The following is a 108,464-nucleotide window of genomic DNA, read 5'->3' as shown; positions in this document are numbered from 1 at the left end:
AAATGTGAATTTTGCACAGTGTGTAAAGTGACCACCTAAACCAGCCAATGACAGGTCGTAAGTCCTGTAAATTTTACTTTTTTTTTGCACCACAACAGGCCAGGAGGCCTAATTACAGTGGTGAATTACATCACAGAGCACCCAGGCTTGAGATAAATCACATTCTAATTTTTGTGTTCTCACCGATAATCGAACCCGGAACCTTCCGTGCATGAGTCAAGCGTCTTGACCACTACACCACGGAGGCCGCCACTTATAATGCCTAGACTTCCATATTCCCTTCTCCAAAATGTTCTCCATCTCTGTTGTAATTTGTTAATCTTAATGACTCCCAAGGGTGTGAAATCCAGTCTTTTATCTACAAACATTTGAAAAAACTCAAAATATAAAAAATAAAAAATGTTTGTACATTATATTATTAGATGTAAATTTTAAATAAAAAAGAAAACAAAATAGCATTGGATTTTTCTATCATTACAACGACAATGTCTTTGTGCTGCCGCCAATTTCATTTTTTTATTTATTAATATTTAACTTGAATACATCGCTCGCATTGGCTGCGATAATGTTAATATAAATACTGACAGTTCTTTGTGTGCATGATACTTGGCTGCATTAGTGTTGTCGTCAGCACCTTAGAACAATTTGGTGTGACGGATGCGTTTAAAGGGTGCATGAAAATGAGTTATACTAAGTAAATTAGGGCAGCCAGAAATGCTTTTTAAAAGATTGAATAAAAACATTGAGTCAGCTATCTGTCGTCTATTATCCAAGAAGTATAAATATATATCAATTATCAATTTTAAAACGTTCTTAAATGCACTGTTAGAAACAAATTATTAATGTCGTAATAAAACTTTCTTTTTCATACAATTCTTTCTCTGTTTTTGATGTGTATTATTATTATCTTATCTCTTTCTGATATTAATTTATCAAATATTTTTGTGTACTGTATATTATATTATTTTCACATATATACTTACTGTGAACTATTTTTCATTATTTGTTTTTAACAATAATTTGTTGATACCATTTTTTTTATACTTATAAGTATTTGAAAATGTATTTATTTTTTTGTTTGAATTCTTTACAAGTTATTTACAATTTGCTTTTTAATTCAATTACTTTTATTATATCCATATAAATTATTTTTTTCTTTTTAACTATGTAAAGTTTCACTTTTTATTTTTCATGGCAGTATGCTTCTTATTGTTTCTAAATGTATACAAAAAAGCATTGTTTATCTTTTAAATTTTTACGCACTATGTTTGTACTTAACTGTATATTTTTTGTAAATGCCCCTTGGGCGTATTGTAAAATTAAATAAATAAATAAATATATATATATACGAGGGCGGATTGAAAATGAAGCTACCTAAGTAAGAAAAAAACTTTTTTTTTCAAAAACCATTTATTTCTCAACATAGTCTCATTTTACTTCGACACACTTAGTAAAACGATATTCCATTTTTTTATACCATCTGAATAATACGTTAGTTTCGGTAATCACTTCTTCATTTGAGTTGAATCTTTTTCCTGCGAGCCATTTTTTCAAGTTTGGAAACAGGAAATAGTCACTAAGAACTTAATCCGGACTATAAAGTGGATGATCAACCAATTCGAAGTGTATTTCACGTAATTTTAGCATCGTATCTAATGCTGTGTGAACCGGTGCATGCATTGTCTTGAAGAAAGAGCACTTTTTTCTTCTTTAAATGTGGTCGTTTTTCCTTGATTGCTTCATTGAATTGATCCAATAATGCACGATAATACTTTCCTGTGATTGTGAATCCTTTTTTAAGAAAATCGATGAGCAATATTCCGAATGCATCCCAAAATACAGTGGCCATAACCTTGCCAGCCGATTTCACTGCCTTTGCCTTCTTTGGAGCACTTCCAGCAGCTTTCACCCATTGTTTCGATAGATTTTTGGTTTCAGGTGTATAGTGGTGCACCCACGTTTCATCAACAGTTATTAATCTACGCCAAAAATCAATAGGATTACGCTTTATTATGTTTACCCTTGAAAATAAACGGTCATCGCGTTTTTTAAACGCACTGTATCTGAATTATACTATTTACATAAATTATTAAATAATAAATAAGACTCTTTTAACTTACTCTCCAAAATTAATCTCAATGTCCCCTTTCGCGTGACAAGAAATAAGTATTTGTTCCATCTGCCAGTCTGTAGCACTAACTATGCACAACACTCTTTCCTCTATCGTTCTTGCTCTAACTATAATGCTTTTTTTTTCATCTATTGACATATTTTACATGCCCCTTAATTTATTTAAAAATAAATTAAGACTCCTTATTTCTGGCTGCGATACGATCCCACTTACTATTTAATGATGCTCACACCTACACACACCTGAACACTTTCTCTTACGATAATACACATAAACACACATCTACACTTACTCTCATACAAATACACATAAACACACCTTTTTGTTGTAACACAATTTAATAATTTGTATGATTCTTATTTAGAAACTTTGCTGGTCTGTCTTTAAACTGTATTACTGTCGACTGTTTGTTTCTTTAAAATAAATAAATAACGTTGTACCACTCCAATACTGTTTATATAAGTTTCACTAAAATGAAAAAATATGTAAAACCCTCACTATATATTGTCCACCATCTCTAAATAGTAAAGACAACTAACTAACTAACTAACTAACCATCACGCCATTTCCCCGGAGGGGTAGGCAGAGAGAATAGAACGCCACACCACTCTGTCCTGGCACACTTCCTTTGCTTCCTTCACATTCATACATCTTCTCATGCACGCACGTCGATTATTCCGACTTTTCAGAAGACAATATACAACATAAACAAATTTCAAGAATCTACGTATTAGGATACTGTTTTTTGGGAAACATTGATTTTTTATTTGTGTTTTTTGGTTTATTTTTTGATTCTTATATTTAAATATTTTGACTGTGTATTTTTATTGTGTACGTGCTGAAACGTCAAACTGATAAAATCGTGTATACACACGCACAGGCTATGCCTAAGTGTAATTTTTGTTCGTATTATGTTTTATGCTATTTGATTTTTTTTTTAAATAAGAATATTTTTTATTTTTTTTTAAATGACATCAACGTTTGAGTAAAGGTGAGATGGAAGCATTTGGATATGTTAAGATATATTTTGAAACAAGCACAATATAAAGAAAAGCGTTTCTGATCTTTTGAAATACAATCGATTGTTGATTTTGTCGGTTTAAATATTTTGTGGCATCATCAGCACACAGTTATAAAGATGAATTTTTGAGCTCTTCAAATATGTCAATAATATATAAAATAGAAAATGATGTACTAATATCAGATTATTTTTAAATACTCGATGGAGTTGGTCTAAAAGAAGATTAGAAACCTTTCATAGTAACCGCTTGCGATCTATTCGTTAATGGTCACCGCGTTTGCTCACCAAACAGGAGGTCTTAGATTCGCTTTTCGAAATGGTTGACATTATTTAAATAAAAAATTAAAAGGGGTTTTTATGCTGGAATACTTCATAGTCCTTAAACTGGTACCGAAAGCGTAAAACTGAACGTTTTGTCAAAAAAAAAAAACAAAATTCGTTGCGGTTGGTGTACCAATGCAGTGTCGTATACCATTTGGTGCGTAGAGTGAGGGATGATAATAATCATGATTTTTTGTACCAGTTTTTGTAAAAGTTACCAATGAGTCTAAAGTTCTCGCACATGGTTCTGGTTCTATTTCATAGACGGTAAGTCGTAGCGACATGAAATTTCAAGAATTAACCATTGTTTTTAGTGAAAAAACTTCATCGAAGCGTCAATTAAATGCAGTTATGCAGAAAACAGCCAGCCATAGAAAAGTGAAACTGAGATAATGACACTTTTTTTAAAAGAGTGAATTATCAAATTTACACAACAGTAGGAATGATTTTGACTTGAACAAATAATAAACAATAAATACATAAGTTTTTTTTATGTATTAAAAACAAGAACCTTATTATGTAATAAACCAGTTTCAATGATTAATAAAGTACTATAAGATTTTTCTAGTGCTGAGGTGTTATCTGAAAATTGAGAAATGTCATTTTTGTGATCGACACCATTTTCAGGAGGTGATTTATATAGTTTTTTGTATGAAAGCGGTCTGGCTGTTTTTATCAGAACATAGAATTGACCTTACTCTACCCGATAACATTGATGTATCATTTTTTCAAAATAGTAGACTGGCTGCTTTCTGCATAACTACGTTTTATTATAACTGCATCATCGGCAGAGTTTTTGAGAGAGAGATATGGATATATTGGATATTCCTCTATCTAGTGGAATTGACGAAGTCCAATAGTATTATAAAAAAGAATGGTGCAAGGACGCAACCTTGGCGAACTCCGGTGGTGACCTCAAACCAATATGTGACAACATCGCTAATTCTGATTCAGCATTCGCTACTTACGTAAAGAGTTTTAATAAGTTTCATTAGTTTTACGGGCATGTCGTATGCTTCTAGTATTTTCCAGAGTGTAGGTATATGCAGACTATCAAACGCTTTTTTGTAATCTACGAAGCACATAGCCAAGGAACTGGTTGTTTGTTCCCCCGTAAAATACAGCGTATGTTGTGGATATGATCCGCAAATAACCTTCCAGGTAGGAAACCCGCCTGGTTTTTTCTTAATACTCGCATAATGGGTCCTCGAACTCTTTGCAGTATTATGTATGCAAGTACTTTGCAAGTAAGTGATGCCACGATAGTTTTCACAGTTTATTGTCAGTTACTTATAATAAATAATTCACTAACGTATCTAAATGAAACACTAGCATAGAAAATTATGTATCACATACAAATAAAATGTGGTAATGAAAATACGATTATTATTTTCTTATAATATGAAAAACAATTTAGTAATAATAGATAAACATTGTTTGATACTTGATGTTGGTCTAATGAAAGATAAGCTGGGCAATATTTTTTTTGATAACCGAATGTTTTTCTACTTATTCACATTAGAATGACGTGATTTTTAATAATATACTATTGTAGTAGAGAGCGGAGATAAGGGTTATATTTGACTCGGAATAAAAACGAACCAGCCGGTAGCATGCTTGAAAATTTGGCCGCTCGGGCCTCAGTTGAACGGTCCTCCGGGTAATGGATCGTAATACATTTAACCCTATGTTCTCTGAATATAGATTTACTAAACTTTTTGAACTTTTCCTTTTTGTATTATGTTATTTATAGCTTGAAAACGATAACTTTATTTTATTTTATTTTAAAACCTTTTTTCTTTTTAAAAAAGGAAGTAATTCAAATTTATACTGTCAGGGAATTACAACATAAAAAGTTGTTATTTTTCGAGTACGATATACTTACAAAAAATAAATAAAAACCCTCATTTTAATCAAACCACAAAAATATATTTTTTTAAAGAAATTGGTGGCTATTAGATTCCCAGGAGTCATTTTTAGGAACGAATTTCTTTAAAATGGCCGAAACTATTAAAAGATGTCCTAATATGTACCAACAGTGCTTAGTTTTTTAACATTTAAAAAAAATATATAGTTGCAAGTTATTTGTACCTGGCTTTTGTTTTATGTAAGGTTTTATCGAAAAAAAATTCTTGAATTTTTTTTAGTAGACTTTACCTTTCTTTCACTGAAGATAACAATAATTATAATAAAAGCAAAATCACAATTAATGAAATAACACTGAAATGTTACATTACCAAAAAATGTTTGACACAAAGAAGAAAAGAGCTATTTACCTGCTTTATCGTCCCTGTAATGAATCGAACAGTCTCTCTTCGTGTATCATTACAGTTCAGAAGCTCAGCTCGGATATTTGTCTCAGCAATCTGAGTGTTTATTTTGCATTCTAGCTTCCCTCTCGGCCTATCGAACATTTTAGATAATGGAAACGAGAATGTTGAGTGACGTTAGCAGATGCTGCTCAGAGACAATTTCGTGGCGTTAATAAAGCTAATTAGTAACCGAGTGATTCCAAAATACTCCGAACAGGAGACGTTTGCATTTTATTTGTCTCACCAGGTAAAAGCATAAACTTATGGTCTTACTAATTTAATCAAGACAAAGGACAGATTTAAGGTAAACTCTCGGTAGTTTAACAGCGAGTAAAGCGGCACTCTGTGTTGGGTAGTGCCGTACCCTGAATTAAATTCTGTCGTCTAACTGAAGCCATCTATAGTTGTTCCTTTTGAGATGGGCTTAGTGTTACTCTTTTTTTTAACTATTAAAGTAACATGTATGCTTTTCTAGCCTTAATTACTTTTTGTTAAGTACTTATTTATTGTTAATGTTATGCATATTTATCAAACCTTAAAATCATTAACACATGTTTTTACGATTTTTCTTAGCTCGTTAAGAAATTTATTTGTTGGGGTTGTTTTAATTTTCCAATAAATTTTATTCACTTTGTAATAAAGTTGTGAACATTCCACTGTCTTACGAGTACACGAAAGTGTATCTATTACTTATGAAATAAACATATTTCCCATTTTATGTGGTTAAATGCATCACTTTGATTAAATCAACCATGTGGGATTCTGTTTATCAGATTAATTAACAAAATGAGAAACTAATACTACTTATATTAAATAAAATGTTCCATTCGCCATATATTTCTTTGAAGTCAATTCGTGTTGAAGCGTTATCCACGGTGTTTCAAGGTCAGACCGAGAGAAAAATTCTTTATGGTAAACTTAAAAAAAAAAATTTACAACAAAAAATTAAATAAATCTTTAATTTATCGAATTGGCATCCCTTTCACAATCTTCTACCCCTCAGATTAAAAGTGTATTTGATAAGCAAAGCGATACGGACCGGACACAGACACGAAGCGGTTGAGTATGAAGGAGGAGGGGTTTGTAAAAGTGATGATTGTCTAAAAAAATTTTAGATTGTAAAAATAAAAAAATAAGTAAGATTTACCATAAGGAATATTCCTCTGAAAGAAACACCGTGTATATCCAATGTTATTCAACAATAATATTATTGAAATATTAATTAATATTTTTTTAAAATGATTTGATTTTATCCTCATCATCAATTTCTATAACATATTTATTTCAATCCAAATTCTAGAAAAGGACATTAAAACCATAAAAATGTACTACAGTGTGGAGGATTAAATTTATACATCCAGTTTTTTTCTTCATTTTTTTTTGTTCAACCTATATATATATGTATATAAATATAAATCTATATCTATGTCTTTCACAAAAGTGGAAACTGAAACGACACAGATTTCAGATTGACATGCTGCATATAGCAGTAAATGCGACACGGTATAAATCCTATGTCAAATATGATGATGGACACTGTAATGCTATCCGAAAAATCGGAAAAGAGTGCGAACGACACATGGCGTAATACCCCAGAAAATCTTATTTTGCATTAGTCATCTTGTCGAAAACACTCATCGAGCATTCTGGTTCTATTTTTCAGAGAACTGTTCTTTATCTGGAAAGAATTAATTTTTCCTTATTTCGTATAATTAGCGTTGCTTTAAAGTTTAATAAACTTAACATATGTAACTTCTCATTTTATCATTTGACACTTTATATACAAATACATTTATATACATATTAAGGTGGGCATATTGCCTTAAGTCAATTTTTTTACGTACCTAAACCGTTTAGATTAAGAAAATAAGAAGTTCATGGACATATTCTAAGTATATTGCATATACTTTAATTGTTTTGATTTTTTTAGTTCCATAATATTTTTAAGGTTGTCATATTTTCATATATTATTTAATATTTTATCTCAACTATTTTAAACATATCCAGTAAATAAAATGCTGTATTATAGTTTTTTTTATTATTTTTAAATTGGTTTATCCGAGAACAGATGTTTACTATTCCTAGTGAGAATAGACAGTGCCTAGTATGTTTGTTTATACTTTAATTTAGCTTTTTGTAAATTTTTTACCTTATTTACTGCTAAGCAAACATATTATAATGTTTCTACATGTGTACAAAAAAAAGATTTTGTTTATTTTTTAATTAATATTTACTATGTTTGTACTTACCTGTATAATTTTTGTAAATGCCCCTTGGGCGTATTGTAAAATTAAATAAATAAAAAATAATATGCTTTACAATAAACGCCAATTTATTCGGCACTGAACTGAACTGAATATAATTACGGAATCTGATAATTTTATAGAAAATTTGAAACTAAAATAAACTGAAAATCTACACTTTATTACGAAGAGAGGAGGGGGGATGGGAATTCTTCTACTTCTTTTAACTCTATCGACATCAGCAATGGTTTATTTCAAATCGTAAAATAGATAAAATTGTATTCCGGTAGTACCTATTTTTCTGAGTGTACGTTATGCATTTAGAATCAACTCACAGGATATTTCAGCTCAGACCAGAAAATATATATTCTTGTCTAGCGCAACATTTCGTATTGCATTGTATTGTTGCGCATTCTAGTGTAAATAGATGGCGATAATATTTCTCAACTACCTGTCACATGTCGGCTGAAAGACCGGATATAGAGGTTGCATTCAAAGCCTATAACACCCCTATTTTATGGTGGTCAATACCGTTATGGATAAATGCTACATTCTTCTCTACAAAACAAAGTATGGATACGATATTGTCTGATAATATACTTAATAAGTACTGACTTTTGTTAGTGTATATTAAAAGAAACTTATTATTATCATTTACTAATTCTGTATTTGTAACCATAGTTAGGGAAGACTAGGAATAAATATAATACGAGATGAAAGTAACAAATGAGTTAAAGAACGAATTACTTTCCTTGAACAAACATTTGTGCTGTTGTTATGCGTCTATTCCATTTCTCTGAAATACCCACTCGCGGCTTTGTGCTGAACGGTTGTGAGTAAATCGTATAGGTGTCAGTAAAATACAAGAAAAGTAAGTTTTTAATATTTTTTTAAAATGCTTTTTATTTCTTTATGCAAAGAAGTTATTTTCTATGTTTACAATTCATATTTAAATCTAATAATAAATATAATAATAAATATAATATATATTATTTTATTAAACTCTACTTGTAAACCATAGAATTAAGAAAAGTCCATAAACCGCAACGCACAACAAACAGAAGGCGACTAAACTACTCATAAATAAATAGGTTTACGTTTTGACCCATTAGTTTCTTTGTAGACGTCACTTAGTACGCAACTCCTGGTTTGAATTCAACTATGCCGTGTTATGTTCTTTCAAAGTGTAGAAATACTGCTAGAGTCTTAAAGAAACAGGATGCAATCACATTTCATGTGTAATTAGCAAATGAATGTGTATGTAGCAAATGCATTACTTAAAAATTGAATTATTTTTCCATCTGTCGGATTGTCGAAGAAACCAAATAAAATTGGATCTTGGATTAAACAACTATATCGTGGACTTTTGACCGATATTATCTTTAAAATATAAAATATTATTTAACATGATATAAAAATATCAGTTTATGTAAAATAAAATTTGTTTTATATTTTAAGTTTAAAGTTCATTAGTTTAATTACTCTTATTAAATGACACTCTTTACGTGACGACTACTCTTTTGTGTCAATCAATATTTCCGCGTGCAGAATAAAATTTTAGAGATATTAAAACAGATTGCTTTTTTTACCTTACATTTATGTTATAATTATATTTTTTCCCATTGTGCAACATTACGCGGCGACATCACGAATGCACGCGGTGAAAGTGCGGTATACGGGGGGAATTATTGGACACAGTCCGATGTATTCCAATATGATTTTACGATCCTTTAGGACTATTCTTAATTCTATATTTCAAACCATGTTTCTCATCATCAGAGATTTGATTGTCTGATTTTAGGAAAACCAGAATAAGGGGAGAAAGTTGTAAGTTGTAACTTTCATCCCGATAATACTAGTAAGTTCTCGCACCAGGTTTGATATCTTCTTCTTTCATTTTAATTGGGACACGTTTTATGGTCCTATGCGTCTTGTCGTCCGCAAATTACGGTAGCTTAAATACAAAAAGGAAAACATGTAAAGGCTTCTGCTTCTAAGATTGCCCGACTCTTGCAGTTAATACCCTTTTATTTCCATCAAACTCTACAGCTGAACTGCCCGTTCTGATTACTCCAACAGCTGATCCAAAAATATCCGCTTCATCATGTTCGGATGTTGGTTATTCACCGAATATATGATTTGTAACTCTATTGTAGTATCTACTTCATTATGTAGTCGGGACACTTTGTTCAATTATTTACTAGTTACACCAACTTCTTTAATATCTTCCCAAAGTCCAACATCTCTATTCAGTTAGAACATTATTCATAGTAAGCCAAATGAAGGAAAACAATTGTTTTCTCCATATGATATTGAATCCGTACCAAAAGCGTACCCTGAAAATACAATGAAAGGGGAAAGATATGTAGGAAATCTGAAATAATAATAGACATCGATTAGAAATTAATGAAAACAGAAGGCTTAGTCAGTAAAAAGATCTGTGCTGAGTAGTGAACAGAAAAAAAAATTGCTCGTAAAAAGAGTTTTAAAATGCTAAAAAAACAAAAAAATGAAAGTAAAGAGCAAAAAATATTACTGTTTGATTTGTGTTGAGCCGTTTTCAAACACTAAGACAAACGGAAAGTAGATGCAGTGTTTAGAATGGCAACTGTAATCTCGCGTAACTTGCACTAACAATGAACTGATCTATGTTTGTCGCAATAATTGTTTATCTGATTAGTTGATTCCATGTTAATATTTTTACTAAGTTTCCTATATTTGTGCCATTGTCTATTTATTTATTGTTTTTTTAAAAAATTGTAGAAAAGTAAAGTATTATTTGTTTTTTTTTTTACTATGTTACTATTATCCAATGTTTTGTTTCAACTATTGTAATGGTTGTACAAAATTACTACATTTGTATTATTTGTTTTCTTCAATAATCGTCAAGTTTTTAAAAATCATACATATAGCGGAAAACTAAGAAATTTAAGTTTTTTTAAAGAAAAAAACAATGTCATCATAACTGTTAGCAAATGGAAGAGATAAGTTTTGTTTATTTAGAAGAGAAAGCGTTGGTCACACTGATTACAAAACTACGAAAAAACGTTTTTTAATATTAATAACGCTTTTCCAATACAGTAGTTAGGAATTCCGTTGTACAAAAAGGAGTTTTAACTTTGTACAAAAAGGGATTGCTGCGGACACTCGATTCAGTAAAAACTTTTTAATCATCCCTTTTATACTACTATAATCACCTCACCTAATACGGGGCGGCAAACTTTTAGACTTAGAGCCTAGTTATTTAATTTTATAAAACCTTTAAAACAAAATGAAGATATGCTACAATCGAGATAGAGACTGGGCTTTCGACCGGTTGTTGTCTGGTTAAGGTGGCCATTCACTATTCTGCTTATGTTTGACTTACGATTTTTTTCGGCTATTTTTTGTGAATGTTAGGACGTAAACCAGTCAAAAACAAATCATAAGCCATCCCAACAATTTTGGTAAACTTGCAAAATTTCCTTGTTGTTTGGAGGAATAGCGGGATGCTTTTCGAGAAATCTAAATGGGAATTGTTTTTTGGCTCTAAAGGGATTTCAATCGAATGATCATCATGGTGACAATGCAGAACCGAACTCCAGTCATGTATTACATATTTCAGAAAAAGAGAAAAAAAAAAACCTACTAATAGAGAAATCTTTACAAATGCTGGGCTTCATACACAGAATATCCAAGCCATTTAAAAATGCAGCATCAATAATTTGTTTGTATAATTCTCTTGTACGTAGCAAGTTGGAATTTGGAAGTATTGTTTGGTCACCTCATTATGTGATTTATAAAAATATAATTGAAACTGTACAGAAAAAAAATTCTTCGTTCTTTGTCGTTTAAGTGTAACATGGGCAGAATACTTCAATGTTATGAAGAGCGCTTGGAGTATTTTAAAATTGAAAAGTTAGAAACTAGGAGACAAATTATAGATATGATGTACTTGTATAATATAATTCACAATAATGTTGATTCAGTGTTTTGTGTTCAAAATGTGTCATTGTACGTTCCCCGTAGGCGTCTGAGATCACCTAATACATTTTACCTTCCAATTTTTACAAACAATATGGCACATTTTAACCCTCTTGCAAGTATGTTAAGACTCTATAACAAAATGGAAAAAAAAGTTAACATTGACATTTATCATGATAGAGCAAATGGTTATAAAAAAAAACATTACTATGTATCTTAAATCAAATGCCTAATCCTTATTTTTGTGTATGTAAATTAATTTTAGTCTATTTTATTATATCTTATATGTTTTTAATTTCTCTTTTCTTTTCTTTAAAAAAAAAAAAAATCTTTCTTTATTTTTACCTTTCTCTAAACTTAATCTTTATTATTACTTAAATTGAGTTTACACTCTTATTTAATATAATTTATGAAAGATGGTGGAGTTCTATAATTGAGAATATATGTAAAGAACGTTTGTTATGCTTACTTAAAAAATGTATGTATTTTATGTATTCTTGTTGAACTTCCAAATAAATAAATAAAAAATAAAAAAATAAAAAAATAAAAAAATAAAAAATATACGTGCATTGAGGTTGGTTGATAGATCTTGAATAGGCTAATGCCAGGTTTTGATTAGGTTGGTGCTAGATTTTCGTCTTGGAATAGAGTGAATTTGGTTATCTCGATCGGACTTGTTTCTTCCAGTTTACTAACAAGCTAATTTACTTACTTATTTTTTACGTTTAAAGCATTAACTTTGTGGTTAAACATTTTAACTAATGTTAGTTAATATTAGTACATAACCACTTACCGACTTTTTAAGTCTACTGGTTTTAAGACGTACCCGTCTCTTTACCAGGACACTCACTACACCGACATGCAAATACTAACATACACTTCCACGTTCACCATCACCGTAGTATATATACAGTATTTCCAAAAATATGTATACCACGTGCAGATTTATAGAGATGCGAACACCACCATGCCTAAACATTCATTAAGCTTAGTTAAAAATAATGAATCTTGTGTTGAAAAATTGGTAGATAGTTGTTAGGGAGGGGGGGGTTTGAAGTGGGGTTACTCGATTGATTAATTTTTAATTCAAAAAGTGGTACTTACATACCCTATCACCATCAGAATTGGGAAAATTAGTTTGAGGGTTACAGACAAATTGACGTTGTATACTGAGGTGGCTCTGACGGTGATAGGAGCATTGAAAGCAGTTTAAGTAAATTCTAAAAAAAACACGAATTTTTGCGAGCAATGATTTTTTGAAATTTAAAAAAAATCATTTCTCTCTTCAATCCGTGCCTCATGTCTGAGAATGGTGATTATATCTGACTGCAGGCGTGGCTCATCATTGGACAGTATCTCTCCAACTGGAACTTACGCCCTTCTGTAGGCATTCGTCAGTGATAATTCTTGTCGGTTGACGTCCACGCAACCTTGTCTTTTCAACACTTCCCAGGAGGATAGTTTTCTCCAAACTATCAGTTTTTTTCTCTTAACTGGAAATATGTCTAAAGAACTGTTAGAAAGATGAAAGTTTTTCTCTCATGTCTCGTTCTTGGAGTATAGATATATTCATATGTTTAGCTATTCACGGAATCCGCAGCATTCGCCACCATCGCCACAATTCAAAAGCTTTAACTTTTTTCTTTTCAGTTTTTCTCAGTGTCCAACACTCTACAACCGTGCATGAACACAGAGAAAACTAAGGCCTTCACCAGTATCTTTTTGGTGTTAATAGTTTACTGCGATTCTTCCAAATCTTCACCAGCTGACTCATCGCACTTTTGGCAATACCAACACGTCATCGTATTTCACCTTCGCATCCACCACCATCGCTGATGAGAGAATCTAAATATATTTAATAGTTTTAAAATAAATTTACTGTTGATCAAAGCCAAAAAAAATGTTTCTGAAATGTTTGGATCTAAAAAGAGGCGACCAGATCAGCTTTCAAGATCATAAGTCATGTAATGCCTTTACTTTCATATTCATATCTCAAAGAAATGATCTAGCCTAGGGAGTCATCCGATAATCCTGATGACACTCTAAGCCATCCTAAGCCCCCCCCCCCCCCGGTGAATAGGCTCAAAATATTATTAAATATAAATAGAAAAGAGTATCATTTTATCCGCATGAAATAGTACGCAGAACACTGAATCTTTATCTTTATTGATTTGGAATCTGATTTGCGTGGTTATGATAATTGTATAGAATCATTATTTTGCCGATCTTTTATTACTAGGTGGCGTGAATAAAATAACATATTTCAACTTACAAATTTTGTCTGGAGTTTTATTCACTACCAAACTGAACAAAACTGTTCGAACCTAACCGTGGAAATTGAAAAAAATTGTCGTTAAATGTTATAACTGAGTAGCAACGTCGTTTTGAAGGCAACCGGAATCAATGTTGGTCGGAGAGTCTGATTTAGTTTCTCGGTCGTAAGCGCCATGTTGCGCTTCTGTGTTGGCAGGCCTGGCACCTGGAGTTTTATGTATCCAGTATTGCAAGTGCCCATACTATTATTTACGTAAAATAAAAATAAGATGATCAATCTTTCGCTTTAGGTGCTAGAATCTTTGAACATATATTTAAAAATACATAAATAAACGTACTTTTTTGTTCTCATGGTTTATGCAAAGTTTTCCCGTCATTTTTACGCCATTGTAAATGTGAGACTCACCCGGAAACCAATGCTTTTGTCATTTGACCTACAGTTAATGTCAAAATATTATTTTCACGTTACCTGGTATCATATTTACAAGCTATTCTCTTCGAAATGTTTTTTGTTGTTGTAATAGTTGCAATATGTATGTAAAAGGATCTAAGTACCGTTTATGAAATAAATAATAAAAATAATAAAAACAACTGTGGTTTGCAATTCACTATTTGCTCACTCCTGACCCGCATAAAGATACTTATACATTATAATGTTCATGTACCACAACCATTTGTTATCTTTTCCAAATGAGAAAACGAAAATAGGGGGTTTTAATCAATAAGGATTCTTCCTATACAAACAGGGGTGTGAAAACATCTATTCATAGGTCTATGTCTAACAATTGACTTATTTCACGAAACTTAACGGCCGTATAGTAAAAAAAAATATTCTTCACATAATATATAAAGGTATAGTGGCTTCCGTAGTGAAATGGCTAAGACGCTTGAATCACACACGGTAGGCTCCGGGTTCGGTTTTCGGTGAGAATACAAAATTAAATAGTATTTTTATCATGCTTGGGTATTCCGTGCCATAATTCACCTCTGTTATTGGGCCTTCTGGCCTTTGTGTAAGTAGAATAATAAATGTTACACAGTGCGTAAAGTGATCACTTAAACTACCCAAAGATAGGTTATAAGCACTGCATATACCTGGACTTTATAGTATAATTTACAATGGTTGATTTTAATTGATAGATATTTACCATAGCAACATTTATCATTTTGCTCGTGTTTAAACATCCTCAGTTGATTTTTCTGAAATAACAGATCATAAGCCCTGTAGATGCCTAGACTTCTATATTACCTTCTCTTAAATATTTTTCCTCTCTGTTGTAATATGTTAAAAATAAACACATTAAATTTTGATAAACTCCTAAGGGGGGAAAATCTAACACCTTCTTGTTTTTAAACATTATGGTATTTTTAAGATATTGTTTTATATTTCATAAAAAATACATTTACAGTGATAACATTTACTAGATGTATAAAAGTGGATTTGTAGAGAATTTAAAAAAAACATGTAGTTTTTATGAAATTTATTAATAAAAAAATAAAAAAATTATAACAGAAAATTAAATAATATATAAATATTTTGAAAAACAATTTATGAAAACACTTTACTTCATAGTCTTTAGGCTCGTCAACCTCTTTGTTTTTTTTTAAATAATTTTTTATTTTACAAAACACGTTAGGGGAAAAAAACACGCTAGTTTGAGGGAAGTTCCGACGTATTTTAATCACAAATGTTTATGACTACCAGCAAATAATAAAAAAATACTAAAATAAGGAAAAAAAAATAAGCTCTGAAGGTCAAATTTTGAAAAAAAAACAATAAAGCATAAAAATTGACATATCTTTTGAACTATAAAACTTTAGTTAAGGAAAGTAAGATCTAATAATTAGTAAATGACCTCCTCTATATGCGAATTAGCTTTGGCGGGTTCAGTTCCAGTCATCCTGTCTATGGTTCATTTATTTTATTTTCCCTCAAATACGTTTCGGAACATTAATTTTATCAATAATATTTGTGTTATTTTGTACAAGAAGTTAAATAAATAAAACTAAAATAAAAACAGTTATTCAATATTTTCGATTCAGCCCTATTCGGATAAATACGAAATGAAAATGTTATTGGTACTCATATTTTCTCTCCGTGTTCACTGTTTAGTATACCGAAAGGGTATGGAGATTAGCTTTCGCTTTGCTTTTTAACGATTGCTATACAAATGATCTTTAAATGAAAATCAATATCTTAATAATACCTTTCAAACTGTATACTTCATTAGTGAGAAGCCAGTAAGAGTATAACTCTACAATATGGACTCCTTACTACAACTGTCACTAAAATTATCTTGAAAGAGTCCCGAAAAAATTCCCAAGGAAATTTAAATTTAAAACTTAAAATCAGTCATAAATTTTGAAAATACGATTTTTTACTAAAAACATTAAATTTGTTAAAACTTAACGGCAGAAAAAAAATTATAGACCTTTTAAATTTATTCAAAATTGTAAATTCAATATAAGATTGCCCTGATCTGTTGTCTTTCATCAACTTCAGGGTGCCGTAAAGAATGACTAGACAGGTGCCACCGTTTTGTAGCAACAATTCACGGACAGTGTATATTTGTAATGCTGTATTAAACAGACTTTATGAACTCGGCAATAGTTATTCCCACGTATCTGATATATTTAGTGTAGGGTATTGTTCCTATAGAACGAACCTGTTGAACTTGTTCATGGATGGTGAATGGTAATTATATTTATTTATTTATGCATTTCATAATATTTACACTTTTTCGTTCACTTTGCTCAGCTGTATGAAATAGTACTCATAATTTTCTTGTTATATTACTTTAAAATATTTTATTATTTAATTTGTTTTTTACATGTATTCTTGAATTTTTTAAACTTTCTACTGAATATGTTTAATAATTTTTGGGTTCAATTTTTTAAAAATAAATTTTGGGTAGAAGGAAATTTACGTTTAAAAAAAAAAATATAAATAAGCCAAAATATGTTAGTATTATAATTTTTTGTAAAAGGCAGATTTGCCGTTTATGTTAATATAATAAAATAAAATAAACAAGTCAAGTATACCTTTTTTAAAAAGAAACTTTCAAAATAATTTGGAGATAGGGACTTTGTTGTTGTTTCGTCCTTTGCTATTGCATGGGATAGAAGGTTATTAAGAAAAAAAATTGGTTGATTTTTTGTAATTTGTTGATCATTTAATCAACTTATTTCAGAATCATTTAATTTTATTTAAAAATTGTATGCTTTATTTGTAATACTATTTGTCTTTTTAACAAAAATTATTAAAAAAAACTATGTTAAACTGAAAAACACTTATTTGTTCATGGTTTGAAGAACCATCCACATAATTAAATTCAACAATATCACAAAAGCAAAGAATGCGAAATAACAAAAATAAAAAAATTAAAAAACAATCAAAAATACAGTAGAAAAAGAAACATTACACCAAAGCTATGGAAGAAAATATTTTTACGTTTCTCAAATATTTTTATTTTTTTATTTATTTAATGTTACATACGCCCAAGGGGCATTTACAAAAATAATCCAGTTAAGTTCAAACATAGTAAATAACAATTTTAAAAATAAATAACACGTTTTTTTGTATGCATGTAGAAACGAAAAAAGTATGCTGCAATGCAAAATAAAAAAAAGAGAATAATTTTAGAATTAAAAAGCAAATCGTTAACAACTTGTCAAAAGTTAAAAAATATATATATATAAATAATACGTAAATCAATTTTGATTTTTAAAAAAATAATCAGAAAAATATGCTTTTATTTATATATTTTTTTTATTTAATAGCATAATTATACATTTTTACAATTTAAAAAAAAATTCACTTGTTATATTTTTACTAAAAGTAAAATCCCACCAAGCAGCTTTTTATAACTTGTTGGTGAAGATTATATTTATACTGACTTAATAATATTATTAACATTTATAAAAACAATGAATAACAGATAAAAATTAACAACCGGAAAGATCAGAATAAACATGTTTATTCAAATAATAATACATAAATTTATTTTTTAAATACAAGAAAATATATGAAAAATTAAAATATTTACACCTAAGCTACAATTCATATATAAACTCTTGATCGAATAGCCACTCTCTTATTTTGCTCTTGTTACAATGTGAGTTAAATTTAAGTTCTTTTGGTAATAAATTAAAAATTCTAGGTACTAAATATTTGAGAGTTCTATTTCCATATTTATTACATACTTTTGGTACTACCAAGCCATCATTAGACGTAAAGCGTGTATTATGGCTATGTTTGAGAGGAAACTTGAATGTATTACTATTAAATTGTTCCAAAATTATGCAAAGCCACAGTAGTCCTCGAACAGGCAGAGTTTTGATTGTTTTGTACAGGAGATCATTATTACTTCTTTGTTCGTAAACCTCTGCAGGTACAATTCGCTTAACTATAGAATACTGTAGACCCTGGATCATTTTAATATTATTTTTAGTCGAATGTCCCCACGACTTTATACCATATCTTATTATTGATTCTACTAAAGAAAAATAAATAATGTTAAGAGTGATTTTAGGCAAAATAAAAGATAACTTTTAAAAAGTACTCACAAGAGTCCGCAATCAATCACACAGTTTAAATATATTTTAATATTTAAAGTAAAAAGAGATGTGGCGGAGGCTTTACTTGTCTGCTCTTTAACTTCAGAGTACAGATCACTGTTGCTCGAGATTTCTATGCCTAGGTATTTGAATGACATAATCTGATCCACCAGTTGATCATTTGTTACCATTTTGGACCTCCTGGGTACAGTTGGTATAAAAAGTGCTTTAGCTCCTTTAAACCGGGCTCTGAGTACAGAATTTTAAAAAAATTCGGGCATGCGCAAATATAGATGTTTAATATCTGTGGAACCAATTTTAACACACACGTCCAGGTTGATTTTATATATATTGGGACAGATTTATAACAAATTTAGCGCTTAAATCGGTTGATAAAATATTATACACGACCCTTGTAAGAAGCCAGTTAGAATATGGGTCCTCAGTTTGGTCTCCTCATTATGTTACGCATATAAACAGTATGAAGAAGGTCCAACACAAGTTTTAAGGATGTATAAACTTCAAATTAAACATTCCAATTAAAGATCTTGAATATAAATGTTTAATAAAGCAGTAAACATTAATATGTATTAGTGATAGAAGGGAAATTTCAGCTTTAATGCTGCTTTTCAAAATATCAAATAATGTTCTAGACAGTCCTGAACTTTTAAATTGTGTGAATTTTTATGTGAGACAGCGTAGAACGAGACAAAATATTTCTTTGGCTGTTGATTTGCATAGTTCAAACTATGCCTAATACTCACCTATTCCACGGTTCCACATGTTAGATAACAAACATGGAAACTTAGATTAATTTAATTTATCTTAATACCAATTAAAATCATTACTTTATAATCACTTCTTTTATAAATTATAAAAATATACTAAGTGTTATACTTGTTTTACTGTTTATGCTATGATACATCACCTCTGTTACTTCAATACTTTTTTATTTAAACCCTTTATTTGTTGTTAATTAAATTTATTCTTTTTTTCTGCTAATTTCATTAGATGTATCTATATTTTTTATACTGTGTTCAGGTGTTTTGTTTTATTGTAATTGTTTTTAAATATTTTTTTATACTTGGTCAAAGGTGTAGTCCTAAATTTTTCTATGATTTCATCCATAAATACGTTAAACAGAAAGGGACTCTAATGCACTCTAATACTGACTACATTTCTGCGGATTTGCTTAGATAGTTCACCGTCCACCTTTATCTTTGATACGCTATTGGAATTAATATCCAAGATGTTTATTTAGAATTACGAAATCGATAGAAGTACCCTCGTTCTTTAAAATGATTTTCGAGTGTGTAGGCGAATTGGGATTTCGAAAAACACGATTCGGGCTGTCGCGCTATAGCGTCATCAGCTTTTGAGGTTTTTTACTGGTCGCCTGATCAAAACAAATAACAATGCTTAGCAATCAAATTAATATGAAAATATAAATAAACGTAAATAATAAATTCCCTGCCACGTTCAAATCTAAGGAAATATTCAAGTACGGCTTCGTTACCCTAATATTAAATTCAAAAAATATAAACAAAATATATATACGTTAAGATATAAAATAAACTTATATTTTTGACGGGTAGATCGCACCGGACTTTTTCGGCAAAGTTATAAAATATTTAAAATTATAAAACGAAAAAAACGCAAAATTTTAAATATCGTATCCGAAACAAAATAATTGACCCAATAAATAAATGAACGTGTTTTTAAGTTATACGGTAGCATATTTAAATTTATTTCAACAGAGAGGGAAAACATTTTTGAGAAGGGAATATGGAAGTCTAGGCATTTACAGGGCTTATGACCTGTCATTGGCTGGTTTAAGTGGCCACTTTACACACTGTGTAACATTCACCATTCTGCCCATGTTTGAACATCCACATTTCCTCAACTCTTCCATCTGTTGACTTTTTTGAAGTAAAAGAGCTGAAACCTTTATCACGTAGGTGAGATTCATCCGGCTGAACCAAGTCACCAGCAAATTAAATATTTTTGGAATGTTATATTAATTCCCCCTTCAAAAATGATCCCCATCTGTTATAGTATCAAATACGTTCGTGTCTGTTTTCCTTTTTAAATTCTACATAATATTTCCTTTCAAGCTTCATCCATTGATTTACAAAAAAAATGATGGCCCCTCGCTGTATTACTTCCGGTTTTTAGGAAATTGAAACGGTATGATTAAGAACTATGGTGCAGTTCGTCGGAAAATGATATTTTCATTTTTGTGAAATGGAAAGTACTATAATACGTTATTTCCGTTTAAACATTGACTCATCACCTGGAACCGTGCCTAAGTGATGAATTAAGATCTTTATCTAATTAGTATTACCAGGGTTGGAAGGATATATATCACCATAATTATTATGATTTTTGAAAAAAACGAGAACATCAACAAGGAGCCAGCCACTTTTAGTTTGTTTTGAAAACTCCACTCTTTTGAGCAGAATCAAGAGAAGAAAATAGCATTCATATCTCTAAAAAAAAAAAAAATACGATGATCCTCACATAATGGTAAAACAAATGACTCCAAATGACAAAAAAAAATATACAAATACAATAATAGATAATACAAAAATAATACAAATGACTACTACATGAACCCATATTTTTTTCTTCAATACACACAGTTTACCCTGAAGATAGCACCTGTAATGGTAGCCGAAACGTCGAAACCAACTCAACAAACACGGGATCACCTAAAAACGATACATATTGTCGACTTCACACGACTTATTTTACATTCATCTTCAGATCTTCCGGCTTTTCGTAGATCTCTTCGCGACTAAACAGTGTGGGATGAAGTTGGATTGGCATGGTTTAGCTCAAAGTTTTAAATCTTTCGTTTTTTTGGATATATTTTATACGATTATTGTTTTGCCCTTGTTCGTCTTTGCTAAATAGTTTTATGTTCTTTTTGTTCAGTTTCTTGCATTTATGTTTCTTCATGTAACTGTTGTAATTGGCTTAGGCCGTATATATAATAAATAAATTAATTGATGTTTTTTTTATTCACGTCGGAAACATATATATATTTAATCGAATTTGAAATATTTATTTAAGATTTGTATTGGATATCCATATATTTCGAATATTTTGATGGTTTTATAAATATGATGATATTTTCGAACGGGTATTCTTGATAAATATAGTTCATATTTCATTTGATTTCTTTTAAACGGTAAATAGTATCAAGATACGGTGCAAAATTATTGCTTTATTCGAAATACGATCAGTCTGTTTTTTTGTATGCTAGTAGAAAGAGAGCGAAATTATGTTTAGTCACATAAGTCTCCTTTTGTTGCCTGTATATAATGATATAATAAAATGTTGCATTAAAAGAAAAGCTGTCTAAAGGAGTTCTAGGGAATCTGATTGTCTAAGATATTAAAATTAATGAGTGACAAAGATGCGAGTTGGAATCATTTCGTGTCCGCTAGTTGGAGCATATAACATCCACAAAAATCATAATGTCGTTTTGTGCGACCGGCCCGCGCCCTAATTCCTCTTCGGACTTTAGTATAAAACGTAATGTAGAATATTGACTGAAAAACACTGTATTTAAAAAACTTTCTTTGAGCCAAAGCATTACATTACGTGCTTTTAATTAAAATATTAATTATTTATGAAAATAACACGTAATGATATGATATTAGTAGCAATAAAACAATAATTGAATGTAAAAACTTTGTGTAAAAAGCAAAGTAAAATAATGAAATTAACGGCAAAAGAAATGACATGATAGTTAAGTATGATTAATTATGACAATAAGACTTGATCTTGTGCAAAATCCCTCTCTGCGTCAGAGGTTTGTTATAAAAATTGTGGAATTTATTCGGTATCCACTGCTTTAATACGAGCAAACCATTGAATTTTGTTGAAAGCCTGAGTATTATTACCGCACTACTGGTGTTTTAGAACAAGCTATTTCAGTGGAAGTATACCGTAAGACTCCAATGTTTTTAGCATTCATAGAATTTGAATATATGAACAAAATGACATTTATAACTCAATTTTGCAAAAAATGTGACTTCCAGCCTTTGAACTTTAAGGTACATATTATATATATATGTATAAATGTATGTTTTGATCTCATGAATATGTCGCTTTGTCACCTGCATAGCATAATTAGCGGCCTAACTTTTATTCATACAAACGTGTTTTCGTATTTTCTCCGTGGATTGTGACACTACAATGATGTTTTTTAACTCACTATAGATATCTACCATTGACGTGTTTCTATTATTAATTTATTTTTATTAAAATTTCTTTTAAAAGAACTTAGACCACCATGAAACCTTTTAAAATGAATAGTTTTATCTGTGATGATGATATATTATTTGAAAAAATTGTGTAAAAAATTCTTTAAAAAAAACAAAATCTGTTTGAGACTTCGATTTTGTATATTTTAGCGAAGCATAATCAGTCCGATATGCATTATTCAGGGAGGTATTTGCGAGAGATTGACAGAAAAACTAAATTTAAAAAACGATTCATTAAACCGATCTACGACGCATATCCTCTTAATTGTTTTATTCTTCCTTTTGTAACCCAGTTCCAAACCAGCCACCTCTTCTATGATTTTATCCATTAAATGATCAAACAGGCTCAGACTATCTTCCTGCCTAAAAGGTAAATAGTGTTAGGTTTTAGGACTAAGTCTGCTTATTTTGATAGAACTTTCAATCTTGCAACTTGGCGTATCTTGTTCAATATGAGAATTCTCTATAAAAATGTTAATAAACATAAGGTTAATCAACTTTTGTGGGCCGCAAATTGTTGGAAACATTTCATATGGATTCCCTGTCCAAAGAAATCGTCAGTTCATGCTCTTCGACGACCCCGCTCATAGACTGATTATACGAAAATCAGTACCCCCCGAAGAATACAGACTCCCTTGAGTGACAGTTTTAGTGACATAAATACTACAATTTTACCAGACCTGTCAAAAAAAAACAAAAAATCATCTGCTTAACTTTAACCTATATCTAGTAAATTGTTGGTAGCGAAAATTTTAGTTATAAATATATATGAACATGCAAACCGAAGGAGAGCATAGAAGATTGAGGCAGCACTATACCACACCTTCTCCTTTTGTATATTTTTATTACATTTTCAAATATAATTTTTTTTGTATTGATTATTTTTATCCCTTCTTCTGTATCCATAATAATTGAGAAAATATTTTTTTTGTTCTTACTTCTTTAAATTATTTTAATTTGCCTGGTATTTTATTTAAAGACTGCGATTTATATTATGAATAAATAAAAACCATTACTGGCTTCAACTTCTTTGGATTATTAACAAACAAAAATTCTTTGCATTCGGTAAAGAGATCTTAGATCTTGGTACAAATAAATAAAATAAAAAAATATTTTGCTTCTTTTGAACATTTAATAAGTAAAATTTAAAATCACTATCGTATAAATATGTAGAATACAATGCATCAGAAACTAAAATTAGTTGAACAAATGTTATGCACCACAATGTGATTTAGGTGCCCAAGGCATTTTGTTGGTCAGATATTTCGAATAACTTGTTAATCCTTGAATCAAAAAACGAAATTTAACGTATGTTTTTTATTATGTTTTAAAGGGCAACTTCTTTTTTAATTAAAATAATTACACAAATACAATAAGGAATGCAATTTATTGTTAAAATCTTGTTTCAAAGTAATTAAATCATTAAAATATTTCTGTACAATAAGGAATTGTTTTATTGTTAGAGTTTTCTTTTCAATACATTAATTTATAATTGAAATACTCATTTTCTGTACTTGACAAAGCAAAGCGTTTCTTAATCGTTTTATGTTACATGAAATAAATATCATGACTCAATAATTTTCTTCAAAATGAATTTCTTTGAAAAAGAGTTATTAAAAATCAACAGAAAAAAAAGAATCAGCGTTTATACATGTTATATACAAAGTTGTTGAGGCTTCATTTGACAACTAAGCGTTACAATTTATTCGTGTATTAAAAATAATTCATCTTCATTATTTTAATTTAATTAGTGTTCACAAAGAGTCTCCGGCCTCTCTGTCAGCTTTCAACCCCAAGCAAACCGCATCGGCTCCGCTTAGTAATTATAGTTATAACCGGAAGTGGCTGCGTCCATTTTCTTATTTCTTCATTGTTCACAAGGTCAATCCACCGCACACCAGAAATTATACTTTGCCACCTATTTTTCAAAACCTAATAATTTGCTGTTTTTGGTCATTGTGACGTGGAACAACGATTCGCATTAGTAGAAAATAATAGGTAATAGGAATTGATACTTATATTTTGAAATTCGGCACCTGCGATTACTAGCCGCACTCCCAGCTCTTTTTAAAACCTATCATTTTCCGTTACATAAACTTTCAGATACTTGAAACTCTCGAGCCTTTCTATAACTTGATTTAAAAGAGTCGGGAGATTTTTTGGTATAGAGGCATTAAGTGTTACACAGTACATGGGTTTTCGCAATATTCATTTTTAAACCCATGCATGCGCAGTACCTTTTTAGCCTATCAACAGCACCTCGAAGACACTCTGACAGAATCGTCAATTATAACGGCATCATTAGCATACTCCAGGTTGCTGACTTTTTAGGAAGAAGAAATGAATAATCTTTGATCAAGTGTTATCGAAAACCTTTAAAAAGATTCATGAGAATTATAAAAAAGGAACGGTGCGAGGACGCACCCTTGACGAACTCCGGTGGTGATGGTGACTACAAACCAATATGTTACAACATCGTAGATTTTAATTCGACATTCGCTATTCGAGTGAAAGAGTTTGATAAGCTCGATTAATTTTGCAGGCACCCCATGTTATTCTTCTAGTATCTTCAAAAATGTAGGTAAAAAAAAGAATTTGAGATAAATAAATCACTCAAATACCAACATAATATTAAAATTCCATATAAGTCATGGTCAAAATAGCTTTGTCTTCAAAGGTGTAAAAAATTATAATAAACTTCCAAATAAGCTAGAAACTATTAAAAATAATATATCAATAAATAAATTTAAACTTAATCTAAAGAATTTTTTTGACCGCGTGTAAAAACAACATTAAATTTTAATAAGTATGAACGTATTATTGTTTTATGTTTTTTCTTTATATATCCTAGGTTTTTATTTTTCTTTCTCATGTTCTCGTATTTAAAATTATACAAACTCTTATAAATAAACAACTAGCATATTCTAGCTACTTTTCCCAAAATACGAAGTATGTATATTACGACGTAAATAGCTAAGAAAATTTCTCTTCTGGAAAGAATACAAAGGTTTAAAAATACGTTTTCCCGAAAAATAATACAATTAATGTACCCCGTGTACAGCCCCGAAACATAAATAGCCGAACCCATACAAAATACAATAATGATATTTATTATTTTTTTCCTTTTTGTTCCGGGAAATTACAAAATATTTTCTAATGTTATGCAAATAATGCAATACTTATCACTTAACTTCAGAGAAATAATAATTTTAAGGTTTTAAAAAATTTAATAAAAGTTTTTTTTATGCGATTCAAAAAACATTTAAAAAACAAGTTAAAATACTTTTTTATTTGTTAAAAACTTTGAATATATTGTATAAATCATCATCATAATTTCCTTGCCGCACAAAATGGTGCATAGGGCACTGCATTGGTACACCAATCGAAGTATATCTTGATTATTTTTGTTACATGAAGGTAAGATGATCAGTCTTACGCTTTAGGTACCAGTCTAGGGATTATTCTAGTCTAAAAACAATTTTTTAAATATTTGATGTTAACACCGCGAAGCTGACATAAACAAATTATTTAGTAAATAAAACAGCTTAAATTACCTTAAAAGGGTATTTGTCGAGGAGTGAACGATGTGGGAAAATTTAGAGTGGACTGTATTTTTGGGGAAGAAAGGTTGTGCAACTCCACTTACCTGCTGATGATGAGGCGTGACGTGTGCTGGAACCTGGCTGGTGAAGCTGGGGGTCGTGAGCCTCTGGCATAGTTTGTATGGAGCCGGCGCGGTGGTCTATACGGACGCTGGCACAGCTCACTTGTTTAATGATTTGTTAAGCACTTCACTTGTTTGATGTTAGATTAGCACTAAAAATTTCATGTTGTTTCTGGCACTTCCGTAGAATTATTGTTACATGGAGAACCCTAAGAAAGGGAAAGCGGGTATAGATTTATTTATTTATTGATAGTTGGTCTGAACAGTATTAATTATTTGATTTCTTCACAATACGTTTTTTTAAATTGACTACCGGTGGTCTTATTTACACTATTTATTCGTTTTGGAAAGAAATTTTACAATTTATTTATAAATCATAGAATACAGAATATTTAAGAAATTTTTCAGATCCTGGACCATTTTGTCAGAATTTTTCTTTTTTTTTTTCCTATAATGTTCCATGAGTTTAAATCTTGTCTGTTTCGTGGCCGCGAAGGAAGTTAAGTCCGTGTAATGCTTTGAGCTGCGATACCTGAGGAAGAAAAAATTTTCGTGTGTTGTATTGATGCGCCTCGACACAACATACGAAAGCAATGTAATTCTACCCATACAATATCCATATTAGCGATACGTGCCAGATAGCTCCCCAACGCACAACACAAGAGAACACTGTAATCCTGACTTTGTAGGGACTAAACTACGTTTTTAGTATTTTCGTAATATGCGCGCTTCACAAAGTGATTCATAAATACTGATTTTAATTCGAATTAAAATTCGCTCCTATGTAGTTTAATGCTGTACCTTGTTACTATTTAATATGACATAGTATTTTTTTATTGTAATAAATTATTTATTCAGTGGTAATAATAATAAAAAACTATTTATTACGAACCATATTTGTAAAAAATCACCCCAAGCTCGCTGATAATATTATTTATCTAGGTATTACGACAAAAAACTTCTTACACTCACACTCACATACATTCAATGTTCTTTTCACACTCACATTCAATGTTTTTTGTTTATGAACGAACTTTAGTATAAATTTGTTGCAACAGAGAGAGAAACATTTTTGAGACGGAAATATGGAAGTCTAGGCATTTACAGGGCTTATGACCGACCGGTGATTTTTTTAATTTTTTTTAATTTTTTTTTTATTTAAATCTTAAAGTAGGGCACACATATCATACATATTATTATGTGTGTTCTAATAATAACATTACAAATATATTTAATTTATAAATTGTTTATCACATATGTCTTGACCATTATTTTAAATTTTGATATGAGTTTTTCTTCATAAATATTTTTTTCCATTTCGTAATACTTTTTAATTGCTTGAAATAAAATTGAATTTTGTGACTTTGCCTTTTTCCTAAATGGAAGTCTAATTTTGCTATTTTCTCTAGTATTGTGATCGTGTTCATGCTGGTTCCGATCAATTTTTTTCCAAAATTCTGTTTTTTTATTAGAGTTTATAATTTTATGAACAAATATCATTGTTTTGTAAAATATTCTTTGTTTATATGTTAATAATTTCATTTCATTTACCATCGACTTAACCCTCGTATATCTGTTTTTTTTCAAAATGATTCTAAAGGCTTTATTTTGTAATACAGTTAGTTTATCTATGTTTTCTTTGTTTGATAAAAATAAAATGCTACTACAGTAGTTAACGTGTGGTTCAATAATTGCTTTGTAAATAGTTTTGCAGGAGTCCTTATCAATAAATCTTCTGATCCTTCCCAAAATTGATATTTTTTTGCAATCTTATTTATTACCATCTTAGCGTTTTGGTGAAATGTAAGTTTTGAATCCAACATTACACCTAAATATTTAATTTCAGTGACTTCATTAAGTTTTTCATTTTCTATTACAATTGATGGTGTAATTTCTATTCTTTTGTTTCCTATATTCATATATTTAGTTTTGTTAACATTTAATTTTAATTTATTAATTTTTAGCCACAGTGATACACTATTAAGATCATGATTTAGTCTGTCCATAATTGTTTTATAATTTTCTCCCGATATATATATTAAGGCATCGTCTGCAAAGAGTCTTATTTTTGAATATTTTAATGTTTCGACAATATCATTTATGTATATAATAAACAAAACCGGTCCGAGAACCGATCCTTGTGGTACTCCCAATGAAATTTTGAGGGGCTCGGAAATTTCATCATTCACCTTCGTTATTTGGTATCTATTGCCAAGGTACTCTTCAAACCATTTTATAGTTTTTCCTTTTATTCCTATTTTTTTCAATTTTTTAATAATTATTTCTCGGTCTATTGTTTCGAAGGCTCTTTTAAAATCCAAAAAAACTGCAATTACGAACATGTTCTTATCGGTTTCCTCTTTCCAATCTTCTAAAACCAAGTTAATAGCCATTTCACAAGATTGATTGGTTCGAAATCCACATTGTTCTTTGCATAATACTTCCCATTGTTCCAAAAAATTAACTAACTCATTCTTAACAATATATTCCAATAATTGTTCATATTTTGGAAGGGTGTTTATGGGCCTGTATTCTTCACACTTCACTGAATTTTTTATTTTTGCCATTGGAATGACACATGATGTTTTCCATGATTTCGGGAAGACTCCATGAATTAACGATTAATTAATAATATCCAATAAGTAATTTCCTATGATGGGTAGAGTCTTTTCCAATAATTTAATTGTAATTCCATCTGGACTAGGTTTTGATTTAATTGTTTTAATTATTGCGTAAAGATCTTTTTGTGTTAATTTTTTTAATGTTAATTTGGTTTCCTGTTCTTCATCTAAGTTAAAATTATAATTTATATGTTCTATATTCTCATTTATCTCTTCCACGCTTCTTATAATATCGGCTGGTTTAAGTGGCCACTTTGCACACTGTGTAACATTTACCCTTCTGCCTATGTTTAAACATCCACATTTCCTTAACTCTTCCATCCGTTGACTTTTATGAAGTAAAATCTGACATATTTTTCAAGTGGGTGAAATTTATCCGGTTGAACCAATTCACCTACTAAGCAACGCCTGAAAACAATTTTCCAATTTTCTACTTCATTTTGTTTGTTGCAAATTATTTGTGCCTTGATTTTGTTATATGCAAGGTTTTATCAAATATATTTCTCTTAAGGTTATATTCAGTTGACTTTAACATTTTTCACCTTGGATAACAATAATAAAAATCAAAGCAGAATCAGAATAAACAAAATAACTCTAGAAATATTAAATTAACAAATAATAAAAAATATATAAAGTCGTAAAAGTTGAACACAAAATAACAAAAGGAGCTAGATACACCATTAAATAACTTAGCCTGCTTGATCGTCCCTGTAATGATTCGAACAGTCTCTCGTGTATCATTACAGTTTAGATGCTCAGCTAGGTTATTTTTCGCAGCAATCCGAGTGTTTACTTTGCATTCCAGCTCCCATCTCGGTGCATCGAACATTGGACAGTATATTAAAAGATGTTCTACAGTCTGCTTAGTGATACCATCGTACGGACAGCAACTATCGTCTTGCAGCCCAAAGCTACTTCTTATTTTACCAGTAAGTAAATTTAACAATGTCTTAAGTTTGTCCAAATGTTTGCAGACTGGCTGGATTTCCTCCAGTAACTTCTTAGAGAGGTAATGCAGCCAGTCTGCAAACATTCGGACAAACTTAAAACATTGTTTTGGTATGACAAAATCTCTTTATTGTTACATCGGACAGAGGGTTGTGTACATGTCCCTAGAACCAGTACTAAATAATATTGAAACAAGAAATATATGAATAAGCCAATATAATAAAACAACTAAATAAAACAGTTCTGACAGCCCGTGTGACGAGTGATATGTGATGTTATTTTATTGAATTTTTATTTAAACTATTGGGTTATTATATCAAATATACCCTCATACCAGCACTTTTGCTGATTGGGAATATTTCGTACTTATAAAATATGTAATAAAATGTAATATGTTTAATTGTGCTAGTAGGTTTTAGGTAGGCACCGTTTTTATTTTCTTCCGTTCAAGAAACTGATATTCAACGTATTTTACTTTCTATAAAAACCAAATCTATGGGCAGTGATCAGCTGAGTATGAGATTGATACACTTTATTTTTCCTATTATCTTACCGGTTATTACTAACATTATAAAATTTTCTTTAAATACTGGAGATTTTCCTGAAGCTTGGAAAAAAGCATTTATTATACCACTTCCCAAAATTTCTTTACCAGTTTCTGTCAAAGATTACAGACCTATATCTATTCTTCCAATTTTTTCCAAAGTCATTGAACGAGTTGTATATAATCAGCTAAATAATTATCTATTGTCAAATAATCTTCTTGATCCCAATCAATCAGGTTTTCGTGCGGGCCATAGTACAACTACCGCTTTAATCAAGGTTACAGATGACATTAGATACGCAATGAATAACAAAATGATAACCTTGATAACATTACTCGACTTCAGTAGCGCTTTCAACTCTGTGGATTTCGATCTTTTGTTGGCTAGACTTAAAACACTAAATATGACACAACCGGTTAAATGGTTCGGATCGTATTAACAAGCTAGACAACAGTGCATCAAAACACCAGATCATCAATCGGAATGGGTCGATATTGCCGCTGGAGTACCTCAAGGTGGAGTTTTATCACCATTACTATTTTCCCTGTTTATTAATCCGATTGCAGATTGTCTCAATTGTTCATATCATCTCTATGCAGATAATTTACAATTATACCTTCATTGCAGACCTGAAAACACCAGCAAAGCAATATAATCGATGTCTAAAACACTAAATTGCGTGTCAGCATGGACAAAAGAGTATGGTTTACTAATAAACCCGTCTAAAACACAAATTATGTTTGCAGGTAGTCAAAGATTGCTTAGTAAGCTAGACATACCTTCACTTAATCCTCTTATTGTCAATGGTACCAATATTCAGTACAGGAAATCCGTAAAAAATCTAGGAGTACTAATGGATGAACATCTCTGCTGGCGAGCTCATACTAATGAATTAAGCCGCAAAATATTTTTCAGTCTACACTCACTTAGAAGGTTGCAAAAATTCTTACCCATTAGTACTAAATGCACTCTTGTACAAGCATTACTACTACCCATTCTAGATTACGCTGATGTTTCCATGACTGATTTAAGCTGTGAGCAACTCGATAAACTTGAACGACTTCAGAATACATGCATAAGGTACATTTTTGGTCTTAGGAAATATGACCACATTTCTGATTATCGTAGGCAACTGAAATGGCTCAAAATTAGACAACGGAGAGACTATCACTCCCTCTCACTTCTGTTCAATGTACTTCATAGTCCTAACGCTCCTATATACCTGTGTGAAAAATTTCAACGCTTATCAGTTCATGGTTAACCTCTTCGTTCTCATTCTTAAGGCACTCTCTTAATACCCATACACAATTCCTCTTTCTTCTCTAACTCATATAGTGTCCATGCGGCTCGACTGTGGAATCATCTCCCATCCACCATCAAAGATGTTACTACATTATCTCTGTTTAAATCACGTCTGAAGAAACATCTCCTTTCTCTTCCTTAATCTCTCCTCCTTTCCTTTTTCCTCTTTCCTCTTTCCTCTTTTTTCCTTTTTCCCATTGAGTAATAGTTTCAATTTAAGGTAATTTATAAACAAATACGTTTATTTCTATTTTTATATATCTTTAAATTTTTAATCTTTTTTTTCTATTGAATATGTTCTGTAACTTGAATTATAAAAATAAAACTTTTATTTTATTGGTTGGTTGGAAGAAATTGCCATTTGGCAATAAGCCCGCCAATGTACAAATAACATTATGTACAAAAAGTTAAATAAATAAATAAAAAAAGTAGGCACTCTAAAATATTTTATTCGGTTTAGCCAATAAGGAAATATGTTGCACTAAATTTTAAAAAGCCGCGATAAATCTTTTTATTTATGTTCTTATATGTAATCTTTCAGATGCGTAAAATCATATTTGAGTACATTGGACTGTGTCCAATAATTCCCCCACTCCGGCTTACTTTCGCCGCGCGTATTCGTGAAGTCTTCGGGTAATGTTGATTGATGGGGGAAAAAAAAAACATAACACAAATGTAAGGTAAAAAAAAAGTAATCTGTTAATTTCTCTAAAAATTTATTGTGCACGCGGAAATATTGATTGACATAACAGAGTGGATAAGTAAAGTGTCATTTAATAAGAGTAATTGAATTAATGAACTTTGAACTTAAAATATCAAACAAATTTTGTTTGACATAAAACGGATATTTTTATATCATGTTAAATAATATTTTATGTTTTAATGATAATGTCGTTCAAATGTCCCCCACGGCGTTGTTTAATCCGAGGTCTAATTTTCATTGGTTCTTTTATTAGATGAGCAAAGTGGGGTAAAAAAAAATTCTACCCTGGCAACACTAACGAAATTTTCATTTTGTTTCTTCGACAATCTGACAGATGGAAAAATAATTCAATTTTTAAGTAATGTATTTGTTATATACACATTCATTTGCAAATTACAGATGAAATGTGATTGCATCCTGTTTCTATAAGATGCTAGCAGTATTTCTAAACTTTAAAAGGACACAACACGGCATAGTTGAATTCAAATCAGGAGTTGCGTACTGAGCGACGTCCACAATGAAACTAATTGGTCAAAACGTAAACCTACTCATTTATGAGTAGTTGAGTCGCCTTCTGTTTGATGTGCGTATGTGGTTTCTGGACTATTCTTAGTTCTATGCCTCCGACATTTTCAGTGTTTAAGTGTGTTCCTGATGCATCCCTGTCCCGTACCGTTGACTACCTTCATTAGTGAGAAAATTAGTATAATTTATGTATCCAGCACGGTGAAGCAAAGATAAAAGCCTTTGATATGTAGAATATTTGTGCAAAAATTGGCTAATTCCCCCATTACCTATATCACCAGGAACGTTTTAACAAGGATAAGGTAACTTTAAATAAGGATATCGTAGGTATGAACCTACCTCGTTATTTGTTGACACAATAAACGATCATCAATATTGTTGCATCATATGCACTGCATTTTGTCGTTACCGACTGTATTATATGGGACTCGTTACACATTGTTTATCTTTATGTATATAATTCCTCTGCACGTGTAATGTCACCGAACTCCTCTTAAACGGCATGACCGATTTTTTTGCGGTTTCTAGAGAAATATAGATCTTTGCGCCGTGCGCGTTCGTAGATATTAAAATCCTTAATCTAATATGTAACAAAGAAGTAAGGAGCATAAATGTTTTATTCGTCGATCTACCGGGATTGCATTCGAGGAGAATGCATTTACAAAAAAACGGAAAGATGTTGTTTTTTTGGGAATAAAATTTTTTTTTTGAATGTTTACAAACAACATTTGATTTTTGTGGATCTCAATTAGGTTCTTTCCTGAAATTCATAATAATTTCTACCCATTTATTTATTTTCACTGGATTTTCTGTAATACTAATATAATATTAAATTCAATACAATTTAAAAAATCGTATTTCTACATAAGTACACCCCTTTGTTGGTGAGAAGACCGGAGTTTGACGTTTACAAAAAGAATACCACATTAGAAAAAATATTTATTTTATGTTTTGGAAATCAACCATAATTAGTTACCTACTTAAATTCAATATTTGAATATAAACAACTTTCAGTTTTGGAATGTAATCACAAACAAGTACCTAAGTACCACCATATTAATAAAAAGTCTTTTTCCTTTTATTCGGACAGTTTTTGCACGCTTTCACCAGAAAATCAGGAATTTTTATTATTTTTATTTTTTATATGAATTTAATGTCAAGATCGCGTCAAAACTCAGCTGGCAGTCAGAGAATTTTTTATAAAATTAAATAAGAGTTGGGCATAAGTTGAGTGTCATAATTTTAGAGGGTTCAGGGTAAAACGCAGTTTAACTTTTCTTCATTAACACGTATTCCCATATTTCTCCCCAGATTATGGGACTAGAGCAGTGTTTTTTGCATACTTTTTGATTTGAGCACGACGAAGACTTTTATGTCCGGTTAGGATCGTTAATACAAGTGGAGTTTTACTATAGTTTGATATATTAACAAATTCGGTTTTACTATCGTTTTACTATCAATGTGTTATTTCACCCGTGTTTTTACTCGAGTAAAATGTAACTACAAATGTTTATTCGATTCCGAAACTAAAAAACGGAATATAAAATTTTATTCATTTTTAACACATTGTTACACTGTGGAAAGTGACTTTGCAAACGTCAAAAAAGCAAACAAATTAAACCACGTGACATATTTAAACCCAATAAAATAACATCAGTAAACAGAATCTTATAATAATCATAATAAAGTTTGACGATTTCATATAATAAAAACCTATGAACAATAAAAATATCGTAATATCTTATTTAAAAACAAGAATGACAAGAAAAATTAAAAGACAACAAAAATACAGTAATCAAACAAGCTTTGAAATATTATAATGTAGGCATATAATTCAAACTAGTCCAGATACCGCATACACGCAGCAAACAGAAGGTGACTAAACCACTCTTAAACGACCCATTAGTTTCTTTGTCGACGTCGCGTCGCTCAGTACACAACTCCTGATTTGAATTCAACTTTGCCGTGTTGTGTCGTTTTAAAGTGTAGTCATATTGCTGGGATCAACAAGAAATAGGATGGGATCACATTTTATGTGTAAGTAGTAAATTCATTTGTTAGTCGCAATTGCATTACTCAAAAATTGTATTACTTTTCCACCTATCAGATTATGAAAGAAAACAAAATGGTCATTTTGTTAGTGTTGCATAAAAATAATTGTTGGATAAAAATAACACAAAAAGTACGACAAGATGAATTTTAGAAACCAACACAGCAAAGCATAATTTGCTAATGCATTTTAAAGAGAAATGTTTTTATGACACAAAAGGTCATTTATCTAAATGTAAAACTCTGATGATTAGTCATGTTTTTTAAAGGCAATATTATAAAAAGTTTACTCAACACAGAGAAAATTAAAACTATCGGGTAGACTGTATTGATATGTTCTTATTAAAAAGGTATTTATTATAGGAATAAGGAAATTGGGAAAAAGTTTTACTGAACTCTTTATTTAATAAAAATGGTTGATGTCTTTCTCTCGAAAAGAATTGAAATTTTGGACAGGGCATAAAACTTTAAATTTTTTTCTCTTTTATACAACACTCTTCTTAACCCGGCATCTTGGTATCTTTATGAGAATTAATTTAAGTTTCCAATCATGGACTAGCACCTTGCTCATCTAATAAGAGAACCAAGAAAAATTAGACCTCTCGGATTAAACAACGCCGTGGTGGAAATTCGACCGACATTACTTTAAAACATCAAATATTATTTTACATGACAAAAATATCCATTTGATGTAAAATAAAATTTGTTTTATTTTTTAAGTTCATTATTTCAATAACTGTAAATAATCTGTTGTGTCAATCAATGTTTTCGCGTGTTCAAAAAGATTTTAGAGTAATTAACAAATTGCTTTTTTAAAAATATAATTATCTTACATTTGTGTTATGGTTATATTTTTCGCAATCTGGCAACATAACGCGGCGACTTCATGCATGCGCGCGGCGAAAGTGGGGGGAAGTGGAGGGATTTTCGGAGACAGTCCAATGTTTTCAAATATGATTCTACGTTCCTTCTGGACTATTCTTAATTCTATTAATATAGGTATATAATATTTATTATATTCTTTGTTCATACTATTATTACTAACTTTCACTGAATTATTTTTAAAAAGAAGACAAGGTTTGACTACCACAAAATTGATCGTCCAAGGCTTGGTGGAAAAATACTATAAGATCAATTTTTTATAATGTAATGAAAATAATAAAAAAAACATGACGATCTACAAGTGTATTTATTATACCAGTTTAATTATCTATGCTATCAATACGTTTAGGTAATCGAGTGTGTAAAAGATCGATAATGTTTTGTGTTTGTCTAAATTTTTGTAGACAAGGACTGGATTCAACCCCTTAGTGAGCTGTTAATATTAGTATATTACAACAGAGATGAAGAACATGTCAGAGAATATTACAGTCCCTTAACTTCACAAACATAAACAGATGGAAGAATTGAGGGAATATAGATGTTCAAATATGAGCGGGATGGTAAATGTTTCACAGTATGTAAAGTGGTTACTTAAACCAGCCAATGACAGGTCATAAGCCCTTTAGATGTCAAGACTTCTATATTGCTCTCCTCTAACGTGTTTTTCATCTCTATTGGAATATGTGTTAAATAAATTGTTTTTTGCAATAATAAGGAAGTTCTGTAGTTTAAATTTTTTTTTTTTTTAAATAGACTATTAAACTAAGCCAACAAAAATAAAAAAAAAACAAAATATGTATCAAATTATCAGCGCAATGATTTTTTTAAAGTTTAGTATTTCTGAAATTACTTCGCGTGTGAGGTCTCAAGTTCTCTTCCGCTTCTTCTTGGTCAGTTCTGCCGATTGGTCTATGGACTAACCGTAATCCGGAAATCTCCCACAACTCATTGTTGGTTGATTTATATGAACACGTGACGTCGCTCAAAGAAGTTCGTTTTTATTAAAATATTTTTTTATGCATTTTCAAGAATATTTGCCAACAATTTGATGCTCTAATTTTTACAATTTTTATTTCCAATTTCCCGTAGGGCTGAATTTCATCGATTTTTTTGAACCTGAGGTTTGAATAAATAATAGTATTTTGTGAATAATATGCATGCGTGTTTTTCGTTGAGAGGAAATTTTTGTATATTAATTTTCATAAATCGTTTCCTAAATAAAGATGTTTCTATTAAAAAAATAATGGCTTGATAATAAAATAAAATATTTCTACATTAGGTGTGAATAAAACAAAATAAGTGTCAAGATTATTTAATAACAAGCGTACATACATACATAATAGGTAGTTTTACATTTAGTTAATATTAAATATAATAGTTACATCTCACAGTAAGGTAATTTAGGTCGAACAAATATAATTTAAATTAGATAATGTACATTGAAAGTGAAATGTTAAACCCAGCCAAGATCTTTAACATTACACTTTATATTATTTGTTAAATCGGCATTCACATTATGAAATAACTAAATAAAATGTATTTAACGCTTGGTTTTTAATGATTTATTTGAATTCTTTATTCTAAAATAATGTAGGTCTCTCGCGAAGCAGATGGATTACGAATATAATTAATTTTTAAACACGTATAACGAAAAAATGGTTCAAAATGATTTAACCACAAAAAATAACATGTGTTTTTATATTTATTTAGGGCGTTCCAACGTTGTTATCCTTCTGAAACAAACAAAAAAATACAATTATTCGCAAAACAAAAATACAAATCAAAACATTACCCTTTTTTCCCGTACTTCCTACGCAGAGATGAATGAACGACGCACCACCATCCTTACATACAAACAGCATTTCCTTTACATGAAAGCTGGGTTCACACGAGGACAATACAACATAAATAACAATATCACGGCCTCAACAACGCAGGATAGGACAATGGGACAATACAACATTTTAGCGATGGTTTACACGTGTAGTGCTGCAAAAATGAATACGCGACGAGGTGCGTTTCGAGCGAGTTTGCAAAAAGCATTATTTCTTTTACTAAGATGTGTTGGAAATGTTGAAGAACGAATTTAATAGTAAAAAATGCGCACGAATGACGCGCAAGCGTCCAGTAAGTGAATATTGTCCTCGGACTTATTATTGTCCTCGAAATGCTGGTCTCACGAGGACACAATGTCTAATGCCGGGACAGGACAGTCTTGAATAGTATAAAGAGTATGAATAGTGTATTCAAAGTACTGAATATTATTCAACAGTGTATATTGAGAACGGTAGTGGTTACACACATAAATAGAGACATTTACCCAAGCGTCAACCACAACCTTAATACAAGATACTCTAATAGGGATCTGATACTAAGTGAAGGGGTCAACACTGTTCTGGCATCGAGACAACACTATTACGTAGGAAAAAAGGTCCACAACCTTTTGCCAGAATCGTGGAAAGACGGGAGTGTTGTCAAGTTACGGAAGGTGTTGACCTCGCTCTTTCATGACATTGGTCGTAGGGAGTCAGAAAAGTTGATACATGCCACGGATTGGAGAATCTTACTGGATGTCAAAAATAAAATATAAAAAATAAGGAATAATTTAAAAAAAATATATTTATAGATGACAACCATGAAGTTTCACATAAAAAAAATGTCTATGTTTTTATGAATGTATGTATGTGTATGCGCATGGGTGTATGTACGTGTGTGTGTATGTACATGTGTATATATGTGTATATATATATATATTTATATGTGTGTATATATGTGTATATATATATATATTTATATGTGTGAATATATGTGTATGTCTGTATGTATATGAATCAAAATGTGTATCCGAATAAGTTTATATTTTGTTTGTCTGTGCTCTATATAAATTTTTTAACTATTATAATATATTAAAATGTAATTGCCTAGCTTGGAACGAGGTATGTACCCTTGTTAGCTGGGCAAAGTAAACATGGAATTTTATTTTGATAAAGAGTGTGAATAAATAAATAAATAAAGCAGGGGCGTGAGGTGGGGTTTTTGATTTGGAAAGCAATTAATATGTACGTAATTGGTACATCATATTATACACTGCCCTTAAGAAATTCAAGGCAAACTAAATACAATATTCATATGATCAGAAAATAAACAATAATTTTACATATCGCTGGCCCAAAGCAACAGAGAGATATTCTAAGATAATAGGGCATTGGGGTGTGAAAAAGGTCTGAGTGAATTAAATTATTTAAAATAGATTACGAATATTATATTTTCACATATGTTAACTATCAAACTTTAGTATTGTAGTATTTGAAAACATTAATTTATTTAATTTATTAACAAATCAGCATAGGTATCACGGAATCGAAAATTTTCGGGTATATCTCACTGCTGCTTTGGGCTAGCGATATCAAGTAATGAATTGTAATAACAAATCAACAAACTTCACTATATCTAAATAGGTGCGAAGGTTTTCACGGTCACTGTTATCAATATTATGTATCTTTTTTGGGTAATACAGTGTATGTTGGATTTGATCCGACGTTTCGGCTACCATTGCAGGAGCCATCTTCAGGGAAAACTGTGTGTTTTATAAAGAAATGTATGTGTTTATGTACTAGTAATTTGTACCGTGTCACAGTCAGCAGTAGGCACATTTCTAGTTTTGTAGGTAAGAATAATTATGTTTATGTACTAGTAATTTGTACTGTGTCGCAGCCGGCAGTAGGCACATATCTATTCGTTTTTGTCATATGTAGTGCTGGGAACCATGTTGAATTTAATTTAAGCCCGTCGTCATTGTTTATATTATCTGGATGTCTGTGTATTTCAATTGCCTCTTTTATTATTCGTGCACTATAATTACTAGGTTTATGTAGAATTTTTGGTTCAAAGGCGAAAAAATGTCCTGTGTCTATAAAGTGTTCCGCTATTGCGGATTTTTCCGGTATATAGAAAACCAACACATACGAATCGATACTTACACGCTGATTCACATCATCATCCAGCCCAAAAACGAGGATTAATAAATACACTTCTAACAAGAGCGACTCGAATATGCGAAGATTCCGAAAAGGGCGAAGAGTTCAACAAAATTTCACATGCATTGGAGCATAATGGATATAAGAAGAAACAAATTGACAACATTATTAAATCGCAAGGGACAAAGAAAAACAAGGAAGAAGATATTACCAGAGGGACTGCATACCTGCCATATGTACATAATGTAACTGACAGGATAGCCAAAGTGCTGAAGAAACAAAATATTGCAACAACGTTTGGGACTGTGGGAAAAATAAAAGACCATTTAGTAAACCCAAAAGATAAAAATCCTCTAGAAACTGAAGCCGTGTACAAACTAAGTTGCCAAGGATGTGATAAAGTGTATATTGGACAAACAGGGCGCACAGCAAAGAAAAGAATTGACGAACACAAAAGAGCGTGTAAACTTGGGCATCCAGAAAAATCCGCAATAGCGGAACACTTTATAGACACAGGACATTTTTTCGCCTTTGAACCAAAAATTCTACATAAACCTAGTAATTATAGTGCACGAATAATAAAAGAGGCAATTGAAATACACAGACATCCAGATAATATAAACAATGACGACGGGCTTAAATTAAATTCAACATGGTTCCCAGCACTACATATGACAAAAACGAATAGATATGTGCCTACTGCCGGCTGCGACACAGTACAAATTACTAGTACATAAACATAATTATTCTTTCCTACAAAACTAGAAATGTGCCTACTGCTGACTGTGACACGGTACAAATTACTAGTACATAAACACATACATTTCTTTTTAAAACACACAGTTTTCCCTGAAGATGGCTCCTGCAATGGTAGCCGAAACGTCGGATCAAATCCAACATACACGGTACTACCCAAAAAAGATACATAATATTGTTCACTATATCTATCTATATATTTAAAAGGCAATGTTCGTATATGTGCCCTCGATACACAAAATAAGTCATAGGATAAATTCCTGGGATCATTCAAGCAGAACCAATATCAAAATGATGCAGGATTTACAGTATTCCATTATTAAGAAAAGTGTCAGTAGAATTATACAAAACTGAGAGATATCAAAAGCCTTTTTTATAGACAAAACACTATCACTTGAAGGAATATTGTATTTATATCTGCGTCATTTTATAGGGACTTGAATAAGTTATATCTGTTTCTCGATAACCTTTTAACGTCGGATACGGCCATACGGCCAACTTCATCGCGAACCTCACCATTCGGCTAGAAATGACAAAGTTGTCGCTAGCGGCAATACTTTCAATGACGTGTTTTTTATTTTTTTTTAAATATCAAGCATTTATTTTTTAACGAAAACCAACAAAAAAAACTTATTTAAGTCCTTAATAATATTTGAAAAATATGTCAAACTCATAATCTTAACTATGTGATGAACTAGTGATCCCTTAAATAAGAAATAAATATTCGTAAAAAATACATCTTTAAATAAATTATGTTGTACCTTTATTAATTCATTTTTAATTTAATTCTAACTGACCTTAGATTTAATATTAGATGAAATTGCAGAGATTTAGGAATTGGCTTCTCAATTAAGAGTTTTTATATTAAATGAGTATATAATAATACGTTTAAAGTTGATGTTGATTGTGTGCTTTTGTAATACATATTTATTTTTGAAATTATCAAATTTTAAAGATAGTCTTACTGTTTTTTACTTTGACAGTAGTGTCGATGTAAAGATATTTATTTTTAACAGTTAGATAAGGGGTTGTGCAGCATCCATTTTAAAGCCTCTCATACTTTCACAGAAATATTATTGAGAATAATATTCCGGCGCCCTTCAACCTTACCGTCAGAACAGTTCGATACATGAAGGTGCTGGATATGAGACAACTGTACCTAAAAGAAGCACTTACACACTTCTGGTCGAACAAAAAGGAGAGATCTCAGCAAAATGTTCGTAAGAGGTTTTTCCAGAGCACAAATTATGTCACACTTAAAATCCGTACGACTTTTGCTCTGAGACATCTCGTCTTTATCGCACCGAGAGTGTTTAATATTTTGAAAGAGCGTATTATGCTCTCAAGGACAAAAATCATTTTTAAGAAAGGAGTTAAGGACTGGATTTTCCTAAGTGAGAGGGATTTCAGTAGGAAACTCCTTGATAATTTTTGGAATGTTTGAGTTTGCGGTTTACCATATTGATGTGCCTATTTAGTTTTTTTTTAAATATTGTTATGTTTCTGATCCTGTATGATTTTTGTGATGATATACTCATGTGTCTACTTATTACTCGTCCCAACTCAACACAGGACTTTTCTTCCCATGGAGTTGGGACTTATGTCTCAAAAAATATGGAAAAAAACCTAAAAGTAAATAACTAGGAAAAAAAAGTTTACTTAGGTAAATCTTCACTAACAAGCCACAAAAGGTGGCTTCGTGGGATTTTCGTACTTACAAGAATAAACATCATTACGTATCTTATATCATCATCTGTAATACTTAATAAAAAAAGATTTAAAAAAGATTTTTAAAAACCAAGGTTTTCCAAGAAAAATATCAGGTAACAAAAATGTGCCAATGAGAGAAGACAGTTGTTGAGATTTCGTTATTGTTTTGAATCAAGTAAAATGAAACCTGTTTATTTAGAGCCTTGTGTTCTTTATTACGGGCAAATATGGCTTTCTTGGGAGATATGAGGTTTTTCTGAATACAATTTTGTAACCGTATTCACGACATTTACGTTAACAATTTTACTGATAGACGTCTTTGTTCTGTTTAAAAATAATATTTTCCGACATGTATGTATCTTGTGACTAAACACAATTAAAAGGGACAAAAATCTCAAGCTGTTTTTTGTCCAGGTGGATAAAGAATACAGTTGTGTGAGTAAGATAGAACCAGAACCCAGGAAAAGTGTTTTTGACTCGAAGGATGCTCTTATGGAGTGGAGATTAGTCCGCCTACTTATGTATTGGTTCGCATTTGCCTACCATTCTTGAGGTCGTGAAATATTAAAGTTGAATATCGTTAAATTAATTAAAAGTACTGACATATAAGCAAATAATATTTTACATTATGGTGGTATTTGTGTATAATGTTATTAATTCTAAAAAAAGCACAGAATTTTGAAAAAATAATTATCAAAGTCAACATGAACATGATTATAATATCAAAGAAAATGTACTTCCATTTAGAAAAATGGCGAAGTCGTATTTTTTTTGTATAAAGCAGTAAGGAAATATGACCACATTTATGATTATTGTAAGCAACTGAATCGGCTCAAAATTAGACAGCGGAGAGACTATCACTTCCTCTAACTTCTGTTCAATGCACTTCATAGTCCTAACGCTCTTATATACCTGCGTGAAAAATTTCAATGCTTATCAGTTCATGGTTTGCCTCTTCGTTCTTATTCTCAAGGCACTCTCCTAATACCCACGTGGATGGGTAATAATAATTGTGGAATTCATCTTTCTTCTCTAACTCATATAGTGTCCATGCGGCTCGACTGTGGAATCATCTCCCATCCAACATCAAAGATGTTACTACATTATTTCTGTTTAAATCACGTCTAAAAAAACATTTTCTTTTTCTTCCTTAATCTCTCTTCCTTTTCTTTTTCTTCTTTTTCCGTTTTTCCCATTGAGTAATTGTTTTGATTTCAGGCAATTTATAAACAAATAAGTTTATTTCAATTTTTTATATCTTTAGCTTTTTAATCTTTTATTTCTATTGAATATGTTCTGTAACTTGAATTATAAAAATAAAACTTTTATTTTATTGGTTGGTTGGAAGAAATTGCCATTTGGCAATTAGCCTGCCAACGTACAAATAAAATTATGGACAAAAAGAAAAGTAAATAAATAAATAAAAACATGTGACATCGGAAAAAACGTTTATGAAGAAAAAAAAAACATAATTCAAATCGGATAAAATAAATAAAACAACTTTGTTTTTAACCACTAATTTCATATATTTTTCCACCGACCGGTTTCAAAGCAAACGAGCTTCTTCGTCAAAGTTTACGTAGCTTATAAATTATTTCCTATTTAATTTTATCTATTTTTGCTTAATACTACACGTGGAGCTAATAAATCAAGTCTTTTTATTCCTGAAAGGGTTAAAATAAAAGGTTAAAAACAAAGTTGTTTTTTTTATAATATAATGAATAACCACAAAATTAGAGCTAAAAATTTAAACTTTATATTCAAACTGAATGTTTAAAAATGTGTGTTAAACAACTTATAAATTAAATATATGTGCATTGTTATTGTAAGAGCGCACATAAATTATGTGCACCCTTTTTCAAAATTCCAAATAAAATAAATATGAATTTTTAGAGCTCAAGAATTGTTAAAATTGCAATATTTCATTGTCTTGGACTGGCACCTGAAACGTGAGATTAATAGTTTATCAATGCTGTGTCCTATGCACCATCAAGGGGGATGATGATGATGAATATCTAAAAAAACTAAGGAAATAACTTTGATGGATGTCTCAAATGAGATGAAATAATTATTGGGGAATGCGAAAATTATGGTAGGTATTAACAGTGCTTTATACCTGTCATTGGCTTGTTTAAGTGATTTTGCTTAAATGTCAATGAAAGGTGATAACAACCTTGTAAATGCCTTGACTTTCATGTTTCCTTCTCGTTTTTTTTTAATTCACAAAATACACAATTTTATGATAGAGCACAATTACATTTTTTTATATCCCGACTTGTTAGAAAATTCCGTGTTAAGTCGGGACTCTTCTATATATAAATCAAAAAACATTTATAAACACGTAAAACAATATGCAAAATAATCAAAACAATATACAAAATAATAATAGAAAAATATAAATAATACAAATTTACACATGTCAAGAAATGGAATGCAGAAATGTTATGTAATAATACATGGCAATATGTTATTAAAAATTTGTAGTTATTTTATAATTCAATTCGGTAATTAATTGATAGTAAAAATAAATACAAAATAATCGAATAAAGTGATAATGGTAACACATCTACATCTGTATATGGAAGAATGTTCTCCATCTACATTGCAAAAAAACAATTTATTTTTATTAAACCCTTTCCATACTGTGCCAAAAACGTCCTCACGTTACGGTGCTGTGAAGTCATTAAACATGCAAAATGGAGATATTAAAAATCGGAAAAATTAAATAATATTTTTTAAAAACTTATTAATAAAAAACATGAAAAAACTATAAGCTGACGCTCGCAGCGCGAGCGAGGGACCGCCTTTAACGAAAGTCGGAAAATTACTGACTTTCGACGTCTGGCAGTCTAGTGTGTTAGTTTTTCTTATTGGCCTGCGTGACGCGTAAACTTATGTCTCTCGCTCGCAAATATACCCGTAGCATCGAACGTGAGACGTAAAAAGTGTGTAAGACAATCGATGTTCGGTACTATTTCACTGCATACGCGACTTGCGACTCAATTATTGTATTGCTGGTTTATCTCCGAGTTTTGATATTAAATAATCTTTGCCAAATAAGTATTTATTATTTTTTAATGAATTCTTTTAACCGACACGTAAATGTGTAACAAAGGAATACCGAAAATTTTAACTCAGTATTTATTATATTTATTCAGGTTGCTTAGTAAATTCCGGTACGTGTAAATAGTACTTTAGGTTATTATACATGTTTTTATGCGATGCGTTCAGTTGTAAATATTCAATATTAATGCCAACAACTCAATAGACGACAAGTTATCACTAAATAGAAAAAGATATAGAAAACTGACTTATGAATATCCAATGGAGTCCATTATGATCCGTATTTGTTGAGCACTTCAATGGGGTGTATGGTTTTAAAGAGCACAATACGTGATGATAAATCTTCAAGATGAAGTTCATCTTTAAGCACAAGTCAGAGAGAGAACCAAAAATTATCAAGTCCTAAAGATCTTTTTCGGACGGTACCATATCGACCAAGCAAAAACGATGCGTGCTATCTCTTGGCGAAGGATTCAACTACAAATTTAATTTAAATTCAATTCAATGTACAGTCAATAAATTGATTTAATTTATTCCTTCCTGACAGGGAAAATCATCGCGTAAATTGAACCGCTGCCGCTGGCCACAACACAAATATTGAAATTATTATTTATGGAATGTTTTAGCTGCATATCGCTGGAAAGAGTGGGTTAAAAAAAGTTTGAGCACGAGAACTCGTCAGTTTTAGGTTAAAAATAAAAGTGTTCTTACGAGTGTTTGCAAAAAGTTGGCTTTCTCAGATCTGGTATCATCCGTGTAGAAGACATCCAAAGGACTTCTGTCTTCAATCACTGGGTCTTCAACATTTTCTAACCTAAAACAAAATAAAACATGAATGGTTAATGATAACCTTCAAACGAGACAGATTTTTTTATGCAATTACAACAATATTACATTAATTACAACAATAATAGGTAGCAGTTATTCCTTCCGTACAAAAGTTTAAAAGTAAAGTTAGTAAAAACATATTTAAATCAATTGCAACAGAGAAGGAAAACATTATTTTATAGAGAAAGGAATATGGAAGTCTAGATATTTACAAGGCTTATGACATGTCATTGGCTGGTTTAAGTGGCGACTTTAATCACTGTGTAATATTCACCATTTTGCCCATGTTAAAACATCCACTTTTAGTCAACTCTTACATCTGTTGATTTTTGTGAAGTAAAAGAACTGAAAGAGGAGATTCAGCCAGTCTGCAGGCTTTTGGACATACTCAAACATTGTTAATAAAAACATGTTTAAAAAGATACAATAGAAGAATTTTTATGTTTTTTTTATTATATATTTTTGTATTATTTAATTAAGTACTCAATCTTATTTTGCATATTATTTATTACTTCTATTTACTACAGTGAGTTTCTAGAAACCATATCTCAATTATCATTTCAATTAAGTTTTTTTATCTATATTCTTTTTCTATTGATTTCAATGATTTTTTTTTTTTTTTTTTAATGCAACTTTGTTTTTCTATTATATTATTATTTTGTTGATTTAAATGATACTATTATTTTGTAGAAATCTAAATTTGTAAAATTTATATTTTAATATTTGTATTCGATTTCTTTTTAAAATTTTATTCTTTGGAATTTTATTATTTATTACTTATACTCTGTTTTTCTGGATTATTATTACATTGCATCACATATCATTTTATTTGAATCTAATTAATTTAACTACGTATTTTTTTTGTCATTTATTATGGCTTCACACGGGCACAGCCTAAAAAGCCTCAATAAATTCACTTATATTTAAACGAGTGTAATTTTGAATGAATAAATAAAAAAGTACATTGAAAAGTATGCAATTTAGTTCTAACAAAGTGTAAATTAATGATTGAATGGGACTGATTTATAAACTTTGTATAAAGTTACGCCTAGGCATAGTTAGTTGTAAAATATGGATGGGAATAAAATCCTTATAACAGTGGTAGAATAAGTATGGTATTTCCATCCTTATTCTATCACTATGCCTTGGCGTAATTTTATAATAGGTGTTTAAATAAGATCCAATAAATAATACCAAAATAAAAAAATAGAACGTATTTATTTAAACACATATCATATAAAAAAACTGCATTCATTAATATAATTAAATAGTAAAGGAGTAAAAAATTAAACATTGTTTTTGCTAACATGGTTTTTTTGGGTGATACCGTGTGTGTTGGATTTATTCCGACGTTTAGGTTACCATTGCAGGAGCCATCTTCAGGATAAATTGTGTGGTCTGTGCTGGTAGCCTAAACGTCGGAACAAATCTAAAAAAATGATAACAGTGACTGTGAAAAACTTCGCACCTATTGTTTTTGCTGATAACTTTATTTTTTTTACAATTTTAATAAAGCAGGCAAATGAATAAACATATGAAGTTTAATTAATTGTATTTAAGATATAATTGCACTAATGAAAGATAACTGAGTATAATTTGTTTGAAAATATTTGATTTTTAATCTGTAATTCCTAAATAATGTTTTTCCTAGTCAGCACCTGTTTTATACTGTAAAGGTAAACCGATAAGACCAAAGTACGAACCGCGGTTGGTATTCTGAGCGCTTTCTAGGGGGTAAACAACGCGTTGCAAGCACGTAATTATTTTATTTATTTTTTATGCTTGATCTGGAAGTTGGACACACATAAAAAATATTCTTATGTATGTTCTAATAATTTTGTTCATACTGGTATACATAATTTAATGGTCAACTGTTTATCACATATACCCTAACCTTATATTAGGTATTAGGACCGTGTTTTAGTTGGATCCTACTCTACCCCAACTTGATTCCCATTTTCTAATAGTGAGCTATTTACAACTCGTTGAAAATGGCCCTCAAAATGAAATATTTGAGCAAATCATAAAAACGCAAATATTTCTTTTAAAAAAAAAAAAAAAATTATTCCCGAAATTCTATATTTTTACGTGCTAGTAACGCTTTCTCTACCCGAGGGTCTCAAGAGACAGCGTTCATAATCGCACTGCTGGTGCTGGCGATTCCATTAACAAATGAAAAGAAGTGGATTAAAACCATAAATATTATTGACTTTTTATTTGTAACTATCTCATCACGTATAACGACAGTTGAAAATATTACATTTTAAAGAAAGGAATATGAAAGGCTAGGCGTTTACAGGCTCAGGATCTGTAATTGGTTGCTTAAAGTGTCCACATTAAACACATGTGTAACATTCACCATTGTGCCTATGTGTTCACAATCATATGCTCCGATTCCTCCTTTTTGTGCTGTAAAGAGCCCTAGCTTCCACTTCCTAAAGTGAAAACTAATATTTTTCTATAAACAATTTGAGCAAACATGAATTAATATTAATTTTCAACTAGACCAAGATGGAGTATAAATTGAAAAATATTTTCATTCAATTCAGTCAGACGAATTACACCCTCAAAGAAATTCACAAAAATCAGCAAATGAACGAATTAAAGGAGTATGGTTGTTAAAACATGGTTATAATGGTGATTGTTAGACATTGTGTAAAGTACCTACTTTTTTTTGCACCATAACAGGCCAGGAGGCCCAATTACAGTGGTGAATTGCATCACAGAACACCCAGACTTGAGAAAAAATCATATTTAATTTTTGTGTTCTCATCGGGAATCGAACCCGGAACCTTCCGTGTGTGAGTCAAGCGTCTTGACCACTCCACCGGTTATAAGCCATGTTAATTTCTAAACCTCCATATTTCTTTTTATAAAATGTTTTCGACGTTTCTACTGTTCTCCTGTTACTACTATACATTTAAATATACCAAAAAATCCACATAGGCTTGGTGCGTGGGCGTGGAAAAATACTTCATTTATGTTGTGAAGTTAACATAGAAACGAAAATGTATTATATGTTATGAAAATGCAATAATATGTAGAATATCTTATATGACGTTCTATTGTCTCTGCCTATTTCCATGTAGAATGACGTAACAATAGTAATGACACATTTAAAAGTAAAATTTACAGTACTCACAGGCTCAACTTTCCTGGAAAATAATCTCTTCTGTCTTCCGGTATCTCGGTATTATCCTGAATCTTGCGTTGCTGGAACAAATCGTTACTGCCATCTATCGGCTGGCGCTAAAAGTAAAAGCAAAGAACAGAACCTTTAGTACGTCGAGCAATGTTTTCCCTTTATTTACTGAAAAGTGTAAAAGATGTCAGTGGCGAATTGAGTTCTTGATAATTTAGCAGATACCAACTTGTTTTTATTTTATCGTAATAAATCTGATTTCTTGACAAATTGTTAGAACTTTTGCAAATAGATTCTGCCGATGGGTCCGTAGATAATAAGTAAACCGGAAATCTTCCACAACTCTCTTTCAATTGGTTGATTCATACGAAGCAGAGACGCCGTAGTGACGTTATGTTATTTAAACTAGAATATTTCATAGTCTAGGGATTAGTCGGGAATAGTCTAGACCTGAACTGGTACCTGAAGCGTCAGACTAATCACCTTACCTTCATGATATAATTATTATCAAGATACGCTGCGATTAGTGTACCAATGAAGTGCCTTATGTACCATTAGGTGCGGAAAGGTAATAATGATGATAAGGAATGCGTGACGTCATTCAAAGTAGTTCGTTTTTATAACAATATTCCTGTCTTAATAATGTCTTAGTAATATGGAAAATAATCCATCCTGTTTGTAAATAACCTGTGTATTTATGTCCAGTTGTATGTCATTGTTTTTTAGTAAAATTAATAAATAAAACAAACAAGACATGGCATGACCGAATCTAACAAAAAACGAAGATAAACAAAGCCAGTCGGAATAATCGAATAGCGTGCAGAGAAATGTAGAAAATGCGAGATATGTGTGTAAAGATAGAGTGGTGTGGCGTTATATCCTCTCTGCGTCCCTCTACGGCATGGCGTGATATTTTTTGGCAAACATTACATGACTCACATTTAGGGCAATGGAAAGAAGAGACAAGTCGCCATCCTTTATTCGAGGTCTCATCAGACGGGACAGAAATAGACGGTCTTCCAATGATGTGCGGGCCGCGTCTGAAGGAAACCCGACTTGTTGTGCGCGTAGAGAGCTCCGCTTCCCATGAGCTGAAATAATGAAGTATATATTTTTCATTTTTTTATTTTAAAATTTCATTGGTACACCCTTACGGGTTATTTCATTTAAATTATTTATTGACAATTCTTGATGGAATTCCATTGTAATGATGTAATAACTTATATTTACATATGAGTTATTAATTTAAAAAATACTTGGTACACTTCCACTTATTTATTTTGAACAATTAGCGCTTTCACCCTCTAATGGGCATCTTCAGACTGGTGAATATTATTCAGTGTATGGATAATTTATATACAACTAAATATTATCTAAAGTGTAGGTACATTAAAAAATAAGTTGAAAAAAATACAATACGCAATATTGCAATAGAACAGAGTGAGACAAATGATCGAAACATGTGTTGGCGGTGTACTTTAAGAGGATATTCTATGTTTTGAAAAATATTTATTGTTTTATTACAATGTACAGGGTCTAACTAAGGGGGCTAATAAGGGTGAGTTTTTAAATTCTATCTGCCGATTTATTAAAATTCTATCGCTATTATTTTTTATCCTATTTATTTCTAAAATTTCCAATCTATCTAATTTTTGACCTTTATGTCCTACATGTAAATTTATTTTTTTTTGATAAAGAAAAAACACAGTATTTCATAGTCCTTTATTACTTTACAAATGTAAAAAAAAAACTGATATTTCCCTATTGGCCTACGAGGCCGGCAGCTATTTACTTATTAAAATATTTTACTGTTTTTAACAGAAAATAAATAATCAGAAGGAATTTAAGTTTGTTAGTAAATAAATGTTTTTGATAAAAGTTCATTATAATTTATCATATAAATAAAAGACGAGTTGTACTTTAATCCACAAATTTGGAATGTCCAATTACCGGTTTCATCGCTTACGCGACATCTTCAAGACCGGTACTTTTATAATGAAGTGAAATGTATTTTAGCATGTATTGAGTATGTATGTATGTATTTTTCAATGTTATCAGAAATCATAATTGACAGAAATTAAACTCATGAAAAATGGGACAGTAAAAATAATATATATATATATATATACACAATACTTTACCTCATAAAAATATAATTATATCAACTCATTAACTAACCTAGAACACTATGTTAATGATAATGATGATCCTTAAAACAAAAATAATTTAAATTAATTTACTGTCGTATAACTCTGAATTCTCTATCCTTACCTCTGTTTTGTATAAATACATTGGATTTCATAATAAAGATACTAGTCTCGAAGATGTCGCGAAAGCGATGGAACCGGTCACTGGATATTCTAAATTTGTGAATTAAAGTTTCACTCGTCTTTTATTTCTATAATAAAAAAAAGAAAATGTAATTAAAGTTTTACCTCCCCAGCAAGAGTGGCCGTAACTCAAACATGATCCTGAAATGGAAAGAAAAAACGATTAATAAGGTTTAAAAAATATAAGCAAATATTTAGAAATAAATACACAACAAATTCGTATAAAATAATGTTTTAAAAAAAAAAACACCAACAATCAACAACCTCGCTTTGATAAAATCAAAAAAGGCGATCTGCGTTGGTTTGGACATGTAGAGCGAATGGACGGTGGGAGAGCGTATAAAAAGATTTACGATGCGAATGTTGATGAATACAGAAACCGAAGACCGAGAAAAACATGGCATGACTAAATAATCGGCGTGCGTTCATAATAAGTTGTTTAAACGTAAAAAAAGCGAGGTCTGTGTGGAAAAACAGAGTGATATAAAAAAACATTGGCGAAAATTCTAAACGTTATATGGACATGAAAATTTGTTTGAGACGGAAAAGAAAACGTTTTTTATTATTTTTATTTTGTTGAAAATGACATCTTCATTGCCTTCACGCACAATTGTGTATAGAATATTGAGTTGATACGCTAACTGCAGTTTTTCTTAATCATGTTTTGTTACGTAGGGGAGGATTAGATGAGGCTTCGGATGCGAGTCCAGAGACTAGAAAATATCGTCATAATCAACAAACCCCCACCCTCACCCAGTGGTGCAAGGAACACTGCATTTTAAAATAATGCATCGTATATTTATCATCTGTTTCAAACGGTAAGATGATCAGTCTGACGCTTTAGGTGCCAGTCCAGTGGCAATAAAATATTTCAGTGAAAATCAGCACAAAAACAAATATTTCGTAATAACTCTCACAGGAATCAAACCCAGGACCTCAAGCATTGTTCAGTGAACGCACCAACCACTACACTACGAGGCGGAATTTTCTACACTCGATTTTTTTTTCTGGGATTTTTACCTAAGAGAAGCCACTTAGTCAAAAATGGGTCCTAGTTGTATTTTACACATGGAACTGTATCATTTATCCGCTCAGACACAGACAAAATTATTATTTATTTTTATTTGTTTGTTCTTTTAAGATTTATGTATTGTTTTCTTAACATTAAATATAATGATAATACATTTATAAAAGCCTAAGAAATATTTTGAATGCTCAACTTATGAGACAAATTTACTTTGCTTTTTGCCAAAACAAACTATCATATTGCAATTTAGCTTGGGGAGGTTGCTCTCGTTCAATCCTTGAACCAGTAAAAATAGCACAAAAATGGATCATGAAGATCATTCTCAAAAAATCCTTGAGGTGTTCAACGGAAGATCTGTTCGCTGAGTAAAAGATATTGGATGTAAGACAATTGTTTGTAAGTTGCCTACTTCTTAAATTTTATGATGAATTAAGTGAGGTCAAAAGAACCCAACAGAATATAAACACTCGTTCAGCAACACAAATTAACTGTATTGTCCCATTTGTATCAACAGTCTTTGGTAAAAAGCAGTACAATATAATTGCACCAAAAATATTTAATGATTTATTGCCAAATATAAAAGACTCAAAGTGTAAAACAAATTTTAAAATAAAAATAACTGCACATATAAATAGTGTAGCGAGAGATTTTTTTGAAAAATATATGCAAATAAAAAAACGTAGTACTTTATATAATTGGTACACATATTATTTATATTTTTATGTATTTCATTGCTTTATATTTGTTTTATTATATTTTATACCATATTATTTATGTCTAAGTAATATGTATTCTTGGCACATATATATACTTTATATTTGTATAATAATGATTTTTAATTTCTTACATTTGATTAGCTAGGCACTTATAATTAAGTAGTTTTAGTTTTTCTTTTTTATGTTATTGTTTTATTAGTATAGGACTACTTACGCTCTAAAGATAGAAAATCTCCATCTTAGAACAGGCTGTGCCATGTTAGATGGAGACTATCATAAACAGAGAACACTCCGTTTTCATTTAACATTAATTGGTTTAATATAGATTCCCTGTTATTAAGTATGTATTTTTTTTTTTGCAATAAATTTATAAATAAAAATAATAATAAATGTTCTCTCACTGGGGTGTTCCGTGCCGAGGGATACATTTTATATTATTTTGAAACATGCCTTATTAAACATAATAAAATCAAAATCTCGAATACACATCAAACATAATAAAAACGCATAAAACTTTCAATCAAAAACACTATAAGTAAAAACAGTTTTTTACCTATTTGGCCGGATCCACTCATCAATATGTTTCATAAAATCGATTTTATAATGAAAGTACTTACTAATAGTCCTAATGAATAATCGAAGTAGGTTGTATATTTTCATGAAGAAGTAGACCGATCCTCATTGACCGAAAGTTGTGTTTATTTTCGATTGCTACTAACTCTAGTAATTGTGTTTAGTATCACGGGAGGTATCGAATATTTTTTGTGAACCTTTTGCATAAATTAATTTTATAGTCATAAGAAAGCTTGTTTTGACAGGGGCTTTCGGAATATTGTTTATTAAAGCTTTTTGTGCAATGATTAGTTGTTTGAGCAATGTGTCATTTGTACATCCCCATCCAATTAAACCATATTCCAAAACGGATTGACATACTGCGAAATATATTTTTAAAAGCTCTTTTATTCTGATGATATTTCGTATTGTTTTCTAAAAGTAAATCTGTTTTTTAGTTATTTTCAATACGTTCGATTTTATTATTCCATTTTATATATTTATCTACATAAATACCTAAATATTTTATTCAATCTACTCTGTCTAACGACTAACATTTGAATATAATATTTTGAATCTGATTATAGTGATTACAGCTGTATATAGTGAATGATTAGTTTAGATTAGAATTAATTTGAAATCTTTCGTATTTTGTTTTCGAATAATTGATCTTAACATGCTAAAAAAACTAATTACAATAGAGATGAACAACAAAGTTCATGCTTCTATAATCTGAAATAAATTAAATACATTCGCAAAAATTTGCTGTCTTTTCCACCGTCAATTATTAATAAATGCGTTTTTAGTGTCTAAGAGTCGATTATTGTAATGGTATACCTTGGAGTAATAACATGTAATAATTCGACTGTTTCGATGATTTTATTTGACCGAGTCAGGGGAGTTTAGGCATCAAGGCACGAAATATTACACAGTACATGAGTTATTACAACAAAAACAAACCATCTTCTCCGTAGGGGTAGGCAGAGAGAATAGAATAGTAAAGTGGAAATCTTAATAATTCCCTAGGGGGTAGAATCGCGTTTTTGTCTCACTCATACTTAAAATATTGAATTTAATACCGTTTTATTCTAAAATATGATATGAGAGATAATAATAATGACAGATAATGTTAACTTAGAAAAAAGATAAAAAAAACATTATTTTTCTGCATGCTGTGGCCACATTGTAGATGCACGTCTAAGCACTATTGTTTTCTTGAAACAAATGGTTTTTCATCTTTTTCAACGGTGAAATGTCACCTTTTATGTAAATTCTAATAAAAAAACCTTTTGAATGAACGCGGAGTGGTTTTGTAATCAGAGTCCAGATGTAAATTCATGTGCACACGTAACTTTGCAAAGGTATTGCAAATTAAACTACACACTTGTTGAAGTCTTATTTTGAAATGTTGAACTGAAAACCAGTTAAATAAAATTAAAGGTTATTCCTTTAATAATATTTTACAGTGTTTGAAAATTGATTAAATCAAATTTTAAAATGGTTTACATGGCGTAATCCTAGATAGATTGACGAAAAGTATTTTTATTTTCTACTCTTAAAGAAAATGAATAGATAGAAAATTATAATACGTATTTCTAGTTCATTGGAGAATTATTCTATAGAATTAACTAATGCAGAGGGTACTCACTTTGATGGATACATTTTGTGAATTTGTCAGCCTCGTAGCGTTCGTGACGTGCCTAGGGTTTACTGGTTTTATATATTTTTTTTATATTTAAACCTCTGTATTTAGTAGCCTAACGTGTCATGTACTCGGAAAAAATCGTTATTGTTTATCTTGAAAATGGAATGTTCGATCACTGGTTATGGTTTTTTACCTTTATGAGTCCAATCACCATTGTTGCTAAGTCCAAGAACAATGGCGCGTGATAACTACTTTGAACGACAATGTGAATATCAATTAAGGATATTCCATCTTACCTGCATTCTGCTTCAAGATTATGGCGTTTCAAACTGAAAACTAGGCACTGAAATAACAGATATTACAATAGTATATTATAATTCGATACTCTGTAAAGAAATATTATCGCATGGACTATAACCATCATTCCTTAATTTTAACCGATATAGGTAACTTCTCATAGCTCTGTGTCCGGTAAAAAATCGGGTCATTTCGAAAGTACTTTGGTGATGACGACGGAAGTTTGCTGCATCAGCCAGCGTTGGGAAAAATATTTAAGTGATTTTACCTTTAGAAGAAGTGTAGTAATGATCATCTCAACGCTGCTGCGTATTTTGTTTTATACAGCGTTTAGCAAAACTAAAGGGCAATGAGAAGAAAGGTGCCGTTCTTTTACAAGTTGCAGTTCTTGCTCGTTCATTTGCTCTCATATTTTCTACGATACTAGCATATCCTCCTATCCAGTATTTTTGAAAAATCATACTTCTGATTTTTAAATGTTTAATTTTACTTGAATATCTTAAATACATGGATTTACCGACCGAGTATCAGTTATAACTCGAACGCTTGAATCAATATAATGATATTTTGCAATAACCCACCTCTCTGGTAGTTTTTTTAATAACCATTCAAGAGCTTCTTGTATTGCGAGTAGTTCAGCCTGAAAAACTGAGCAGATATTATCTAATTTAAATGTTCTGCCTGGTAGTTCTTTATCATCCTTAAAAAAGAACGAATGCCGCTCCCACTTTGCCGTCGAGCAGGCTATCATCCGTAAAGATTATTATTTCATTAGGAGCATAAGGAGGTATATCTTTGTCGAGTAAAAGAATACTTACGTTCACCAGTAAGGCAAGCCCATATACATATTTTTTAAATTCACTTGTGGTGTAATTTACCTGACGGCCTCGTAGTATAGTGGTCGGCGCGTTTGCCTACCATGCAAGAAGTCTCTGGTTCGATTACCTACATTTATTTATAAACGGCATTTCTGCCATTTACATATATATGGTTTAAAGATTGCTTAAAAATAAAAATATAAAAAATCGAACATGAAATATTAATATACTCGTACTATACATATAATAAATATCTTGAAATACACAAATATTTCAAAGTAATTACAAAATAACAAAATACATTAATCAATCGAACTATAAATATTCTAAGTTAATCTCCTGAAGTTGATTTGCTCTTTTTCATAAAAATATGTTGGTCACTTTATTTTTTAAGTTACATGGTTGACTATATGTATCAAAATGTGTATACGAGTAAGTTTATATTTTATTAGTCTGTGCTTTCTATTAACTTGTAAACCATTATCATGGATTTAAATGTAATTGCCTTAATGTAACAAAAATGATCAAGATACTCTGCGATTGGCGTACCAATGCAGTGCTATATGCACCATTATGTGGAAAGGGAATAAGGATGAATTCACTTGTGTGATGATGTATGTTTTCTTCACTACAGTAGTACAGTCTACAAAGCATCCAGAAGGCATATTATAACAAATAACAATATCTTATGAAAACATGCATAAGATAATTTTACTGTGTTGTTCAAATAAACGAAATAAAGAAAACACAATATTATTTTATTTAAAAGTTATTCCTCAGATATCAACCTTTACCAATATGTAATATCAATATAATATAGCATGCGCAGAGTTAAATAATAGCCATTGGAACCCATAGATACATAAGTATAATAATGATAAATTGTTATTGAAATAAGATATACGAAAAGGTTCATTGTACATAGCTAAATAAAAACGGATCGTTGGCCATCTCCGAACTCATTTTACACACGACGTTTGCACAAAAATGCTAGTGAATTATTATAAATCTTAATCAGTGCGGGTCTTTAATCAATTTATATAATAATAAGCGTTTCAAATTATCTAATTCTAAACAATCGCAAAGAGAGGCGCTCTCTGCTTACTTTACCCCAAAAAAGCTGGCTTTAGATTCCCAAATAAAACTCAACATATACAGACAAACATTTTATGAGTTTAGTGTTTGCATCATATGCGAATTACGCCGTGAAAAAAGCTCCATAAGAACCCAACATGAGTGAGCGAGATTAGAAGACATGGGTGTCGTTCGCGCACATGCATTTCAAACGGTTCGGATCTCGGGATGCAAACAGTACGAACATCGAACATGTCTCTAAAGCTAGGGTTTCCTAGGACAGCGGTGCCCGTATCTTAACGGCCGTAGTGAACGGTAATGCGGTGGACAGCCGTCGTAACGGTGACTAGAGAGTGGTTTCCTAGGAAAACGATGTTAATAAATGTTATCAAAACAGTTTTCCTAGGAAACCACTCTCTAGTCACTGTTACAACGGCGTTCTACCGCATCACCGCTCACTACGGCCGTTAGGATACGGGCACCGCTGTCCTAGGAAACCCTAGCTTTATTCTTATGCGGCGCGAAATTTAAACAACGAAATGAATTCTTTTTAAGCGTTTCGACGAAGAGATGGGTACGTCTTGAATATGGTAGACATAGAAATGTTACAACTTAACTACTTAGAAAATATTTACTGACATTTTTTTAAATGTAAATCGTAACGTATACCAGGATTTTTGAAACTAAAAAATAATGAAAATGTCACCATAGCACCACCGAGTTTATCAAAGATGAAAACACACGAAAGGTTAAATGTTAGTCACATCCAAGATACAATGAATTTCTAACATCTGAATGCATTCGGTTAATCAACGCAAATTTTACGTAAAATTTAAATAGATTAAAATTGGGTTGTAGTCCTGTGGTTAGTGTCTCGGACACACGGACCAAAGGTCCGTGGTTCAAATCCTACTCTACCCTAACTTGATTCCGATTTTCTTATAGTGAGTTATTTACGACTCGTTGAAAATGGCCCTCAAAATTAATTATTTGGGTAAATCATAAGAACACATATATTTATTTTTATTTAAAAAAAAATAAAGATTCGGAATGTAAAACATTAAAAACATGTAAAACAAAGGTTAAGCGCTAGTCGCGTTCAAGTTGCGATGAGTTTCTAACTTCTGAACGGATTCCCAAGGTACATATTTTCAGAATATGAAACATTTCGCAATAGATAACTCGTATGAACGATTTCCAAAGCTCGTATGTAGATTGGTTTTGTATGTGAATTTAAAAATATGTGAGCAAAATATTACCTAGTGTCAATTATATGATGACCTACAATGAAAGTTTCGCATACTCCCGGAATGAGCCAGAAACAGAAAAACAATTTACAACTTAAAGTAAAATGAATATTGTTTTTGTTCATTATTTTATTACCGACCAATTTCTGAACTACAACGCGCTCCTTTATCAAGGCGCAATTTACAAAGAAATATAAACCAATTTTTAATAGTAACAATTCCTACCTAAATTTAATACGTAAGCGTATACATTACTTCTTGTTCTGATTTTATTTCAAGAGTTATTGTTGAATTTAATTAAGTGGATGGTTCTTCAAACGATAAACAAATAAGTGTTTTTCAGTTTAACATAGTTTTTTTAAAATCATTTTTGTTAAAAAAGACAAATAGTATTTCAAATAAAGCATACAATTTTTAAAAATAGTTAAATGATTCTGAAATTAGTTGATTAAATGATCAACAAATTACAAAAAATTCAACCTATTTTTTATTCTTAATAACCTTCTATCCCATGCAATAGTAAAGTACGAAACAACAACAAAGTCCCTATCTCCAAATTATTTTGATAGTTTCTTTTTAAAAAAGGGTATACTTGACGTGTTTTATTTTATTTCATTATATTAACATAAAAGGCAAATCTGCCTTTTACAAAAAATTATAATACTAACATATTTGGCTTAATATATATATTTTTTTAAAAAACATAAATTTCCTTTTACCCAAGATTTTTAAAAAAAACCTTAAAATTGTACAACATATTTTGTCGAATGTTTAAGCAATTTTAGCAATTTAAGAATAAACGTAAAAAACAAATTAAACAACAAAATATTTCGAAGTAATATAACAAGAAAATCGTAAGTACTGTTTCATACAGCTGGGCAAAGTGAACAAAACAATGCATATATTATGTTATGTATAAATAAATAAATATAATTACCATTCATTATCTTTGAAAAAGTTCAAAAGGTTCGTTTTACAGGAACAATACCCTATATTAAATATATCCGATACGTGTGAATAACTATTGCCGAGTTCATGAAGTCTGTTCAATACGGCATTACAAGTATACACTGTCCGTGAATTGTTGATACAAAACGTAACACTTATTGAGACAACAATCCCAATTCCATGGAATTAAAGTCCCGTGTTGTGTTGTATTATAAAAAATAATGAATCGATAAATAATAATAATTACATTCATTATATCTATTAAACATTATAAGCGGTTGTTTTAGATTCTTTCACCGAATCATTTAATTTTGAATTTATTAAAACCCTTTGCCGTGCTAAATGCTTTTAATAAGTTTCTTTAAAACTGTGAGGGAAAATTTTAATATTTATTTTTTCAAATAGCATGAAAATTTTACGCTGCTACATGGCGTTAAGTTCACGTAAATGAGGAAACCGGTACCTATAAAAGCTTAGCCAAGTAAGCTTTCTCTGTTAAAACTTCTGTCGGGTACATAAGGGGAGACGGAATCTGTTTTAATATTGTTTATAAAATAACCTAATTAAAAATTAACTCAATTTTAAAACGAACGTTTATATGGCACCTTATTTTTTTTTTTTTTGGAAACAAATAGTCAACAATGAAATCATAACATAAAACAACAGAGAAGGAAAACATTTTTTTGAGAAGGGGATAAGGGAGTCTAGGCATTTACAGGCTTATGACCTGTCATTGGCTGGTTTAAGTGACCGCTTTACACACTGTGTAACTTTCACCATTCTGCCTATGTTTAAACATCCACGTTTCCTCAACTCTTCCATCTGTTGTCTTTTGTGAAGTAAAAGAGCTGAATTTTATTATTTTATTTGTATAAGAAATTAATGCAATGGGTAACTAGGATTTGCTGCAGCTACGCCCTTATGCGTACAATTAAATGCTGATGAGAGAAGGCATTTTTTGTGTTAAGAGCGAAAAACCATTATTATTTTTTAATACAAATTGCCCCTTGTTACTCTGTCAATCAAGTCAACCCCTTCAGACCGATTTTTTAAAGCTAATACCTGTCATTCTCCTATATGATATTTACGGCAAGTATTACATAATAAATTTAATTAAAAAAAATATGAATGAAAATATTTTTCCACAATATCCGTATTGATTTAAAAAATACAGTTAATTTTTCTTAATCTATTTCACATATTTTTATTGGTATTCATAGTATATGATATTTCCCTATTAATTGGGTTAGTTATCTAGGAATTTCTAGTATGCTTCAAATTCAGTCATACGTAAATCCATAGTAAATAGTTAATTACAATATTCTGTAAATGATACTCCTCACTCCCAGGTATGAGTCGATACCTTCATTAAGTTACCGTTTAGTATGCGACAGCCAGCTAACGTCAGGGGAATTTAACTAGAAACTCCTCAAACGTTTGTTTACGAGTGTCTCTTAATAATCGAGAAAATCCCAATGCATTTGGTAAACCCAGTCATTTTTTTTTTTGAATAATAAAACTTGTATCACACGATGAAATAAGTGCCACGAGCTGTACCATTTTCTGTACAATTTTGTTTATTGACAATTGTTGACAATAAACGAAATTGCCATTGAACACATAAATTTTTATTAAATTACAAATCGTAAAAATAGTCAGTAAGTATGAGCCAATCTGTATTGTACATGACTTATTTTAAAGTATATTTTATTTATAAAAACAAATGTCTGTAGGCATTCTTAAAAAATATTTTTTTTCCTTCAAAAGATGCAACAATATTACTCTTTTGATTTAAATAATTTATACAAAAATATACATTTTTCATGCAACAATTATTATAAGACGTTACTCTACTCTACGTACTCAAGAATTGTTTTTTCTTTTGCGTAATGGAAAACGCAAATATAAATATTTATATGAAATCCATATTAAAAAAAAGTAATTTGTTGAAATATTATGCATATTTTTTTTGAATATATAACCTATTTTTTTATAAAAAATGGTTATTTGGTAAAAGGGTTAGATCAATGTAAATAAGATCACGGGTTTGATTCCTGACTCACTTTTTTTAAATATACATAAGTTGTAAAAATCATTCTCTTTCTAGGTGGTACTTAAGGCGTAAGACGAGTAATCTTATTAATAAATACGCTGAAATCTTTGTTTGATTTAGTGTTTGGGCGTTAGGGATGAAAAGTTACATATTTTATAATTACCTTAGTGTGTTTGTATTTATTTACCTAAGGAAAATATTATTTTTTCTAGAAGACCACAATCTGTACTTTTTATATAATGCGTTGGTCGAATCGATAATTAAAGTTAGGTGTTACTGGCTCACATTTAAAATTTACATAATACATTAATGTGATAAAAGATTTTCATGTAAAATTACTTAAAATGTTAGCAGATTAACACAACATGGTTGGATAGTATAATAGTTAGGTTTTACTAACTCTTTGATATATAAATCTGGCAAAAACCAAAGTACCGGTGTAAAATCAAGAGGATGTTAAGTGATAATTTATATCAATATTTTTATGACTGTGCAGTATGTACGTAGTATATAGATGTGTAGTAATAACATGGAATAATAATTAAATTCCAGAAAAAATTGTGATTAGGTTACTTTTGACCTTAGTATTGGGTTTGATAAATGTTTGCAAGTAACTGAGTCATTAGTCAGTCTTGTGACTGTTAATAGACATTGTCCTCCTTCAAATAATATTTCGAAGAAAGTAATGAGTCTCCTGCTGAATGTTGTTATTTTAAGAAAGCAAATAATATTGCATACATGTATTCTATAAAAGTTGGTAAGCCGTGTCTATTAAAAAAAACAAACTCGATTCTTTGTCAAATGACCATAAAAATACTTTCCTAATGTGTAATATTTTTAGCTCAAAAGTATGATTTGTTCAAGATATTAAGAAAATACCCATACGTATAGTCGTGCCAAAAACTAATGGGAAATTTAACAACAAAAAAGCACTTAATTCGATGAAGACAGGACTAGGGCGTATACTCTCCCACGCATCGTAAATAGACTGCTCGGCGAAGGAAAAAAAAGTTAAAACAAAAAAATTATGTATTTGTCGCTGATAACAGTATTAAGTTTTTTTAATTTTGTTTCTTGAAATGGACTACACTTTAAAATTCTTACTTTATTTTGTTTAATACTTTGTATTTTTTGTGCTGCTAAAGATAAATCCCTAAAAATAAACTGCGTTTGCAGTTTGACGGAACTTTAAGTGGATTGTGATCGTAAATGTGATTTTTTTTTAATTGAAAAAAAGACAATTTAAGTAAAACAATTTTAAACTAATCAAGAAAAAACCAAAACATGTCAAAGGAAAGGGGTAAGAAGAGAAAAAGGAATCGCAAGAAGGGTTTTCTTCGAAAAGAACAAATTTAGAAAACTTTGAGCTCTAAAAAATACCCTCAATATTTTTTTATTTTTATTTTCGCTATAAATAAAAGGGGCACTGCTAAATTGGAAATTATACGTGAAGTTAAGAAAATTTGAAAAAAATAATATCATTAGATCAAACTCAGTTTTTTCTTAGGTAAAAACATCCCCTTTTCATTCATATTTATCACGTCCGCCATTGCCAAATTGTAACTTCTCAGACATTTGTATTCTTCGGCCGTTATTTTGAGATATTTTTTCGGAACTTTTCCTTGATAGATTTTAAAATACTTCCTCAACTTTTTGGACGTGATAAACAAAAGAATTGATGTTTACTAAGGGTTAAAAGCTAAATATGTTCTGATTTGTATCCTTAGAGGTGAACTGTCAACTATTGCTCATCTGATAAAATTGTATTTGAAAACTTTGTAACTGTGTTATATACTGCGTCATAACTTTATAACATGACGTTTTTATTTGTTTTTAATTACATAAGGTACCCTTATATACGTGTAGATTCAAACAACGAAAAAAATATAAATGTCTTAGATTTTCACAAGTTCATCTTAAAAATAAAAAATAATCATAAGTGCCTATTTTTGATTCCCATCAAGTGAGGAAAAATAGTAATTATACATGAGAAATATTTAAAACCTTAATTTTGATGGCAGAAGAAGAAAATAATGATAAAATAATTATGTAATGAATGTATTTGATGATGTGGAGATATTGCTATTTGCCGATGAAATTAAGATTTTTAAAGTTGTAAATACTGTAAATGATTTTGAATTCGTTATATAATTTCTAGGTTTAATTTTTGTTTCTAAATCCAAGGTAAAAATAATTATTTGCGTTAATAAAAGCAAATAGGTTTTTAAAGTTTATATTTAAAGCATTAACTTTGTGGGAATTATATAAGTAAAAGTATTTTTATTTTTTTTATAACAAATATGTTTGTATTATATTTTTTTTAAAAGGCGTTTTTGCCGTATATGTTAATAAAATGAAAAAAAAAAAAATTAAAAAAAATGGAGAACATATAATGGTCCACTTTTTGTGAAAGTAAATATACTTATTTTTATTGAGAATTATTTAATTTTTATCAATTTATATTTCTTTCATAATATTCGTCGTTCATATAGGAAGTTTCTGGTTGTGACGCAATACGCCGTATCTCTGTTTTTATATCATGAGTTGCCCGACAATTTTGATGAATATGTAGAAATTTAAACATTTTTTTTGTCACTCTTTCGCAAATGCTTCCCCGATCATCATCATAAGTGGCGCTACAGCCCGTTGTGGACCCTGGCCTCCTCCAGAATTTGTCTCCTTTCGTTTTTGTATAGAGAAATATCACAGCAATACGGATATTGTGGAATATTGTTTTCATTCATGATTTTGAAAATAAAATAATTAAAAAATATGTTTTTACGAAAATGTGATATGATTGGACTTGACACTCTCGCGACTCTTCTCCAGTTCGTCAGGCCAATCGCTCTTATGCTACTTTCCACATTATCCAGCCATCTTAATTTTGGTCTGCCTCTGTTTCGTCTGCCTTCCGGAGTGGAATAAAGAATCTTTCTTGGGGTACAATTATAATTTATTCTGTGCACATGGCCTAAACATTGTAATCTTCTTATTTTGATGAATTGTGCAATGTTGGGTTCGCCATGCAGTGCCTCTAACTCATGATTAAACCGTCTCCTCCACTCTCCGTTTTATTTAACAGCACCAAATTTCTTGCTTAATATTTTTCTTTCGAATACAAGGACCATATTTTCATCTCTTTTGATCATAACCCAGCATTCGGCACCATATGAAATGACCGGTCTGAGGATAGTAATAATATATAGATATTTAATCTTTTTTTTTGTCACTATTTCGCAAATGCCTCCCCAATACTGTGCAAAAATACAACTGAACGTCGGACTGATTATGTCAAACTAAAATCGACAAAACCGACGTTTCGTTGTCCCTATTTTCGGACCTCAAAAATGAACCAATTTCTTTGTTGCTTAGAAAAAGTATCAAAAAATGTGTCGCTACATTCTGTATTTTTTTAAAAATAGTAATCATTTGTATATCGTTTATCCGAAAACAGCTATTAAAACTGGGCGCTTTTCTAATTTCCATAATAAACAATATGTAAAAAACAATTGAGACGTGACTATGGTCAAATATCGATAGTTTGATAAAAAAAATAATTGCTCTGGTGCCATAATCCAGGGAGAAAATACGTGAATACGTTTGTATGAAAAAAAAATGACACCGCGATTCCTCTGAAGTTGTTATTAAAGACAATTATGATAAAAATCTGAGGATATCCAGCCTGTCAGCAAACATTTGGACATACTCAAAACATTGTTGAATTAACTAGCTGGTAAAAAAGGGGTATAAATATTGAAAAATTGTTTTCAGGCGTTGCCTCGTAGGTAAGTTGGTAGAGCCGGATGAATCTAACTCACATGATAAAATTTTAAGCGCTTTTACTTCATAAAAGTCAACAGATGGAAGAGTTAAGGAAACGTAAATGTTTAAACATGAGCAGAATGGTGAATGTTTTACAGTTTGTAAAGTGGCCACTTAAACCAGCAAATGACCGGTCATAAGCCCTGTAAATGATTGCGCCATAAAGTTTTATATTTATGAAATTAATCCGCGTGTGGCAACTTAAGTTCTCGTCCCCTTCTTCTCGGTTAGTTCTGCTGATTAGTCCATTGACGGTAAGAGCACCAGGAATCTTCCAAAACTCTCTTATCATTGGTTGATTAATATGAAATAATGACGTCGTTCAAAATAGTTTGTTTTTATTTTATATTTTTTTCGTACATTTTCAAGAAACTTTGCACTATAATTTAATGCTCTAATTTTTACCGCTAATGAGAAATCATTTTTCGTATCCAATTTTTCAAGCGATTCCTCATTGTGGGAATAAACGAGTTAAATGTTGTGCACTGATACAGTATCCTATGCACCACCGGGTACGAATAAGGGTGTGACGATGTTTTCCCGTTTGTTTGGCCGATTTAAATTACATCTAAAATATTCACAATAGCTGCCGACTTGTCTTTGAAAATATTGTTGTTTTTCTAATGCAAGAGTTATTTGAATTTTCTATCAGCAACACAATATAAAATACAGGGTGGCCAAACACTCGAGGTGAATAAATTGTGGCGATTAAACAAATATTAAACAAAGATTAAAAATGTTCAGTAAAATGCTTGCGGTTTCCGAGAATTTGAATTATTAATGTTTTTTTTTTCCTTTGGTTTCGTTTTGGTAATCTAAAATTATATTTTAGTGGATAAATAATTTAATTGTACCCTGGAAAAAGTGTATCAGTAATTTGGTTTTTTTAAGAGTAATAAACAAAACTTTTTAAGCGAAGCTCTATTTAGTCAATTTTAACGTTATTTTAAAGAAACAATGGTTATTTTACAAAAATTACGAATGTCAATGATACTTTGTTGCTACATATATCATTTAACGTTGAAATGAGACTTTTTTTATCTGTATGGTATATGCTCTTTTACGTGGGCAAAATTCAATTTTTTTTTTCCGTATCTATAATAATTAACATTTTTATTATTTCAGTTCAATTAGTGTTCAATGTTCTAAATGAATATATTAAGTTCTTCAAAACGAATTCCATTTTCAGGAGAAGTGTACAAGTTTGGATTTTGTCTTTTTTGTACAAGGAAAGAGACCAATGCAGAAGGCTGCTGCGGGATATTTCCATTTTTTTATAATATTACGCGTGATGTCCAAATGTTTATTGAAATACATGTTTATGCAATAATTTCTAATTTTTATTTTTGCTATTGTTTAATAATATGCATGCTTTCACTTTCCATTACGTTTTATCCCAACTTCACGCAGGGCTCATGGGCTCATGAAATTAGGGATACGTTATTGTTTTGTTATATTTACTTAAATTTATTGTCTTATATTATTTCATTTAAAGATTCTTCTCATCGCTTCTTTAAACCTCATTAATTATGTATGTGTATATTTATGTTTTTCCTTTTTGAAAATGTTTTTTTTTTCATATCTGAACATGTTTTTCACTCTTCATTTTAATTCTTACATTTTAATTACTTTCACAAAAAAAATTCATCATTTCTAATATTATTTCCATTTGTATATACTAACTACAAACTATAAAATTATTTTTTTTAACAACTTTCATTTATTTGTTTTTTTCCTTCTCTTTATTGTACAATTATATATAATGGAAACTTCACTGGTCCATTAGAGTTAAATCTAACTGTGTAAAATATAAAACTATGTTACCGCACTGTATGTTTCTTGAATAAAAGAAAATTAAATTTTAAAAAAATCAAATTATATACATGTTTACGTATGAACAAATAAATGAAATAAAATAAACAAATAAAAAAATGAGTATGCAATACTTTATCACACAAAAATAATAAGATCTGTCGCATAAACGTAAGTATTTGAAATAAATAATTTTTATAATTTGAAAGGAGTTATTTTTTGTGTACTCGGGTATTAGATACTTAATAACTTTAATAAAGAAAAATTAATTATTAATTTTAGGTTACTAAAGCAAAATCAACGAAAACAGACATTGTATCTCGAAAAAAACATTTATCTTTATTTTACAAGTCTAAGGGGTGTTTCTATCACCGCGTTTTTTTTTTACCTTAGTATCTGGCCACCCTGTATTTAACATATGATAAGTTCTTTTCTGTAGCTTTTAGTAGGTTCAGGAATATATGGAAGATGTTAAAATGTAAATTTTGTGCACGGGATGCAGAAAACCCATCTAAGTGCAAATACACTTCAATATTTTTATTTGCTAAAAACTTTATCGACTTCCTGGAAATATAGTTCATTCAATCAAATTACGTAAGAACAAATATCACAACATAGGTGGAAAAACATTTATCTTGAACTGATCATCTTGTAACTTTTTATATACTTAAATCTTCAAGTACAAAGAATAAATATTTTGGTGGACTTTAGCTCAGCTAATTAAAAAACAAACTTGTCAAAAGAAGAATTGGTCGAAAATTTGTACCGAAAAACAAAGTATATATCAAAAGATACGTACATTAAAAAACCTTCTTCCTCTTCTTTTTCCAAATCTGCTCCTAAGTGGAGCATGTGGACATCACCAGTTGCCTTCAGGATACCCTATCGCCAGTTAGCACTCTCGCTTCTTCCCATGTCAATCCAGCGCCCCTTAATTCCGACGAATAAAGTCTAAAGTTCGTCATTAACGGCCTTTCAGGACGGCGTGATTCCGCAGGTTTAAAGAAGAGGCAACTTGGGTTTAGGTTCTCCTGAGACATGCGCAGCACGTGTCTAAGCCAGGACCACCGCCGCATATGCAAGACGCTCGTTATAGGAGGCTGCTGCGTCCGTTCTCGGACTTCAATGTTAGTTATAAAATCGAACCAGCTTAAACCTAATATTCTTCTCAAGCACTTACTCTCAAAACTCAGAAGTTTGGTGTTTTGAGCTTTGGTAAGGTGCCAAGATTTGCACCCATATAGGAAAACTGGCACTTTACAAGAGTTGAAGAATTGGCATTTCGTTTTGACCGAGTATAGACTAGAGTTTCAGACAACACGCATAATGTTAAAAGTTGCTCCAGCAATTTCTAGGCGGGTTGCGAGCTCTTTATGCATCCTTCCATCCTCAGTTATGTGTACTCCCAAGTATTTAAAGCTGTCAACTTTCTCAATCCTTTTAAAAAACCTAATTAATTTAAAATAAGAGCTGTTTATTGATGGGGAGATTAGGCTTGCACATGTTATTTTTTCATGAGGAAAAAATCAGAATAGCAAAAGTAACACATAGTGTAAAATTACGAAACATTACGGCAAGAGACCATTGCAGTAGACTGCTGAGAGATTTTGCACAGATTTATATACCATTAAGCGTGTTGTCTAGATGATTACTAAAATATATGTTTGTTTACGTAAAAAAGAAATTATTTATTTTTGCTATTATTTAATGAGGTATATGCTTCCACTTTTCACTATGTTGTATCCCAACTCAACACAGGACCCTTGTCCTCATAGAGTTTAGGATACGTTTTTTTTTTTTTTTGTAATATGTATGTGACTGACTTCTCTTCATTTAATTTTTTTTTTTAATATTTATTTTTATTCCTTTTCTTTCCTTGGTTCCTCTTTCTTTCTCCTTCCAAACCTATTACCAGATTCCACATTCCTCTAAGATCTATGTTTTTCTATCACTGTTGTAATATTTATTAACATATTTATATACGGCATTTCTGCCATTTACATAAATGTCGTTTAAAGACTGCTTTAAAAAAATCGAGTATGATATATAAATATACTACACACATTATAAATTACTTGAAATACATACATATTTTTAAGTATTTAAATTTATAGTAAGTTTCATATAAAATAACAAAATACTTTAATCAATCAAATTATAACAATTCTAGCCCGATCTCCTGAAATTGATTTGCTCTTTTTGATAAGAATATGTTGGTCACTTTATTTTTTAAGTTAGACTGAGATAAACTAAAGATATCAAAATATGATACATATTCATTCCCGATATTCTGTATCTAAAATAGGGCGAGTTATGTTGAGATAACTTTTGAAAATTTTGACAATAAAATATTGTTGATGTTTTGCTAAACCTAGGCGGTACATATAATAAAATCAACTTCAGTAGATCAGCGGTATCAAACATTGGTTTTATTATTTTATATAAAGTCATAAGTTCGGTCGATGTTCTTCGTTTTTGCATTTTAGTTAATTTTAGAGAGTCTAGAAATTTGTTATAATTTAATTGATTACTAGGAAGACCCATTTTTAAATTAATATATCTAAGAAACTTATTCTGAATTCTCTCAATGGACTCTGAGAAAGTGATTTGATAAGGTGATCACATTGGAGAATTGTAATCCAGTTGGATCCTTACTAGAGATGTGTTAAGATATTTCAATATATATATTATAAAAATCTTTTCCGGTTCTAAGTACAAATCCTAATAATTTTAAAGCTTTGTTTGATATTTTAATAATGTGATCTTTAAATAATAATTTCAAATTGAACATAACACCTTGATCGCTCACGGAAGTAACATCAGTAACGTCAATTTGATTTAACATATAATTAAATACAATAGGATTTTTTATTTTATAGAATCTCATAGCTTGACATTTGCTTATATTGAGTTGCAATTTATTTTGTTGGTATCAGGTGTTTAATTTAAACAAATTAATTACGTAGTGAGACTGAACAACCTTTCAAGGAAGTCAATAGTGTTTTTAGTGAACAAAAATATTGAAGTGCATTTGCACTTAGATGACTTTTTAGCATCTCGTGCAAAAAAATTAACATTTTCACAACTTCTTTATATTACTTTTAGTATTCAGAACCGATTTATTTATTATACGTTGTTATAATAATTACTTCTTTGTTTCAGTAGATAGAAAATCTAGAGATGCTAAAACTCTGCACAAAACTATTACCATCATCAGCTCAGCCAGGACACAGAAAGCCATTATAGTTCAAACCAAAAATATTTATTGAGTCCTCAATATTTGAGTATGTTATCATAATTAATATTATGTTGTCTACGCATTTCATTGCCCGTTTTATGGTTAATGGTTAGGTTACGTAAAAGATAATGAAATCGGTTTCTCTATCAAGCGGTTATCTACGTATAATCTACATATTATTTATGTATATTCTTCATGTATATTATGGTGGCCGATACTCCCCGTGGATTACCGAGAGATTGATTATACTAAAGATAATATATGTAATATCAATATTTATAGTCCTAGATGAGAGCCAGAACAATATTAACTCACTGTTAAAACATGGGATGTAGTTATGAATTTAATGATATTGAAATTATTGAGGGTTTTTCAGATTTCGCAAAATTAATTGAAACAACAATCACATTGATAAATACGAATAAAATGAACTTTCTGTTTTACAAAACAAGACTACAAAAATTATTTAAGAAATAATAGATTCGTAAAGATTAAATTAATGGTAAAATAAATTTAAATTATGACTGAATGTTAATGAGAAATTTTATTGTTTTTTTTTATTTGTTGGTCCTATTTATGTATTATTTACTATTATTTATTTATGCTAATACATATCTGTACCTCGGAGGCATAAGACATCATGTCCATTTTTACCAAAAATGACTTGACAATGTTGAAGTTTGTAGAACAATGTAAATTTATTTTTATTAACATTGTATGCTTGATTGAATAAATAGAGAAAATGCCGCTTCACAAATAACTTCGAATTGAATATCAAACCCTTAAAAAACTATAAAAAAACCGTTTTTCTGCTCTCCTGTAAAGATATCAAAATAAACATGATGTTCTTTGCCTCCAAGGTACAGATGTATATTACAAAAAAAAATGTATCCCTAACTCCATGAGGCCAAGAGCCCTGTGTTGAGTTTGGATACAACATAGTGCAAAGTGGGAGCATGTAAATTATTAAATTATAACAAAAACCAAATGAATATTTATTACTGAAGCATGTTTTTTAATTAACATCGGGACAACACGCTCAAAAGCAAATAAATTTATGCAATATCTCGCAGCAGTCTCCAGCAATGGTTTTTTCCCTGCCACAAAATCCAAACTTGTACACTTCTCTTAAAAATGGTTTTCGTTTTGGAAAACTTAACATATTCATCCAGGACATTGAACACTCTTGGGGCGACAGAAGAAAAATTTATTTGAGCAAAAGTCGTACGTGTTTTTTATGTTAAATAATTCAAATTACAGGAAAACCTCGTATGAACATTCTTTTTTAAACCACATGACTATCAAACTGGGCCAAATTTTTTTTTTTACATATCGTTTTATCAGCGTTATGATTTTTTCACAAGTTCTCTTCGGTGAGTTATGTTGTTTAGTTAACTGACTTCCCAAAAACCAGGAATCTATCACAACCCCATCATCGGTTAATTAGGAAGAACTAGTGACTTCGTTCAAATTATTAAAGTTTTAATTAAAATCAAAATTTTATAATTTTTTTTATACATTTTCAAGAAGCTTTTGCGTCGATTAAATGCTTAATATTTAAACCTAGACGACATTTTTCATATCCAACGTCCCGTAGCACTGAACTTTCCGATTGATAAGTGTATTTCAATTTAATGTTTTTCATTTACAAAATAGACGGTTTTTTGTCAAATGAATCAACTTAAAAAATCAAATCAATGTGATTAATAACAAAAAATATAAGACATAAAATACAAAAAAATAAGGCTGCATTTTTTTGAAAAAGCAAAAACACAGAACTCATTGATGCACCGAGCACATGTTGGTTATGAGGAAATACCACAAAAAGAAGAGAATATATATATATATATTTTTTATTAAATATAGTTGAGATATACAAATGCGTGTAGCATAAGTTAGTTTTTGAACTGAAAAACTGAACTCTATTTAGTTTACTAAAAATAATAAATAATATATATTAACGTATTAAAACAGAGAACATTTAAGAGAAGTTAATATAGAAGTCTAGGCATCTACAGAGCGTATGACTTGTCATTGGCTGGTTTAAGTGGCAACTTTACACACCGTGTAACATTTACCATTTTGCTCATATTTGAACAACTATATTCCTTCAATGCTCTTATCTGTTGATGTTTGTGAAGTTAAAGAGCCGAAACTTTTATGCGTGCGGGGGAAATTCATTTGATTGAATGATTTCACCTACATACTAGGCAACGCCTGATAATCTTATTTATTAATTTTTAAACTTCTTATTGGAAATTTTTGTAGACATGGACTGTTGTAATTCGTCAATATTAACAGCTCTCCAGAAAGTTGAATTCAGTCCTTGTGTACAAAAATTCGAACAAACTCAAAATATTGTTGATGAATATTTAGTTTAATAATAATTCGATTTATGTTTACACTTGAACATTCACAATTATGTTGGCATAATTTTAAGATGAAGTAAATAGATAAATAATTAATAATAGAGACGAAGTATAATTCCTACGGGACGCTAGATTTTATTTTTTAAATCCGTAAATCATTTTAAAAGTTTTTGCTAACAATCAAGAAGAGTAATCAGAAATCTTCTATTTTATCCATATAAAAAAATATAAATGAAGAAATCCTTTTTTTTACAGTAAAACAATAATTTTTTTCAAACATGAACAATCGCTTACTAATCACAACAGATCTAAATGTGAGTCATTGTTATTCTGATTAATAATTTTCTATCAATTAATTTATAAGACTCTTCAGGGCAAAATAGAAAGCATCGGTTATGATTGTATCGTATTAAAAGCAATTGAATTTCATCCGATTAAATAACAAAACAATACGATTTGATTTTGTTGAGGGCGTTTAATTGTAAATGTGACCAAATGAAAATACGAATTGGTTCTATCTCTTGATAAGCCTTTTGTTAAAATTTTGACCAAATAATTCATGGGGTACCTTTTTTATGGCCGCCAGAGCGAGCTAGGGGAATGAAAATATTCGTTAAACATTTTGAATTGAAAAAAGATAAATAATCATATCACACATACATTGGTAAAAGCAGAATTATTGAAAATCAATAAGCAACAATTAATCGAATTATAAATTAAGAAATTAAACATATTATAACGAATCAGTTTGAATGTATTCATTTGATAGTGGTTGTTGAGTAGACGATAAAAATCAAAATATAAAATATCTTTTAGATAATGACGGACAACAAATATGTACATGATACAAAACAACGAGAAAAACCGTATTTCTATTAACAAAGACAAACATAAATTGCAGACAGAAGCATTTTCAGGCACCTAAACATTATGATCAATGACACATCGGTAAATAAAATAAAAAGCAACGCTTTTCAAACTCTTGTCCACTTTTTTAATTACACTATTTTTTTAAAACTAAATAACACCAAAATGTTTTTTTTAAACAAAATTACCTATTTTTCCTTTGTGTAATAAAAAAAACAATTAATTAAAAACAGTTAATAAATCCATCATTAAAATAAACATCGTTTAAATAATATCCTTATTTTTATGCGTACATACCTATATATATGTAACATAACAGAAGTATGAATGTTTAAACATAAGCAGGAATGGTAAATGCTATACAGAGTGGAAAATGGCTACTTAATGCTTTCTAACCAATTGTAGTGCAAAACAAACATCCGTCATGTTTTTGTAAAAAAATATTCAGTACCAATGTATATTATGATTATTTGGTTTAAATGTATTCATTGCTTTTTGTGTATACTTATTTTGTTTTCCATTTGTTTAATTAGTTGATTTAAAAATTTGAACATATCGCACCTTTAGGACGAGAACGACTTAAATAAAAAAAGGGATAAAATGAGTTAAGATCACAAAACGACTTCCATGAACATTATTCATCTTTCTGCATTTAAAAAAACGCAACATTCTTGTGGGAATAGAACAAAACAATTACATCGGTCTCTTTGTTGCTCGAAAATTTGGATTTCGTGTCAGAACGGAAGCGACGCAATTCGTGTTGTGTTTGCATTGCTGTGTGAAGGACGCAACGCAGACAAATATATAGTGATCGAGAGCCAGTTGAGTCAATTTTTTTCCGATACAAATTGCATGTTAACTTTATTATTTTTAATATTAAAACGACCCATTAAGCTTAATGATTATTTGTTCCGACTTACCGATAATCTTAGCGACTTATTTACGTTTATTTTTATTCCAATCTTATAATGACTCATTGAATAAATGTCTTGTTTAAACTATTTTTTTCGTATATTCATAGCTAAAAGCCTTCGGTATAATTTTTAACTCAATATTTAGTGCTTACTTCGACAAGTACGAAACAAAAGCGTCTCAGAGATGGTTTGGTCATGTAGAACAAAAGCGCGACAAAAGTATATATGGGGAAAATGAACGGTAACGTCAGACGAGAACGACCGAGGAAGACGTGGCATGATCAGATAAACCAAAATCTTAAGTCTGGTCATGTCAAAAGCTGGCAAAACCGAAGGGAATGTTTGACAAATTGTATGAATGTAGAAGAAGCTAAAAATGTATGCCAGGACATGTGTGGCTGTCCATTCTCTCTGCCTACCCTTACGGGAAAATAGCGTGATGGTAGTTGTAGCAGTAGTAGCTACCATTCATGTTTGCAATATGGTCATGAGTCATGACAAAGGTTTTCCCTATAATTTGCCAAACACAGTGAAAGTAGTAGAGTCAAATTTGGTTAAAATCGAGATATATGAAATTGAAAATTTTAAAAGAGTTACTCATTTATTGACACAAACTTTATTTTTGTTTGAGTGAAACTGATAGGAATACATACCCACAGTCTTTGAACGGTTTCGGGCATTTGGAGTAATGTACTATCATCTTGAGTATTGTCTTTGAATACTGATATAAAAGGCAAAATTTTAACTTTTTGAGACCTTGGTATTCATAAAAATGTATCCCTATCCCCTGTATACGTATAAAATGTCATGAAATTCATATCAAAACTAATGTTTGATAAAAAAAAAATATATAATAATTATAGTTAAATTGTAATTTTTACGTTATTAATAGATACAAGTACGGTAGAAGCCCAAATGTCCGAACTCCGACTATCCGAATCGCTGATTATGCGAATCGCTTTCAGAATTTCAGAAAAAAAAATTAAGACGGAAACATACTGCGATTTCCAAAATAACGACTTACGAGTAGCTACCCAAAAAAGGATGATGACAGTGTTCGACAACAACTTGCTTTGACCGAGATGTTCAACAAGCAATGACTTTCATTTATAGTACGGTACGTAAATACTGTACTAATGTACAGCACTTGTAACTACGCTTAGCATATAAAATTGTTGGCTTTTTATTGAATTAAATAAAAGCTCTTTTTTTTTTTAATAGTTTTTTTTCCCATTTTCAATATTTTTTATAAGAGTCTTTATTTAATAAAATAAACATGTTATTACTATATTAGTAAATTATAAACATAAAAACATAAAGTAACAAAATATATTGGTCCCGATAAACTATTCAATAATAGTTTGTCGTCGGGTGCTCAGACATTAGTTTTGATTAAAATTCAAATCAGAGTACGGACGTAATATTGTGTAAATATAAAATAGTGAACATACTCATATTTGTATTTTGTTTTTGATGCTTTGAAAAAAAAATAGCATTAAGAAAATCTTATTTTTTTAATAAAAAAAAACATATAAACGGTTTAAATACTTCATAAAAAGTAGAAGAGTAGAGAGAAAAAAATACAATTAAATTAAAGAATAAACATATTATACAATTATATATTTGAAACTTAAGAATAAAATGTTAGTGTAAAAGGTGCTCATAAATGCAACTAAAACACGATAAAAATATAAATAAAAGAAGATTTTAATTTAAATCTACAAAACAAAAATTTTTAAATAACCTTACATTAATCAAAATTAATATCTCAAATATGTTAATATGTCAGAAAAGAAAAGTTTGAAAAGAATAAATTATAAATGTTTTTAACGAGATTTAAGAATACTGAGTTTCAAGTGAACGTTTTACATAAATAATAAATCAGTATGGAAACGTTGTCTTCTAACCACTTTTGAAATAAAAACTTTTTTTTTTATTCCAACGTGTTTTTAAGTCAAGTGGCAGCATATTAAATATTTTTGGAAAAAAATATAATCCAACGTTCGCTGTTCATATTTATTTTTAAGTTTTGGTACTACTAGACTATTGACAGATGCAAATCTTGTTAGATAATTGTGTTTTAATTTATTTTCATACATTGTGCTCCATAAAATACTCCTAACTGGTAAAACATTTGATTCTTTATACACGAATAAAGTATTATATCCATGATTGGTAAACATTAGTTGGTGCAGTCAATTTGTACATATTTAAAGTTTGCACAATGTCCCCAGGCGGTGATCCCGTATCTCATTATGGATTCGGCTAGAGACAAATATCGACACTAATCTTGGTGTGGAAACGGAACTACAAACTTTAATTTGTTTATCTGGCTAACTACGGCTCTTAACCTTTTGCATGTTTTTATAACATGTATATTTCACTTTAAAAAGCAATTAATACCTTAATAACTTTATTCGTCTACGATGTCTAATTTATCACATAAGACAATTCTCTTAAAGTAAGAATTATGAAGGCATTCAAAATTGTGAGATTTTACAATACGAAACGTATTTTATTCAGCGTCTGGTGATCTAACATGCATTAATTGACTTTTTTTAACCGAACACACGTACTGTAATTAGTTAAAATAGACCCAATTTTTGAAAAATATCTAATTATCCAAATTTTTGATTTTCCCAATGGGTCCGGTCTCAATTGCTTGCGAGTTTTGCTGTATTATAACGATGGACGTATATTATTTACTCCAACTGTGCGATAATTTTAATATTTTCCTTACGATCCTGAAAAGTGAAGTTCAGATGAAACATTCAAAGAATGACAGGAAGTATATAAGAGAAATGCTAATATTAAGTTGAGCTTTACAAATTTCTCGTGCGCCAGCAGTAAGTGTATCCGAAGTTTCTAGAACTAAAATTTATGATTTATTTTGCTGAGTCACGGTGGAATCCATGAAAGTAAAAAGTAATATTTCTGCTGAGGCATTAACACAATAATTTTAAATAAACAACGCCAGACATAAACATATATTTGTACTAATTTTATTGTTTTACTTACAGTTTACGACATGAAATACTAAACCAAACATCAAAACCGTCCAAAAAATTATTAAGCAAACGTATAATTGAAGTAGCCTTTATACTTTACAGGCATAAGACCGAAATTTTCCCAATTATTACAAAACTAATAGGCTTATATGAACTCGACTATTAAAACGTGCTTTCACCCTTTCCCATTTAAATACTTTATTTTAGATTTTAAAAGTAATTTGAGTAAAAACCCTCTCTATATATAAATATATTTTTAAAATAGTTTTGGGGTCATTCAACGTTTGGAGTATGAAAATAAATAATATATATTAGTGTGACATATTGACAAATATAAAATCAAGTATAACTATTACTAATATTACATTTATTCATACAAACAAAAATGTAATGAAATTTACATAAATACCTACATTTTAAATTTGCTGGAAAAAATTGGCTCCCTTATGTCATAGAACCCCTAAAGAAGCGAACATGGTCGCATGGAACCAAATATAGATTCTTTAAATCAATTTTCCATCAAAGTTTCAGGTTTTTAATTTTACTAAAATCAACAGATGGAAGAATCAAAGAAATGGATGTTCATAGGAAAAGTGGTGAACGTTACACAGTTTAGCTAACCCTATAAATGCCTAGTTTTTCACATTTCTGTCTCTGTTGTAATTTGTTAATCTTAATAACTCTCTAGCGGGTGAAATCCAGTATTTTCTTAACCAACGTTTGAACAAATTTATTGCATTAAAAATCAATTCTAATAAGGGCACAAGTAGATAAAGTCAGTACATACTTTGAAAATAATGTTCAAAAGTTCGTGATGTTTCACAACAATTTTGCCTGAAAAGGGACTAAAAAGATCTTTGGAGATGTTTGAAAATATTTTTGTAGATTTGTTATTGACAACGTGAAATTTGTGATACTACATATTTTGTATAAATATTTTTCTAGATAAAACTTTTTTTCAATGTTATTTTGACGCCAATTAGTTTATTTAAATTAAAAAAATATTTTTGTTTAATTTCTAAGTTGTTACTGTTTTTACCGGCCAAACGTATCGTTGCATAACGACAGCATAGTGTAGTTAAAGTATGTTATTTTTTTATGACTTTTTCGCACCTTTTAGGGTTTCAGAGTTTCGCAAAAAAAATATATATTTGTGTTGTTTTTATTGGGCATGAAAAGAAGTTGTGCCTGCTTTTTACAAAAGGACCCTTGTTGATACTTCTGTATTTTTAGGCATAAAATCAAATTTTAAGCTTCAATGGAGTCCACATATAGTAGCTGTGTTTTCGAACAGTAGTCGAATAGTTCTGCAACCCACGCATTTAAAAAATTTGACATCTGACTGATGTAAAAACAGCTAAGTTAGTTATTAAGGTAACTTCCACAGCGTTATCTCTTGCGTTATGTCGAGTATGTCCAAATGCTTGCAAACTGGCTGGATTTCCTCTCTAGGGAGTTATTCATATTTAAATTTATTTCAACAGAGAGCGAAAACATTTTTGAGAATAGGAGAAAACAAAGTGGTTAAAATAAATTTTAATATGAATAACTCCTTAGGGAGGAAATCCAGCCAATCTGCAAGCATTTGGACCTACTCAAACATCGTTGAATCAACTACCTGGTAAAAGAAGTAAAAAATTGGAAAATTGTTTTCAAGCGTTGCCTAGTAGGTGATTTGGTTCAGCTGGAAGAATCTCACCAACGTGATAAAAGTTTCAGCTTTTTTACTTCACAAAAGCCAACAGATGGAAGAGTTGAGGTAATGTGGATGTTAAAACATGGGCAGAATGGTAAATTTTACACAGTGTGTAAAGTGGCCACTTCAACCAGCCAATGACAGGCCATAAGCCCTGTCAATGTCTAAACTCTCATATTCCCCTCTCGAAAATGTTTTCCCTCTCTGTTGAAATAAGTTTAAATATAATTTTTGTAATTAATAAAAAACCACCGAGGCTCTCGTTGTCAATAAGTAAAACAGACATATTTTAAAATTACACCACACAGACTTATGCCCCTTTTCCGTGTCAGCACAGAAATAGCTGTCACACTAAGTTTTCAAAAGTGAAGGAAGGAAAAAAATCAGATTTAAAAAAATAAAATTAACGTTACATAAATTTACTAAATCTTTTTCTAGACATAAACTTTTTTAAAATGTAAAAGCTTGAAATAATGAACTATTATCTACCACGAAGTTCGCACGTGTCTTTATATTGTATCATACGTTTTAAATATCAGGGAATACACTTAAATCTCTTTTTACACGGTGGATATGTTCCACTCAGTACCGTATAAAAATATTTTCCAAAAACAATGGTCGATGGATTGTTTCCCTTTGAAAAAATAAATTCAAGATTTAAAATAAAAAACACTGTCTACCACTAATTATACCTTCGTTTTATTGAAGTATCGTTTACATATGGATAGTATAATGTAATTGTCTTGTCCCAGCTCCTTGAAGAGCATCGACCATTGTGTTTATTTTTTTATTTTTTTTATTTTATACGCCTCCACTCGTTTGCGAGTGATACCAAGGTGTATTCGAATTGTTAAAGAACCAATTGAATAGTATAACTCTGATTATCCAAACTCCTGTCATTCGTATTGCCAAATATCCATATTGTTATCAAGAAATAAAAAATTAAGGAGAACTTTCAATTTCAAATTTAATTTGCTAGACATGTTTCAGTTAGTTTTTTAATGTGATTCCAATTTGCTGTATTATTTCAAGAGCAATCTGGCACTCATGTTTTTATTATTTTTTAATAACCCGCTAAGCCTCTATTTTGAGGCTTGTCAGCAGGTGGGATAGAGGGGATATGGAAGGAGGTAACGAAAAATACGCCACAACATCCAGACCAATTGAGAAAAAAATCTTTCTTGGATTTTTTTTATGCAACTCGCGGGAATCGAACCCGCGACGCCAGTTTTACAGTTGGCTGTCTCAACAACTGCGCCACGGTGCCAGTTTGTTAATCCGGATAGTTGAAGTTTTACTCCACTAAAACTTTTTAAAATAAATAATTTAAAACAATATTTAAAACAACCATTTTGCCAGACAAAAAATACAAAAATTAGTACTACAAGTTATTTTAAAAAACTTTTTCCACTAATTGTTTAAAGCGTTTAAACTGTCAGTGTGCGTTGACTCGAGGACAATATGGCTGCGCGCAGTGGGTGTTATGCAAAGATAGCTTACCCGTCGATCTCGTTGACAATGTCTCGGAACAATATTTTTTCCAAAAAAATACTGTTTGCATCTGGACAATAGTCGAGTCCTAAGACTAAACAATAATGTATTGTCTATGTGTAAATGGCTTTTGAAAAACATTACATAATAACATCATATTTTAAAAATTGAAACAATGACTGTTCACTATCGCCATTATATATTGTATGCCTATGTAGTATATAAATAATCGATTGAGGAAATTACATGAAGGATAGTATTTACTACGCTCTGCTAATTTTTTTTTTTTTAATGTAGGATTTGTACCGTTGTGTCATGAAAAACGTTTATAAAAAGCTTTTGGTGTAGGTATATGTGGTTAAAAACTATTTCTTTCCAGAACAGGTTTTGCACAGCTGATTTGAAAAATCTCTGCACTTCTTACAATATATGAACAAACATATTAAGTAAATTGGCTCGGTGTCGTCAAGTTATAAATAGTACCTAATAGAAAAAAAAGGGTGAGAAAATATATTTTTTAATTTTTTTTTTAGTGAAAATTTAAGATAAAAGTTGGATAACACGTTTTTATAGAAAACCTGTAATTCATTTGTAACAACAATAACGCATAAATGTTTTAAATAATGTTTCTTCTTTTAAAAAAATGTGTATATTTTTAAAATTTTTGTCTTTTTTAAATTTGAAATGATCAATAGAATGTAAAGTTTTTCATTGTGATCGAAAAATTTTAGTAAAGAAAATGATAAAATTGAATCAAGAACTCCATGTTCTAAACCAGTCTGAATATCCAAATTACAAAAACTAAGCCTCCGTTTGTAACAAATAAAACTTGTCTGCGATTCTGGCAAAGAAAGCATCTATTGCGGGGTTAACACATTTTTGACATATTGTTATCATGTTAGTCACATATTGATCTTAATTCGCAGAAATACGCCAAGCATATTAAAAAAGTGTTATTTTGTTGTCAGTCCAATTGTATGGTTTTTGTTTAACATATCAAGAAATTGCAGAGAATTTGGAAAGTTTAAACTCATCTTAACTATTTTTAAATATAATTATGTTACTTTTGGATTTTGATTTTGACAATATGGATTTTTTTCGGTTTTGTGACTTGAAACATTTTTGCATAACACCATATATTTATTCTCGTATAAAAAAAGTTATATTAAACGTTCAAAATTATATGAATTTTTTTTTTCTCAAAATTTAATTTTGAAATCACTCACAAGAATAGTGCTTTCATGAATGGGCTCAGAATAAAAATAGAAATATTTTTTATCATCATTAGTGGAACATGTTCGTGAAACAGTAATGCAAAAAAGAATGTTTGAAAAAGTAATTTTATATCGCGGACGTGCTGTAGTTTCAAATGGCCGAATTTGCGGGTTGCTTTGAAATAAAAAAGCAAAACAATTAGCGAGAGCAATGTTTTACATCAACAATAATTTCAAAGAAATATCTGCATAATATCTACTATTTGATATGAAAAGTGCGTTTTGTGTATCAAGCTTTCGTTTTCTAGTAGCAATAAGCCATATTTGTTTGAAAACATAATGCAGTGCGTGAATAAGACATATAAATTTAGCTAAAAATATAATGTACAAATTAAAGATTTACAACCAAATTATTTTTCTTTAAAAAAAAGAGAAAAACACAATAATATTGAAAAAAGGTATGAACTATAATATTTAACTGTTAAAAAACGTTTGTATATTATTGAAGGCTTAAGTTAAGAATTTAATAAAAATATCGCCAAATTTGTGTGAAATGATTATAAGTGTTTTTTTTTGTATTAATCAAATATATTTCATAAATACATATAGTACATGTTTTTTCAAATCTTTATAAATCTACTTTTATACATCTAGTAAATGTTATAATTGTAAGTCTCCAAAAAAAAGACCTAATCTTGTTCTTGGAGGACTGACTTATACTGTTATAAATTTATTAGAATTTATATCATTTTAAATATACGAGTAAATGAGAAAAAAATAAAAAGCTAATAGGATATCAAAGGAAAAATAGAAAATAAATATACATTCATACTAATCAAAATCGAAAGCAGTTTTTACACTTGTTCTAAAAATTTCGTTGAATTTGAATTGAATTTATTTATTCATATATTAGCTCTAATAGTTTTTAGTTCATTGGGGAAATTATTGAAAGTTCTGACACCTTTGAAGACAAAGCTATTTTGACCATGAATTGTGTGGAATTTAGAGATTTTAATATTACTTTGGTATCCGAGTGCCTTATTTATCTCAAATTCTTTTTTATTTCTTCTTTATAAGTTTGTATAATGGAATTTATTCTATAAATAATGTCTACTGTATGAACTTTAAACAATTTATACGGAATTTCTGTATTAAATGTTGAGGGTTTCCTTTAAATTACTTTAATAATTATTTTTTGTACTATTTTAAGAGGGTTTAATGTATTATCATATGCACCACCCCATCCAACAATATCATATTGTAACAAAGATTGTACAATTGAGTAATAGGCTACTTTTAGATTATTGATTTCTTAAATATTTCTCAGTTAAATAAATATGTATTAACATTTTCCAATACGTTTAACTAGTTCAATAATATGGTATTCCCATTTTAAGTTTTGATCTATGTATACACCAAGATATTTAACTTTATCTATGGCCATAAATAAAATTCTTACTTTACTCACTTTCCTTTTCAATTGATTATAATTTTATTTTTCCTAAAATACTCGGTTAACTAGTTAAAATGGTAGTGGGTGAGATTTGTACCCCGCACGACCACTTCAGGGTAAGATACTTTGTATTTATAAGAGTACCGATTTACCTAAGCTTAGTCCAATTTTCAAAAGGCGTAATCTGCATGTCGAAAAGTAATTACATTTCAGATATACAAAACCTTAAAGAATAGTTTTTATTGGAAATATTTTTAAATATTTTTGTTTTTATCTAGCATTATTATGAGAAAACCGCGTTTGAAAATGTTAAAACTTACTAATTTTTCAATTTCATGAAAGCAAAACATCAGGGAAATGGTTTATAGAAGTAAATAATTTGGTAAAAAAACGAAAAAGATTAATTTTGAATTATATTTTATACCATAATTAAGAATTATAATGGTTTTTCTTATTTGAAAATAATAATAATAATAATTTTGATTCCGTAATAATGGCTTAATATTGCAGAGCCAATTCCACCATATGAAATAAATACACATTTAATTTGAATAAAATAATGTAGAGATAACTTACATAATATGTATATTATATTAACAACTTAAAGTGAAAAATTTCCTAAAAAAACGTAACAAACAACAATGAAGAAAAATAATCAACTGGAAAGGAAAGAATTAAAAACAATACAATAAAAATAAATTTATGATTGCGTGATTTTTTGTATAAATGAGATGAAATGAAATAAATTTTCTTAAATAATGTCCTTGTGGCTTCTGGGTTTTTGTTGTCAAATTGTCTTGTAATTTTGGAAAAATAAACAGGTGTAATGTTTTACTCTAAATAATACTTATGTGTTTTTACCTGCGGCACATTCAGCCAAATAGATAACCAGAAGAAGTCCGATTGCTCTCGTCAACATGACGCCACATAGGCTGCTTGTCAATTTCGTCATTTGTGAAGAACCAAAGATGACCTGTAATCAAATAGTTTAAATTAAACAAATGGACGTTAACAAACAAATTAAGAATTCAGTTCACTTCAAAAATAAAAGGATTTTGGAAGGGTGCGAGGCTAAAAAGTGTAACTTGAGAATCCCGGATATATTTTAATTCAGTTTTCTTCTGGTATTTCATATATTTGTACATTGAATTAAAAGAAAAAAAACAACTAAAATTGTTTTAGGGTATTTGAATTATCTTTGTCAGAAACATATTTTAAATGAAAACTCTTAAAAATATGCACATTTTGGAAATTTTTTGATTGAACTTTTTTACCCTTCCAACATTTGCCACTAACATTTAAAGGGTCAAAATGATTTTCGAATGAATGCTTAAGAGTTAAATGATAGAATAACAACATAATGAATTCCTTTAAACCGGTTAATTAATTGTAAAAATAAACTATGTTTTTCTCTGAAATAAAAAAATGTTGTTTACAATTTCGTTATATAAAAATAAGTATATAAATGCAAGGGTTACTGGAATGATAGTAATTAAACCTAAAAAAATCAATAAAACACTGTTGTTTCTCGTTAATCCATAAAATTAAAATCTTACATTGAAAATATCACATGTCTTTCTCCTTTGTAAATTTTACTATGGAACTAATAATGAATGTATAATTTTTTTTTCCAATAAATATTTGCGTTCTTGTAATTTACCCAAATATTTTTTTTTTGAGGGCCTTTTCAACGAGTTGTAAATAACTCACCATAAAAAAATGGGAATCAAGTTGGGGTAGAGTGGGATACAAACCATGGACCTTTGATCCGTGAGTTCGAGACACAGGACCACAACCCGATACCTCAATAATGCATATGCTTCAACAGCAAAGACTTGTCATTTAAAATCAATAGTATTTTTTTGAATTTTTAGTTTTTTTTGTATGTGTACTTAATAAAATAAAGTATTTTATTGATTTTTATTTAAAAATTGGAAAAAACAGCGTCATCGGCAAAATATTGTTTTATTAATATAAATATTGAAAATATTAGTTATCAGCTATTGTACGATTATAATTGAAACAATAGTGTGTTGATGCACTTTAACGAAGATTTTTGTAGTGCTTTAGTTACATACTCGATAATTATATAGATTAACTAGTCCGTAAAATTTACTTTGATTTTTAAATCCTTCCATGGGTTTTGATGAAAACACGATACATATAACGCATTGAAAGTTTCTTTGAATAGTTACAAAATTGGACTTAGCTTGTCGGTTGTGGAGTGCTGGTCTCGCAGTCGATGTAGAACTCGGTACTGAAGCGGAACAGGCTGGCTTATATAGCGGGACGAGGCAAGACCTACCACTTACCACCCACAACATCTCTACCTTACCCCCCGCGAGTGGGATTTGTGATGTGGTGTACCTCTGTACCTATGTACTCCTGTTACAAATAGCTCCTGGCTGAAACGATTATACTGACGATGCAATGAATAATAAATTCATGTTAATAATAATAACCTCCGTAGTATAACATATTTATTTAAACTCAATGATTTGACTCAATGATTCAGTATTAAACCTGAAAACTTGTAATTACCTATTGAAATATGGTTATTATTTGCTTTGTTTTAAAACATTCTAATTACAGCCGTTAATTATCTATTTAAAAATAAATAATAATGCTTTGTTTCAGACTTGTAAATTTTATAAACTATTTTTTGTAGACAAGGGCTGGACTTACCCCCTAGGTAGTTAATAAAATTATTATATCGTAAAATGACCACTTAAACCAGTCACAGAACTGAATTCACAAACCAAATGCTGCTGTGTTACATAGAGGCAAAGTGATCAGTCTTACGCTTCAGATGCAAGTTAAGAAACAATGAAATATTGCAGTTCAATAACCCTGATAATCTATATTTTGTGTCTACTTTGCAAGGAACTAAGCCCAGGACTTCCAGAATTATAGGCTACAACGTCAATCACTACACAACGAGAATCTCCACTCCATTTTCTTCTTCAGAATTTTTGCCCGAGAGCGGCCATCGAATCGAAAACACTCGTCCAGGGTTCAGACTGTATTTTTGTTTTGTTTATTTATATAAATATACATATTACAAAATAAAAACCTATCCCTAACTCTATGAGACCAAGAGCCTTGTGTTGAGCTGGAATACAACATAATAGAAAGTAAAATCAGGCATATTACTAAAAAATACTACAAATAAAAACTATCACATGAACATATATTCTAATAAACATCTGAACAACACGTTAATTAGTAATATACTCGTATATAAAGTCTCACAGCAGTCTCCTGCAATGGTCTCTTCCACATTTTATTTAATACACGAACTGTATTTTTCATCCTCTTGGACACAGAGTAGAACATATATGCGTAAATATGACGCTACTTTAAGAACACAAGCGTTATTCATACGAAGATCGTATGTCAATCCGTAAAAACAATATTAATTTTAAAATATTGTCAGAAAAAAGATCGGTCTGTTCGATAAAAAAGGGTTTCAATATAAAATTATGTTTCATGGCACCTGTTGATTGATGAGATTATAGGATGTACTCGGATGTAAATAAATCTTCTTTGTCTTCTTCTTTTGTAGATCTTTCTATCCGTTCTTCTTAAAATACTCAGTTTCTCGTGATAAACCCAACTATCCTCCCATCGCTTAGGGAGTCTTCCAATGAGGAACTTCAGCCCTACGGGAAATTGGATACAAAATTTTTTTTCTTACGCGGGGTAAAAATTAGAGCATTAAAATGTATGGCAAATTTTCTTGAAAATGTACAGAAAAAATAATAAAAAATATTTTGATAAAAACGCACTACTTTAAATGACGTCACTGGTTCATGTGAATCAACCTATGATCTGAGAGCTATGAAAGATTTCCGGTCTGCTTGTCGCTTCTGGGCCAATAGGAAAAACTGAATGAGAATAAGCGGAAATGAACCTCTGGCGTCACACGCGGAGTAATTTCAGAAATACAAAACTTTAAAAAATCGTAGCGCCGATAATACGATATGTAAAAAAAAATTTAAAAAATTTAAAAAAAATTTTTGATTTAGTTTAACAGTCTATTAACAATTAAAAAATTTGAAAAAAACCACTGAACTTCCTCATTGGATAAGTTGCGTAAGGCAGTTTTTATTTACTATGAACAACAGTCTATCACTGCTCATTCTGTTTATATGGTATCAAGAATCTTCTATATTTCCCGTATAAAGTCATTTCTGACCCGGTCATGCATTGTCATGAGTATTTCCGGTAATCGATCGAAAGATCCTCATCTCTGATGTTCTTAACAGGTTCTTTGCTCTCGCGATATCCGCTCGTATTAAAACACCATATGGCCTGATATATACATATAAATGAAATATTCAAAATGATGGTTTTTGAAAGAAATGAAAGAATGACTGCATGTGAAATCACTGTTAATGGGGTTATAGAAAAGCGATTTGCTTGTGAATGTTGATAAATCGAAAGTGATGGTTTTTGGAAGGGTTGAAAATATAACTAAATGTGAGATCGGTGTGAACGGAGATATTCTGAATCAAGTAAATGAATTTGTGTATCTGACAAGTATGTTTACTAGGGATGGAATGATTGAGAAAGAAATTGAAAGGAGGATGAGTGCCGGAAACAGAGTGAACGGTGCACTGAAATCAACCTTGGGAAATAAATGTTTGTCGCAAGAGGCAAAATTAGCAGCCCATAGATTATCGACATAATCAAGAAAGGGGCTCTGCGCTGGTTTGGACATGTAGAGCGAAAGAACGGCTAAAAATATTTACAGTGCGAATGTTGATAGATGCAGAAATGGAGGAAGACCGAAAAAGAACTGGCATAATCAAATCCAATAAATACTTGAAGATGGTCAAATGTAGGAATAATAAGCGCACGTGCATAAGCAGATGTATGAATGTAGAGTAACCGAGATCTGTGTGCAAAGATAGAGTGATGCGTCATTCTATCTTCTCTGCCTACTCATACGGGAAAACAGCGTGATGGTTTGTTTTTGTTGTTGAAATATTGGATTCTGTTGCCCTCTTCGTTTTCCCACATCGAATTCCTTTTTATACTGCAAACTTTAAATAAATATATATTTGTTGGTTACATATAAATTGGCAAGTTACAATGGTATTTGTGATAATGTAGATATTTTGAACCGCAAATTAAATTCAGAAAAATATATTCTTTATTTACCGAACTGGTTATTTAGGATAGTTAATTGTAATATACATAATAATAATTTGGAAAAAATAAAATAAAGTGTTCAGTAGACTCAAATCAGTGTTTGATTTCATATATTAGAAGTTTAAATATGGAGTGTTACAAAATGAACACCAAATCTATCAATTTCGGATATTTGCTGGATTTACACATTAGTTGATATTGTTGTATGTATCTGATGCATGTGTATGTGTATATGCGTATATGGGTGCATATATGTATGTGGATAGCGGTATTTGTTTTCAATAAAATTAACCCAAAAAAAAAAGACAAGTATTTTTGTATTAGAATTATTTACGTTTTTTTTATATTAACATTCAGAATGGCAGAAAAACAAATATTTTATATATGTAATATTTTTCAATAGTTCTAGCAAAATTACTTATATAAATGGATTTAAAAAAATTCCAACCTCACAGAAATTAAAAAATAAAATACATAAATGATTACATAATAAAATTTCAAAAAACTAGTTGATATGATATTAGATAAGCGAGAATTAAAAATTTCCATTTTTTAAAAAAATATTGTAATTTCTCGTATTCATGTGTAGAAGTGCATGTCTCTTTTTAGAGAGCAGTATTAAATATAAAAAATATTATATTGTACTTAAACATAAATTGAAACTGGAACTGTAACGAATGTTCCTTTTAGTGAGTTGTATGAAACAAAAAAATAAATAAATAAAAATACTGGAGAAATACATAAAAATCTCTTTAGGAAAAAAGGGTGGGTGATTTTTCAGAAAGCCCCTAAATATTTTTAATTGCCCGTTGGACTGGTGGGTAAAGTTGACTAAGGGCATCATGAAATGTGTTTATATTTATTGCGTTTCTCTTCTCTACGATCGCGTGGTTAACTGCTAATAAAACGATGTATCCACACGAGAATCATGCTAAGATTAACACAAGTGTTCGTCGATCGTAAAATAACGAGAGTTGCTGTGTTTATTGAAAACTGGCGCTCTTAGAGTGTACAAACAAAGCCAGGGTGTGTTTATAAGCCGTGTCATACTTATCTTAAGTTTTGTTATTTCTCCTTTTTTTTACATCTACTCCCAAGTGGAGCCTGTGAACATCGCCAGACGCCCCCGGGAGACCCGATTACTAGCCGACCCGCATTAATCACGCGCCTCTTAGTTCTCCGAATGAAACCGAAAGATCGTCATTGAAGGCCTTTCATGACGGTGGAAGCCCGCTGGTTTGAACATGAGGCAACTTTGTTTATGGATCTCCCAAGGCGTCTGCAGCACTTCCTAAGCCAGGTCCACCACTGTACCCTTAAACCTCTCTGCTGGGTTAGTTCTCGGACTTTAGTGTTAGTAATGAAATCGGACCACCTTTTAATATCCTCTAAAAGTTTGATATTTTGAGTTTTGGTAGGATTTGCACTTACATAAAACAACTGGCATTATACAATAATTGAATTACTGGCATTTTCAATTGAATTGAATTGTAGAACCTCAAATTCACATAGTGGTCCATGGAAAGATCCATGCTTGGTATAAGCCTAAGAGACAAAATAAGAAATGAAGAAATTAGGAACAGATCCAGAATAACGGGTATCATGGATCGCGTAGCTGGACTGAAATAGAAATGGGCAAGAAATGTTGCGAGACAAGACCCTACAAGATGGACCCCCAAAATTTTAAGATTGTGACCTTGGAATAATGAATAATAATGAATAATAATTGAATAATAATGTGCACCTGATTTTTATAATCCGAATCATTTTTGTCAAACTTAAATGTTATTCTTATTTATATATTATGTCGGTGCATATAATATGCATTTGTGTTTTCTTTTCGTTTTGAATCAACGTTCGCGTATTGTTAAACCTTATTTTATTGTTATCATTATTTCGTATTTACTGCATTTTGTGGTTACCTGCCGTATTGTATAGGACTCGTCGCACATTATTCATTCGATGTGTATCAGTTAAATGTTAAAATAAAATGCTTTTTTTTCCGAATACGGTTTTGAAATTTAACATACTTTAAAAAAAATAAACAATTTATATCATTTCTTGATTTGAATTTTAACAAAAAGGTTTCTAACTTTTCACTAAGCTCTTTATTGTACCATTTTTAATACAATTACAAGTTTTAAACTATTATTTTTTTATACTTACGCACCCACACACACGCACCCTCTCCCTCACTCATTCCCACACGCACATGTATCCTCTCCCTCATTCATTCACGCATACGCACATTCACATACACATGAATACAAACGTCACACAAATACAATTACTAAACTTCTTTTCTTATATATTATGTGTCATTATATGTACAGTGGATTTTTTTAATTGGCTTTAGCATTGTTAAGATTTTTCTACTTATTTTGTTTATGTAATAGCTGTAAAAATCCCAAATAAAATAAAATAATAAGCGAGGTGTCAGAAGACCTTGAAAAAGATGGTCCGACGACATAGCTGCTGTAGGGGGTAAAAATTGGCTGCAAGTAGCAACCGACCGAGAAAAATGGAAGGATATGGAAGAGTCTTATATACAGTAGCAGAGGACAGAAGACTGAAGAAGAAAAAGAAGGAGAATGAATAAAGTTAGTCCTTCAAATTTATCTAAAAAATTGAAATCATTGCCGAGTTATAAGTTATACGAGTTTTGAATTACTTGCTAAACATTTTCTTTTACTAATAAGCGATTTTGGTAGATTATGCGAATACTTTGTTTTCAATCGGTACTCCGAATAAACCATTTAAAACATTTTTTTTATTAGTACTTACATGTATAAAAGTATCCGATAATGCATCCGATAACCACTTGAGTGCTTTTTTATGAAGAGATAGAAAAATATTATCATGTTATCATAGTAAATATATCGGTTTGATCTACTTCTTACTATCATTTACGGTTAGCAGAATAATACAGTGGAACCTCTGATAATGATGATAATTCGTTCCAGAATCTTACTCGTTATGTGAAACACTCGTTGAGCGAAACAAAAATTTCCATATATTTGGCTCGTTATGCGAATTACTCGTTATGAGAGGGTTCACTGTATTCATAAAAAAACAAATAGAAAAAATACTAAAACCGGAAAGTAAAAATTTTTTTTTAGGAGAATTCCTTTGCCGCATTTGACATTGAAATAGAGCTGAAAAAACTAGACGGTCAGAAAGTGGTTCAAGATCTTATGCGAGATCTTGTGCTGTTTCTTGTAAAACCTCATTTTAAATCAATGTCATGTTGGCTTTACCAAGAATCGAACCCAAGACTTTAAGCACAATTGACGTACCCACCAACCACTACACTACGAGGCGGACTTATCTCCACTCGGTTTATATTTCTAGAATTTTTACCTGAGAGCCATCGTGTCTATAACAAATGTACAGGATTCTAGTTCTATTTATTTATTTAATATTGATCTAGTTCATACGTTCCTTACAAATGATCTAACATTAAATTAAATCTTATCAGTAAATTTTATAATAATTACCATTATTGGTCAACTTCACACAATACACAATGCTTTTTATTACATTTCACTTATTTTTTACTTACATTTTTTCCACTTAAATTTAAATTAAATCAAATTGTTTTCATATCTTATTTCTATCGGCATTTCTTTGTATAATTCAATACATTCGGATAAACGGAAAAAAACTTTTCATTGGTAAGTAAGTAGGTACTTGTTTATGATTGAATTCCAAAACAGAGAATAATAAATATTGAAACATGGAATTCTTTTTATCAATGTCAAACACCGTTCTTCTTAATAACGGGGGTGCACTTTATGTAGGAATACATTTTTAAACATTCCGTAGATTATGTAAGGCTGAGATAAGCATTATCAACAAAATCAAGAAAGGAGCTCTGCGTTGGTTTGGACATGTAGAGCAAATGGACAACGAAAGAACGGCAAAAATATTTACAATGCAAATAGTGATGGATACCGAAATAGAAGAAGGCCGAGAAAGACATGGCATGACCAAATTTAACAAATACTTGAAGATGGACATGTTAAAAGTCGGAATAATCTAAAAATAATATAATAAATAATCTAAAAAAATACTAGAAAAAATAGTTTCTCACAGGCTCGTTAACTATATCGAGCGGAATTCTTTATTTTCGGTAAGGCAATCGGCATACCGACGTTTTCATTCCACGGAGACGGGAGTGATAAGAGTACTGTCTGACATTATAACGTCGGTGGACTCTGGTAATCTGGTGTTGATGGCTCTTCTGGACATGAGTGCTGCATTTGATACTGTAGACCATAATATTTTGCTTGAACGTCTGGAGAAAACTTATGGTATCCGTGATCAGGCACATATGTGGTTCAGTTCATATCTTAATAAAAGAGAATATGCAGTCGTGTTCCAGGGTAAAAGCTCAACCAACTTTCGGGTGTCTACAGGAGTGCCTCAAGGGTCAGTACTCGGACCACTTCTCTATCTCCTTTACACTAAAGATATAGAGAACATTATCAAAGAATGTGGATTGTGGTCGCACTGCTATGCAGATGATACGCAGATTTATTTTTATTGCAAACCAGGCGAGAGAAGTGTGCTTGTCAATTTAATTGATGGATGCATCAAGAAAATAGGAAACTGGATGGCTGAAAACAGACTAACATTAAACCCATCAAAAACTGAACAACTGTGGGTGGCTTCAGCCAGACGACAGAATTTGATCCAGGATACGGCTCTACCCAATGTAGGGAGTACCGTTTTACCCACCGTTAAACTACTGGGAGTTTTACTCAATTCTGACCTATCTCTTGACGCTCAAATTAGTAGAACGATAAGTTCATGCTTCTACCAGCTGAGACAAATTAAATGCATACGCAAAAATTTGCCGGTTGATGCCGCCCGTCAATTAATAAATGCGTTTGTAGTGTCTAGAGTCGATTATTGTAATGGTATCTATGCATGTCTACCAATGAACAAAATGACTCGCCTACAATCTGTATTGAATGCCGCAGCGAGACTTATTTTCGGAATCTCTAAGTTCAGTCATATCACTCCACTACTTCGGGAACTACACTGGCTACGTTTTCAACAGAGGGTCGAATACAAACTCTGTTGGCTTATGTATAAGTCACTGCACAACTCGGCTCCGGAATATCTAAGGGAACTATGCATTCCAGATGAACTAGCTGACAGGCGTCTCACGCTTAGATCAGCTACGTCTACGGCGAGAGGAAAAGTTATTATACCTCTACGCAAACAGCGCACTAAATTTGGTGAGCGCGCATTTGCGGTCGCAGGCCCTATGGCATGGAATGCTCTCCCAGCAGAGGTGCGAGGCTGTGAAAGTGAAGTGATGTTTCGGAAAAAACTTAAAACCCACTTGTTCTCTAAATCATTTGAATAAATCCGTAGCACGTGACAACAAAATAAATTATTTGAATTAAATTACAAATTTAAAAGCTTCAATTAAATTAACTTAACAATAGAATCACCATGTAAAGCGCCCTTGAGGTATTTTATTACGAAAATGGCGCTATATAAGTTATCCACAATAAATAAATAAATCGGCGCGCGTGCATAAGGTGATGTATGAATGTAGAGGAAGCGAGATCTGAATGCAAAGATAGAGTGATATGGCGTTCTATCCTCTCCGCCTACCATTACGGGGAAACGGCGTGATGGTTTGTTTGTATCAAATGTCAGTTAATATTATTTGCATTACCGAAAATCCAGTAACAAGAAATAAATAATTAAAAATTATGAGGAATTTAAAGAAATAAGCGGATAAGGATACATAAAAAAGCATGTTTTCTGTAAACACTAAATACAATTTTGTTTCAAATACGAAAAAGATAACATCCTCTCATTTTTTCGGTATGCATTTTCGTCGAATGCAGTTCTAGAAGGTTGATAAATAAAACATTTAAGCTCCTTAATATTTTTCTACTGATTAAATAAAGCTTAAAATATACCCAGGACAACGCTTATCATTTTGCAAAAAAACACACGTGCATTGGCCCAGTAGTTATATAGACTATTGAGGACAAACATACGAACACAGCTCGGTACACTAACGAATTCCGTGATTTTGCTTTTTTATGAAAAGGGAGCATTAGTTTTTATTTATTTCTTGTTTGATATCAGTGTTCGCAATAATAAGATTTTTTTAATTTGATTCGTTGGAGGAATATCTGTCAATCATTTTGTTAGTTAAAAATAATTTTTAAATGAATTACACTATTTTACACAGAGAACTACAATATATATATTTCATCCGCCAAAACACGGAGATTGCCATTAATACTTTTAGAATAGAATTAAGAATAGTCCAGAAGGAGCGTAGAATCATATTTGAATGCATCGGACTGTGTTCAAAAATCCCCCCAATATGCTTCACTTTCACCGCGCGCATTCGTGATGTCGCCGCGTAATGTTGCACGATGGGAAAAATATAATCATAACACAAATGGAAGGTAAAAAAACGCGGAAATATTGATTGATACAACAGAGTAGATAAATAAAGAGTCATTTAATAAGAGTAATAGAGTTAATGAACTTTAAACTTAAAATGTAAAACAAGTTTTATTTTACATAAAACGGATAATTTTATATCATGTTAAATAATGTTTCATGTTTAAAGATTTTTATCGGTCAAATATCCACCACAGAGTTTTTTAACCTGAGGTCCAATTTACATTAGTTCTCTCGTTAGATGAGCAAAGTAGAGTAAAAAAAAATACAACCCTGACAACACTTACGAAATGTCCATTTTGATTTTTTCGACAATCTGATAGATGGAAAAATAATTTAATTTTTAAGTAATGTTTTTGCTACTTACACATTCATTTGCTAATTACACATGAAATGTGATTCCATCCTGTTTCTTTAAGATCCTAGCAGTATTTGTACACTTTAAAAGGACACAACACGGCATAGTTGAATTCAAATCAGGAGTTGCGTACTGACCGACGTCTACCTTTGTACTGTGTTGTTGTTTCTTTAAACTAATGGGTCAAAACGTAAAAGTCCTCATTTATGGGTAGTTTAGTCGCCTTCTCTCCAGAAACCGCATAAGAGTGATGCTTGTATGCAGTTTCTGGACTATTATTTATTCTATGACTTTTAGTTTAACTTGTATTTTTATTTAATGTGCTTTTTCACTTTCTTTTATTAAACTTACGTGACCTATTCTGAAATGACAGGTGGTGACGTATTCAACATAAATATACATATACATAAAGCTCATTAATGTAAATTCTTGCTGTAGAAACAATGCGATATTGCTGCGACGGACTATTCTGACGTCACGTTACGTCACGAACTATTGTATCTATTAAAGCCAGCCTGCTTCCTTACCCCTTAATACAAATCTGTACGTATTCAGCTTAATCCCAATAAAATTCATCAAAATTCATACATTAATCCGTTTTCATTACATTACATTCATTTAATTAAATAATTACGTTAAGCGTTGTGTAGTTACTATAGTGCACTAAAATAATTATAAACGATTTCTTTTTTTTAATTTTGACTTTTCATAAACATTGAAAATGGTTCCAACAATTAGAAAGATGTTGGTAAATCGTAAAAAAGCAATCATTCCTGTTTTTTTTATGTAAACAGGACAATATTTTCCTTGTCCGGTAATACAGAATACAGATTTGTGCGTAAAATACAACCAGATTTCTAAATAGCGCTTCCGAGTTAATGGCTGTTGTCATGTTTTTTTTTTAATCGAGTGGATATAAGGCCGCCTCGTTCAGTCGTGGTAAGCGCGTTCGCCTTCGAGTTTGAGGTCCTGTGGCTCACAAAAAACTATCGACGTGCTAATGAACGACGTGATAACAATTTCTCACCATGGTTGTTTATTGTATTCGCGATCAAAATGGAACATCCGTGAACTCCTATTATTAAATGTCAACATATTTACGTTTCGCGACGTATAATCCTGCTGCGCAATCACATATTTGAATTTCACCGGTGTAAATATGGAAAATATTCCAAAACCGATATTTTTATTTATCTATTTATTGTTTACTATGCTATTTATTGCATTGAGCCAGCGGTTGGCAAATCGGATCTCAAGAAAAGCAGTCGTAATAGGTATTGTTATATAAATTTCACTTTTTTGTATTATTAATTTATTAATTTATTTTACACTTTATATACATATACAATTTATATAAATATAAAGGCGGGGCAGTTTCTTCTTAAGGCAAGGCCTTGGGGCAATTTCTGCCAACCAACCCAAACCGTTCAGTTTGAGAAAATTACAAGTACACGGAAATATGAATCTTAAATAATGATCTTAAATCAAAATTAAAAACAAAGATTAACGAAATATAAAAAATTAACACTAAACTAAGAAGAGAAGAGGGGGCAGGGGAAGGAAAGAAGGATAAAAGAACAACATAAATATTTAGATAGTGGCATTTTTTTCTTGACTTAAATGTAAATAAAAAAGGGGCGTCTCTAACATTAGTGGATAGATTATTCCACAATCGAACAGCTACTACTGTGAAAAAGGAGGCAAGAAAATAAGAGCGATGAAAGGGTATTAAATGAGTTCTCTCGTTACTAGAACAAAGAGATAGGCCGTGTTGTGATAGAGGTTGGAAGAGCTCTTTCTGATAAACAGGCGAAGTGGGATTATTTAAAATATTTTGAAGAAGTGAAAGAATGTGATGTTTCTTATATGCCTGATACTGAGCCAGTGTAGTTGCGTGCGATATTCGGTTATGTGGTTGAATTGGCAAAGATCGAAGATACAACGTACACAAATATTCTGCAATCGTTCTAACTTATCAAGTAATTAAGAATTAGCATCTGGATTACATACATCCGCATAGTCAAAAGGTGGAAAAAGTAAGCTCTGAACTAATGCTTGCTTAACATTAATTGGCAAGAAATACTGTAATCTTTTAAGTGAGTGCAAACTGCTATAAAGTTTACGGCTAACTTCGTTAACCTGATAGTGCCACCCTAAATGCTCATGAATGATAATACCTAAGTTTTTGACTGAAGTCATAAATGGAATTATTGTACCATCTATTTGGAAAAGAGGAAGTGTGGAAAAGTTCACCTTTGTATGAGATACTCCTTACTATTTCCAAACGCAATATATTGTATTATATTTTTAATACAAAATTTTGTGACTTCAAAAAAAAACTTTTTGAAACACTGTTAATGAAACATTTGTTTGTAATAAGTTAATGTTCCTTTAAATAAGTTTATTATGTTATGATACCAAAAATTTTAATTGGTCTTGTATTCTTATATAACAACTGTTGTTTTTCCTAAATAAATAAAAATAAAAATAAAAAATATTTTTTATAATAAACGCCAAATTTTCGCTAATGAACTGTATTTATTTGCGAGGAAAACAAAAATAAACCGATACAAGCTTTGACTTAGAGATTACACACGCGTTGACTTATGACTGCGATAACTTAAGTATGTTAATTATTGTTCATTGTGATTGCTCACGTGCTTAGCATGTTTTTTAGCACGTCGATAGTTGTTTATGATTGAGCGACTGAATTCGATCCTTATAATGTTCGACATAACAACTAAAACTTATCGTCATAGTCTTTTGTTACTTTGTACTATTCCAAGTTTCTTTTATTTGCACAGTTATTGTATAATATTACACATCGTAAAAAAACAAATAGTTGCTAACTTAATCAGAGCTGACTGTGGATATATGAAATAATGTATATTCTGTTTGTTTTAATGAATTATTTGAAAATCAAATTGTTGATAAATTACCTGGTCCATGAAGAAGTATAGAAATTGAAAAAATAATATTTTCAGGCGTTGCCTAGTAGATGAAATAATTCAATTTGATGAATCTCACCCGCATAAATAAAGGTTTCAGCTCTTTAACTTCACAAACATCAACAGATGCAAGAATTGAAGGAATATAGATGTTCAAATATAGGCAGAATGGTGAATGTTACACAGTGTGTAAATCGGCCACTTAAACCAGCCAGTGACAGGTCATAAGCCCTGTAGATGCCTAGACTTCTATATTACCTTCTTTAAAATGTTCTTCATCTCTGTTGTAATATGTTAATTATTTGAAAATGTTTAGCCTTTATTTTACTTTTATGTTTCAAACCATGCAAATTATTAAACGTATATTTTTAATGAACAATGGCTCTTAAACTAAAAATAAATCGGTCAAGTTAATGTAACAGGCGTCATTATCTTACAATACATGTTTATTTAATCAAAAAAGATTAAAAGTATGTGAAATAATTAAAAAGTTGCTTTAAATATTTGCTGTTCCCTGTTGTGTTTAGTTTAGTCACGAACACTTGAATAGTTGTATTTGTTTTAGTCATGCGGTTCTAATGCCCGTGCTCTGAGACAAAACTCAAGATGAGAAAAGAACATTCGACTGTCTTTACATCCAAGCATAGAATTAAGAATAGTCCAGAAATCGCACACGCACATCAAACAGAATGGGACTAAACTACTCATAAATAAGTAGGTTACGTTTTGACCCATTAATTTCTTTATAGACTTCGCTCAGTACGCAACTCCTGATTTGAATTCAAGTATGCCGTGTTGAGTCCTTTTAAAGTGTAGAATAAACATTGCTAGGATTTTAAAGAAACAGGATGGCATCACATTTCACGTGTAATTAACAAACTAATGTTTAAGTTGCAAATGCTTTACATAAAAATTGAATTATTTTTCCATCTGTAAGATTGTCGAAGAAACAAAATGGAAATTTCGTTAGTGTTGCGAGGGTAGTATATTTTTTTACCCTACTTTGCTCATCTAATGAAAAAGCTTATGAAAATTAGACCTCGGACATTTGAATGACATTTTCTTTAAAACATCAAATATTATTTAATATGGTATAAAAATATCCGTTTTATAGCAAATAAAATGTGTTTTATATTTTAATCTCTGTTGTAATATGCTAATATAAACAGCTCCCCAGGGAGTTGAATCCAGCCCTTGTCTACAAAAATTTGGACAGGCGTTGCCTAGTATGTAGGTGAAATAATTCACTTAGATGAATCTCACCTGCATAAATACAGGTTTCAGCTCTTTAACTTTACAAACATCAACAGATGAAAGAATTGAAGGAATATGGATGTTTAAATATAGGCAGAATGGTGAATGTTACACAGTGTATAAAATGGCCACTTAAACCAGCCATTGACAGGTCATAAGCCCTGTAGATGCCTAGACTTCTATATTACCATTTCTTAAATGTTCTTCGTCTCTGTTGTAATATGTTAATATAAACAGCTCCCCAGGGAGTTGAATCCAGTCCTTGTCTAAAAAATTTGGACAAACTCAAAATATTGTTGATCAATTACTCTTATTAAATGACCGTTTACTTATCTACTTTGTTGTGTCAATCAATTTTTCCAAGTGTACAATAAAATTTTTAACGAATTTAAAGATTGCTTTTTTTTATTTTTACATTTGTGTTATGACTATTTTTTTCCCAACAAGCAACATTACCCGGCGACTTCACGAATGCGAGCGGCGAAAGTGAGGCATCGTGGGAGAATCGTTGGACACAGTCCGATATTTTTATATTTGATTCTACGCTCTATTCTTAATTCTAATTCTATTGCTATTCTTAATTCAATGCCTCCAAGTTATTATCTGAAAGGGAGTTATGTTTTGGCTCTGAACTCTGAATACGCGTATAAACACCCACATTATTTAAGTGTAATGTTTCATTTTTGTCCTTCCGTTTTTCCTAATATCCTAAAAAGTAATATGTTTGAAATTTCGTTTTTTGAGGCTAATAATAATGAAGTAAATGGCAAAAAATAAAAATAAATCGGGTAATAACGGGTTATACGGATTTTTTAACAAATGGATGTTGGTTGCGCCACATGTACTATGTTCATTGTGTATTGCACATTTACTAGGTTTTTGTGTTATTTTATTGCTACCTACCCGAGCCCTGGTGAAAATGTTGTAATTGTCCGACTGTTAGCCTAATATATTTCTCTCGTGTCAATATCGTCGTCGGCCTCGTGGCTCAATCAAGAGGTCTCAGGTTCGATTCCCGACATGGTTAAAAAAAATTAATGTCAATTTATCTAAAACATATTTTTAAAAAATTAATCAAAAATATTTTGAGCCCATTCTATTTGTTTTATTTATTCAGGTAACTCATTGTACAGTTTTAATCCCTTGTACTGTGAATTTTGAGATTTTTTTTGCAATCATGATTTTTTTTTATTTTCTGTTTTGTGTGTACTCGTATGACATTATTGGTTAAATATGTTGTTTTTTCTTCAATGTTGGTTTAATTTATACGCTTATTGATAGTCAATACATATTATATTAATAAACAAAACAATATAAAGAGATAGTCAGGTTTCAATAAATAGCCACACATTCTAAAAATAATCAAATAATTAATAATAAATCTTCCTTTCACAAAAATTTATAATTTTAACGAATATAATAACGAATATTTCCTTTTACCCAAGATTTAAAAACAAAAATTCAACCTTAAAATAATACAACATATTCCGTAGAAGTTTAAACAATTTAAGAATAAATGTAAAAATCCAATTAAATATTTTATAGTAATATAACAAGAAAATCGTAAAGTACTGTTTCATATAGCTGAGCAAAGTGAACGAAAAATTGTATATATGATGACATGTATAAATAAATAAATAACCATCTTTAAAAAAGTTCAAATGGTTTGTTCTAGAAGACCAATACCCAATACTAAATATATCCGATACGTGGGAGTATCTATTGCCGAGTTCATGAAGTTTGTTTAATACGGCATTACAAGTATACACTCTCCGTGAATATTGTTGCTACAAAACGGTGGCACCAAATTAACACGTAGTCAATAATATTGTCAGTTCCATATACTGCTGTCTTCCATGTGCTCATTTAGTCCATAATATGCCTTTTTTAGAAGTAGGCCTTTTATAAAAAAAATGAATTTATTGTCCGTCATGTTTAGGACACTGTCGGGTATTCTATTGTAGAAGCGTAGGCAGTGCCTCACAAACGATGTGCTTACCTTATTTAGCTTTAATTTCGCGATTACTAATTTGTCTTTACTTCTAGAATTATGATTATGTTTGTCTCTTTTTTTTTGAACAAAATATATATTTTTACGCACAAACATAATAATCTCATAAATAAACTGACTATGACGTATTTATGTTTATTTCTCTAAAAACCTTTCTTAAAGAATTTCTTAAATGTAAGTTGTATATACCGCTCACTCCCTTCTTTTGCAAAAACAAAAACTGCGGAAATATCGCCAGGCCGACCCTACACTAAAATGGCATAAGACAAAATAGTTGAAAATAGCTAAAATAGACTATTCTCGCTGTAGTTGTGTATCCGTTATTAATCGGAGCTTCCTGGCGGCGTATGCTGATGCACTAAGTCTTGCCGCTAAAGCTTTTATTTGAAGGGCCCACTGAAGGGTTGGGTCTATCGTTAGACCTAAGAAAACTGTGCTTTGAAAAAAATCTAGCCTAAATCAAATTTGTTGCAACTGACGGAAAACGTTTTTAAGAAGGGAATTTTACTGATTTTTTTTTAAAATTAACTATTTAGTAAAAGAAGAAGCATAAAAATTGCAAAATTGTTTTCAGGCATGTCCTAGTTGATTCAGCCGAATAAACTTCATCCATATTATAAGGGTTTAGTTCTTCTACTTCACAAAAGTCAACAGATGGAAGAGTTGAGGAAATGTGGATGTTCAAACATAGGCAGAATGGCGAATGTTACACAGTTTGTAAAGTGGCCACTTGTAAATGCCTAGACTTCCATATCCCTTTCTTAAAAATGTTTTCCCTTTGTTGCAGCAAATTTAAATATCAATAACTTCCTAGGGAGGAAATCCAGCCAGTCTGCAAGCATTGGGACATACTCAAAACATTGATAAAATCTAGCCTGTTGTTATCTTGAATCAAATGTATGTCAAAATTTCTTACGTTGGGTAAAGCAAATTTATTACATTTTGTTTTTTTTGCATTTAATACTAAATTATTTGCAATAAACTATTTTAAAATTCTCAAAAGAGTGTCATTTACTTCTTGATAATCATTAGTTTTTCTATTTGTTTTAAAAAAAAAAATATTTTTCCTCTTAATTGTTATATGTTTAAAAATTTATGTTTTTTAATTTATTTGTTACTTTTCGGTGAGCAAGCTAATTTATTTGTAATCTCTACATTAGAATAAATATTTCTTTTGCGTATAGTCCTCATGCCCTTATTTTTAAGAATTTGTGTATTTTTAATTTCCCCTTCATTACATAAAAAAAGAATACAAAAACACTAATTTATATGTGGGCATATTATTGTTTCTTTAGATAAGATCACTACTTTATACTAATGTGAGTAAAAATTCATAAATTTAAATCACGATTCTATTGAGGATACAAAAGTTTAATTTTTACAGTCAAATACTAAAAAAGGACTGAAGTTAAATAACATGGAGGTATTTCACATTAATAAAGCATTTAAAAATAATACTACCGTAGACAATATATAATTATCTTTTCATTATAGGCCACCTTTTGATTTATAAATTGACCAATCGGATAACTTTCATTCTCCTACCCACTTCCTTTCCTAAACTTCTACCAATTCTCCAACATACCACTAAATATAATAACCTAATTTTTAGTGCACGTTAAAACGCAGTGGTGTTTGCATCTCCCATATAACTCTGCGTGTAATTTTTCGTAAATACCATGTATACTACGGTGAATGTGAAAGTGAAATTATATTTTGGTATTTGCACGTTAATGTAGTGAATGTTCTGACAAACAGACGGGCACGTCTCGAAACCGGTAGACATAAAAAGCCGGTTAGTGGTTATGCTAATATTTACTAACATTGGTTAAAGTTTATGTATTTAATGCAATGTGAGAACGTGGCTATGGTGTGGCTCTTTATGTGTATAAAAAACAATAATGTAGCTCTCGTTGACCGAAGTTGACGTTGATTATGATGGGAAGATAAAGACGTCATACCTTCACCTTGAAGTTGAAGATAAATTCCCTCTAGCGATTATAAAGATATACTACCAACCCCCCATCTTTAAGTTTTGGGTAGGTACATCGATATGAATCAAGGAGAAGCGTACGTCACGGTACACATATCTTCGCTTTAAAATGACATAGCTTCAGTATGACGTCATAGTTGAAGATAAAAGTCTCTCGACCGACTGCAAAGGTATAGTACCGATACCTCCACCATTAAGTTTTCATGTAAGTACATCATTTTATACGGACGAGTCTAGAACCCCTCGATACGTTTATCTACGCATTAAAAAAGTCAAAAATTTTCTTCCACCGAGCAATTTTTCCTTTAATTATGATTTATGAAAATTTTTAATCGTTTTGAGGTTGGAACTTTTTTTCTTAAAAGCCTATTAAAAATATCAGAGAGAAATAAGTAAGTTTGAAGTCGAATTAAATTCTGACATAACTGTCACTTTAATAAAACGAACGCCTAGATGTGGAAATAATGTCGCTAGGTTTTCTCCTATTAACAAATAAGAGTATCTAGGCGTCAGACATAGATTATATGCGTCAGAAAGTTACCACTCTAAAAAAATAATTTAGTTATTATATTTTTTCCATCGGTTTTATTATCTTTCCGAGTGTATGTATCGAGACGTTATAGGAACCGGTTTTGCAGTCGATCGGTACAGATCGGTAGATACATACAGACGATCGTTAAGTGTACCGTCTAGGTGATTTCCAAAAGTCATGCAAAATTCATGTTCAAGCGAGCATTTTTTGCTTGAATTGGGATTTATTGGAGTTTATAATCGCTTTGAAGTGAGCACTTTTTATTACAGAAGCCTAATTAAAATAAAAATGAGAACTATTTTAAATTTTAATGACGTAAGAAACGCGGACTAATTGTTTGCGGTCATTCCATTGGCTTGTTTTGATCATATGATGGCGATATGACAAGTAGATCGAACATACCGAGGTAAGATACAGATAGTACACAAGTTAAGTATACCGTTTCGATATATACAGATGAAGATAGCGTTCATAATCGAGGCACTGGTATTAAACATAAATACAAATAACAACGAACTGAATGAAACTACGTTTATGTTTAAAATATCGTAGTAAATTGTTAAATGTTTTATTCCTTCGATTATTTGGCATATCATTAAAACTCCGTATTTGATATGTTTCGCTTCTCTTCAGTGTTTGTACAAAATCCACGCATGTAATCGAGAAAGCTCTTTAAGAGCGTAAAACCTCCACTGCAATGCTAGGGGAAGAAAATAAATACATTGAATTTTAATCTTTTTTACAAAACGTTATTTGCATTTAGGCATCTTTATTCAATATTTACATTAATGAGTTTATTTTACGTGACTACATTGGAAGTTAATAAAAACATTTAGTCGGTTTTTTAGATGTGTCGAATAAAAGCTTTATTAAATGTTTTTTTTAAACAAACCATTACGCCGTTTCCCCACAAGGGTAGGCAGAGAGAATAGAACGCCACATCACTATCTCTACATTCATACATCTTCTCATGCAAGCGCGCCGATTATTTCGACTTTTAACATGTCCATCTAAAAGTGTTCATTGGATTTGATCATGCCATGTCATTCTCGGTCTCCCTCTATTTTTGCATCCATCAACATTCACATCATAAATATTTTTAGCCGTTCTTTCGCTGTCCATTCGCTCTACATGTTTAAACCAGCGCAGAGCTCCTTTCTTGATTTTGTCGATAATGCTTATCAGTAGACATTTGTCCATCTATCGTACATAGTTTTACCGCACATTCACCTGAGAGATCGTATTTCGACAGCATTCAGCCTACTTTCATCCCTGTGTTTCCTAGTCCATACTTAAACAAACAAGGTCGGAACCAGGACTCCATTGTGAACTGCTAATTTTGCCTTTTGCGACAAACATTTATTTGCCAAGGTTGATTTTAGCGCACCGTTCACTCTGTTCCCGGCACTCACCCTCCTTCAATATCTTTCTCAGTCATTCTATCCCTAGTAAACAAACTTTCCAGATACACAAATTCCTCTACCTGTTTTAGTATAACCCCTGGTTACGCCACATGTGCACACATTGATATATATTATCTATCTGGCACATTTGCTGGGATGGGGCGCTCGAATTTGTTTACTACCTACAGGACCCTGGTTAAGATGTTGCAGTTTTCCTACCGTGGGTACCTATATTGTTCCGGCGCCAGAACCACTATTGAACCGACCGTGTGCACATGTGATTCTCATATTGTCAGCGTGATTGCAAAAAAGATATTTTTGCCATCAATAATATTAAATTAAGTCTAAATCTACGGTGTGTATAATTCGTCAAGTGCCCCTTCTCCCTGACATCAAGGTAGGATCTGATCCTGACTCCCGCGATCGAAGTACCAGCAATAGAGGTGCCAGAACCCAGAATAAGGTGAGAATTGCAATCATTGTATTTAGGGTTCTGTGATAAAGTGAATGGAGGATAACGCATTCATCAAATCAGCCATTTTCGAGCCTGCAACTGCTAACGGGCAAGTGGCGCGACCAACCCCATTTACAGTGATTTCACATTTAGTCATACTTTCATTTCTTTTAAAAACCATCACATTCATAAGCAAATCGCTTCCCTTGTTTTTTTATTATTTATCTATTATTTATTTTAATCCTACAAGTTATTTTTATCTTTTAGTATGTTTTTTTAATAAACATTTTTGTATCGAAAGATACATTTTATTAATAATTTATGTGCAACTTTTCATATTATTAATATGTAAAGTAAAAAATAAAATAAAAAACTTCAACATAAATTTTAAATAGTCTCATACATGTTAGTTTACTTTAATTGTTATGACACTTATTTTTGGAAGGTGTAAATACAATAACGTACTTATGTTTTGTACCAGCATTTTTATTGTTTTATTGTACCTACACATCGGATGTTTTTTTAAATGTGGTACAAATTCAAATTGAAATAAAAGTAACAATTTTTTGCTAGAATTAATTTGTTTTTACGTGTTCGAAGGAATGAAAACACACATTTATTTTTTGAAAATTATAACTGACAAATTTAATGTCCTCTTGGACTAGGATTACTATTTCAAAATAAAGGGATGCCAGTTCGGGGTGTCAAAAATGCCTGTCTTAGGTTGAAAGAAGTAAAAAAATTACAAATAATTTTTTGTATTGAAATTAGCTTAAATTTTTTTTAAAAATTCGTGTGCACAAAAACGTAATTACCTCATTAAATTAAGACGTATTTTCCAGATGACCAGATTATTTCAATGAATTACTTTTTTTGAAATTTTCTTACACCAATACTGAATTTCGAACTCGTCAAACAGTTTTACATCTTTAACAGTAATATCTTTATCGTAGATTTAAGAATAGTCCAGAAATCGCATACAAGCATCAAACAGACGGTGACTAAACTACTCATAAATGAGTAGTTTTACGTTTTGTCCCATAAGTTTCTTTGTAGACTTTGCTCAGTACGCAACTCCTGATTTGAATCAAACTATGCCGTGTTGTGTCCTTTTAAAGTGTAGAAATACTGCTGGGATCTTAAAGAAACAGGATATGATCACATTTCATGTGTAATTAGCTAATGATTGTGTAAGTAGCAAATACATTACTTTAAAAATGAAATATTTTTCGATCTGTCTGATTGCAGAAGAAATAAAAATGGATATTTCGTAAGTGTTGCCAGGGTAGTATTTTTGTTTACCCTACTTTGGTCAACTAATGAGAGAACTAATGAAAATTGGACCTCGGATTAAACATTTCCATGGTGGACTTTCGACCGACATGATCTTTAAAACATCAAATATTATTTAACATGATATATAAATTTCCGTTATCTGTCAAATAAAATTTGTTTTATATTTTAAGTTCAAAGTTAATAAATTCAACTACTCTTTTTAAATGACACTT

General features: G+C 30.7%; 1 protein-coding gene across 4 annotated transcripts; it reads right to left on the bottom strand.

The window, feature by feature from the left end:
* Positions 1-37,631: 37,631 nt before the first annotated feature.
* On the bottom strand, positions 37,632-86,715 carry LOC148280063 (uncharacterized). 4 transcript variants are annotated; one of them, XM_088228975.1, is made up of 8 exons: positions 86,613-86,706; positions 85,264-85,375; positions 74,328-74,351; positions 52,247-52,282; positions 50,751-50,902; positions 49,812-49,918; positions 46,553-46,655; positions 37,632-38,068 (listed from the first exon to the last, which is right to left on the bottom strand). In XM_088228975.1, exons 2-8 carry the CDS (start codon positions 85,352-85,354, stop codon positions 38,042-38,044), a joined length of 540 nt encoding a protein of 179 aa, XP_088085101.1. In that variant the 5' UTR covers positions 85,355-85,375; positions 86,613-86,706; the 3' UTR covers positions 37,632-38,041. The 4 variants fall into 4 exon arrangements, with proteins under 4 accessions (XP_088085101.1, XP_088085104.1, XP_088085103.1 ...); XM_088228976.1 differs by having other exon boundaries at positions 37,887-38,065; positions 86,613-86,715; XM_088228978.1 differs by lacking the exon at positions 74,328-74,351 and having other exon boundaries at positions 37,632-38,065; positions 86,613-86,704.
* Positions 86,716-108,464: the final 21,749 nt, after the last annotated feature.

This window comes from Micrasema longulum, unplaced genomic scaffold, assembly GCF_059751315.1.
Source record: "Micrasema longulum isolate JH-2025_06_02 unplaced genomic scaffold, ASM5975131v1 h1tg000621l, whole genome shotgun sequence".
Taxonomy (NCBI): domain Eukaryota; kingdom Metazoa; phylum Arthropoda; class Insecta; order Trichoptera; family Brachycentridae; genus Micrasema; species Micrasema longulum.
This window is presented reverse-complemented; position numbering and strand designations above follow the sequence as displayed.

Bases quoted from the DNA above. Each gene is read 5' to 3' on its own strand.
- LOC148280063 (XM_088228975.1), bottom strand. From the start codon at position 85,354: ATGACGAAATTGACAAGCAGCCTATGTGGCGTCATGTTGACGAGAGCA. The intron at 52,283-74,327 runs GTACCCCATGAA...TTTCCATTTCAG, and splicing joins CTCTGGCGGCCATAAAAAAG to GATCATGTTTGAGTTACGGC. The intron at 50,903-52,246 runs GTAAAACTTTAA...TCATTATTTCAG, and splicing joins CGGCCACTCTTGCTGGGGAG to CTCATGGGAAGCGGAGCTCT.